The sequence below is a fragment of the Pristiophorus japonicus genome, chromosome 17 (genome assembly GCF_044704955.1).
Source record: "Pristiophorus japonicus isolate sPriJap1 chromosome 17, sPriJap1.hap1, whole genome shotgun sequence".
In the NCBI taxonomy this organism is placed as follows: domain Eukaryota; kingdom Metazoa; phylum Chordata; class Chondrichthyes; family Pristiophoridae; genus Pristiophorus; species Pristiophorus japonicus.
Window position 1 is genome coordinate 96,565,758 of NC_091993.1, and position 106,341 is coordinate 96,672,098.

At 42.1% G+C, this 106,341-nt stretch overlaps 1 protein-coding gene across 1 annotated transcript; it reads left to right on the top strand.

Annotated features, from left to right (window-relative positions):
- The first annotated feature begins 29,495 nt into the window (after positions 1-29,495).
- LOC139227870 (mitogen-activated protein kinase 12-like) lies at positions 29,496-93,469 on the top strand. The gene is made up of 12 exons (XM_070858959.1): positions 29,496-29,716; positions 29,910-30,039; positions 48,078-48,136; positions 49,831-49,936; positions 52,284-52,313; positions 59,232-59,279; positions 64,286-64,400; positions 65,836-65,907; positions 68,022-68,101; positions 69,708-69,786; positions 86,939-87,112; positions 91,587-93,469. The coding sequence occupies exons 1-12, from the start codon at positions 29,601-29,603 to the stop codon at positions 91,661-91,663; spliced, it is 1,086 nt and encodes a 361-aa protein (XP_070715060.1). The 5' UTR covers positions 29,496-29,600; the 3' UTR covers positions 91,664-93,469.
- Positions 93,470-106,341: the final 12,872 nt, after the last annotated feature.

Here is a 106,341-nt window from a genome sequence, read left to right on the forward strand (position 1 = left end):
TACTGAATTTCATTGCCCATTACTTAATCCAGATCAATTAAGAAGTTGAGGATCAAAACTGTAAACTAAGTTACTTAAATACAAATTGAATTACATTTAATTAAATAGAACAAGGTCATATAGGGATGTCAGTGCAGGTGGTGTGCCGCAACTGCAGTACGTGAGTTTGTGGAGAGCGTTGTGATCTCGGACAAGCACGTTTGCAATAAGTGCCTGCATCTTGAACTTCAGCTCAGAGTTGTTGAGCTGGAGTTGGAGGTGCAAATATTGCGGGGCATCAGGAAGGGGGAGAGTTACCTGGACACCTTGATCCAGGAGGCAGTCACACTCCGTGGGTTAGATAGTGGTGCAGGTCTGGTTAGTGTCAGGGACAGGACTGCAACTCAGGCAGGTAAGGGAACTCCAGGTGCAGTTTCGGAGGAACCTGAACTTTTGCCCTTATCTAACAGGTATGAGGTTTTTGTTGCCTGTGTGGATGAGCAGGCTGACCTGGTGCAGGACGCCATTCACGTGGTGCGAGTGAAAGGGAATGTAGTTGTGGTAGTGGACAGTATTGTCGGATAGATACTGTTTTTTGCAGCTGCGACAGGCAGTTTCAACGGTTGTGTTGCCTGCCAGGGTTAACGACATCTCCTCGTGGCTGGAGAAGAACTTGGAGTAGGAGGGGGAAGATCTAGTTGTCGTGGTCCACGTAGGAACCAACGACAGGTAGAACTAGGAATAATGAAGTTCTGCTGAAAGTGTTTGAGGAGTTGAGGTCCAAATTAAAAAGCAAAACCTCAAAGGTAATTTCTGAATTATTAGCTGAACCATGCGCCAATTGATATAGGGATGAAGGCTGGACGCTGGACCCCGACACTGCACAAGGTAGGAAAAACGATAAGACAGCTCCAGAGCAATAAGGTTACGGGAGCGGATGGAATCCCTGCTGAGGTGCTAAAGTATGGCGGAGAGGCACTGTTGGCGCGGATACATGACCTCATCTCTCATCTGGAGGGAGGAGAGCATACCGGGAGATCTTCGAGATGCAGTGATCGTGACCATCTTTAAAAAAGGGGACAAGTCCTACTGCGGCAACTATAGAGGAATCTCCCTGCTATCAGCCACGGGAAAGTTGTTGCTAGAGTTCTCCTTAACCGTCTTCTCCCTGTGGCCGAGGAGCTCCTCCCGGATTCACAGTGCCGATTTCATCCCCTACGGGGCACAATGGACATGATATTTGCTGCAGGAAAATGCAGGGAGCAGCGCCAGCCCTTATCCATGGCCGCCTTCAACCTTACAAAGGTCTTTGACACTGTCAACCACGAGCGTCTTCCTCTGTTTCGGATGCCCCCAAAAGTTCGACAGCATCCTCCGCCTGCTCCACGACGACATGCAGGCCATGATCCTTACCAACAGATCCATTACAGACCCAATCCATATCCAGGCCAGGGTCAAACAGGGCCCCAACCCTCTTCTCAATCTTCCTCGCTGCCATGCTCCACCTCACAGTCAACAAGCTCTCCCCAGAGTGGAACTAAACTATAGAACCAGTGGGAAGCTGTTCAACCTTCACCATCTCCAGGCCAGGTCCAAGACCACCACAACCTCTGTCGTTGAGCTACAGTATGCGGACGACACCTGCGTCTGCGCACATTCAGAGGCTGAACTCCAGGACATAGTCGACGTATTTACTCAGGCGTAGGCCTGACGCTAATCATCCGTAAGACAAAGGTCTTCCACCAGCCTGTCCTCGCTGCGCTGCACAGCACTGCACCCCAGTCATCAAGATCCACGGCGCGGCCCTGGACAACATGGACCCATTTCCCAGACCTTGGGAGCCTCTTATCAACAAAAGCAGACATTGATGAGGAGATTCAACGCAGCCTTCGGCCGTCTGAGGAAAAGAGTTTTCGAAGACCAGGCCCTCAAATCTACCAACAAGCTCATGGTCTACAGGGCTGTAGTAATACCCGCCCTCCTGTATGGCTCAGAGACATGGACCATGTACAGTCGACACCTTAAGTCGCGGATAAATACCACCAATGATGCCTCTGCAAGATTCTACAAATCCCCTGGGAGGACAGATGCACCAACATTAGCGTCCTCGACCAGGCCAACATCCCCAGCATCGAAGCACTGACCACATTTGATCAGTCCACTGGGCAGGCCACATTGTCCACATGCCAGACACGAGACTCCCAAAGCAAGCGCGGGGGGTGCCAGGTGGAAGATTCAGGAAAGCGTAAACTTTAAAAGCAGCAAGAGAAATGCCAAGGCTTGAGAGCAGAGTTTTGGGTAAAAATAAGCAGAGTGGGTCAGGAAGGGACAAAGAGAGTAACAAAGGTAATAGGGCTTTACTGACTAAGTTGACATTGGGGAAAAATAGAAAAAAGTCAAAGCTAAAGGCACTATATCTGAATGCGTGAAGCATTCACAACAAAATAGATGAATTAATAACGTAGCTAGAAATTAATAGGTTTGATCTAATAGCCATTACGGAGACGTGGTTACAAAGTGACCAAGGTTCGGAACAAAATATTCCAGGATACCTAACTTTTAGAAGAGATAGGCAAAATGGAAAAGGAGGAGGGGTAGTCCTGATGCAGGATGGGATAAAGACAGTAGAGAAAAAGGATCTTAGCTCAGAAAATCAAGAAGTAGAATCAGTTTGGGTGGAGCCAAGAAACAACAAAGGGCAGAAAAAAGTGGTGGGGGTTGTTTATAGGCCCCCAAACAGTAGTGGTAATGTAGGGCACAATATCAATCAGAAAATTAGAGATGCATGTAACAAAGCTAATACAATAATCATAGGGGACTTGTAAGGGGGTGGTCTCTATGAGGGGGTCAGGTTTACTTCTGACCAACTTGAGAGGTTCAAATCGCTCCCACTCTCTTGGGTTCTGTACTCTGGCTTTATTTGGGAGGGTGTGACAAAATGCAAAGGACACTGGTTTGATGCAAGAGAACTTCGTTTTTATTACAGTCAAAGTAATACAGGCTTATTACTCTAGTAAGAAAATACAAGGCCAAACAAACAATCACTCTAATAAAGGACAATACAAGGAAAGGTACAAGGTCAAACTTAAAATCACTCTAATAAAGAACCATACACTACACATTCAAAGGGGGTTACAGTAAAATTATACCTCCCACCTCTCAATATCTAATTCCAGCTAGGTTGGACTCCAGGGCATGCAGGGACTATGCTTGCCAATCCCTTTGACAGTTAACGGTAGATTTTCCGTTTTCGGTTGGTTTTCCGTTGATGATACGTTGACTGTGGTCGGTTGCTGCCGCGATGGTGATGTTCTTCCTTCAGGACTTCGAGGCTGGAGAAGTTAGTTTACAACTGTCGCGTTGGTTTCTCTCCTTGTCTTGATGACATAGCATAGTGTGGTACTATTCTGCTAGTCAAAGTGTCATCTGAGGTAGTAGCAGCCTTGTAGCTACCTAGCAACCTAACCTCTCTTGAAAACAGGGGCCAGTTATACGATTTCAGTGTTTCTAATCTTGGCGCCAAATCTCTTCAAAATCCTTTGTATAATTTTGGCGGGTTTGGTTCTTATTGGTAATATTTTGGCGGGCTCGTTAAAAGTTGATATGTTTTGCGTGAGTTGATGTTTGAAAACTGTTTCCTGATGGAAATATTAGTTTGGTAATTACAATGTCCTTTTGTGCTTAGTCTTTCGCATACATTGCTGGATTGGGCCTCTTTGTGATGTAAATGCTGAGATGGTTGTCCAGACCCATGTTGATGGGTAGCTACCTCTGGGTGATTTTGTGATGTAAATGTTTCTTGTGGGGGAAGGATTTTCGAATACTCATCCCTCCAGACAGGTCAACTTAGTCCTCACACCAGGTCGCTTCACTTAATTAGACTGTCTCCTACTAGTTCCTTAGGTCCGCCCACAGCCTTGAATTTGTCTTTTAAAATCCAAAATTCTATTAAAATTCGTAGTTTCTTTCATAAGGACTTTAGAGTCCAAACTTTTCGGTAGATAGTCCCAAATTAAATTTCCTTTCGAATGAGCCCAAACACAAGGAGGTTTTGTTGTGAACTTTGCATCTGCTGCAGACTTTAATCTATATATAGACTGGGCAAACCAAATTTGCAGTAATAGTGTGGAGGACGAATTCATGGAATATATACAAGATGGTTTTCTACATCAGTATGTTGAGGAACCAACTAGAGAACCGGCTATTTTAGATCAAGTATTGTACAATGAGAAAGGGTTAATTAATAACCTTGTAGTAAAGGGGCCCTTAGGGAAGAGTAACCATAATATGATAGAATTTTACGTTGTGCTGAAAATTCCAGCCTCGTGGGGGTTCATACGAAGTGCGCACAGACCCAGTGAGGCCTCGCAAAAGCTGGTTTTCAGGGCCTCTTGACAGATCCTCCGCATCCCTGGGAGAAGAATATTCGCGTGGGAGAGATTGGGCTATTTGCCCATCTCTTGTCCAGCGAATGTCCTTCAAACTTTTGTGCCTCGTAAAAGCAGGCGTATAGCTTACTTTTGCCAGTGTAAGACTTTTAAAACATATAAAAATTAATTTTAATCATACATTTTTATGTTAAAAACCCTGTCCATTAAAGTGAGTTTATTTTTAACCCTATTAAAACACATTTTTTTTAAAAATCCAAAAAATATATATTTTTCTCAATCATTTAATTACATTTAATTTCAATTAATTTAAAATATGTGAGGTTTTTTTATTTATTGTTCGGTTTCTTGTTTTAGGAAGGTTTTCTCATTGATAGTAATGGGATCTCGCACAAACGAAGATCCCATTATTATCAATGAGAATACTATTTAGTGATTGGTGGTTCAGGCTCACATGACTCCAGCATTTCCCTACGTATGGGGAAGTCATCTCCCCGTACGCTGCGCATCGAATGAAGGATTCCGACCACAATCAAAAGTGCCTCCATGACCACCAGGTATTTTCGCAAAATTTTTTCAGGTCGGAGGCGTTCATCAGAAGGAATCCTCCGACTACAATTTTCTCCCCATTAAGTTTGAAAGGGTTTTAGTTAAATCCAAAACTAAGGTCTTAAATCTAAACAAAGGAAACTACGTTGGTATGAAGGGAGAGTTGGCTAATGTAGATTGGGAAACTGCATTAAAAGATATGACGGTAGACAAGCAATGGCTAGCATTTAAAGAATTAATACATAATTTACAACAAACATATATTCCTTTAAGGCACAAAAGCTCCACAGGAAAAGTGGTCCAACCGTGGCTAATGAGAAGTTAAAGATAGAATTCGATCAAAGCAAGAGGCTGATAATGTTGCCAAAAAGAGCAGTAAGCCTGAAGAGTAGGAGAATTTTAGAATTCAGCAAAGGAGGACCAAGAAATTGATAAAGAAAGGGAAAACAGAATATGAAAATAAAGTAGCGAGAGACATAAAAACAGACTGTAAAAGCTTCTTTAGGTATGTAAAAAGGAAAAGATTAGTGAAAGTAAATATGGGTCCCCTACAAGCTGACACAGAAGAAATTGTAATGGGAATAAGGAAATGGCAGAGAAATTAAACAAATAGTTTGTGCCTATCTTCATGGAAGAAGACACGAAAAATCTCCTGGAAATAATGGAGTACCAAAGGTTTGGCGAGAATGAGGAGCTGAAAGAAATTACTATTAGTAAAAAAATAGTACCGGAGAAATTAATTGGACTGAATTTCCATAGATTCTAGAATGGTTCCCGCAGATTGGAAAGTAGCTAATGTAACCCCTCTATTTAAGAAAGGAGAGAGAGAGAAAACGGGGAACTACAGCCCAGTTAGCCTGACATCAGTAGTAGAGAAAATGCTAGAACCTATTATTAAGGTCATGGTAACAGGGCACTTAGAAAACAATAATAGGATTGGGCAGAGTCAACATGGATTTATGAAAGGGAAAACATGTTTGACAAATCTGTTAGAGTTTTTTGAGGTTGTAACTAGCAGAATAGATAAGAGGGGGGGGACCAATGGATGTGGTATATTTGGATTTTCAGAAGGCGTTCGATAAGGTGCCTCACAAGCGGTTATTGAACAAAATTAGGGCTAATGGGATTGGGGTTAATATACTAGCATGGATTCAGGATTGGTTAATGGACAGAAAACAGAGAGTAGGAATAAACAGGTCATTTTTGGGTTGGCAGGCTGTAACTAGTGCGGTGCCACAAGGATCGGTGCTTGGGCCCCAGCTATTCGCAATCTATATCAATGCTTTAGATGATGGGAACAAATATAATATATTCAAGTTTGCTGATACAAAGCTAGGTGGGCATGTAAGTTGCGAGGAGGATCGCAAAGAGACTTCAAGGGGATATAGACAGGGTAAGTGAATGGGCAAGAACATGGCAAATGGAATATAATGTGGAGAAATGTGAAGTTATCCACTTTGGTAGGAAAAATAGAAAAACAGAGTATTTTTTAAATGGTGAGAAATTGGGAAATGTTGGTGTTCAGAGGGAACTGGGTGTCCTTGTACATGAATCACTGAAAGTTAACATGCAGGTACAGCAAGCAAATAAGAAAGCAAATGGTATGTTGGCCTTTATTTCAAGAGAATTTGAGTATAAGAGTAAAGACGTGTTACTGCAATTATACAGGGCCCTGGTGAGACTGCACCTGGAGTATTGTGTACAGTTTTGGTCTTTTTACCTTGGCATTGAGGGTGTAATATATACATAGCTCCACCCAGTGGACTACTGTGGTAATGCAGCCATTGCTGTTTAAAACAATAAAGAGGGAACAGGTCACCTGAAATATTCCTGAAGTTATCAGCCATCTTAAAGCCTGTGTGTTTGTGAGGTCGTACAGAAGATATCACATTGACGATGAAGGATAGGATTTCTGGATAACCTAGCTGAAATTTTTGTTGGTGAATGATTCAGCCAACCGACAGAGACTTTGAGAGCTTCTTTATTTTGATTAACAGTTAAAAATCCAAGGTAAATTACAAGCACACTTGACTAAACTGCCAAAGTCCAGATGACCACGCCTATGGGAATAATAGGGTGGATGGGTGAGTTTCAACGCATGAGACTTTCGGAGTGGAGTATTTGGAGCGGCTAGAAATGATTTTCACCGTGAATAGTATCATCAAAGTCCCCGATGATGAAAACCGTAACCGGGTGGTGTTGGAAAGAAAATGGGCTATTTTCTGAACTGAAGCAGGGCCCGAGGTGTATGAAACCCTGAAAAATTTGCTTATGTCTGTCAAGCCAAAGGACACATCACTTAAGCAGATTCTAACTAAGTTAGCACTGTATTATAGTCCTGAGCCTCTGAAATTGCTGAAAGTTATCATTTCGTAATACGTGATCAATTTATTGACGAAAGTATTAATGAGTACATTGTAGCATTAAAGAAGCTATCTATTCACTGTCATTGCGAAAACTTTCAGGACCGAGCATTACGTGACCACTTTGTTTGTGGGATGAAAAATAATGCAATCAGAAGAAAGTTATTGACAACTCCTAACTTGACTTTTGATTTAGCTTGTCAGACAGCTATAGCAATAGATATGGCTGACCAATATTCCCGAGACTTTCGTACCATTTCCAGTCATCAGACAACCGAGGTAAATTGCCTGCAGGTTAAAAGTAAAAGGCTGTTGGGCCCCAAGGTCTCAGCAACTCGCAATGGTAACAGAGCATTGAAGTCATGCTATCGGTGCCTGGAACAACACGTTGCTCAAAGTTGTCCATATATGAAGGCAGACTGTTTCTTCTGCATGAAAACTGGGCATCTTGCAAAGGCATGCCGTCTGAACAGTAAACCAACTTTCAAGGCTATAAGTAGAAATCCTCAGATACTATAAAGCGTGGAAGAAAAACAACAGGATGAAGAGATACACATCATCAGGAGCACAAGGGTATCTAACAGTGATTCAAAAAGTATCATTATCCACGTAGATGTTGCATGGAAATCGACACTGGTGCATCCCTGAGCATAGTACCAGAATTGCTATATCTCGACAAATTGCGTGATTTCCCATTGGAGAAATCCAAGATAGAGCTGCGAGGCTACTCAGGAGAGAACATTCCTGTGGTAGGTCATATCACCGTACCAGTGAAATACAAGGATCAATTTCAAAGCTTGCGTCTCTTAGTAGTGACAGGAGACAAGCCTGCCTTACCAGGAAGAAATTGGTTGGGATCACTGAAGCTGGATTGGAGAGAGATTTTTTGTGTTGAAACAAGATTTGCATCGAAGGATGATGTCATCAAGAAGTATCCAAAGGGGTTCTGCGAAACAGGCAGTCCAATCCAAGGCTTCAAGGCAAGTATCAGGATACAGAAGGATGCTGGACCAGTTTACTGCAAGCCGTGCCCCGTACCATATACACTCAAGGAGAAAGTTGAGCAAGCACTTCAAAGACTAGAGACTGAGAACATTATCTCTAACATAGATCTATGTAATTGGGCTACACAGCTTTGTTGTTGTACCTTGCTTTTTGTGGTATATATCAATTATCTAGATTTGAATATAGGGAGTATGATTAAGAAGTTTGCAGATGACACTAAAATTGGCTGTGTGGTTGATAATGAAGAGGAAAGTCATGGACTACAGGAGGATATCAATCTACTGGTCAGGTGGGCAGAACAGTGGCAAATGGAATTTAATTCGGAGACGTGTGAGGTAATGCGCTTTGGGAGGGCTAATAAGGAAAGGGTATACACATTAAGCGGTAGGCCACTTAATAGTGTAGATGAACAAAGGGATTTTAGAGCACTTGTCCACAGATCCCTGAAAGTAGCAGGCCAGGTGGATAATGCTTACCTTTATTGGCTGTGGCATAGAATACATGAGCAGGGAGATTATGCTTAAATTGTATAATACTCTAGTTAGGGCACAGCTGGAATACTGCCTGCAGTTCTGGTTGCCATATTATAGGAAGGACATGATCGCACGAGAAAAGGTGCAGAGATTTACTAGGATGCTGCCTGGAATGGAGAATCTTAGCTATGAGGACAGATTGGATAGGCTGGGTTTGTTCTCATTGGACCAGAGAAGGTTGAGAGGAGACCTCATTGAGGTGTACACAATTTTGAGGGGCCTGGATATAGTGGATAGCAAGGGCCTATTTTCCATTGGTGGAGGGGTCAATTGCGAGGGGCATAGTTTTAAGATGGTTGGTGGAAGGTTCAGAGGGGATTTGTAGGGGGGCTTCTTCACGCAGAGGGTTGTGGGGGTCTGGAACTCATTGCCTGGAAGGGTGGTGGATGCAGAAACCCTCACCATATTTAAAAGGTGCTTGGATGGGCACTTAAAGTGCCATAACCTGTAAGTTATGGACCTAGAGCTGGTAATTGGGATTAGACTGGATCATCATCATCATAGGCAGTCCCTTGAAGTGAGGATGACTTGGTTTCATGCCAAAAAAGGATAAGTTCACAGGTGTTCCAATGAAGAACCTAAAATTCCAGGTCCTGAACTACATCCTGAAGGGTGGAAGATGCCTGTGTGTGGATTTTTTTAACGTGTGGTGACCGTTGCACACCAGCCACCGCACGGGCTTGACAGAGCTAGGTCTTGGTCCAGTGGCAAGGATTAACCAAGACGACTGGAGACCTGCTCTGCTGCACGGACCTAGTGCGCACACATATCGTAGTGTGGGCTGGCCTGTGCTGCCCCTGAGCCCCTGGCCCCAAACTCACGCCTCCTCTGGGCCCCGATCAAATCCCTCCACAGTGTCTCGCTGCTCCTTCGCCCCGACCTTGCCGCTCCTGCTGTATCTGCCCATGCTCCAATCACCGACCTGAATAACCTCTTGTTAGCTGACGCAGATACAATGGTAAGTATTGCAGGGAATCGAATACGGCCAAGGTGATCTCCTGGACTAGTTTCGATCGCCAGGATGGGTCGGAGAGGAATTATCCCAGATTTTTTTCCCCCAATTGGTCTGGGTTTTTATCTGGTTTTTGCTTCTCCCACGAAATCCTGGTTGGGGTGGAGTGTAAAATGTTTCAGTGCAAGGGGTGTCACAGTTGTTTGGGGCGGACTGGTTGGGCTAGGTGCTCTTTACCTTTCCGCCATTGCTCATAGGTTTATATGTAACCTTCAGGGCTGCTAACCGAGAGCCATGTGGCTCTTTGTCGGCCGGTGTGGGCACGATGGGCCGAAATAGCCTCCTTCTGCGCTGTGGATTTCTTCTTTCTATGTTTCTAAGTCCGATGGTAAGGTAAGGTTGTATGGTGATTATGAAGTAAGCGTAAACCACGTTCTAGAGGGTAATATCCCCAATACATTACCAAATATAGAAGATTTATTCACAACACCGACAGGTAGTCAGATCTTCTCAAAATTGGATCTTACAAATGCCTACTTGCAACTTGAACTAGATGAAGAGTCCAAGTCATGCTTGACTATAAATACTCATCTAATAGGCTACCATTTGGAGTGTCTTCCGCCCCTGCCATATTTCAAGAGGTGATGAACCAGATTTTGCAAGGTATTGAAGGAATAGTATGTTATTTAGATGACATACTAATTTCAGCACCAAACAGGCAAATCCATAATAACGTATTGAATGAAGTGCTCAAACGGCTGGAGAAGCACAGAGTACAAGTGACTGCTCACAAGTGTGAGTTATTTCAAAACTCAGGGGAGTACTTGGGGCACAGAGTAGTCAAAGATGGTTTGCACCCAACCAAGGGAAAGCTGGATGCAATCAGAAATGCACCCACTCCCAAGAATGTAACTGAACTTTGATCATTTTTGGCTCTATTGAACTATTATGGGACGTTCCTACCAAATTTGGCTACAGTATTACATCCACTGAATGAACTGTTGAAAAAACAGGTCCATTGGAAGTGGTCAGAAGAATGCGATGCAGCATTCAAGGAGTGTAAAAGCCAATTGGTAGAGAGGACCATGTTAGTTCACTATGACGTATCTAAGGGGATCAAGCTAGCATGTCACGCCTCTTCGTATGGAGTTGGGGCAGTGATCTCTCCTGTACCACATAGTGGGGAGGAGAGACCACTTGCTTTCGCTTCACACACTCTCAGTGTGCAAATCGAAAGGGAAGCGTTAATTTTGGGGGTCAAGAAGTTGCACAAATACTTGTATCGTCATAAGTTTACCATCGTAACGGACCATAAGCCCCTGACAGCAATTCTCCATCCAAAGTACCCAATTCCAAAATTAACTGCAGCCTGATTGCAGAGATGGGCTTTGATTTTGTCAGCATATACATGTGATATTGAATACAGACGATCAGCTGAACACAGTAATGCTGATGCTATTTCTAGATTGCCTTCTTCATCACAAGTTACACCCAATAGGGAAGAAGTGTTCTATATTTCATACATTGATGAACTGCCATTCACAGCTGAAGAAATTGGTAGAACAACCAAACGTGACCCAGTTATGTCAAAGGTGTATGATTATATTGCAAATGGCTAACTAAACCAGTTATCAGAGAAAGATATTCATCCATTCTTCATTCGTAGGAATGAATTATCAGTCGATAAAGATTGTACCATGTGGGGTGCAAGAGTGGTTATACCAAATAAATTCAGGTCCAAATTATTAGATCTTCATGACCAGCACCCAGGAATGTGCTTGTCCAAGAGTTTTGAAAGCAGTTATTTATGGTGGCCAGGTCTAGATAAAAATATAGAGTATATCGTTAGTCAGTGTACGACATGTCAATCAGTAAGTAAGAAACCACCATCAGTGCCATTACAACCATGGGAATGGCCCGCAGGGTGTGGCAAAGGTTACTTATCGATTTTGCTGAGCTAGAAGGACAGAAATTGGTCATTGTGATTGATAGCCATTCGAAGTGGGTAGAGGTGTTTCCAATGCGGAAAATAACAAGTAAAACATTAGATATTTTGTGAAGATTATTTTCTTCATATGGCCGCCCAAAAGAAATTGTGTCTGACAATGGACCACAGTTTTGCTCAGAAGAATTTGCATAGTACTCAAGCAAAAATGGTATGAAACATACCAAGGTTCCACCATCCCACCCTGCTTCAAATGTTGCAGCAGAGCACACAGTACAAATTGTAAAACGTGGCCTCATCAAACAGATGTTGGATCCAAATCCAAAGAAACGACAGTTATCATTGGACCACAAATTGGCTAATTTTCTAATTACGTATCGCAATACACCTCATACAACTATTGGTAGAACATTGAAAGTTGGCATGCAGGTACAACAGGTGGTGAAGAAGGCAAATGGTATGTTGGCCTTCATAGCTAGGGGATTTGAGTGTAGGAGCAGGGAGGTTTTACTGCAGTTGTACAGGGCCTTGGTGAGGTCTCACCTGGAATATTGTGTTCAGTTTTGGTCTCCTAATCTGAGGAAGGACGTTCTTGCTATTAAAAGAATGCAGTGAAGGTTCACCAGACTGATTCCCGGGATGGCAAGACTGACATATGAGGAGAGACTGGATCGACTGGGCCTGTATTCACTGGAGTTTAGAAGGATGAGAGGGGATCTCATAGAAACATATAAAATTCTGACGGGACTGGACAGGTTAGATGCAGGAAGAATGTTCCCGTTGATGGGGAAGTCCAGAACCAGGGCACACAGTCTAAGGATAAGGGGTAAGCCATTTAGAACTGAGATAAGGAGAAACTTCTTCACTCAGAGAGTTGTTAACCTGTGGAATTCCCTACCACAGAGAGTTGTTGATGCCAGTTCATTGGATATATTCAAGAGGGAGTTAGATATGGCCCTTACGGCTAAAGGGATCAAGGGGTATGGAGAAAAAGCAGGAAAGGGGTACTGAGGTGAATGATCAGCCATGATCTTATTGAATGGTGGTGCAGGCTCGAAGGGCCGAATGGCCTACTCCTGCACCTATTTTCTATGTTTCTATGTTACCAGCAGAGTTGTTTCTCAAATGACAGCCGCGAACCAGATTCTCGTCGTTAAAACCAAACTTGGCACAGTCTGTAGAAGAGAGACAGAAAGAGAATCATGATAGAAGTAAAGTAAAAGAGAGAAGTGTGAAATTAAATCAGAAGATGAGAGTAAAGAACCATCACCATAAATGGTTAAAGTGGTTACCAGGAAGAATGGTGAAGATATGTAGTCTGCACACATATTTGGTCAAGATATTTGATCATGGACAGGTTAGGTTTGTTCACATTGATCATATTTTACCTACAGATGTGGAAGGAGTTGAAGGTTGAAATGATTCGATTATTTCTGACTCATCAGATAGTTTTGATACAAGTAGAGTACCAGTAGCATATCCTACATCAAATGTACTGGAAACAAGTCCAAGAGAAAGTCAGAATTTAAGTCTGAGTTCGAGTCAGGCAAACAAATAGTTTGAAGTTGTAGAGAGTTCAAATGTAAATCAGGGGCATCCCTTGGAGGAAAACTTTCCTCAGGATCAGCCTAGAATGAGTCTGATGCCATGTTCTGTTCAAGAGCAGAAAAGATGTGGTTAAGCTTGATTTGTAAATATGGCAAAATAAGTTCATATCCTTTGTTATTTGTAACCATGCAAGTTATGTATGATGATTATTGTTATAATTATTTCTTCATTAAGGAAGGAGAAGTGTAATATATATAGCTCCACCCGTGGACTACTGTGGTAATGCAGCCATTGCTGTTGACAACGATAAAGAGGGAACAGGTCACCTGACAGGTTCCTGAAGTTATCAGCCATTTTAGAGCCTGTGTGTTTGTGAGGTCATACAGAAGATATCACAGAGGGAGTGCAACGAAGGTTGATCAGACTAATTTCTGGGATGGGGGATTGTTCCATGATGAGAGATTGAGTAGACTAGGCCTATATTCTCTTGAGTTGAGAAGAATGAGAGGTGATCTCATTGAAACATACAAAATTCTTACAGGGCTTGACAGGGAAGATGTAGGGAGGATGTTTCCTCTGGCTGAGGAGTCTAAAACCAGGGGTGATAGTCTCAGAATAAGGGATTGGCCATTTAGGACTGTGATGAGGAGAAATTTCTTCACTCAGAGGGTGGTGAATCTTTGGAATTCTCTACCCCAGAGGGCTGTGGAGGTTCAGTCGTTGAATATATTCAAGGCAGAGATCGATAGATTTTTGGATATTAAGAGATATGGGGATAGTGAAGTTGAGGTAGAAGCTCAGCCATCATTTCATTGAATGGCGGAGCAGGCTCGAGAGGACGAATTACCTACTCCTGCTCTTAATTCTTATGTTCTTATGTTATGTTCTTATCCATTACCAACACACTTAATGTCACCCCTGCATCATTGCTGGCCTTGGTCCTTAGCAGCCCATCCACTGCTGAACCAGTTATACTCCAGACTCTCTTAATTTTGGCCTCTCATTCTGCACATTCTAAATTCAAATTTTTCCCAAACTTTGCATGCATTCTGTCCCACAATAGGTCCCAATCATATATCAATGGCCTTGCTGCTCGACACTGTCCAACGTATGGAATTCAAAATTTCTGTCCTAGTCTATAAAATTTGTCACACCATATCTCTGCACTGTCTTCATCTTCTACTCCCTCTTGGGCTAGACCTTCCACTTGGCTGTCTATCGCCCAAAAAATGGGCGATGGACCAGCGATGTATGATGTCTCAGCCTTACTAATCGCTGGGACATAGCCCATTTTTTGGATATTGATTTTCCACTCGACGATAGGCCAGCGATGTGGAAGGCCAAAACTTCCCTAGCAACGGCCTACTGCTCATGCGATTTTTTTTTTTCTTGACTGGTTTTCCCGCATTTCGGGAGGTCAAGGGGTCATCCACACATACGCAGAAGGCACAGGGAGGGGCAGAGAGAGAGAGAGAGAGAGAGAGGTGGAAGGCAGAGACGAAAGAGAAAGAGAGGAGAGATCACAAGAAAACTTTATAAAAGTTATATAAAATGTCGAAAACACATCAAGAAGCTGAGGGGGAGAGGAAGAGGGCGAAGCCTTTTAGTGATGAGGCCAATGAGGCCCTAGTCAACGAGGTCCATTCCCGTTGGGGCGAACTGACTCAGGGTGTGCATGGGAAACCCCCACCCTGAGTTCATAGAAAAATTTGGGCAGAGATCGCTGCGGTGATGTCCTCCGCATTCCATGAGGCGAGGGGGTCGGACCAGTGCCGGAAATGCTGGAACAACTTGGTAGCTGCAGCAAGAGTAAGTTGCATTTTATATTATACCGATGCAAATTTTAATTATAATAATGAATCTCCTGTATTGAATAAATTTGTTTATTCATAAATCTTTTACAATAACTCCATGTTAAGATCTGTACAGGGCTCTGAACTTGGGACTATGTATGGGACAGTGTGGAGGGAGCTTTACTCTGTATGTAACCCTATGCTGCAGCTGCCCTGGGAGTGTGGAGGGAGCTTTACTCTGTATGTAAAACCATGCTGCAGCTGCCCTGAGAGTGTGGAGGAAGCTTTACTCTGTATGTAACCGCATGCTGTAGCTGCCCTTGCCCTGGGAGTGTGGAGGGAGCTTTATCCATATGCTGACTATGGATGTACTATGTGTAGTCACTGTGAGATTGTATAAGATGGAGACTTGTTTACCTGATGTTCTCTCAAGGTTCACACCGTGTACATACATGCTGGCACCACTAGAGGGTGCAACTGGTGGAGACCAGGGGTTTCCTGTCCTGATGGCAGGGCCCTGTATAAAAGGCTGCACACCATGCTTGCATGGCACTCTGGAGTTTGGAATAAAGGACCAAGGTCACTACAGTTCAAGTACAACATATTGCTTTGTGGAGTCATTCATAAGTATATTATAGACATAACACTTTACTCCATATGTAAAACCATGCTGCAACTGCCCTGGGAGTGTTTGATGGGACAGTGTAGAGGGAGCTTTACTCTGTATATAACCCCATGCTGCAGCTGCTCTGGGAGTGTGGAGGGAGCTTTGCTCTGGCTGCTGTAGTATAGAGAGATGTTTATGTGTCAAGCTGTAGCAGGTAATGTTTTAAACTGTTGTGACTCCATGATACTAACTAGTCAATTAGCTTATGCTATACTATTTTCTCATTTGCAGAAGAAGATATCAATCAATCGGGCTGAGCAGAGGCGCAGCGAGGGGGGGGCTCTGCTCAGCTGCAACCGCTGACGGACCTCGAGGAGCGTGCAACCGCTCTCATGGGCCATGAAACCCGTTTGCCCACCACCTGTGGTCTGGCAGAGCCCAGCTATGCATCTCGTGAGTAATGTAATGTCCTGTAATTATAATGCAATATGCAATATACGAATGATGTCATGTCATGCATGCAGCAGGGGATGTAGCCGCTACAGCTTTCTGGGGTAGTGAAATGTATTGATATGTAACGTCTCTTGTTAGTGTGCACTGTTATGTTCTAATAAGCTCTGCAATAAGGTCATATGTGTTTTTAAGGTCATCCTGAGAGGCTGGTCGAAATGCAACCAGCACCTGTTGAAGAGCTGGAGGAGGAGAAGGACGAGCTCAACAACACTATCACCACCACTGAGCTCGAGAAGGAGCACTAACAGCAGCAGCAGACGGCTGTGGAGGGGGGAGGATGAACCTGCGGTCATCTCACTTCAGATGGAAGAGGCTCTGGGACCAAGCGGTGTGCATCATATTTTACACGCCGACCCCACGGAGGCCGGGTCAGCGAGGTCAGCAATCGCCTCCCTTGGACAGTCAGTTAGAGGGCTTGATCGCCCTATGGTCGTGATAGGTCGCAAGCTTCTCCAGGGATTCACTCAGTTCACGTCTAACTTTTCCCAGGTGTCTGCTATACAAGTGCGGTTAGCACGGCAGACACCAGAAGAGATGCGTGAGCAGACCGGCGCAACCAATGCCCTTCGGCATGCGCTGCTGGCTGAACACGGCGCTGCACCCCAAGGAGTCGTGTTGGGTCTGAGTACAACCCCGAGCACTCAAGCGAGTACGGAGGATATACTTCCTCGTGACTCGGAAGAGAACAGCCAGCTTCGTCTTCTACTCCAACACCCCCACCACGGCAGGAAGTCTTGCCATCGCCCGCTGCACGCCAGCGTCGTCTCGGTCTGCGGGGACCAAAACGGTCGGGTGGTATTAAAACACCGGGTGGTAAAGGACCTGGATGGAAACAAAGCCGCAGGTAGGGAGGGGGGTTGTTTTTGCAATGTTCATGTTGAATTTTTTATAGTTCATGTTGATGTTACATTATTTAGAGTTAATTTGTTGCTGCTAATGTGTGTTCATAGTTGTCAGGGGGAGAGGGTGTTGATAAAACATTTTTAAAAATTCGTTGTTTGAAATAAATTCTTTTACTGATTTTAACAATTGTTGTGCTTTCTCTTATAGTTAAGTTAAGCATTTTTTAAATTTAACATTTTAACAATTGTTCTGCATTTGTTGTGCATTCTCTTATAATAACATAAGTTTACTTAAGTTAAGCATTAATGCAAATGTTGTACAACGAAGGCCAGGCCAAGGCAGGCAAGGCAAAAATGTAACTTAACCGTAACTCTAAATGTAAATGTGACTATCCCCAATGTAAGTTCATGCAAAGCGTTCATAAATGAACTGCTGACACAATAGCTTAGCAGCCACATAACTCACACGGGGTACTGATCTTCTGGGGGGGGGGGGGGGGGGGACGGACCATTGCTTGCCCGCGAGGCTGATTGGCCTCCCCGAGGTCCTCACCAGCCTCCTTCTCCTCTTGCTCCTCACTGGCTGGCTCTTCCTTCACCCCTCCTTCTGGAGGTGGACCTGCAGCCCCATCTGGCATTACTTGTCTTCTCCTTATAGCTAGGTTATGCAGCATGCAACACACCACAATAAGCTCAGCGACCTGGTCAGGGTGGTACTGTAGACTGCCACCAGAATGGTCCAGGCATCTGAAGCACCGCTTTAGGACTCCAATTGTCTTTTCGACGATGTTGCGTGTCGCAATGTGGCTTTCATTGTTACATTTCTCTGCTTCAGTGAAGGGATTACACAGTGGGGTCATCAGCCAGCTGGCAAGGCCATATCCCTTATCTCCCAGCACCCAACCATGACCTTCTGGCTGATTGACAAACAGGTCGGGGATAGCACTCTCACGTAGGATGTGTGCATCATGGATGCTGCCAGGAAATGTAGCATTTACTGTCATGGTTATTTGGTTGTGGTCGACAACAAGCTGCACATTCAGGGAGTGGAATCCCTTTCTGTTACAAAACACCTCCATGTTCTTTAAAGGGGCTTTCAGGGCAATGTGCATGCAATCTATTGCTCCCTGCACCTTGGGGAAGTTTGCTATTCTTCAGAAACCCAAAGCCCTCCCGGTCTGTGCCTCCCTGGTCATAGGGAAGCTTATAAAGTCCATCCTGCGAGCATAAAGGGCTTCAGTCACCTGCTGAATGCAGCAATGTGTGGCGTGCTGAGAGATACCACAGATATCACCAGTTGAAGCCTGAAAGGATCCCGACGCGTAGAAGGATAGTGCCACAGTAACCTTCACCTCAACGGGCAGTGCAGTTCTGATGGTGCTGGAAGGCTGCAGATCCCCCTTGATGAGATGGCAAATCTCATCGACAACCTCCTTCCGGAAGTGCAGCCTCCTAAGACACGCGTTTTCAGACAAGCTGAGGTAAGATTGCGTTTCTTTGTACCTTCGTCGGCTGTATGCTCGCCTCGTCTGTCGCCTCTGTCTCTGTCTATGCATTTCTCTGCCAGCTCTTCGATTGATACTTTCAGAAACCAGTGTGTGAGCAGCTACAAGTAATGGCACAGATAGCATAGGCCCCATCACTATCAATAATTATTTTCACTTGCTATAAATGCACTTTTCAGTAAAAAATGCTTAATCTACTAAGCTACTATTAGTACAATTAAATATAAGTATAAATCTGAGTGGATCTATCTATAAAAGACCCTTAAATAACTCACAAATATCTTAGCTCCAGTTTTTGAGCTGCCTCCTCCCTTCCTCCGAAATTCAAAATGGCGTCCGTAGTGCCCAGTTCGATCAGGAAAGCCTGGTAAAAGCAACTATTATACAACAATGTTCTCAACGAGCGATCAGCCCAGCGATGTGATGACGATGTGCCAGAAGTTCAAATCGGCGATGTGCGGATGATCAGCTCGGCGAAGTGAGCTTAATTTTCCGGCGATGTTGAGGCCTGAGTTTCCATTTTTTGCTCAAAATTCACGATAGACATCCGTTTTAGGCGATATATGGACGATGTGAGGTGGAAAGTCTAGCCCACTGTTTCTTTGAATTCTGTCTTCTGTCCATTTCCCCCCCCACCCCCCACACTTCAACAAACCATTGGTGATAGAGCCATTAGCTGCTTTGGTCCTCCTCTTTAGAAGTCCCTGCCTAAATCTCTGTGTCATTGCACCTCTGAACCTTGCTTCCTGATCGGCATCTGTTTTCATTATGGCTGTTTCTGAAGAACCTCATGATGTTTTGCATGTTAAAGACACTATATAAATGCAAGTTGGTCATCTGCCACAACAGTGCATCCACCATTTTTATGGTGCCCAATAATGTATTCCTAACACTAATGTTTTTCTGTTTCTGCCTCTTCCAGATCCATCCATGAAGACTGCCAATTCCCTGTTCAGCTCGCCAATATATAAACCTTATCTGATAAACACTCATCACACCCCTTTCCTTCCCTATCATTCCTAACTCCGACACAGCCCTGAAAATGTGTCCTCCATTCATCCTTTTCCTTAAAAGTTTCAGTCATTGTTATTTCCTACCTATCAGTTCTAACATCCATTTTATTTCTTGTGGGCGTGACATTCATGTAAATATATCATTCTTGTTAGTGTACATTGTGACATGGGTCCTTATTAATTGGTCTTCATTGCTACCCTAGTTTACATCATTCCCAAAAGTTTTATTTATTCTATCAAGATACATGTGCCTCTTCAATTGAGGTGAAAGCCATCCATTCCTCCAGCAGTGGTGTTAGTTAGCCAAGAATTTTTACTTCCAATGCTATACCATGTGTTCAGCCATGCAAGGGACAGCGATCTATTTATTAGGGATAGTTACAGTCAACTTCATCTGAAGTTCTGAATTTCAAATGAGTCAAACCAAGTACACTAGTTTTTGTGTATAATATATATATATATACTTTTAAATAACCAAGGTTTATTTACAACAAATGCATGGGAATATATTTCCCTAAACTGCTTTAGCCTAGGTTACAGACAAAAGTGCACAGACTCATCCAGAATGAAATGGTTTTGCTATTAGCAAGCCCATTTACTGGATTGTTTCACAGAATTCTATATGCAAAAGATAACCAGAAAAGATTGTGACCTATTATTCATTTCAGGAGTTGGTTATATTCTATAAATGTCATATCTTTATGCTATTTCATCTTTTCTTTAATAAATTCACTTGATAGTTGAAATTTAAACTGAGCTCTGGTGCTCTGCTGGATATAAAGGGATCATTATTCGGGGGAGGGGGTAGCCTCAAGGCCCAGATTCAGAGGCAGCAGAAGAGCTCAGTATTATGTCGAGCTGAGAATTTTTTGAGGAAGGGCATAGAGGAATTAAACTAAGGAACTTTACCGGGTCAAAATTGTTGGGATCAAAAAGGGGAAGGTCAGAAAAGATGGTGAAAACCTGGCAAGGGATGAGGTTAGGAGAAATTGGATTGAAAATGAAGGGAGCTGAGGAGGGGAGGGGAGTGGGGGGAACAGCATTCAAGAGCTGCTTGAGCTAATGATTCTTGCATCTAAAGAAAGAAAAATATTTTTTTAATTAAAGCATCAGGTGAGATGAAGGATAATATAGAACGGAGGACCAGAAATGCTGTGGTATAAATTGAGTCAATCCTTTTGAATATGGACATTAAGGGCATGCACGCAATGCTACATGCTAGAGAAGGTGAATTGCATGAAGTGCCAAAATCGCCAATACCCTACTCACTAACGCTCAGTTTGAGTTCTGCCAACACAACTCAACTCGGATCTTGTAATGCCTTGATCCAGACGAGGAGGCAAGAGCTAAATGCCAGAGAGGTGAATGTAGCTGCCCTTGAAATCAAGGCAGCCATCGCCCGAGTATGGTACCATGTAGTCCCAGCAAAACTTGTCAATGGGGGTCAAAGGGAAAACCCTCCAATGACTGGGATCATACCTGACACAACTGAAGGTGGTTGGTTGTTGGAGGCTAATCATTGCTGCAGTTGTGTCAAGGTGGATAGAAGGTCAGAGGAGAGACTAGTTGGGAATTTGTGAGGGTGGATGAAAGGGAGCTGAGGTACAGTGGTTTGTTCAGCTTGGTTTTGATCTAAATTATGCAAGTTGCCATTTTCAGAAAATTCACTATTGTAAATAAATCATCATTTAGTATTTTTGCCCTTTGTAATAATAATCGGAATATTGTGGTTTGAGACTAATTCACCTGGAAGGTATTATCTTCAGGAACAATGATCACCTTATTTTTTCAGCAGATACAATGTTGGGACTTGTTCCGATTCTGCAGAGACTCGGTCATGATTCATGCTTGTGTATGAAACCAATAAACGTTTGTGTTCAAAAACAAGCCCTTTTGGAAAATATTTTGCTTTTCCCTCTCCAATTTATTTCATTGTATTTTCAATTAAAAAAATAGCCAATTTAAATCTAAATAGTGTAATAGGATATAAAAGATCTGTATTAGAGGTTTCAGCAAAGAAGAGCTGACCTATTTGTAAACTTACAATTCCATTGCAAGCCTATACCTGTACCTTTTTGGGTTTGTTTGTACCAATCTGCTGTCTTTCAACCTTTCCCCTGCTTTAAAAAAATGAATGTATGTGAGGGATTTGATTTATAAAAAATAAACTTAGTGTTGATTTCAATTTATGCAGGTCCAACTCAATTATAGTTATTTTTCCATAAGCAGTCTGTTGCAAATCATCTTCTGTGCACCATGGAGTGATTTAAAGAGATTATTTCACAAAATAAAACCAAAAATGTTAGAAATACATAACATTCAAAAGACTATGTAGCGAACTCATAAAATGATCAGGAGATCCAACAGACCATCTGAGCTCTTTTTAATCCTGGCCAGACACTGGATTGGAGTTGCACTCCACCTGGTGGGAAGCCCAAGTGTTGTGAGATGGCTTCCCAGAACGCAACTCACATCATTTGGCTTTATCCCATTCATAAATCTGAGCGAGGGCTGACCCTTGAGTCCTGCTAAAAAGAAAAGAAGTGCTGTCAGTTTGAATTAACAGTAGAAAATGCTGGGCGTACAAAGCAAGACCATCAGCATCTGAGAAGATACAGGTTAATGTTTCAGATACAGATCCACTGTTTGTCACAATCCAAAACATTAACTTGCGCTTTCTCTTTTCAGATGTTGATGCACTTGTTGTATTTTTCTAGTGTTTTGTTTTTATTCCAAATTCCCATTATTTAAAGTATTTCCTCATAAGAGTTTATTGTCATTTGTCATTTCTTTGTAAAGTTTGATGCCATGGGGTCTGCAAAATGGGATTAGGAGCAAGATTACTTCATTGCCATGCACAAATAGCATGAGGTCTCAATTTCCCACATGGTAACCCACACAGCTCTCAGGTATGCCTTATGAATAAATGTATTCCTTATGTAGCTCTCTAAATATTCACTAAGGAGCCAGATATTCATTGCCCTCGCCACACCATTATCAGCTCACACTTTCAGCAAGTTATAATGCAATTTTTTTTGAGCGGATGGGTGCAGGAAAATGTCTAACCAATAGCGCACGCTGTGACATGCCCCGCTTCAGCAAGCTTTGGGCCAATGTTTTCTAAATGATGCAAAGAGTTGTGGCATAATGATGCTCTTGTCAAGTTTGGTTTGAGGCAATGCCCTGCACCACTTTATGGTGAATTGACTAATGCTATATTTGTGAATGCTGCAGATACTACATTCAAACTGAGTATACTTACTTTGCTTAGCTACAAATGACATCATTAACCTCCTGCTGATGACCACCTGTAGCCCTTCTTAATTGACAGATCACTACTCCTCCATGTTCAACATCACTTGAACAGAGGTAAGCCATTTAGGACCGAGATGAGGAGAAACTTTTTCACCCAGAGAGTGGTGAACCTGTGCAATTCTCTACCACAGAAAGTTGTTCAGGCCAATTCACTAAATATATTCAAAAAGGAGTTAGATGTAGTCCTTACTACTAGGGGGATCAAGGGGTATGGCGAGAAAGCAGGAACATAAGAACATAAGAACATAAGAATTAGGAACAGGAGTAGGCCATCTAGCCCCTCGAGCCTGCTCCGCCATTCAATAAGATCATGGCTGATCTGGCCGTGGACTCAGCTCCACTTACCCGCCCTCTCCCCATAACCCTTAATTCTCTTATTGGTTAAAAATCTATCTATCTGTGACTTGAATACATTCAATGAGCTAGCCTCAACTGCTTCCTTGGGCAGAGAATTCCACAGATTCACAACCCTCTGGGAGAAGAAATTCCTTCTTAACTCGGTTTTAAATTGGCTCCCCCGTATTTTGAGGTTGTGCCCCCTAGTTCTAGTCTCCCCTATCAGTGGAAACAACCTCTCTGACTCTATCTTGTCTATCCCTTTCATGATTTTAAATGTTTCTATAAGATCACCCCTCATCCTTCTGAACTCCAACGAGTAAAGACCCAGTCTGCTCAATCTATCATCATAAGGTAACCCCCTCATCTCCGGAATCAGCCTAGTGAATCGTCTCTGTACCCCCTCCAAAGCCAGTATATCCTTCCTTAAGTAAGATGACCAAAACTGCACGCAGTACTCCAGGTGCGGCCTTACCAATACCTTATACGGTTGCAGCAGGACCTCCCTGCTTTTGTACTCCATCCCTCTCGCAATGAAGGCCAACATTCCATTCACCTTCCTGATTACCTGCTGCACCTGCAAACTAACTTTTTGGGATTCATGCACAAGGAGCTGGTGGCCGCAATGTTGTGGTACCGGCTGGTCACTTTGACCCCTCCCCCTGCGTTTGTCGCCAAGATACAGAAGAAGCTGGTGGACTTCTTCTGGAACAACAGGAAGCACTGGGTCTCTGCCGCGGTCTTGAGTCTCCCGCTTGAGGAGGGCGGTCAGTCGTTGGTGTGCGTCAGCGGCCAGCTCGCGACTTTCCGTCTTCAGACCCTGCAGAGATACCTTTACGTCGAGCCCCCTCCTAGGTGGTGCGCTCTGGCGAGGTATTTCTTCCGCCAGCAGCGCGACCTCAATTATGACACGCAGCTCCTGTTTGTGAACTTGGGGGGTGCCAGGACCGCCCTCCGGGAGCTGCCTGTCTTTTACAGGGAACTCATCAGGGTCTGGAACAAAGTCTCCACCAAGCGCAGCTCTCCGCCGGCTGGAGTGGCGGCCGTCCTGCAGGAACCGCTGCTCGGGAATCCGTACCTCCACGGCCGAGGCTTTATGTGGCGGTCGGAAGAGAGGGCTGTGGCTGGTGAGGTGACCAGGGTCAGGGACCTGCTCGATGGCGGAGGAGCGGGCTGGATGGCGCCAGACACGCTGGCGCGGCGCCTAAATTCTGCCAACGTCCGCCACGCGGCCGATGCCATCGAGTCGCTAAAAACAGCTCTGGGCCCTGACTCCGTTAGGTGCATCGAGGAGGCTCAAGCACGTGGGGAGATCCCGTCCGAACTGACCCCCGTCCGGACGGAATTCCTCATCGGCGCCAAACCCCGGAACCTCCCTCGGGGGCCGGCGCCTCACAACTTGAGCCGCCTCGGGGAAATCCCCTCCGTGCCTTTCAGTTCCGCGCGGAGGGGTTTCCTGTACGGGCTGCTCCTGCACACCCTCAACTTTGCCATCCTCGCCGGCCGTCCGGACACGCCATGGCGTACCATCTTGCCGTCCGGAGGAGGCGGGGGTCCCCGATGGAGGGCACTCTACGCAGGGGTCCTGCCACTATTCATCGGGGACTTGGCCTGGAGGGTGGTGCACGGAGCAGTGCCGTGCAATAAATTTTTAAGCCGGTTCACGGACTCCCAGGCTGCCTGCAATTTCTGTGGTCTGGAGGAGTCCGTGTTCCATGTTTTTATTGAATGCACAAGGTTGCAGCCCCTGTTCCACTATTTGAAGGGGCTGCTCCTGAAATTTTGGCTGCACTTCAGTCCCACTCTCCTGATCTTTGGGCACCCTGTGCGGAGGGGAGCGGGTAGGTCCGAAGGCCTCCTCGTAGGACTGCTCCTGGGCACGGCCAAGGGTGCCATCAGCCGGTCCAGGCAGCGGGCGGTCGAGGGGGTCGTTCAACCTGACTGCCTGCCTCTCTTCCGCTCTTACATCCGGTCCAGGGTGTCCTTGGAGATGGAGCACGCGGTGTCCACCGGTACGCTCGCGGCCTTCCGCGAGAGGTGGGCACCGGAGGGACTGGAGTGCATCATCACGCCCGGCAACCAAATTTTAATTTGATTTTACGTTTTTTAAGTTTAATTTGTTTTAATTGCCGGTGCTTTTAGTGTCCCCCTTCCCTTTTATAGGGGGCACTGGGGAAAATTGTGATTTTAGTGCCCAAAAAAAAAAAAAAAAAAAGAAAAACACAAAAAAAAAACAAAAAAAAAAAAAAAAGGGGGGGAAAAAAAAAGGGCCTTGTAAATGTCTGGAGTGTCACCCAGGTCGGGTGGCACCGTTTAATGTTTTTATGTTTTGCAGGTAAACTCAAAAGAGTTTCATGCACAAGGACCCCCAGGTCCCTCTGCACCTCAGCATGTTGTAATTTCTCCCCATTCAAATAATACTCCCTTTTAGTGTTTTTTTCCCAAGGTGGATGACCTCACACTTTCCGACATTGTATTCCATCTGCTAAACCTTAGCCCATTCGCTTAACCTATCCAAATCTCTTTGCAGCCTCTCTTTGTCCTCCACACAACCCGCTTTCCCACTAATCTTAGTGTCATCTGCAAATTTTGTTACACTACACTCTGTCCCCTCTTCCAGGTCATCTATGTATATTGTAAACAGTTAAGGTCCCAACACCGATCCCTGTGGCACACCACTAACCACCGATTTCCAACCTGAAAAGGACCTATTTATCCCGACTCTCTGCTTTCTGTTCGGCAGCCAATTCTCTATCCATGCTAATACATTTCCTCTGACTCCGTGTACCTCTATCTTCTGCAGTAACCTTTTGTGTGGCACCTTATCGAATGCCTTTTGGAAATCTAAATACACCACATCCATCGGTACACCTCTATCCACCATGCTCGTTATATCCTCAAAGAATTCCAGTAAATTAGTTAAACATGATTTCCCCTTCATGAATCCATGCTGCATCTGCTTGATTGCACTATTCCTATCTAGATGTCCCGCTATTTCTTCCTTAATGATAGCTTCAAGGATTTTCCCCACTGCAGATGTTAAACTAACCGGCCTATAGTTACCTGCCTTTTGTCTGCCCCCTTTTTTAAACAGAGGCGTTACATTAGCTGCTTTCCAATCCGCTGGTACCTCCCCAGAGTCCAGAGAATTTTGGTAGATTATAACGAATGCATCTGCTATAACTTCCGCCATCTCTTTTAATACCCTGGGATGCATTTCATCAGGACCAGGGGACTTGTCGACCTTGAGTCCCATTAGCCTGTCGAGCACTACCTCCCTAGTGATAGTGATTGTCTCAAGGTACTCCCTTCCCACATTCCTGTGACCAGCAATTTTTGGCATGGTTTTTGTGTCTTCCACTGTGAAGACCGAAGCAAAATAATTGTTTAAGGTCTCAGCCATTTCCACATTTCCCATTATTAAATCCCCCTTCTCATCTTCTAAGGGACCAACATTTACTTTAATCACTCTTTTCCGTTTTATATATCTGTAAAAGCTTTTACTATCTGTTTTTATGTTTTGCGCAAGTTTACCTTCGTAATCTATCTTTCCTTTCTTTATTGCTTTTTTAGTCATTCTTTGCTGTTGTTTAAAATTTTCCCAATGCTCTAGTTTCCCACTAACCTTGGCCACTTTATACGCATTGGTCTTTGATTTGATGCTCTCCTTTATTTCCTTGGTTATCCACGGCTGGTTATCCCTTCTCTTACCGCCCTTCTTTTTCACTGGAATATATTTTTGTTGCGCACGATGAGAGAGCTCCTTTAAAAGTCCTCCACTGTTCCTCAATTGTGCCACCGTTTAGTCTGTGTTCCCAGTCTACTTTAGCCAACTCTGCCCTCATCCCACTGTAGTCCCCTTTGTTTAAGCATAGTACGCTCGTTTCTGTCACAACTTCCTCACCCTCAATCTGTATTACAAATTCAACCATACTGTGATCACTCATTCCGAGAGGATCTTTTACAAGGAGATCGTTTATTTTTCCTGTCTCATTACACAGGACCAGATCTCAGATAGCTTGCTCCCTTGTAGGTTCTGTTACATACTGTTCTAAGAAACAATCCCGTATGCATTCTATGAATTCCTCCTCCAGGCTACCCCGTGCGATTTGAGTTGACCAATCGATATGTAGGTTAAAATCCCCCATGACTACTGCCGTTCCTTTTTCACATGCCTCCATTATTCCCTTGATTATTGCCCGCCCCACCGTGAAGTTATTATTTGGGGGCCTATAAACTACGCCCACCAGTGACTTTTTCCCCTTACTATCTCTAATCTCCACCCACAATGATTCAACATTTTGTTCATTAGAGCCAATATCGTCTCTCACAACTGCCCTGATATCATCCTTTATTAACAGAGCTACCCCACCTCCTTTCCCTTCTTGTCTATCTTTCCGAATCATTAGATACCCCTGTATGTTTAATTCCCAGTCTTGGCCACCCTGCAACCATGATTCTGTAATGGCCACCAAATCATACCCATTTGTAATGATTTGTGCCGTCAACTCATTTACTTTATTTTGAATGCTGCGTGCATTTATGTAGAGTGTTTTAATCCTAGTTTTTAAACCATGATTTTTAGTTTTGACCCCTCCTGTGGCCCTTTTTGTTTTTTGCCTTGGGTTTCTCTGCCCTCCACTTTTACTCATCTCCTTTCTGTCTTTTGCTTTTGTCTCCTTTTTGTTTCCTTCTGTCTCCCTGAATTGGTTCCCATCCCCCTGCCATATTAGTTTAACTTATTCGGAATGGGGTACTGAAGTTGCATGTTCAGCCATGAACTCATTGAAAAGCGGTGCAGGCTCGAAGGGCCGAATGGCCTACTCCTGCACCTATTTTCTATGTTTCTATGTTTCTATGAAAGAATCAAGGCCACATAATGTACTCTGGGTGGGACATTTCAATGCCTACCATCCAAGAATCAGCTGTAGCAGGGATTCTTAACCGGGGTTATGCGAGAAGATTTCATGTGGCCTCTATATAAAGTTATGTGTCATCAACACATAATCATGGGTGCTTGCAGCCTACAATGATGCCATTACTTGATGTTTACATTTTAAAGTTTGTTCTTTAGCATCAATTGTATTTATCCAGCATTCCTCATATGCAGGAAGAGATCGTGGAAACCTTACAAATAAAACCGAATGGCGTACTCCTGCTCCTATTTCTTATGTTCTTAAATGAGAGGGAAAAGGATGGGAAAAAGATAGGGAAATGGAGAAGCTAGGGTGGGGAACCAAAGGTGTAGTTGTAGAGGATAGTTTTAAGAACGTTTTGAATAGCAGGGTCAGAGGTGGCAAAGCAAAGACAACTGGGTAGTGAATTCCAGAGGGGAGGCGCATAGTAGCTGAATAAGCAGTCACTGATGGCGGAGTGGAAGGAGTGAGGGGCGAGGAGAGGTCCAGTGTTAGGGGAGAAAAGAATATCTGCAAGGAGGAGAAGATCACCAAGGTAGCCTAGAGGAAGGCCATGGAGAGATGTGTGCTCAACACACTGCGGCCAGTGAAGCTTGGCAAAGACAGGGATTATGGGACTGTAGGGCTTTGTGTGGCTGAGGATGTGCGCTGCGGCATTTTGCATGAGTTGAAACTTGAGGGTTGATGCTGGCTGACATGGGAGAACTCAAGCCTTGAGATGATGAAGGCCTGGTGTAAAGGTTCAGCGGCAGAAGGGACAAAATAGAAGCAGGGACATGCACTGTGGCAGAGATGGAAGAAATGGTTTTGTTAATGGAACAGATGGGTGGGGGAGCTGAGCCAGGTTATGGGTCACCAAGAAGTATCAAAGATGTCTCCTTATTGATCTGTACTGAGAGAAGTTAAGCCACTTTTGTTCTTTCCTAATGTGTCTGTGAGTTGCATGGAATTGTGCTAAACAGTAACAGAGTGGAAAGCTGTTACCTTACTAAAAGGCAAAAAACTGATTGTCCATGTCAAGCTCGGCTCTGAATTTGAGTTATCCAAATAAGGACAACTCAAACTATCTCAATGCAACAAAACAACTTATAGCTGTATTTGGCTGTGGTTTACTAAGTATTATGTAATTGCACTTAAAGCACAAATACACGTCAAACGGAGTATGAATCGATATTCACTAAAGAACTGATTTAACATTTCCTTTTCTAATTTTTGATATCGGTTTATTTGATAACATGATAGTCTGTAACGTCTATTTTTTGTGGGAATATAATTGGGACTGCGCCCTTTAGAATGTTTATATTGCCCAGTGACTGGGGACACACCCTGTACCTGGGCCGGGCCACGTTTTGGGAGACAGGAAGTGATAACCTGATTTCTTAATCATCGCGAAACTTGCATTGCAACCATTGTTCAAGAAGTTTGGAGAATCGTGGCATTTGCATTGGAAGATTTCACAGCTGCAGGCTTTAATCATTCCCCCAGACAGTCGGGCGAAATGAGTGTTACCAGAACACGATTTACCCGTCAGGACATCGAGAATACCGTGTGGGAAGTGCGAGAGCGATACGTGAACCTTTCTCCCATAGGATCCGGAGCCTATGGCACCGTTTGGTAAGTTAGTAACAGTGGATATCAATCAGCGTGTGCTTGGTGGCCGGGCAAGGGGGGGTGATTTGTGTTGGTTGTAAATTGTGAGAAATGCCAAATAATTGAGACCTGCCTCGTTTCTCTTTCTCACTGTGTCATATAAAATCTCTCTCTAACAACATCGCATAAATATTTGTTTTATTTGCGCCCTGAACAGCTCAGCAACTGACAGGCGGGCGGGGGCCAAGGTCGCAATCAAGAAGCTGCACCGTCCATTTCAGTCTGAACTTTACGCCAAGAGAGCCTACAGAGAGCTGAAACTTCTCAAACACATGAAGCATGAAAATGTAAGTGTCGCCGAGACCGGCTTGGACAACAGCTCCTGGCATGTAGTCACAGTGAGGCGCAACAATGTCTTTAGGATTTTAGATCTGTTCAGCGTCATTAAATGCAAATAAAGTTCCAAGAAGAGAACACTGAAGTGAAATGTTGTTTTAAACAATTGGGCTTTCTCAGTTGTTTATCCATTTACGAGTAAATCTAATGGCATTGCTCACCTAAGTCAGAGTATGCTCTGTTTTATTGAAGGGAGGTGGTGGTAAGGCTAAGAGGCAACAATGAGTTATGTGACAACTTTTTTAGGGAAGCAAAATTAAACATTTAAATCGAGTGTGGGGGACACTCCAAACACTTTTCATGTGCCCTTTTTTTGTTTTTTTTTTGTGATTTTTGTGTTTTTTTTGGACAGTAAAACCAGAGATATATATATATATACACAAGTGCCCCCTATAAAAGGGGAGGGGGACACTAAAAACCCAGCAATTAAAACAAATTAAACTTTAAAACATATAAAATCAAATTAAAATTTGGTTGCCGGGGGTGCTGATGCACTCCAGCCCCTCTGGCACCCACCTCTCACGGAAGGCCGCGAGCGTACCGGTGGACACCGTGTGCTCCAACCCCAAGGACACCCTGGCCCCGGATGTAGGCGCGGAAAAGAGTCAGGCTGAACGACCCCCCTCGACCGTCCGCTGCCTGGACCGGCTGATGGCACCCTTGGCTGTGCCCAGGAGCAGTCCTACGAGGAGGCCCTCGGATCTACCCGCTCCCGAGTTATGTGACAAGGTCTAATTACTGTAAGGTCCTGAGGTTAATTAAAAACTATTTGCTGTTAATTTTTTTAAACTTGTGACAGTGTGACACCAAAAGCACGATAGACATAATTCAGAAATACATATAGCTTAGATTTACACTGCACAGATGGTAAAGCTAAACGGGGGAATCTGTCGAGGTTGCCACATATAATAATCATGTGGGACCACATCAATGATCAATTCATTATACACCCTAATATAAAATGTAAAGTAAGAGGTACTTGTGGAAACAAAAGCAACTTGGAGGTGGTGGGTCTTACTGAATGTTAAGATTCTATGGCACCATTTTGAAGAGCAATGGAGTTCTCCCAGTGAACTGGCCAATATTTATCCCTCAACTAAAATCACTAAACATTATCTAGCCATTATCGCATTGCTGTTTGCGGGACCTTGCTATGTGCAAATTGGCTGTCGTTTGTGTGTGTGTGTGTGTGTGTGTGTGTGTCCATGCAACATGATCATAGGCTGCTGCATGAGCAATGAGAAGATTTTCTGTAAAAATTGAGGGAGAAGCTAGCAGGTCAATTAATCCATTGACATTGGCTGATTGTGAAGTGCCATTGAAAGAGTTAAAGGGGAAGACAATGAATATCCATTTGATTAGAAAGTTTTCTTTGTGCTGGTTGAAAAGTTGAGTACAGAAATATGTCGTATATGTTTGCTCCTCCTAGTTTCAAATATAATGTAAAAAGTAAAAACTGAATATTATAAACACTAAGGGAGCTAAGGATAAAAAAAACCCAAATCAAAACATTGGTTGCACTCAGCTTCAGAAACGGCAGCAAAATGATGCCATGGTTGTGTTAAATTTTTTTTTAAAAACTTGGGATTAGAAATTAAAAAAAAAAATCTGAGGATGTAGTTTTCATGAATACTGCTGGTGAGGTCATTGTAGAATCTTATCCTGGAGTACTCTTTTCAGGGAATAAGAGGAGTTGGGCATCATTTGCTGGTGACATGGACTATATGACCTGTTATCAAGATGGCTTTCACACTGAGAATCTGTTATGGGTAGGATAAGGTATATAATAGTAATTTTGAGTTCAGGAGGATGTATGCAGTATTAGATGGAAATGCCTTCTTGGTTAACATAAGAACATAAGAATTAGAAACAGGAGTAGGCCATTTAGCCCCTCGAGCTTGCTCCGCCATTCAACAAGATCATGGCTGATCTGGCCGTGGACTCCGCTCCACTTACCCGCCCGCTCCCCGTGACCCTTAATTCCCTTTATTGGTTAAAAATCTATCTGTGATTTGAATACATTCAATGAGCTAGCCTCAACTGCTTCCCTGGGCAGAGAATTCCACAGATTCACAACCCTCTGAGAGAAGAAATTCCTTCTCAACTCGGTTTTAAATTGGCTGTGCTCCCTAGTTCTAGTCTCCCCGACCAGTGGAAACAACCTCTCTGCCTCTATCTTGTCTATCCCTTTCATTATTTTAAATGTTTCTATAAACCCCTCATCCTTCTGAACTCCAACGAGTAAAGACCCAGTCTACTCAATCTATCGTCATAAGGTAAACCCCTCAACTCCGGTATCAGCCTAGTGAATCGTCTCTGTACCCCCTCCAAAGCTAGTATATCCTTCCTTAAGTAAGGTGACCAAAACTGCACACAGTACTCCAGGTGCGGCCTCACCAATACCCTATACAGTTGCAGCAGGACCTCCCTGCTTTTGTACTCCATCCCTCTCGCAATGAAGGCCAACATTCCATTCGCCTTCCTGATTACCTGCTGCACCTGCAAACTAACTTTTTGGGATTCATGCACAAGGACCCCCAGGTCCCTCTGCACCGCAGCATGTTGTAATTTCTCCCCATTCAAATAATATTCCCTTTTACTGTTTTTCTTTTCCAAGGTGGATGACCTCACATTGTCCGACATTGTATTCCATCTGCCAAACCTTAGCCCATTCGCTTAACCTATCTAAATCTCTTTGCAGCCTCTCTGTGTCCTCTACACAACCCGCTTTCCCACCAATCTTTGTGTCATCTGCAAATTTTGTTACACTACACACTGTCCCCTCTTCCAGGTCATCTATCTATATTGTAAACAGTTGTGGTCCCAGCACCGATCCCTGTGGCACACGACTAACCACCGATTTCCAACCCGAAAAGGACCCCTTTATCCCGACTCTCTGCATTCTGTTAGCCAGCCAATTCTCTATCCATGCTAATACATTTCCTCTGACTCCGCGTACCTTTATCTTCTGCAGTAACCTTTTGTGTGGCACCTTATCGAATGCCTTTTGGAAATCTAAATACACCACATCCATCGGTACACCTCTATCCACCATGCTCGTTATATCCTCAAAGAATTCCAGTAAATTAGTTAAACATGATTTCCCTTTCATGAATCCATGTTGCATCTGCTTGATGGCACTATTCCTATCTAGATGTCCCGCTCTTTCTTCCTTAATGATAGCTTCAAGGATTTTCCCCACTACAGATGTTAAACTAACCGGCCTATAGTTACCTGCCTTTTGTCTGCCCCCTTTTTTAAACAGAGGTGTTACATTAGCTGCTTTCCAATCCGCTGGTACCTCCCCAGAGTCCAGAGAATTTTGGTAGATTATAACGAATGCATCTGCTATAACTTCTGCCATCTCTTTTAATACCCTGGGATGCATTTCATCAGGACCAGGGGACTTGTCTACCTTCAGTCCCATTAGTCTGTCCAGCACTACCCCCCTAGTGATAGTGATTGTCTCAAGGTCCTCCCTACCCACATTCCTGTGACCAGCAATTTTTGGCATGGTTTTTGTGTCTTCCACTATGAAGACCAAAGCAAAATAATTGTTTAAGGTACCCTGTACAGTTACAGCAGAACCTCCCTGCTGGGGCAATGGAGAGATGTGGAGGAAGTACAAGGTAGTCCACCTAGTATTTAAAGGAGAAACTCTGTTTCTCATTGCTGTTTACAGAATACATATGGAATACACTAAATGTATTTATTGACATGACAAAAAGTACGGCTTACAATATCTAGAACTTGTTTTCAAATGTTCTTCATACGTAGTCAAGAATGGTCTATTGTTATTAATTATACACCAAATAAATTAACCACGCATAAGTTTTGTAACTCTTGAGGAATCAGTAACAGACTCTGGTTAGGTTGTATTAACATTTCACAACCTCGCTGTCCTATTTGACCCTGAGCTGACCTTCTGACCCCATATCCTCTCCATCACAATGACCACCTATTTTCAGCGCCGTATTATCGCCGGTCTCCACGCCTGGCTCTGCCCATATGCTGATGAAACCATCATCTATGCTTTTGTTATCTCCAGACGCAACTATTCCAATGCTCCTCTGGCCAGCCTCCTCCTCCTCCACAAACTTGAGCTCATCCAAAACTCCGCTGCCTGTATCCTCGCTCTCACTCCATTTCAGTCTGAATACGCTCCTGTGAAGCGTCTTGGAAAGTTCTACTCGGTTAAATTCGCTATATAAATGTAAGTTATTGTTGTACTAATGGCGGAAAAGATAAACCTTATCTTTTTGAATGAGTCAAGGAAAATATGTTCAGAATATAATACTGATGAGCTGTTTTGCTTTCTTTGCTTTGTTTTGTTTTTAAAAATCACTCTCTGGCAATGTTGAGAAAAATGTCCCAACTACACTATTACTAATTTATTTTCATTTTGCTACCAATGTTTTGTTGCATGAGCTGCAGTTTCCTTTCTTCACCATACGCAAAGAAACCCAAACATTTGACGTGATAATTAACAATGGCTCAATATATTTTTTACAGCCTTATAAAACACAGGATTGCGATTGGATGATATAGTGTACATTTAAGTAAAATGCAGTTTTCTCTATTTACAAAATACATAAAAAGTGCATAATCTGTTTTGTGGAAAATTCTACTTTAAAATAACTCAATAGGTTGAACAGTTTTCTTTCTTTAACCAGTTTTATCTTCTTTGTAACCACTTACTTGCACAATCTGCACTTAGAACGATACAGCACAGAAGGAGGCCATTCAGCCCATTGTGCCTGTGCCGGATATAGTGAACATACAAAAATTGAGTGACCATGAAAAGACCTCCTGGTCCATTCAGCTTGTCCCATTGCAGGTGGTGATGCTTACTGCTCTCCTCGTCCCACTCAGAATCCATGTTAATCTCCTGGGAGAGGTGAAAAACAAGATAAATACCCAGGCTAATTAGATGAAGGGGGCTGGTAATCTGAAAAATTCCTCTCTGACCCACTTAGGTGATCAAAATGAATCCACGAGACCACCCTGGCCCTTATTAAAGATATAAGATACCTACTCCTTGTACAAGGTGATCTCCGTCCCAGCCAAAAATAGATCCGGCTGTTGCTTGAACAATTTCAGAGGATCAGCATTCACTGTATGAGCCAGCAACCTGTTCCATGGGTCCACCTTTCTATGTGAAAAGAAGAACTTCCTAACATCTAACCTAGTTCTGCCCTTGTATAATTTGTAAGATTGACCCCTGGTCCTCCCTAACCTATAATATATTTAAGTCCTTTTATTCGCTTAAACCTTTCTCAAATCACCTTTAAATCTACATTTCCCCATAAAGACTCAGCTCTTTGAGCCGATCTAGGTAATTAAGATGCTTTAAACTGTGAATTAATCTTGTGGCCCTCCTCCGCGCCCTTTCCAATGCTTCAATATCACCTACCGTGGAAGAAGAACAAAACAATATTCTACCTGAGACCTAACCAAGGTCTTGTTTTATGGTCAGTTGCGCTGTAAATACTTCCTTCATAATTGCAATAAATTACATAAAATACCAAATTTTTGATGTATAGGAAATATTTTCCAGAATATTTGTGCTTTTCACAAACTTCATGTTGCAGGTGCTTGTTTCCTTACTTTAACTAGTTTTATCTTTAGTCATTTAGCTGTGTAGTCTAAATTTTCTTCATTCCACTATGATTGCAGATAACTAGGCTTCAGAGACCTCTATGCTTTTTACAACAATGCCACTTTGCTCGACCAAGAAGGGGATTACTTTTTGAATAGTGCTTGGAGCAAGTTGGGGGGGGTGGAGGATGTTTGTCTGTCCCATGGTTGAGAACTGATCAAATATTATCTGGTGTATTGCTTGTGGCGTGCTGATTTTTCTGTGCTCAGCCTCTCCCATACAAGCAGTCCAGTTGTGGTCTTGTGCCTAAGTAGCCATCTAAGTAAGTCACATAGAGCCATTCTCAATACAACTATGATAGAAAACTTAAGTCAGTATCTCCTATGAAAACAATGCCAGCAGTGTGGCAAACATCAAGATATCCTGCCACATAATAATAGTAAATGTGCTGTTTCATTGAGCTCTGCAGTGTCAGCAAATGTTAATTTCTGCACCACGGGGATGCTGTTGGCTGCTCATCTGAAAGTAATTCATCTATTGTAGGCAATCCAACTTGGAATTCAGCCTACTGCTGTGCAGGTCCAAATCACTGGTCTGGAGAAAGTACTTAGTAAATATTATTGTTAAGGGATTCGTGTATTCCCATCTTTCCTAATGCTATTTCACTTTACAGTAATGCTCAGTTAAATTCTTGTACAACTCTGGTTGGAAATCCAAATTGCCACAGCAATAAACAAGTAAAAGTTTCATAGAATCAAAACAATGTTATATAAAAGTGACCTTCACTGCCTCTCCACTAAAATGTTTCTATCCATAAATAGATTTTTCTGTGTTCACATCTTTGAAAAAGAACCAATGGCATTATCTAGAAAGGCTTTATAAATTGTAAAGGTTTTCAGCTTGACTGCCATGGTATTAACTAAATAGACTGTTGCTGTCTTTAACCCAGGTCTTTTAGTATTTTAATTCAGCCTGCTGCTAAATGTTATTATGTTGATTTAAAGAAAACTTCATATTTAGTTAACCCTCTATACCAGCTAGGAGTTACGGATCATGTTTTATTACTGATTGTGAATAGTAATATGTCACTCTCAAAACTTCTAAATGTAGCATCAGATTTTGGTCAGGCTTGTTTAAATAATATTCACAGACCAGTCTCTGGGCTCCATTGCCTAGAAAAGTGTAGATATATTTGCATCCATAAATAGAGCTTATTCCACTGCATACATTGAAATAAAAACCATCCATTCTAACAGCTTTCTATTATTCAAGATCTAAATTCCTAAAGTTCTTCAAACATCAAAATGCCTGATCTGCAATTTCAGTCATAATTCCACGTTTTTAAGTGTTAATTTCTTACTACAGAACGTGCCTCAACATTTTTGATTCTCAGGAAGGTTTTTTTGCCAGTAAAATGATGCATGTGATGCAAGGTATATGTCATGTATGTATGCTTGGGGTTACTAGCCACCAGATGGCGCCACTGTTGGAGGTCATTGGGCTGTACGCACGTGTGTGCGACCCTGTTATAAAAGGCAAGCCATCATGTAATGTAGTCACTTTGGGCCCTAATAAAGCAGAGCCAGGTTTGTACCTGTTAGTTTACAGTATTCAGTCTACCGAGTTATTACATACATAACAGTATAGTTAAGTAAAATACTAAGCAACAACACCATCAGTGAGTTGCAATGACATTCCTGTGGGTTCTAATAAGTACTTGATGCTTTGTTGGTCGTGAAGCAAAATTGGAAAATGAGTTCTTGCCATCGACTGTGCTTCCTGTCAAGAACAAGTGAGTTAAAATAGGTAATCGGCTCAATAAAACAATCAACTTTCAAATGGGATTTTCTCTCACCGCACTGCCTTGTGTTGGAACCCTGACCTACTGGGAGCGGTCTGTATCAATTTGTGTATTGTAACTACTTGCATGTTTTTGAAGAAGGTAAATTTTATTTCCCCTTGGACGCCTGGGTTGCTTTTATAAGTTGGGATGCTGAGAACCAACTGCCCTCACATCTGGTATATGCTGACTGAAAGAGACAGCTGAAGTGAGAACTTCTAAATTCATTTTGACAGCCAACAAGGCATCAAAGTGGCATTCGGCGTATGCAAACCTCCCATCCATATGCATTGTGAAGGATTTATGGCCGATAATATGTCTAGAAACAACTGGCTCTGCCCTTCTGTAATCTCCTGTATTTTCCGCACAGTTTGCCAAGCCTCCTAATTTTGTAACTTCGTATCAATCCTCTTGTGCCTACTTTCAAATAAAAGGGCAGAATAATGGGACTATATTGACAGTTCTTTCAGCGAGCCAGTGCAGACGTAATGGGCCAGTGGGCTTCCTTCTATGCTATAAAATTCTACAATTCTATGATTTTATAAATGGGAAAACAAAAGAGATCTCTGGGGCACATCACTATCCACCGCCAGCCAAACTTAAGAACATATATTTATCCCAAATGCTTTGCTTTCTGTTTGCAACCCACTTCTCTGTCATGCAGCTACATTCATCATGTTTCTTAATTTTTGTAACCAGTCACTTATCTGGCACTTTTATCAATATATCCATATATAACAAGATCTATTGCATTCCTTTCATCTGTGCACTCTGCAATTTCCTCAAAAAATGCAATTAAATTAGTCAAGCATGACATGCCTTTTCCAAATCCATGCTGATTATCGCTGATTAATTGATGCCTTACTAACTGTTAACTAATTTCACCCCAGATTATGAACTCTGGACATTTACCCACAACTGGGGTAGATTTATCTGCCTATAATGTCCATGTTTAACCTTTTTCCCCTTTCTTGAATAGTTGTATAACAGTTGCCACCATCCAGTTCTTTGGCACAATTCCGATTTCCAAAGATTATCCTTTTTTGAGTTTTTAAATAAAGTTTCCATTTTATATTTATTTCTGGTACTGGCTCTTCCATATCCTTTCCGAGGTAGTCGTGTAGTCCCATTTTCATTTTTCTATGTTAAAACGAGGCAAAATACTTGTTAAGCATTTCTGCCATACTTTTATTCTCCAGTACAAGATGGTTCCCATCATCTATAAGCACTTCCATACTTTCTTTAACTATCCTTTTATTTGTGTACTTATTAAATCTTGTGCTGTTTCGCTTTATGCTGACCACAGGTGTTCTTTTATGATTCACTTTGAACCGGCCTAATCACGCTTTTGTTTCCCTTCCGTATTTGTATTTCTTACATTGTGGTTACATACATGACAGAAACTGTAACACCACTGTATTACTGTATACACTCAACCTAGATGCACACCTTGACCACAAGGGGTGAACTTGTGGGAGACACTCCTTACCTAATCACACAGGTATAAAAAGGGAGATCCCACGCAGGGTCATCGTCTTTGGAGTCCTGTGAATAAAGAGTCAAGGTCACAGCCAGAATGTGCCTCGTGTGGTTTCATACTGTTGAGTAAGGACTTTACAGATTCCATCTGTGTGACCCCTCCCCCTATATTTCTCATACGCCTTTTTTAAAACTTAATTTTTGCTTTAATTTGTCTCTTCATGCAGGAAATCCCATTTACACCTAAGCAGGAATATATTTATGCTGTACTTTATTCAGCTCCTATTTAGATAATCCACTGCTAATGCACTGTTTGATCTGTATTTGGAACCAATTTGGCCAAACTCGCTTTTCATCCCAATAAAATTGGCTATTATTGGACTCCTTATTTTCTTTACTTATTTTCAAAGACAACATTTTAAAAAAGATTATCTGGTCATTATCACATTGTTCTTTGGAGTTTGCTGTGTGCAAATTGGCTGCTGTGTTTTCCACATTACAACAGTGACTACACTTCAAAAAATACTTCATTGGCTGTAAAACGCTTTGAGACTTCCGGTGGTTGTGAAAGGCGCTATATAAATCCAAGTCTTTCTTTCCTTCTCTCCAGTCTAATCCCTTAACTCCAACTGCTGATGCTATGAGTCAGCCTCGTGGCTTTTGTCCAATTGAATGTATTCCCTGGGGGTGATTTTCAAATACCACCTCCTCATTTCTCACCTGGAAAAATAGGTGGCTGGCAGAGGAAAATCTGAGGGGAACCTTAGCTGCCCCATGGTCACTTAAGGCCCCCGATGCAATTTTCAGGAATGCCTATAAATGAGCAGGCAGCATGTCTGTCTTTTTTGGACAGGAGACTATTTAAATAAGGATAAGGGGAAAGCCATTTAGGACTGAGATGGGGAGAAACTTCTTCACTCAGAGAGTTGTTAACCTGTGGAATTCCCTACCGCAGAGAGTTGTTGATGCCAGTTCATTGGATATATTCAAGAGGGAGTTAGATGTGGCCCTTACGGCTAAAGGGATCAAGGAGTATGGAGAGAAGATAGGAAGGTGGTACTGAGGTGAATGATCAGCCATGATCACATTGAATGGTGGTGCAGGCTCGAAGGGCCGAATGGCCTACTCCTGCACTTATTTTCTATGTTTCTATGTTTAAATGTTCCACCCATTTGTACGTCTTTATTGACACTAGCCATAGACATAGTGGCCTGGGAATTCAGGCCTTGGAATGCAGGGGGGGGGGGGGGGCGCAGTGCTGGGTACTTGCCCTGTGCTAGAATGGTGAGGCTCAAGGTGCCTCACATATTGGGCTTTGGGCTCAATACAGTGGAGCTGGCTTGGCGCAAACAGCTAACCAGGGCAGCGGAAACCACGATTGGGCCAATGCTAGTGTCACTGCGGCCTTCAGGTAAGCGAAGCCGGAAGGGGCATTAGGATGGTAGGCCTGGGCGTGGGTAGGATCGAAGGTCGGGGGTCAACCGGGGTGGGGTCAGGAGTGGCAGTGAGCCACCTTTAATTTTGGGATCGGGAGGAGCACATCTACTCATCCGGGCTCCACACTCTGGTTAGTAAATTTGTATAACTTGCCTTGTAGGTCACGGGCGGTTGCAGGTCTGGTTTAACTGAGTGCAACTGGTGTAAGGCCCCTTATTTTCATATGCAAAGTGCCTGACTCCTACTTCAGGCATGGACTGTAGACACCTATTTTCTTTCCTTGACCAATATGGTGTGCAGTGCACTTCCAGCCAGATATGTGCTCACGCTTTCTACTTGCTATATTGGGGGCGCTTCATAGGCTCAAATAAAAGATCTCTTCACAACAGATTAACATCGGCATCTCATTGCGAAAACCTATACTGGCAGCCAGAGGCCCAAAAACAGAATAGAAATACAGAATAGAAATAGCCCTTCTGTCTCGCCCAACAATTTTTAGTTGAAGGTTCGGTTTCAGGCCCCTATTTTCCACAGTAAAGATTTCTGGTGCCCACGTATGTTAACGTACGTTTTTTTTCCTCCCTGTTGGCGCCAAAGAAAAAATACGGCACTTTTCATGAACTAAAAGTTATTTTGAGCATCGCGCTACCCAAGTTCATTTTGGGGGAGTGGAGGGGGGGGGGGTGACGGAGCTTATAGTGTGCGCCGTAAAATCGCTGTGCATGCGCTGTTTTTAAAAAAAACATTCACTGCACATGGGATTGCAACGGGTCGGGTGCGTGGAAAAGGCTCTTCTGGATGGTTATGTTGCAATGTCATGGAAAAGGCTCTTCTGTAAGTTTCTTTTTGCCTGGTTTATTTTTATCTGGAGTTCGTTGTTCAGTCTGGCGTGGAGGACCTTCACCCAGGGATTGAAGTGGGCCAGTGCTGATTTCATTAACTTTAGGCTTTTTAAAAACGGGCTCTAAGGCCTCTGTGCACTGATTTTTCTACATAGACCAGCGGCAAAGTTTCTGGCACTGATAGTCGGCGCCGATGCCAAAACTTTGGTGAAAATTTAAACTGACCCATTATGCAAAAAAAAAAAAATCGCTGGGCACCAAAAAAATGGCGCCCAATGATTGCGAAAATAGGGGCCTAAATCCGTCCACTGTATATATGATGTTTCACATTACATTTTTGTACTCTTATTGTAGATGGAAGGTAGGGTAATGGTAGCCTGAAGCCTAGTCAGTCCTCAGCAGGGCAGCATTTCAGTCTTGCAGAGTCTCAGAAGTTCATAAAACAATTTAAATTCACTTACATCCACAGGCAGAATTACTGCAACCTGTGTTGCTGTTCCATTAAATTCCAGTGAAAGAAATGTTCACAGCACTTCATTTATTTTGGTTGACATGAAAATATTCAATTTAAACTATTAGCTGGGGATTAATTAGAAGTCCAGATGTTGGTCAACAAAATAGTATCTATATTGGTTATCCCCTGCCCTGGTCATTTAACAGTCAGCAGTATCAGTTGAAGGCATCAGTGATTTAAATTAGACATCACACACACAGCTGGGTACTACTGGGTTTAATTGTCAGTGTGATGCATCTGCCATTGAGGAGTGTATAGTGAACTAAAGCTATTAATTTTCAATACCCTTCCAGTACATTGCATCCTTTATGCTTTTAACAAAAAATTCAAATCCGTCAAAAGCACTGAATTATGTGGCATGGAAATATTCTCTCCAGCTGGTTGCTGACTGTTCCTGCAATGTTACTGGAGCTGTGCCTATGGTATTGACTTTTCCTGCTTTCACATGTTTAATGACTTTCACTTTGAGTACTGTGAAATATCGACGTGGGGATTCACAGCAATAGCGGTAATGCTAACACAATAACATTACTTGTATCATTTAAAGCAGTTTATGTCATTTTAGATCTGTTCTCCCTTCCATGCTTTTCTGTTTTCCTTTCCTCAAACTGTTTTAAATTTGTCTGTGGTCTCTTGGCTGTCTCATACTGTAAATCTTAATGGTTATTAAACCGTTACCAGTCAATCATGGCACGCAGAATATCAACAGCTCAATATGGAAAGCAAATGTAAGGGCCCAAAGTGCTGAAAGTGTCTACAGACTTTGAACCTCAGGCACATCGTGAGCTCCTTACAGAGACACAGGATGACCACTTCCCTACATTAATACTGATCTATTCTTTTCTGACTGCTTGTAATTCTTGACCGGACAAACATTGCGGTTAAAAATAAAACGGGGAATTTTGAGGCCTAGTAAACATCACGTCAGGTTGAAATGTTCCCTCTAGGAATTAACAATGTGTCCAAAGTGTTGTGCGTTCTTGTATGTGTAATGTGAATTTTTGGAAGGCTAGTACCTGTATTTTTAGGGCATTTGCACATTCTTGAGCTGCAGAAGTACTCCATAGTTAAATAAATGCATTTATTCTGATATCATTGGCAGACATAATGATGGGTTATTAAAAAACAGGATTTGTCCTTTTTTGGTTGCCCCAGTTTTTGATCCAGTTTAATCACATTCCATTCCTCTTCCAAGAGAAAGAGGATGATCAGCTCTGAGGATTCTAAGAATGCCTCTCCTGAAGCAGCCATTTTCTTTCCTTCTCTTTGCTGAATTCCTCACCTTGCCTCACTTTGGATTTGAATGGAAGTAGCACACATGCCCACGTGTTACCAAAGTGTGATACAGTGCTTTAGTAAACCAAGCCACTAGCCACTCCATTGTTGATCATTTCAATGCAACAATGATCAGCAAGCGAAGGTTAAAATGTTGACTAGCTCTCGATACTATATGGATTAGCTTCCATTTCAGTGTAAATAACCTTTTGAAAGGCTGGCTGCCATTCATATCCTCACAAACAAGGTGACCGAATACTCCTGCTCCAGACATTACAGTGAGATTGTGCCCCCTCGTGGCTGAAAATATTATCACCAATTGATCTACTTTACACAATTAAAAATGTTACTTCTAGCGTGTAGCACGTCTTTCAAAAGCATCGGGTCTGAAAGTGTCACACTGCAGCGTTATCCGTCAAGCATCCAATTGAATCAGAAGCAGTTTGATTGAATCTATGTACCAATGAGGAATGAGTAAACGGCCAAAAACTGAACATTCAGATCACTTAACTACTTTTTCAAAGCTACTAATACCAAACTAGCAATAGCAAAAAATAGACAATATTGTGAATTTGGTTTGAATTACCACCTTTATTCAGCCAACTCAAAATTTACTCATGTAAGTAACATTTATAACACAAGATCCAATAGAAATTGAACAAATTGGAATAAAATGGATATTCTTTCTCATGGGTTTGCCTATACAGTGTTGTGGGTTCATGGAAAATGGTTATCACACAATCTCACTCCTTTGTGGGGAGCCTGGGGCCGAACTTAAAGTATTTGGCTATATTTTGAATCATTGTGTTGGGTTTTAATGTCCAATGTACAGCTGTGCCTTGATTCCTCATGCTTGGTTGCAATCCATGTTAATTCTGGCTCTTCATGGAGTTACCAATCATCTGTTTCATAGTGGGATATAAGATTCGTAAAAGTCTTACTTTCAGCTGTTGTTTAAAAGAAAGTGTTCTGCAAGTGCACCAGTATGTGATTTCAGTCAATTACTTAATTTGCGGATGACACTAAGTTGGGTGGCAGTGTGAGCTGCGAGGAGGATGCTATGAGGCTGCAGAGTGACTTGGATAGGTTAGGTGAGTGGGAAAATGCATGGCAGATGAAGTATAATGTGGATAAATGTGAGGTTATCCACTTTGGTGGTAAAAACAGAGAGACAGACTATTATCTGAATGGTGACAGATTAGGAAAAGGGGAGGTGCAACGAGACCTGGGTGTCATGGTACATCAGTCATTGAAGGTTGGCATGCAGGTACAGCAGGCGGTTAAGAAAGCTAATGGCATGTTGACCTTCATAGCGAGGGGATTTGAGTACAGGGGCAGGGAGGTGTTGCTACAGTTGTACAGGGCCTTGGTGAGGCCACACCTGGAGTATTGTGTACAGTTTTGGTCTCCTAACTTGAGGAAGGACATTCTTGCTATTGAGGGGGTGCAGCGAAGGTTCACCAGACTGATTCCCGGAATGGTGGGACTGACCTATCAAGAAAGACTGGATCAACTGGGCTTGTATTCACTGGAGTTCAGAAGAATGAGAGGGGACCTCATAGAAACGTTTAAAATTCTGACGGGTTTAGACAGGTTAGATGCAGGAAGAATGTTCCCAATGTTGGGGAAGTCCAGAACCAGGGGTCACAGACTAAGGATAAGGGGTAAGCCATTTAGGACCGAGATGAGGAGAAACTTCTTCACCCAGAGAGTGGTGAACCTGTGGAATTCTCTACCACAGAAAGTTGTTGAGGCCAATTCACTAAGTATATTCAAAAGGGAGTTCGATGAAGTCCTTACTACAAGGGGGATCAAGGGATATGGCGAGAAAGCAGAAATGGGGTACTGAAGTTGCATGTTCAGCCATGAACTCATTGAATGGCGGTGCAGGCTCGAAGGGCCGAATGGCCTACTCCTGCACCTATTTTCTATGTTTCTATGTTTAATTGATATTAATGTCATTATAGCCTGAATTCCTTGAGTCAATGAATTTCATAGTCTATTGTAATTGTAAGAATTATCAAATGAGGTGCGAAACTCCTCCTTGGCTGTTATTGTACTGTACTGATTAAAACACAAACTACACTGCCTTGTTTCTACTGCATTGTGAAATTCATGGGGCACAGGTGTAAAACTGGCATTGTGGATCGGCCTCTTGTAATAGAAAGCGCACGATTTTCATTTCCATAGATACAGATCCCAAGCTCTCATCTCCCTTGCTGGCAACCATTGTCGTCTCAATTCTCCAAAATCCCAAACTTCTGAGGTCCTCTCTGACTCCCACCTCACTGCTTCCTTAGTACTCTAATCACCCCCTCCCCACACATACAAATCCTGCCCGGCGGATCCAATGAAAATCTTTCCACGAAGTAGTTATTTGGCCAGCTTTGCTGTCAAAATAATGGGGAGGCTAATGGTGCTCACCATTATTTATGCATAAATGGTACAGCAACGTTGGGCGGAGAGCAGATCCACGGTTAAGTGCCAATATCGAAAAGTTGCTGTCCAAGTTCGGCAGCTTTGTCATTAGCTTTGTGAAAATGGCATTTCGCTGTCTGCCTCACCATTGACATGCATTGAATGTTGTGAAGTTGCTGTATTTGTGTGGTAGATACAAACTAAACCTGCTGCAGTTTTTAAGGGCTAGTAATTAGTCGCATATGTACCCATTTAACAATATGATAATTGTTAGTTACTGCCAACCAACCTTTCTGGCTCTGAAAATTAGCTATTACAAGTGTGGAGTCCCATTCCTTCAGGTTTTGAATTTATTGGGGTGATTTTAAAAATGTTAAATTTTAAATTTTGCTTTCCTACTTTTCCTTTGTCTCTTTTTTTTCCTCTCTCTAACTCCAATCTTTCTTTCCATCTTTTTATTTCCCTTTCTGTACCTGATGTGACATTGAATTCCCCCGCCCACCGCCCCCCCTCTAATTCACACTCCTCCTTTAGACTTTCCGCTGTTTATTTCCCAATCCTTAACTCTGATTGGTTAAGGAGATACCCTGTTTGTTTCCCTGTTCACTCCGGTCCCAAATGTCCAATTTCCCGTGATGTGCCGTTATCAGCTCGTACTTTCAACATCCTTCTGGCCAAAACTGTTTTGTGCCGTAAGGTGCAGGGACAACACTAACTCTCTGCAGATGCAATTAGATGCCTTGTTACAGAAAATACTGGCACACTGAGGAGGACAAACACAGAGAGCAATGCAAAAATAATGAAAACGGTGGGAAACCAGCTGAGAGGCTCAATGGAATGGAGATATCTTTTTTTTTCTCAAGCAAAGCCTTGAAAGATCAACTATGTTATAATACACTGTGTGGTACATGATATCAATCTCCTGTCTTTATAAGTTAGTATATCCGCTGGCTCATCAATGGCATTGCTCATAGTGAGATCCGCTAATGAAGATAAACATTGGTTAAGGAAGAAGCATGTGCATGCCTAATTATTATTCTATGCCTTAGATAATGCTTGACTAAGTATTATTTGGAAAGATCTTGCATTTATACAGTATCTCTAGTGTCCTCAGCATGTCCAAATTGCATCACTGAATGAATCCTGTTGTGTGGGCAAACTCAGCAGTCAATTTGGGTAAAGCAAGATCTACAAACAGCAAATAAGATAATGTCGTTAATCTGTTTTGGTAGTTTTAATTGAACGATGAATATCGGCCAGCACAAAGGGAGAACTTCATTTTTCTTCTTCGAATAGTGCCACAACATCTGTTACGTCCACCGTAACAAGCAAATGGGGCCTCTGGTTACTGTCTCATCCAAAAGATGGACCTCTGCCCCTGCTGTACTTCCTTAATACTGCACTAAAGTATCGGCCTAGATTATGCGCTCCAGTCTTGAGGTTGTACCAAACTGACATTTACAGCATAGAATGGAACCTGAATAAGTAAGTTTGTGTAGGATTACAATTAAGATTAATGGAAATGGATCAGTAGATCCATCTGGGGAGATAAACCATGGCTGAGGTCATGTGGAGAGTTTACAGTTGAGCAAACTGTCTTTGAATTGCCCAAATCTCTAATACATACTCATCAGGGAAACATAAATAAAGCATGCAACTGGACAAACCATAATGGAGATCAACCGATGCACCATAAGGACCTAATACAAGAACATTGGTGGAAAGGACTTTGGGTATAGTACCCGAAAAATCATTCAAGGGGCACCAAGGTTGTGAGTAAAGTACAATCAGTGTAACAGTTCCATTTAACAAACCCTTGTTAATTTATAGTTTTTTGCTTTAAGTATATGTTGTGAAAAAATATTGTGCTGCAGCACTGACTGCAGTTGGTGCTGAAAAACAGTTATAAAAACTGCTTTATCGAGTGAACATTTCAAGAGTAGCATATTTGATGTTGGGACACTTAAATCATCCTTTCAAGGAACTATAGAAAAGAAAGTTGCCTTTTTCCCCTTTGCTTGCTCAAAAATTGTCCATTTCCTTGTTAGACCCACTTTTTGAATTGGTGCCAGCTGAAAGTATTCTAACTGTCCATTCTCATCTCTGACAGCCTGACCCATTTCCACAGGGCACGACTGACCAGATAGGTTCACCATCTTAGTCATCATTATGTCTAACCCTGGTTAACCGAGGAGATCAGCAGGCCTCATTAAGACTACAATATCCTAAAAGTTTTACTATTTTTTTAAAAAAACACACTCCAGAAAGTTTTTGTTTTTCTTTTACTTAGGAAAACTAAGCGAAATACATTTGCTGTGAGCAGGAAATAGAGCTGATCTGGAGGGTCCTATAAAGAAAGGGTCAGGAACTTGAAAGGTTTTTCTCAAGATGACTTTACAGTTAGGAAAACAAATTTTTGTCTCCATTGTACTAACCTTCCTGAGGTTGGGAAATGTGGCCAGGTTTCTGAAACGAGGAATGAACTTGCACTCATAACACAGCATTTATTCCGTTTTCACAGGAATTGGTGAAAAGTGGTTGCTATAAGGCAGAATCTGCGTGAACACTGTACAATTCATTTCCAGGTTATTGGTCTCATTGATGTCTTCACACCAGCTGTTACACTGGATGGATTTCATGAGTTGTAAGTGTTCTGGAAATATATAATGCATATAATATAGCCGTCACGATCACATTGAGCCATTGGCCCGGATTTTCCGGGGCCTTCATACACCAAAACCTGGAACATGCGATCTGTCAGGAATCTTCTTGACCGATCCAACACATCCCCAGGAAAAGGGCATTCGCGGGTGGAGAGTTGGGCTTTTCCCCCAACTTCTGCCCAACAAATGCCCGTGAAATTCATATGCCTGATTAAGGTAAATATAAGGCCTGCTTTTACCAACATAAGAGTTTAAATGAACATAACATTTAAAAAAAATTATTTAAACATAAACAAATTTGTAAAATAAGTTCCGTTTTTAGCCCCTTTAAAACATTTACATTTATTTTTCAAAATATTACATTTTTGTTTTAAATATTTAATTAAATTGTACTTTAATTCATTTTAAATGTTTTTAATTTGGTATGTAAATGTGTGTTTGTGATCCCCATTCATGCTTCTGGAGATTCCGTACGAAAAAGAAATACCCATAAGCATGAATGGGGATCCCCTTTTATCGATCCCAAGGGGTGCTTGCAATCCGTGTGCGCCCCTGGGATACGTGGTCCTTTACCCAGGCATTCCCATAGAAGCCCAGTATCGCGAGTCTCTGTGGATCCCGCGGTAGAAGGTAGGCGTGGACTTTATTTGTGGATTGGAGGCATTTCCCTGTGGAAGCCTCCGACCGCAAATTCAGGCCCATTAAGTCTACCATCAAAAATCAATAATAAAATCTCGTGACGGAGGCAGCATTATTCGCACTGCCAATATCAAATATGAGATTTATATTTAGTAGGCTTTAAGCAATGATATTCTAGCAAATATTCAGCTCCTAGTTCTGTGCACTTTTGCCACCAGGTCCCGCCCACCTGGATTTGTATGCAGGCATTCTCTCTCTCTCTCTCTCTCTCTCTCTCTCTGGCTGTCTTCTCCAAGCACCCTCCAAAATTCAAATATTGATACCAATTTAGCATTCGGCAGCCATTTCCTGCAACCACCCTGGACCTCAGTTTTAAATAAAATATGCCATGGGACAAGGCGGAGCCACCAGCATGCCTACAGCCCCACAAATCCTAATGAAGGTCAATTGAAAAAACTGCCTCAGAAAACTACAGACTTATGGCCATTGGCCAACAATGAGTACACCTTTAGGAGAAAGGAGAGGAAATCGTTTCCTGTTATTGGGGATGCATTGTGCCCCCAACTAGTGACACAGTGTGGCTGCAGTTGCTCCTCTGTAGCCCTCAAAGTGCCATCTATGAATCAGCACTTAATCAGATAGGAGCTGAGAATGGAGAACTCAACCAATCCAGTTACAAGTGGATAAAATAACTTGCATTAAACATTAGAGCTGGGATTGAAGCAGTGGCTCACTGTTGGAACTTGTTACTTCTTCTTCAGAAGAACTATATTTATTTGAGCTTTGGTTTTGTCCTGTCAAGCCCCTGATTTCTGTTTCCCAGCTCTTCTTTGTCCATATATTCTAAGATGGATGTTGATGTGAGACTTGAAATCCAATAGAATTGGACTAAAGGATAGGTACAGGATATATATTTTAAAATAAAATTGCACTATTCTGAGCACATTCATTGGAAATACTTTGGTTGAATTTGTGCAGCTAACTGTTATTTTAAATAAAGATTTGGTCTACTTATCTTGAATTATTTTAATTTTAGCTACCTAGTTATGCCATTTATGGATGCTGATTTGAACAAAGTCATGGGAAAGTTGAATGAAGACAGAATTCAATACCTTTTATATCAGGTATTAAAAGGCCTTAAGGTAAGTAACAAAAAAAAGTCAATAACTTTGAATTTTTTGGAAACTTTATTTAGAAGCATTATGACAAACATGGAAAACAATAAAGTAAATGTTGAACTCCATAGCAAGAATGCAAGTTGAAGTAGGTGAAGTGGCTTTCCGTACAACTTCTGAATGGCGTACAATATCACAGTGACACTGAGTCAGCTTTTGGATAAATACTTGAAGGGAAAGAAATGACAGGGGAGTGGGATTAATTGGATAGTTCTAATAAAGAGCCAACACAGGCACATTGGGCCACATGGCCTCCTTCTGTGCTGAATCATTCTATGATTCTATGTACAACATCGGCATTATTAAACTATGATCCTTTTGCTAGTGGAACTGCTCAAGAGAAGTTGTTTTCTCTCTTTACTTATTGAATGCTTTTTCATTCCATTTGTTTGACTTTCACCTGTGACATTGTGAAACTTAACCTGAGAGTTCAAGTACAAGGATCTGTAATCTCATTTGCAGTGTTGATGGTGTGTTCAATGGTAGGATCTACATCTGTTTTTGAAGGGTAAAACTACTGAATGGAAATTCCATTAGTGTGCGCAAATGTATCCAGACAGGACAAGGAGGCTTTGAGGGTGTCTTTGAAATGTTTCCACTGCCCACCTGGGGCTCACCTACCGTGTAGGAGTTCCCAATAGGGCGCTTGCTTTGGGAGTCAATGGAGCTAGTCGAATGTGGTCAGTGCTTCGATGCTGGGGATGTTGGCCTGATCGAGAATATTGATGTTGGTGCGTCTATCTTCCCAGGGGATTTGCAGGATCTTGTGGGGGCAACGTTGGTGCATCTGGGAATCCCTGGCGCAAGACCGCCTTAAATGGAGGTAGAGCATCCGGGAGGGCACTGAGCACCTCGAGTCTCGTCGCCGAGAGCATGCAGAAAACAAGCTCAGGCAGTGGAAAGAGCATGCGGCAAACCAGACTCCCCACCCACCCTTTCCTTCAATGACTGTTTGTCCCACCTGCAACAGAGACTGTAATTCCCGTATTGGACTGTACAGTCACCTGGGAACTCATTTTTGGAATGGAAGAAAGTCTTCCTTGATTTTGAGGGGACTGCCTATGATGATGTGAACGGACTCGACCATTTGTTGTCAGAATGAATGTGTTTTTTTTATAGTCCGGTTTCTTTGTAGATGTAACATACTGTGTACATCCATCCTTATTATTCTTTTGTTCAGAGCGAATAAGTTAGAGATTTCTGAATGATTTCATATCAAAGGCTTTGTGTGTTCGATCAACAGGAAACCTGCTGCTTGAAAACTAGATCCATTATAATATTTGTGCCCTTTAGATTTGCTGGAATTCTGTTTATGATTAGGGTGAGTTCCAATAAAACTCCTCATAATTGTATGCTGATAGATTAGTTTGTTAGGCATTGCCAACTTTTAAACCCATGATCACGAGAAGATTTATTGCATTTATGCTGTTTGAGTGTTGATTTCTAGTGGGACTTAAACCTGCAATGATAATAGATGTGAGGTTAATTGGTTAATCACCAAGTCATTAAAACATTGAAAAATTCTCATTTTCCCACAAAGTAGGACCTTGCTGTTTGATATAGATTAACGAGTAAAGATTATTTAAATGAGAAGAAAATAAGTAGCACCAAGAAAACACATGAAGACTTTCATCACAAGCTGTATCATCTTTGATAATGGCCCAAGTTTTGGGGGGATATTTGGGTAAAAATAATATGTACAGAGAACAACTAATTAAGAAACATGTCCCTCAATTTTTACATTGGTTGCTGAGATTCCAGGAAGACGTGGGGAATTTGTACCAGGATGCCAGTGGGCAAGCCAGATGTGTGGTACAACAACCCTGGTTCAAGTAGTGACCATTAACTCTATTTGAATTTCCACTTACAAAGCAGATCCTGAGTGACTAAATTATATCTGTTTTATTCTTTCCCCTAGTATCCATTCCTAACAAATGGAGAGTCTGGCAGCTGACTACAAGACTCTGCCACTTTTGAGGAGAGCACAAAATGAAATAATAGCAACTTAGATGTAGTCACTCTTCACTTTGCCTCTTTTCTCTGAACACGCTGTAAGAATTCGGAGCTCACGGTATACTGAACTGGGGTTATCAAACTGCCTTCTGGTACTATGTAACACAGCATGTTAGTATATTGATGCACCACACCATATGCCTGTTCTATGAATTATTTCCATTATGCCTTTTTTAATACTATGGTCTGTGCTCCTCTTTCACAGCTGTCTTTGCTTTACTATGAATAAACCAGAACATTTGATTAATTGAACGAGTTATCAAAATACTTGTGATAATACATACTATTCATTTTGTTTCAGTATATTCATTCAACTGGAATTATCCATAGGGTAAGTGTTTTAAAAGTCTGATTTTTAAATTTCAATGAAAATAGGAAGAAGAGAGAAAAGCTGTACCTTCTGGGCGATTAATTTCATTTGTCTTTCTTATGTTGGGGAAAATGTAGAGTACACAACCTGGTCTCGTTTGCAGATTGCAGATGTGCACTTCAAAGAGTGGGAGAGGGGAGGCGGGGGGGGGGGGGGAGATGACTTGCATCTGTTATTATATTGATTGCTTAATGTCTTAGAAAATAAATCAAGCACACCTAACAGAAATAATTAACATTGGTCATTAGTGCCTGTACTTGGTCTACTGTCATGGCTCTCCCATCAGGGAGCCTTGCAAACAAGACTCTTGTGGCTTTGTTTTGTCCTGAAGGTGTGTAATTTGCTGGAGTCAGTAATCTGAGAGGCTTTTGAAATATATATTAATTGACATGTTTCACTTCTGTGCTGCTTCGGACTAGAAAGAGAAGAGGGGTACATAACCTGAGCTGGCAGCCTTTGTTCCTTACTTTCTCTACGTTGCTGTTCAGCGATCTGAAGTGTGGGGCTAAAAGGACACGTCATGGGTTCAATCCCATGTAATACTTGTCATCATGGATGCATGGCTTAAAGATACAAAAGAAAATTGATGGGACTTTGGAACCTTTTTATTGTTTTTAAACAGACGGAGTAAAGTTAAGTGAAGTAGGTTGAGCGTTCGAAATCCGGAGTTCCACAATTCAGAATGTTCTGGAATCTGGACACCGGGCTAATCCATGACGGGGTCGTCCGGAAACTGGAAAATATTCCGAAAGCCAGACTCTCCCGCATCGGCGGTCCAACTTCGCCCCGACCCTCGGCGGCCTGACCTCGCCTCTTCCTCCCCTCCCCCCCCCCCCCCCCCCCACCCCCACGGCGGACCGACTTTGCCCCCCTTACCTCAGCTGCCCGATCACACCAACCTCGGCCTGGGCAAAGATATTCCGAAATCTGGAACGGCCTTGGTCTCGAGGTTTCCGGATTTCGGACGCTCAACCTGTATTGCGATCTAACTAAATCTGTATAATTTTACTTTGTGATAAATATGGAATCATTAGTTTTTAGTCCAAGCTAATGGTTTGTTACCATTGTGTTTTCCATCAGTTGGGATGATCCGGAATGTATGGCAGTATCCCCTACAATTTCTAGTGTATATCCCAATAATGTTCACTCGGGCCTGCTATGCCAGAGGTTTTACATACTACAGTCAGCTTTTAGTTCGTAAAAATATATGCCTGCCTATGGAAGCTGGCTTTTGCATCGCACGTATGTACAAAATATTAGGGGAGAGCACAATTATAAAATCTAACTTGCTTGTGTTCAGAGGAGCCAAAACTTATTGGTTTGACTGGCATTGTGGAGATTGCTCGATTCTACTCCACCATACTGTGTAATTTCAACAGCAGTGGTGCAGCAGGCCCTACTGACAAATTCCTGTCCCTATATCTCGCCCATTGAGACATTCCTTGCAGGAATCCTGGCCATCTACCCTTTGACTATTCTGCTGTATTTCATTGCCTGTGAGGGGATGGACTGGGGTTAAGAAACCAGCTGATGTGCTTGCCCTACTGTCTGTAGTACTGCAACCTATCAAAAAGAGGAGAGAGGTGAAAGTATTAACTGTGCAGTAGCAGTAGGATCACCAAAGAGAATAAAGGAGGAAGAGGCCATCACTTTCTCTCCCATGCACTCATGCAGAGTCATTTGCAGAATTATTTTTTAACATCTTCAGGGAGCGCTTATGCCCTCTTTAGCCCCTCCCCCTTTAAGGGTTGTAACAATGGGTCCACTGTAGCACCACTGGATTTTCCAGGTGACTCCTCTCAAAGGACTGGCTTTTTAGTTTCTGAATAGCTCCATGGGATGAAGGTTATATTCGCAGCAGCAAAAAATAAATCAACCTGATTAGGAGAACAATAATATACATTGGCTACCTGGTTACTGCTGGCTATGAAGCTTGTTCTTTTTCTAGGGTATCATGTCATGGGTGAATGATTAATCCTTTTATTGTTACTGGACAGCACATAAAAATTCCACCATGTCTGAGTACACTTCAGCAGATCAGCCTCACCAAACACTTTTTTGTAATGAACTAAACTATTAAGCAGGTTTATTATTCATTAATGGAGTTGTTTACAGAAGCAGCAATATGAGGGAAGAGCTGATTCTGTTCAAATACAGCTATCTGATTCCTGAGTCAGCCAAGAGGTACAAGGGCAGATTTTCCTGTTGTTCTGCTTAGTATAAAGAATTACCTAAGTACAAATCCTGAAGGAAAATTGGACAAAGAGGATTACAGAACCATAATGGAGCTTGCCAAATTTTATAAGCGTGCAATCTTCTCTGACAAGAACCTACTGCAGGAAATTGCCCCTAACTATTCACTGACTGGCAATTTACTCTACTGCATCTCAACAATATGACACAATCCCAGTCTCTGAACAGCACCCTTAATATATCACTGTGACATTTTTTAAATTTCCCATATTACCATTCCTGTGGTATCTCCAAAGCTGCGTTTATAATATTCAAGGCCCGTGTTACCCTTGCCAATTCCCAAAGCACCAGATCTTCCCAGCTACCAGCCTTGGTAAATCTTGGCACATTTTTTTTCCTGGGCTGCAGCCACCTGCACAAGACTTGTGCATCAGAAATCCCTGCATATTTCTGCCTGCAGCATTTGTTAGTTATGCTGCCTAACATATTTTATGGGTTGTTTCAGGGAAATTATTTATTTGTTTTCTGTATCTTCTAATTATCTTCCCAGCCTAAGGCAATGGATTTTAGCGTCCATCAAATGACTAGCCTATTTAAACAGAGAAGGTTAGGTAAATATAATTGTTCAGTTGATGAAAATAAAATCATATATATTTTCCAGGTTCATTATGAAATATTAAATATTTACTCAACAATTTTCAAATTTAGCACAATTCTTCCCATATAATTTCTGTGGCCCCAAGTTTCCACACGCAGCAAAACAGGTGCCCCTCCGAGCTGGGCGCCCGTTTTTCGCGCCGAAAACGGCGCCTGAAAAAAAACGTGCTATTCTCGAGCGCTTTGCAGCTCGATGTCTGCTTGGCACAGCGCACAGGGGGCGGAGCCTACCACTCGCGCCGATTTTGTAAGTAGGAGGGGGGCGGGTACAATTTAAATGAGTTTTTTTCGTGCCGGCAACCCTGCGCGTGCTCGTTGGAGCGTTCGCGCACGCGCAGTCTGAAATAAACATTGGCACTCGGCCATTTTAAAAAGTGCTGCAGAAAAAGTGAAAATTTGTTTATTGAACCCTTGCAAAGGCTTGTATTTTAATTTTCTTGATATTTCTGTGTGTGAGGGAGTGCATTCTGTAATTAAAGATAGACTGTGATAAACGGGACACATGCATTTGTTTGAGACTATTCAAATTCTTTGTAGCTGTTCAATTTTTAACATTTTTTAATAAAACCACATTGCCCTTCCATGATCAGCACTGAGGCTTCTTGCAGCTTTCTCCCCCTGCCGTCCGTCGGGCCTGACGGCAAACGGCTGCCTCAAGTATTGAGGCTTCTTGCAGCTTTTTCCCTCCCTCCCCCTGCCAACGGTCGGTCCCGACGGCAAACCGCTGCCTGAAAGGCCTGCCTGAAGCACTTTCACACAAGTAGGAACATGGTTTATTTAATCTTTTCTTTGCTTATAAATTTTTATTCAGGTTGCATTTATTTGTATAATATTTGTATAAGTATAACTAAGGATTTATTGTAGAATTTAATGACTTCCCTTCCCCCCTCTTTCCCCCCCCCCCCCCCCCCCCACCTCGTTCCCGACACCTAATTTGTAACCTGCGCCTGATTTTTTAATGTGTAGACAAGGTTTTTTCAAACCTACAAAAATCTTCACTTGCTCCATTCTAAGTTAGTTTGGAGTACGTTTTCACTGTGGAAACTTTCAAATCAGGCGTCAGTGGCCGGACACGCCCCCTTTTGGAAAAAAAAATTCTGTTCAAAAGTGAAACTGTTCTACCTGACTAGAACTGCAGAAAACTTAAATGTGAAGAATTCCGATTTCTAAGTTACTCCGTTCTCCACCAGTTGCTCCTAAAAATCAGGAGCAAATCATGTGGAAACTTAGGGCCTGTGTGTTTAAGGGTTGCTAGAGAGAGAATATTTGGAACAATCACATATCACATTCATCTTAATGACATAGATGCCATTTTTTTGACTTTTTTTCATTACACTGTAGCATATGTAGGCAGTTTAAAAAAAAATCAACAACCATGTCAATGCCTCTAGTGTGAAAAAACTAAAATTTAAGTAAACCCGGAAGCCCTGATCAGGTATTGCTAAGCTTGAATCCTGAAAGCCTGAAAATTGGAGGAGGAAAGAAAGACTGAGAGAAGTATAAAGTTCCACAGTTTTTAAAATCCTGGAAACAAATAATGTCTTAATTTTAACGTGGTGGAGATGTATAATAATGCATTTGGAACTTTGAAGAAGCAAGTAAGGAATTCAGAATACAAATTTTTTTTATTCGTTACTGGGCATCGTGGCAAGGCCAGCATTTATTGCCCATCCCTAATCTCTTTTTGGAAAAGGGCGGTGAGCCGCCTTCTTGAACCGCTGCAGTCCTTGTGGTTAAGGTGCTCCCACAGTGCTGTTAGGGAGGGAGTTCCAGGATTTTGATTCAGCGACGATGAAGGAACGGCGCTATATTTCCAAGTCAGGATGGTGTGTAACTTGGAGGGGAACTTGCAGGTGATGGTGTTTCCAGGCGCCTGCTGCCCTCATCCTTCTAGATGGTAGAGGTTGCGGGTTTAGGAAGTGTTGTCGAAGAATTGGTGAGTTGCTACACTGTAGTCACGATGCGTCGGTGATGGAGGGAGTGAATGTTTAATGTGGTAGATGGGGTGCCAATCAAGCAGACTGCATTGGGATGCCAATCACGCAGACTGCATTGGCCTGCATAGTGTCGAGTTTCTTGAGTGTTGTTGGAGCTGCACTCATCCAGGCAAGTGGCAATTATTCCATCACGCTCCTGATTTGTATCTTGTAGATGGTGGAAAGGCTTTGAGGAGTCGGGAGGTGAGACACTCGCTGTAGAATACACAGCCTCTGACCTGCTCTTGCAGCCACAGTTTATGTGGCTGGTCCAGTTAAGTTTCTGGTCAATGGTGAACCCCAGGATGTTGGTAATGCCGTTAAATGTCATGGGACGGTAGTTAGACTCTCTCTTGGAGATAGTCATTGCCTGGCATTTGTGTGACGCAAAGGTTACTTGCCACTTATCAGTCCAAGCCCGAATATTGTCCAGATCTTACTGCATGCGGGCATGAATGGCTTCATTATCTGGGGAGTTGCGAATGGACCTGAACACTGCAATCATCAGCGAACATCCCCACTTCTGACCTTATGATGGAGGGAAGGCCATTGATGAAGCAGCTGAAAATGTTTGGGCTAAGGACACTGGCCTGAGGAACTCGCAGTGATGTCCTGGGCCTGAGATGATTGACCTCCAACAACCACAACCATCTTCCTTTGTGCTAGATATGACTCTAGCCACTGGAGAGTTTCCCCCCTGATTCCCATTGACTTCAATTTTACAAGGGCTCCTTGATGCCCCACTCTTGTCAAATGCTGCCTTGATGTCGAGGGCAGTCACTCTCACCTCAACTCTGGAATTCAGCTCTTTTTTTGTTTGGACCAAGGCTATAATGAGGTCTGGAGCAGAGTGTTCCTGGCAGAACCCAATCTGCAGTCAAGAAAGAGAGAGAGAGAGAGAGCAGAAAAATTGTGAGAGAAAGGAAGGTTACAGGATAATGGTGACAGAAAGGTTATGACAGTGAGAAACTGAAAAGGTTTTCCAGACACTTGGTCAAAGACAATGCCTATCTAAGCGAGTAATATGTACCATCATTTAATATTTCATAATGTAGGATTGATAGTGGGAGCAACACTGATGCAGGCTTTTTACAAAAAAAGATCGACTCTGCACTTTCTTGCTGGTGTTTTGAACAGCCAAGGCTGTTTCCAGTAGCAACTGTGATTGTTGTGTTTTCTAAAGCATAAAAGCAGTACTGATGAGTACTAACCCCTAACAATCTGGACATGCCCATCAGATTATATAATTAGGATATCCTGTCAGATTTTTTTTATATGCTTGCAAGCAAGAAAATCTACAATACTGAAAACCATAATAAAAATTTAGGTTTGCACAACAATTTTGCTGAAGATATTTTTCTGAAAAGAGGGTTAGAAATGATTAATTTTACTGTTTACATGTTGAATTATTACTAATATTGGAAGAGTTAGTAAATGTATTTAAAAAAAAAATTATTAGCACTAGCTCAAGATCAGTAATTGAAACAAAAAGAAAAGGTTACGAATGCTCAGTTTGAAATGGTTGAATTTAACAAAAAGCACATACGGAGCTATATTTGGACTGCACCATGATTTTCAACTACAGTAGATGCAATAGTCTGAGATAATTTGAATTGAAATGTTTATTACGTGATAGTGCCTATGGCTTTTGACATTCTCATCCGGAAAAACTAGGTCTGGCTTAAATGGTACAGGCATGTCCAGTAACGTTCCCACTGATTTAGATCCAAGAGGGTTAAACCTAGTGAAGATGTCAGACCGATCTTTTGCTTTTCATATATTCCTAGAATTATTTAATAGTTGGAAAATCAATACATTAGCAATCTTATGCTAATTACATTCCATGAAAAAAACACATTATACAGAATAATTTGCAACAGTTACTCTGCAGAGGCTTTTGTTTTTTTTGTAAGAATTACATTTGTGTTTCTGTGTAATTGACTGTAGGTTCCCATTGCGTTCATGGTTATGTGTTAACCTGGTCACACAGCAAATATTGCAATTGTTGAAATATTAGTTACTATATTTATGTTGAACTTTTTTCTGCTTTTAGGATTTGAAACCTGGTAATTTGGCTATAAATAAAGATTGTGGGTTGAAGGTAATTGAAAGATATTTTGTTTCAATATGTAGTAAATATATTTTACTTTGCTGTCTAATATCGAAGAGTTTCAGATTCAATTTCCTCTTTTTTTTAAACTTTAAATTCCAATTAGTTTAACTGCAAAATGTAATATGGTTGTACACTGAAGGTAAAGTGCAGAAACTTGTGTAACTTTTATCTGCGAATATAACTTTAATGTTTACATAGAATTAGATATAAATTATTACATGGAAACAGGCTATTTGGACCATTCAGTTCACATTGGTGTTTTTCCTCCACACAAACAGTAGTCCTAATTCTACGTGCCTGCTTTGTTCCCAAATCTCATTATCCTGCTTTCCTTCAATCATCTATCTAACCTATTCTTAGTTATTGACAGTCTCTGCTTCAATCACTAATTCTGCAAGTACATTCCACAGTCTCCGAACCTTCGATGTATAAAAAACAAGTTTCTCCTCCTTGCCCTAAATCTCTTGCATTCATCTTTTATCTCTACCTCTTCATTCTTGACCCATCAATCACTGGGATTCTACCATCCTGTCCCACCCTTTCAAAATTTTAAACACTTCTATAAAATCACTCAATAATCTCCTCTGTTCTAATGAAAGCAGCAACCATTTTCAAGTCTTTCTTCATATTTGTATATACTCATACCAAGCAGCATCCAGGTGAATCTCCGCTGTATCTCTCTCTTGCCTCCTCCTTCCTGCATATCCGTACTCTGTTACATCTTGGTTTTTTAATTTATATTTCTTGCCATAAAACCATGACCATATCCACTTGAAATGCTACTTTTAATGACTAGTGAACTTGAACCACCAAATCCCTTTGATCTTCCACATCACCCAGCTTTGTCCATTCAAAGAATAATTATGACTTTTTTGTTTTTAAAAAAACACCTCACACTGACACTGATTCCACTTTCTTAACAATATCTCCTTGCAGCTTCCTTTGGTCCTCAGAATTATTTACTATGCCTCCTGTTTAGTATTGTCTGCAAATTTAGACAACACGCCCTATATCCACATTACTGATGTGTCTAGTGAACTGAAGCAGTGCAATCTCAGAACAGAACCCTGTGAGATTCTGTGATCCACTCTGAGAAACTGCTCTTGACTCATTGGTCCCAATATCTATGGGAGGGAGGAGGGGGAAGGATGCGGGGGAAATCCGGCAAGGGCAGGGGCGTGGAGGTTCTGTTGAATTTACCGGCAAGACCTCATAATTTTATTTCTATTTCCAGTAAAATCCCAAGGAAATTCGAGGCCAGTATCATCTGGCCTGATGGGAAACTGACCTGTCAGTCCCAGAATGTTAATTTAAGATATGGGCTAGAATTTCGCCGACTTTGCGACTGGGTTTTCGCTGTGATTTGACCCTCTGCGGTGAAAACTTGGTCAGCAGGATCTTCAGGGTACCTTTTTGCGGCGGAGCTTCCACGTGCCGCCGGGGAGAGGAGCACCATCGTGCAACACCGCAAATAGCGTTTGCGATCGATTTTTGGCGCTCTCTGGACCCTTATTTTGCGCCCAGAATACCGACAGGCTGCGCCGCAGGCTTTACCCGGTCAGCAGCGATGGAGACCTGCAAAAAAGGTTAAGTTAAAGTTTTTATTTTTTAATTCTTTTGCAGTGATTTAGTAGGTAAGGGTTTTGTGAATGTTTTGTGAATTTTTTTTTTGTTTTTTGCAATTTTTTTTTTGCTGTTTTTTTTTTTCCCCCCCCTTCCCAAGACTCCTCTCGCAGTGCTATCGGCCCCAGACAAAAGTTGCTGAAATTCACAGTTTGTGCCGCAAATCCTCATGCAACGGCAATTTTTACCGATGCACAAATTAAAGGTCGAAAACAGTAGCGAAGCGAAAATGGTAATTTTGGAGTAAAACTAAAAATCTAGCCCAAGGACTTTTACAGAACACTCCTCCAGTCAGATTTTCTACCTTCAGAAGATTTGCAGTTAGTGAGTTATCTCCAAAGTTTTGACAAACTAAACTTATGGCTTTCATTACAGTCTAAAACAGATGGAAAAGGTTTATTGTCTCCTCTAAATACTGTAATAGATTTCAACCTTTCTGCCAAGGGATTTTGAAGGAGAGTAGATTTCAGTTTTTGAGATGATACTGGTCTGGGAGACTTTAAAAGCCATAACTAGTGTAAGCAGGTAATGAAAAGTGGCTGGATCACAGCTGATAGGTTTGCTCCTTACACTGCAACAAAATCTGGATAAGTTGAAGAATGGTTTTGCTGTGCCTTTCAAAATTAAACTGCACATCAATATTTATGTTTACTGTCTTTGTCCATTGGGTTTGCAATGTTATGCTATCTAAATGTATACAAAACTGCAGTTCATGTTGCTGCAAGGAGTTCTGAACTGTCCGAGTAAGATATTTAAAAAAATCTACTTTAACATTTTAAGGTGTTCATTCCAAGACAAAGTAGTACATCTCTCCAATTCCACTCACTGTTCTCATCTCCTCTCCTGAAGGCAGTGACTCATAATTCGGTACAGTTTCAAAGTACAGATCCCACCCCACAGCTGGCCAAGAATGGGGAGACACTTTTCGAGGACACTGAGGCAGTCACGGCCCGCTGGAAGGAACACTTCGAAGATCTCCTTAATCGAGACTCTGCCTTTGACACGAGTGCCCTCGACTCCATCCCGCAGCATGCTACCCGCCACCATCTCAGCAATACCCCAGCCCTGCACGAGGTAGAAAAGGCCATCCGTCAGCTCAAGAACAACAAGGCATCAGGAGCAGATGGAATCCCCGCTGAGGCACAATTGGCTCGAATGCATGACCTCATCTCTCTCATCTGGAAGGAGGAGTGCATGCCGAGAGATCTCAGAGATGCCGTAATCATGACCATCTTTAAAAAAGGGAACAAGTCTGACTGCAGCAACTACAGAGGAATCTCCGTTGTCAGCCACTGGGAAAGTCATTGTTAGAATCCTCCTCAACCGTCTTCTCCTTGTGGCTGAGGAGCTCCTCCGGGAGTCACAGTGTGGATTCTGTCCACTACGAGGTACAACGGACATGATCTTCACTGCGCGACAACTGCAAGAGAAATGCAGGGAACAGCATCAACCGTTGTACATGGCCTCCTTTGACCTCACAAAGGCCTTTGAAACTGTTAACCGCGAGGGACAATGGAGCATCCTCCTCCGTTTCGGCTGCCCCCAAAAGTTTGTCGTCATCCTCCGTCTACTCCACGACGATATGCAAGCCGTGATCCTGACCAACAGATCCACCACGGACCCAATCCACGTCCAGACCAGGGTCGAGCAGGGCTGCGTCATTGCGCTAACACTCTTCTCGATCTTCCTCGCTGCAGTGCTCCATCTCGCGCTCAACAAGCTCCCCGCTGGAGTGGAACTAAACTATAGAACCAGTGGGAACCTGTTGAACCTTTATCACCTCCAGGCTAGATCCAAGACCGTCCCATCTTCTGTCGTCGAACTACAGTATGCGGACGATGCTTACGTCTGTGCACATTCAGAGGCTGAATTCCAAGCCATCATCAACATCTTCACCGAGGCATACGAAAGCATGGGCCTTGCACTAAACATCCATAAGACAAAGGTCCTCCACCAACCTGACCCCGCCACACAGCACTGCCCCCGTTCATCAAAATCCACGGCACGGCCTTGGACAACGTGGACCACTTTCCATACCTCGGGAGCCTACTTTCAGCAAGGGCAGACATCGACGACGAGGTCCAATACCGCCTCCAGTGCACCAGCACAGCCTTCAGATGCCTGAGGGAGAGAGTGTTCGAGGATCAGGCCCTCAAATCTGGCACCAAGCTTATGGTCTACAGGGTTGTAGTGATACCCGCCCTCCTGTATGGCTGAGCCATGGACCATATACAGCAGACACCTCAAATCGCAGGTGAAATACCACCAACGATGTCTCCGAAAGATCCTGCAAATCCCCTGGGAGGATAGGCGCACTAACATCCGTGTTCTCGATCAGGCCAACATCCCCAGCATCGAAGCATTGACCACACTCGACCAACTCCGTTGGGCGGGCCACATTGTCCGCATGCTCGACACAAGACTCCCAAAGCAAGTGCTCTACTCTGAACTCCTACACGGCAAGTGAGTCCCAGGTGGGCAGAGGAAACATTTCAAGGACACCCTCAAAGCCTCCTTGATAAAGTGCAACATCCCCACCGACACCTGGGAATCCCTGGCCAAAGACCGCCCAAAGTGGAGGAAGTGCATCCGGGAGGGTGCTGAGCACCTCGAGTCTCATCGCTGAGAGCATACAGAAAACAAGCGCAGGCAGCGGAAGGAGCATGCGACAAACCAGACTCCCCACCCACCCTTTCCTTCAACGTCTATCTGTCCCACCTGTGACCGAGATTGTAATTCCCATATTGGACTTTACAGTCACCTGAGAACTCACTTTTAGAATGGAAGCAAGTCTTCCTCGAGGGACTGCCTATGATGATGATGATGATGATGATGATGACAGTTCCAAAGGTGCTGACAGCCCTCATTACCCAACTAGTCATTCCTCACAAGAGCCCAAGCACACCATGTCATCTTTCTTTATTAAATCTCATCTGCTTCCCATCACAGACCTCTAACAGGAGGAATTGTTGGGTAGAAGGACATCAGTTTTCAGCAATACTTGTGTTTTATCATCTGTTCACCAGCAGGGGGTTTGGCATGTGTGCATTTATAGGCTTGCCTTTAGCTGTAGCCCAACTACAAATAGACTAGTATTTCCTACACATGTAGAGCTAAAATATTTGGTTAGTTCTGCTGACCAGAAAAGTGAGAGAACCTCCTTGCTATGATTCTAAAAGCTCGTTACTTTTTAATTATGTCAAGTGAAGCTTGTGTAAACCTGTGGAATGTGATGTATTTTAGCAATTTAATGCATCTCAAATACAGTTACCTATTGGTTTCATATATTTGTCATTTTAAAAAAAAAAAAGCTTGAATTAACCAGAAAGTCATGTTTCAAATTGGATCTGAATATTTGTCTGACACTGTAGATCATTGACTTTGGTCTTGCCAGACAGACGGATTCGGAGATGACCGGGTATGTGGTCACTCGTTGGTACCGTGCGCCTGAAGTCATCCTGAACTGGATGCACTACACTCAGACTGGTGAGTCCCCATCATGTATAATCAGTTATTTATTTACAGGTCAAAATATTTTTATCATAACATGAGTTAAACTGATTTTGTATATACATGTTTAAACCACTTTAATATAAGATGAGAACTAAAAACAGAAAATGCTGGAATACACAGCAAGTCAGTCAACATCTGTACATTTGCTCACTTACTGGGGTCTCTCTTTTTACTGCTATAGCTTGGATAAAAAATACTTCTGTTTACAGACCATGAGGGACTTGCATATTTTGTGTTTTGGGTTTCAGATTTCCAGAAGTGGTAGATTTTGTTGTTCTGAGCTTTTATTTCTGTAACTAAATTAAAGAATCTTGTTAATTTTATTACTGTATATATGGTGTTCTGTACTGCTATTTAAATGGTTTGACATTGACTTAGCTGCTGACTGTGAGCAAAGTAGTTTGTTAGCAAAATGTAGCTAACCTAGTGAACAGAAGGTTCAATTTGAAGGAGGTTTTCAAGTGTCCTACCAATAAAAATGTTTTATGAGCCATAAGCCATAAAATTGAGATTCAGTGATGCACACAGTAAGAAAAGTTATGAAACACTTCAGGTTTTATGGCCCTCGATGTCTCATAATGCTCACTTACTGGGGTCCCTCTTTTTACTGTAACCAACATTGGAAATATTGCCACTTTGTATTACCGATGTAATGTCAGCTATCTTCATTCGACTCGTCCTTTTATCCCCTCGGCTATTTTATTCCATATCCTGATTGATTCCTGGATAATGTTCTCTGCACTCATAAGGCTCCAAGACAGTAACAGCAATGTAATGCAGACTTTAGAAACATAGAACCAATAATAAATGGCTTCTGCGAGTGCTTGCGGCAGATCCATTGGGCAAATCATGCATGGCTGTCTAAATTCCATTGGGTATGGATGCCAAAATATTTTAATATTCATTTATACGGCTGACGGGCAGATAAAACAGCAAAGTAACACACCAGTGATATGTTGCAGCACCCTGCAGAGCACCTTGCTGTTTTTAAAAAAAAAAAAAATGTTCTCTGGATGTAAGTGACACTGGCAAGGCCGCATTTGTTGCCTTGAGAAGGTGGTGGGCCGATTTTTGTGGAATTTGTTTTAATAACTGACTGCTCGGTTATTCCCTGCCCCTCCAGAGACAGCCAGTCTATAGAGGGCGCTAGCAGTGCCTGGAGATCACTGAATATATAATGAAGGTTCCCTGAGGAAAATCTGCCGATTGAAGAAAATTCATGCCTGATGCTGGAAGCACATCACAGCTGAGCCAGATCCTGTTCACATCAGACAACCACATATATATTTCTTTAACTCTAACTTTAACCCCATCATGTGGTCCAAAAGCACAGCACACTATTTTGTTTATTTTGTAACCTGAAGGAATGCAGATAACAGCTTTTCCCCATTTTTGTTTTCAATTTCAGTTGATATTTGGTCTGTTGGTTGTATTTTTGCTGAAATGATTAATGGCAAGACACTGTTCAAAGGAAAAGACTGTATCCTTTTTCCAGCATTGGTCATGTAGCTCATGTGTACCTAGTGCAGGCCCCTACTTGTCTAGGCCTAACTTTATAATTTGATTAAAGTAACAATATATGACTTAAAGTGTGGTGGATTATTAATTTTGTAATCTGCAAATGACACTGATATAGCTTCATATGATTTTGGGTTGTGGTCATCATCAATATTTGTAATATTTTATTAATAGAATTATCAACTTGGAAAGTGTCCCCAAATGGTTCAGTAAGAATGGAACTGCCTAGTGTGTAATAGTCATACAGACCTAGATAGCACCAGAGTCAAATATCTGGTCAATGCTGTGTTAGGTAATGATAAGGGCGCAACAATTTTCATCAACGGCCCTGGGTAGGGTAGGGACAAATTAGCCAATAATTTGCATTGATTCCTGCTGAATAGCGTGCATGTGTCGATGTCAACTGGGGACAGCTGTGGCTTGGCAGTACAGTCTCCTGCAGTTAAGTAGCCTGTTCGCTCTTTGTCTAAACTCACACATGAAGAATGGCTACTTAATGTACATTTACTCTGCAACTGCTGGGTTGGTGTTTGTTTTGTACCAATGCTGCAATTATAGTGTAAATGCAGCTGGAATCTGAAGTCTGGACTCAATCTCAGACACAAGCAAAGTGGGGTGAGAATTCCTGAAGGAGAGTCTCACTCGATTTAAAAATTCTCATCCTGGTTTACAAATCACTCCATGGCCTTGCCCCTCCCTATCTCTGTAATCTTTTTCAGCCTCACAATCCCACAAGATGTCTGCGCTCCTCAAATTCTGGCCTCTTGACCATCTCACATTATAACTGCTCACCTCTCTACCTCTCTCTCCTCCTTTTTAAGGCGCTCGTTAAAACCTACCTCTTTAAACAAGCTTTTGATCATCTGCCTTAATTTCTTCTGTGGCTTGGTGTCAAATTTATCTGTTTGTCTGTAACACAGTTGTGTAACACTGTTGTGAAGCACCTTGGGACGTTTTACTACGTTAAAGGCACTATATAAATAAAAGTTATTATTACTGCACTTTACTTCAATATTATGGAACCCCTTAGTCCAACACGAGTCCGTAATTTTTGCAAACAAGTGGAAAAAATTGGAACTAAAAATGAACAATTTGAGAGTAGCATGATGTGGGAAACATTTAACCCACTGGATTTTGGAATTGTGGGTTGCCTTCTGATGCCACTGTTAATTATTTTCTTTATCCCATTTCTTCACGTTGGATTCATTGTTTTCTGTACGATTTGTATTTCCTATTGATTCAAGTGCTTTATTTAATTTGCATGTTTATGTTTTGAAAAAGTTATTTTTTGGCAGATGAGTCTCATTTGTTGTTCAGTCTAGTAAAGTGCAGTAATAATAACAATAACTTGTATTTATATAGCGCCTTTAACGTAGTGAAATGTCCCAAGGCGCTTTGTGATAAAAATTTGACACCGAGCCGCATAAGTAGAAATTAGCACAGGTGACCAAAAGCTTGGTCAAAGAGGTATGTTTTAAGGAGCGTCTTGAAGGAAGGCAGGGAGTTCCAGAGCTTGGGCCTAGGCAACAGAAGGCATGGCCACCAATGGTTGAGCGATTTATAATCAGGGATGCTCAGAAGGGCAGAATTAGAGGAGCGCGGACATCTCGAGGGAGGGGTGGGGGGCATTTGTGGGGCTGGAGGAGATTACAGAGATAAGGAGGGGTGAGGCCATGGAGGGATTTGAAAATAAGGATGACAATTTTGACATTGAGGCATTGCTTAACCAGAAGCCAATGTAGGTCAGTGAGCACAGGGGTGATGGGTGAGCGGGACTTGGTGTGAGTTAGGACACTGGCAGCCAAGTTTTGGATCACCTCTAGTTTACGTAGGGTAAAATGTGGGAGACCAGCCAGGAGTGCATTGGAATAGTCACGTCTAGAGGTAACAAAGGCGCATGGATGAGTCTACCTATATCAATAGTGCTCTCTATTGAATTACTACAGTATATGCATCGTGTGCCCGAAATTAGAATATTTTAGTTTACCCTGCTTTTAGTAACAATTATATACAAATTAAGTATTTGATAAATGTCTGTTTTAATAGCAGAAATTGATTCTTGACCAAAAGAGTCAGACCTTGATCAGCTAGCACAGATTATGAAGGTAACAGGAACTCCTGGACCCGATTTCATTCAAAAATTAGAAAGCATTGAGGTAATGCAACATTTCAGTCATTTTACACACTGCACATTGCATTCACTTTGATGAGGTACATTTAAATTTTACAATACATTATTTCATTCTTACTGTCCTTTTCAAATGACTTTTTAAGGATGCACTGTAATAATTATGCAGCTGCTGTTGCATCTGGCTTAAACAAAGCCACTTTTAGGTTTTTCAATGTGCTTCCATTAACAGTGTATTGCAAGGTTAGCCATTGGTCCCTGCTATCCTGAATTTCTAAATATCAGCCAATGAGTTATTAATAATTACAATTATAAAATGTTCTTAAAATGCTATCAATATATGGGCCTGAAGTTGTTGCTCGTTTCCACTCATACTTCTAGCGCAATTTGCCCCAAATCGGCCAAACCAAGGCAAATGAGGAATTTCAGGCGCAAATTACGTCTAGTGCAAATCACAATTCCGTGATATTTTGCGCTGGTTTATAAAACATCACACCAGCCCTGCGTGCAAAACTGGCCACACCCCCAGATCGAATTAATTACCATGGCACGTTTCCACTAATTGCGCCCGTTTGCGAGACTTCAAAGAGGCTCTTAAAATTAAGTTTCTTTTAGGTGCAAGGGCACTAAAAGACACCTTTTTTAATCTTTAAAATTTTTTTAAGAAACTGACTACTGTTCAGTGTTCCCTATAATTTCTTTTTGGTGTGCGGTCCCTATAAATTTGCTGCGCAGTATCTTTTCCAGCGGAAACAGCTGCTGAGCGGTCTGTGCGAATCTCCCGATTGGTGCGCAGACGAGCACTTTTAGTGAGAACATTGCTGTACACCAATGTAAGTGGTTCTGTAATTTTTTTAAAAGTAATTTTCAGTGGTTTAAAATTGGGTTACTCACAGTTACACTCGGTGGGCTAGACACTCGGATTAAAAATGCTTATTTCTTTGTGATCAACTTATTTTCAGCTGTATTCATCAAACTGCACCAGGTTACCACTCTTAAATATATCGAGGATTATTTGAATGCAAAAATTCTTTTCAAAATAATTACGTTCTAAACCGTTGCCCGTTTGCGCTGGCTCATGGAAGATTTTACATTTGGCAATATGTAAATGAGTTTGAGCAGAAACTTGAGCAAAAAATTCACTTTGCAAAACTAGCGCAATTTTGAGTGCAATTTGGGCCCGGATTGCCGATTGTACTCAAAGCGGAAACTCTTGGCCATTATTTTCAAATTGATTAAGTCAATTTAATTTATACTTGATGCAGGTGTCCCTATATGTTCTTAAGTTAGTCGTCAGTGCTTTACCAATCTCTAATGTATTACATCTTCATGCACACTTCTCCTATTTCTTTCTGTTTTAAATGTTTGAATAATTCTGTTATTAACTTTGCTGCTCAACTTATTTTCAATATTTCACTTCACACTCTCTGACCAATGTTGATTTCTCCCTTAGTAACTGTCTTTCTTAGTTGTGTTCTCTCTGTCTGTTGGCAATCTGTCAGTTCCATTTGCTCCATACATTAGGGTATGCCCACAGCCATGGATTTCAAGTTGTCTAAAGTTAGTGCAACATAAAATTACATAATTTATTGGTAGGTTTTCCAACAATACCCAATATTTGTTTTCATTTTTAGGCTCGACAATATATCCGAACTCTACCCAAAATTAAGAAAAAAGACTTTACTTCCCTATTTCCTAATGCCAGTCCTTTAGGTAAGTAGCTTGTTCACACATGAACAATGTCAATTTAATTCACAGCATTTACTAAAACATTAACATAACTATTTCTCCTCACTGTGAATAACCATTTCATCCAGCCTTTCAATGTTTAACCTTTGGAATTTGGAAGTCTATATGGTCCAAATCTGAATATATTTTATAAATATTGGTTTGTCTGGGCCATTAGCAATGAGAATTATTTTTTTTAATTTCAAAAATTGAAGTAGGAAATTAGAATCCTGGAAATTCACCAACCTTGCGACTGTCTTTTCGGCGATATTTTGCCGTTTTTGGCAAAAAAAATGGTGATCCGCTAGTTTCGCTGAAGTCTTGCGCCGGCGGTTTTGAAATGCCGCTGAAAAGCAGATCTCCAGCGTGCAAGACTGGAAATATCGCTATCGCCGTTGTTTGGACTTTTGCCGCACCCGTATTCAGGCGAAAAAAAAGCGCCCAAGAAAAACCTGCGTTGCAGCCCCAAAAACAGTGGTAGGTATGAAGACCTGCAAAAAAGGTAAGTTAAAGTTTTTATTTTTTAAATTCTTTTTCAGTGATTCAATAGTTAAGTATCTTGTGAATATTTTGTGTGTTTTTTGCTATTTTTTTGTGTTTTTCCCCCCACCCAAGGCCCTCCTTGCAGTGGTAATTGGCCTTGGACTAAAGTTGGTGAGGAATGCAGTTTCCACTGTGCATCCTCATGCAACGCCGATTTTTACCGCTGGGCACATTTTGTAACAAAACTTAGACTTTAAAAAAAAAATGGCGGTGTGATTAGCAGTATTTTTAGCGCAAAATGCCAAAAAAAAAAATACCGCTATGACCAAAATATGAATTTCTATCCCAATTATCTTTATTGGTGGGTCAGCTACTACACTCATGACATACAAGGCCAGGACACTTACTTTTGAAGAGTTACTGAAGTGTTTAAATGAATTTTCTCCTTTCTTACCATATCGGTATGCAACAGTTTCCTAAAGGTACTAAGACATGAAAATATTAAGAAATGTTTGTTAAATGTTGCATTATAGTGAAACATTTTGGATGATTAATTAAGAGACTTGTGTTTATATTTCAAAAATGTAAATGTTTTGGAATGGCCTTTTGCTCTACTATTTTGTGTAAGATTACAAGAGTCCTTCTCATCGTATATCTAAGGCTACAGTTATAGTACACAAGCAATTTGAGACCAGTAGCTGTAGTGTGTGAAGCACAGCTGGTAAGACCAGTTCTACTGTGGACTATAACATGCACTCTGCCAGCTCGGAGAGAGCTGTATACATGTAATTATGCAGAAAAAAAGAACCTGTATGTACATACATGTTTTAATGCCCCAGCAGCAATTTTTTTGTGTTAGGAGAGAATGATCAGGGATGGATATTCGGTCATAAATGTACACTTTTTTGCAAATCTGCACTCCTCTCCTTTCCCACTCTGTTTGCCTGCTCAGTTATGGTGAACTGGTTTTACCTGTTTGAATTCTCAGGCTGGATGGTTGGTCCTGTGCTGCAATTCGTGCATTTAGTCGAAATCCACCAATAGTGGCATAGAAAACAGCCCAAGCCCCCCCACCCCCTGAAATCCTGGAAATTCAAACCAGTAAAGCAGTTGAGCCAGAAGTGAGCAGGCAGCCAATAGAATAGAGGGTAGGATCTACATAGCAGCCGCAGAATGCAAGGAAACGGGGACAGAAACAGCAGCCTCAAACGCCATGTCACCTGGTTCAGACTTGTATCACTTCTGGGCTTACAGGTGATCTTCACTATCTGAGTAGCTTTTGACCTTAAAACGCTAATAGTGCCAACACTGTTGCTTCTATCTTGCAACTCTCTTGGGAGAGGGGGGAAATAATAGGGAAGAAAAGAGGAAGACAAAAGGAAGAATGTGCATTTATATCTCGCCTTTCATGACCTCAGAATGTCCAAAAGAGCTTCACAGCCAATTTAGTATATTTTGAAGTGTAATCCCTGGTGTAATGTAGGGAAACATGGTAGCCAATATGCGCACAGCAAGGTCTCTCATGGACAGCAATGAGAGTAATGAGCAAATAATCGGTTTTGGTTGTGGTGGTGGTTGAGGGATAAATATTGGCTAGGAGAGCTCCTCTACTCTTCAAATCGTGCAATGAGATCTTTTACCTCCTCCTGAAAGGGCAGATGAGACTTTGGTTTATTGTTTCATCTGAAATATGGCACCTCCAAAAGTTAAGCACTTCCCAAGTATAACACTGAAGCATCAGCCTAGATTGTGTGACTTAAATCCACAACCTTCTGACAGAGGAGAGAGTGCCACCACTGACCCATGGCTGAGAAGAAGGAAACAGTAAGGTGAACACAAGGTGATGGAAGGTGAAGTGCAAGGAAAAAAACAGCATGAGAAAGAGGTTCGGAGAGAAAAACAAAGTTCAGATGGACAGTGAGAGAAGTTTAGACACAGACAGAAAGAGAGAGAGTGTGAGTGAGATCCCGATTTTAACTCTGGGCCACTTTTCAGCAGGTAAGTTTTGATTTCAGTTTAAAATACATCCTTGCAGCCAAGAACGGAGCCAGGTTATTTTAACTCCCAGGCCTCACCTGACCCAACTGGAAACCCACCTACTGCCACACTGCTGCAATTTCCGGTGGGCCAGCCAAAGGCCTATTTAAAGTGGGAAGGCACTTCTGAGAGCAAGGTTACATTTCCTTCTGGTTTCTTTTGTTTCCTGGGTGCTGGAAGAAACATCATATGAGAAATGAGTCAGACAAGCTTGCAGATTTTCAGAATCCTGGATGTGTTTATGGAAGAGATGAGGGCAAGGAGAGAGCATGGCAGCAGTCCTTAAATCCCTCCCCCACGACTCTCAAAAATTCCATTCTGTCCGTCACTTGCTTCACCATCCAGTACAAAGCCACACTACATCATCTCTCATTCCAAAGACACACTCATCTCTTCCTTGCTCCCCCATTCTCCTCTCACTTTCTACCCTTTGTACAATCACCAACTCCCCATAGTGTTTCTTCCTCACTTTACACTCCACACACTTGCATCCCATTCAACACCTCCACATGCTGCTTCCATCTTGCATATGCTGAGAAGGAGAAGACGCAGTATCAACGTAAGCCCCACACATCAGCACTGTCCTTCTCAGTAGCGTCTCTCTAACGCCTCCTCCTCTCTCTTTGCGGGACCAAACAGCGCACAATAACTGCGAGGAGCATGTCCAGGGGAGGACCAGCTAACATAATGATCAGCAGTGAGCTGGACCTGCCAGAACTGTATGCATGGGTATTTCGAGGCTGAGAGCTTCATTGAACAGGGTCTTTGACAATTACTTGTACCTCTTCATTCGGCACATTTAGTTTGACTATATTAAATTAGTGGTGCATATCTTCTGCAACTGTTCAGCCTCCCAATGCCATTCTAACTCTTCTACCATTTCTGTAGGTCCTTAACAGCCAGAGCCCTTCAAAGAAGACACAAAGAAGAGGGGGAGAATCTTTGAGGAGCCACCATCACATGTTCTATCAATCCCAAGCACCAGCACAAACATTGGCACAGCGGCTGGGTTAGAGAGTGAAGGGTCTGTTGGTGATACACCTAGCTGTTGTGCGTAGAAGCAGGTACTGGCGGCAGCGATAGCCCAGGACAGAGCTCACCAGAGCGCGATGCTCTCTTGCAGATCTGCTGAGGACAGAGATGAGAACTTCAGGAGCCCAGCAATAAGAAGAACGCTGCTTGCTTCACACAAACAGTTGTACGCACTTGAGCATCAGAAGTCCTGCCAATGAGTTTCACCACAATGGCTGAAAGTATGGATGAGTCCACTTCCAGCCTGAGTAGTGTCATTTTGCACGGCATCAGCACTTTGCAGTATACTTTGGAGAGTTGCCAACTCCATAGACACTGCAGAAGAGCCATTATAACAGGAGTCCGTGTTTGCATGTTTTGCAGCTTTGATGGAAACTCAAACGGCTGCTCTGCATACTCTGGGCTCAAACATCTGCTCCATGTTGGATAGACTGATGTCCACCTTGGGACGGATTGGTGGAGCAAGTGGATAGAGACTTTCAAGGAATTGCCCATCTTCTGCAGTCTGTAGATCAGTCGAAGTGATGAGCTCCAGCCACATGGGAGTGACAGTGGTGCAGCAGGACTGGAACATGTTGACCTATCTATAGAGGTGCTAAGGTTCAACTAGGATCCGTTGCTCATTCATCTTCCACTCTGATTGCTGTGTTGGAGATGCACATTCTGATTTTACAGAGACACCTTTCTACATATACTAGAAACAGAAATCCAGTTTGATGGGCAGTTCAAGTGGCCATCCCCTAGACAGGGAGAATCAGAAGTCAAACCGCTGGCTTGCCATCCACAAGGGAGAAAGAAAGGAAACACATGAACTGAAGTCTGTCCCGTGAGGTCTGTCGAGAGATATACAGAGATAGTCAATTAGTTCTTAAGATAGAGCTGATCAGATTCAGAGGAAGGGCTGACCAGAAAAGGTGAATATTTAGTTCACTATCCAGAACAGTGTGGCATATTTTGTTGTTGTCTATTCTACAAAAAGGTTTACTGAAATTAGGTTGAAGTGAGCTGAGATTTACTATAAACATTCCCTTAACAGCTGTAAAATAAACCAGTTTGGTGCCTAGCATCTCATTAATGTGTGAATCCGTCCACCGTTTGGAGATGGGAGAGAACGTAGGAACAGGAGTAGGCCATTCAGCCCCTCGAGCCTGTTCTGCCATTCAATTAGATCATGGCTGATCTGCGATCTAACTCCATATCCCTTAATACCTTTGGTTAACAAAAAGCTATCAGTCTCCAACTTAAAATTAACACTTGATCAAGCATCAATTGCTGTTTGCGGAAGGGAGTTCCAAACTTCTACCACCCTTTGTGTGTAGAAGTGTTTCCTAATTTCACTTCTGAAAGGTCTGGCTCTAATTTTTAGACTATGCCCCTCTAGTCCTAGAATCCCCAACCAGCAGAAATAATTTCTCTCTATCCACCCTTTTTGTTCCCTTTTAATACCCTGAAAACTTCGATTGGATCACCCCTTAGCCTTCTAAATTCTAGGGAATACAACCCTAATTTGTGTAATTGTGTAAAACAGCCATTCATCACAGGAAATAATGCACCTGGGGAGACCTGTGAGATAACAGTATCCAATTCATTTAACATGGGGCTTTATTGTTATAGCCCTGGTCATACTATTGTCAAACTAGTTATTGAACAGTATAGGTAAACTCCTGAACATAAGGGACATGGGATGCTTACAAGAGAGAAGAACATAAAGAGGAATCCACTGGTCTTCTATAGGCATACTAACAGTACAAGAGTTATCAGAGGAGCAGTGGGGCTGATTAGGGCCAAAATGGAAATCTGTTGGTGGAGGCAGAAGGCATGGCTGAGGTACTGAATGAGTACTTTGCATCAGTGTTTACCAAGGAACAGGACTTCAGCAAAGCTATGATAAATGAGCTTTCGGGGATACTGATTGAGATAAAAATCGATAAAGGGGCGGTACTAGAAATGCTGGATGTACTTAAAATGGATAAGTCACCCAGTCCAGGATGGGATGCATCCTAGGTTGCTGAGGGAAGTAAGGGTAGAAATTGCAAAGATACTGGCCACAGTCTTCCGAACCTACTCAGATAGGGGTGGTGCCAAAGGATTGGAGGATTGCAAATGTTACATCCTTGTTTAAATAAGGGGAGAAGGATAAACCTTGCAATTACAGGTTAGTCAGTTTAACATTGGCGGGCTTTTAGAGAGGAGAAATCCGGGAGAAAATTAACAGCCACTTGGACAATTATGAACAAAAAAGGAGAGCCAACATGGATTTATTGAAGGCAAATCGTGTTTGACTAACTTGATTGAGTTTTTGATGAGGTGACAAAGAGGATGGATGAGGGCAGTGCAGTTGATGTTGTGTATATAGACTTTCAAAATATGTTTGATAAAGTACCACACATTCGGCTTGTTAGCAAATTTGAAGCCCATGGGATAAAAGGGGCAGTAGCAGTATGGATACAAAATTGGCCAGGGATAGAAAACAGAGTTGTGGTGAATGGTTGTTCTTTGTCCTGGAGGGAGACATATGGTGGAGTTGGTCAAGGTTCAGTACTAGCACCACTGCTGTTTTTGATGTACGTTAATGACTTGGGGATACAGGGCACAATTTCAAAATTTGCAGACGGCACGAAACTTGGAAGTATGGTAAACAGTGAGGAAGATAGTAATAGACTTCAAGAGGACATAGATAGAATAGGCGGACACATGACAGATGAAATTCAATGCAGATAAGTGTGAGGTGTTACATTCTGGTAATGCTAAATGGTACAATTTTAAAGTGGGGTGCAAGAGGGAGAGAGATCTGGGGGTGTTTGTGCACAAAAAATTGAAGGTGGCACGACAGGTTAACAAAGCAGTTAATAAAGATTGCAATAAAAGAACGGCAATAATCATGCGTGATTTTAACCTTCATATTGATTGGACAAAGCAAATTAGCCAGGGTAGCCTTGAGGAGGAGTTCATTGTGTATCCGGGATAGTTTCCTTGAACAGTACGTTGCAGAACCAACCACGGAGCAGGCTATTTTAGATCTAGTACTGTGTAATGAGGCAGGATTAATAAATGATCTAGTAGTAAAAGATCCTCTAGGAATGAGTGACCATAATATGGTTGAATTTCAAATTCAGTTGGAGGGTGAGAAAGTTGGTTCTCAAACCAAGGTCCTAAGCTTAAATAAAGGAGACTACAAAGGTATGAGGGCAGAGTTGGCTAAAGTGGATTGGGAAGATAGACTAAAAATGGGACGGTTGATAAGCAGTGGCAGACATTTAAGGAGCTATTTCATAACTCACAGCAAAAATATATCCCAATAAGAAGGAAAGACTAAGAGAAGTGATAACCATCCGTGGCTAACTAACGAAATAAGGGAGGGTATCAAATTGAAAACCAAGACATACAATGTAGCCAAGACTAGTGGGAGGCTAGAGGATTGGGAAATTTTTAAAAAGCCAGCAGAGAACAACTAAACAAATGATTGAGAGGGAAGATAGATTATGAAAGTAAACTAGCACAAAATATAAAAACAAAGAGTAAGAGTTTCTACAGGTTCATAAAAAGGAAAAGAGTAGCTAATGTTGGACCCCTGGAGGATGAGACTGGGCAATTAATAATGGGGAACAGGGAAATGGCAAAGATGGCGAACAAATATCTTGTATCGGTCTTCATGGTAGATGACACTAAAAACATTCCAATAGCGGATAATCAAGGGGCTATAGGTAGGGAGGAACTTAATACAATCACTATCACTATTGAAGTAGTACTAGGTAAAATAATTAGACTAAAGGTGGACATGTCCCCTGGACCTGATGTCTTACATCTTAGGGTCTTAAGAGAAGTGGCTGCAGAGATAATGGATAAAAATGAAGGGTGCAAGAGCAAGACTAACTAAATGCAGGCACCATTAGCTGCCCTGCTACAGCCAAAATCTGGCCTTTTATAATTTGTACTCAAGACAAAACTACCCGTAGAATATTAATACATTAAGCTGAAGTTATGTTGCCAGTTTTTGCAAGGCAGTTTTGGGTGTGTAACATAACTCCAGAATGAAAACAATAAATGCTGGAAGGCCAGCATTTATTGTCCATCCCCAATTGCCCTTGAGAAGGTGGTAGTGAGCCACTTTCTTGAACTACAGCAGTCTGTGTGATGAAGGTAATTCCACAATGGTGTTGCATAGGGAGTTCCAGGATTTTGACACAGCAAAGATGAAGAAACAATGATATATTTCAAAGTCAGGATGGTGTGTGATTTGGAGGGAAACTTGGAGGTGGTGGTGTTCCCATGCGCCTGCTACACTTGTCCTTCTAGGTGGCAGAGGTCACGGGTTTGGGAGGTGCTGCCGAAGAAGCCTTGGTGAATTGCTGCAACGCAGCCATGTTGCGCCGGTGGTGGAGGGAATGGATGTTTAAGGTGGTGGATGGGTGTCAATCAAGCGGATTGCTTTGTCCAGGAAGGAGTTGAGCTTTGAGTGTTGTTGAAGCTGGACTCAGCTTTTAGATGGTGACAGATCGGTTCTGTGTTTCCAGCATTTTATATTTTTATTTCAGCTTTCTAACATTTGTAGTTTTTTTTTAAGTATAAGTCAGCATTCAGGTCCCAGGTTGACTCTTAAATATGATAAAGCCAAATTTGTGTAATATGTCCCCCACGAAGCTGTTTCACAACATATGGACTTCCTACCAGGTGAAGTAGAACCCATTCCCACTGGCCTACGTCTGTTCCCAAACGCCCTAGTACCTCAAATTTAAAATTCTCATTCTTGTGTTTAAATCACTGCATCAGCTCACTGTTCCCAATCTATGTAATGTCATCCAGATAGATAGGGTAACCCTTTACCCTATCACAGGCTGTGCCTTCAGGTGTCTTGGTCCCACACTTTTGTACTCCTCCCCCAAAATGCTCCATAAAACCCTCCATATCGCTATCCTCCTTTAAACACACCTCTTCAATCAAGCTTTTGTTCACCTCTCCCAATCTCTCCTGCTTGTTGGGTTATTTTCCTTACACCGCTCTGAAACATCTTATGATGTTTCATCTACATTAAAGGAGCTATATAAATACAAGTACGTAACGTATACACACATTTTTTATATTAAAAATATGCACATATGTATATATAGCCCTGTGTTCCAAGTATCAGCTTGTCTCAGTTGGTAACACTCTTTGCCTCTGAATCAGAAGATTGAGAGTCTATTCTAGAACTTGAGCATCTAATCTAGGCTGGCACTTCAGTGCAGTACTGAGAAAATGTAGCAACACTGAAGGTGATCATATATCTGATTAAACTTGTCTGTTCAAATGGTATAAAAATCCTATGGCATTATTTGAACAAGAGCAGCAAGCTCTCGTAGTTTTCCTGACCAAGAATTACTTCTCAGCCAACACCACCAAACTAATTGTTTGTTTGCCGCACATTCTATTTGTGGACCTTATTTGCAAATTGACTGCTGCATTTGCCTACATAACAATAGTGGCCAGCATTCAAAAGTAATTCTTTAATTGTGAATTGCTTTGGAATATCTACAGACATGAAAGCCACTATATAAAGGCAGATTATTTATCTTTTTCTTCACTTCTATCTAACCTTGAGTATGATTTTTCTATCTTTTTATCTCTGGTTTACTATCTTATCACAGGGACTGAAAGTCCTTCTCTACTTCCATTTGCCATGATACAAATTTCAGGTCTACTCTAGATTTATTCTCTCAGCTTCAGTATCATTATAGAATCAGAGAAGTGCAACATGGAAAGAGGCCATTCAGCTCATTGAGTCCGCGCTAGCTCTTTCAAAGAGCAATCCAGTTAGTCCCACTCCCTAGTTCTTTCCCCATATCCCTGCAATATTTTCCTCCTTCAAGTATTTATCCAATTCTCTTTTGAAGGCTACTATTGAAGCTGTATCAACCCCCCCATCAGGCAATGCATTCCAAATCCTAACCACTTGTTGCGCAATTTCCTCAGGTCGCCTCTGGTTCTTTTACCAATTACCTTAAATCTGTGAACTCTGGTTATCGACACCAGCCTTTGGAAATAGTTTCTCTTTATTTACTCTATCTAAACCTTTCATGATTTTAAACACTATCAAATCTCCTCTTGCCTTCTCTGTTCGAAGGAGAACAATCCCAGCTTCTCCAGTCTATCCACGTAGCTGTAATCCCTCAACCCTGGAACCATTCCAGTAAAGCTTTTCTGTATGCTTTCCAAAGCCTTCACATTCTTCTTAACGTGTGGTGCCCAGAATTGGACATGAAATTCTAGCTGGGGCTGAACTAATGTTTTATATAGGTTTAGCATAATTTCCTAGCTTTTGTACTCTATGCCTCTATTTATAAAGCCCAAGATCTCATACGAACATAAAAAATAGGAGCAGGAGTAGGCCATTTGGCCCCTCGTGCCTGCTCCACCATTCAATAAGATCATGGCTGATCTGATCATAGACTCATCTCCACTTCCCTGCCCTCTCCCTCTTCATTTTTGCCTACTAAGTTGCTGAAAGTGCGAGCTGATAACGTCGCAGTGAGGGAAACTGGGCATCTGGGTCCTGAGTGAAAAGGACAAGCAACTGTGTATCTCATTAACCAATCAGATTGAGACATTAACAGCGCAAGGACTGAGAAGGAGGTGAAAATTAGAGTGGGTGAATTCAATGTCAAATCAGGTACAGAAAGAGAAATAGGGAATTCAGAAGAAACTTCTTTACCTTGTAGTGAGAATATGGACTCGCTACCACAGGGAGTAGTATAGATCGATGCATTTAAGTGGAGGCTAGACAAGCATATGTGGGAGAAGGGAATAGAGGGTTATGCTGATAGTTAGATGAGGAAAGATGGGAGGAGGCTCGAGTGGAGCATAAACGCCCGCATGGACTGGTTGGGCTAAATGGTCTGTTTCTGTGCTATATATCCAGAAAGATTGGATTGAGGGAGATAAAAAACGAGACAAAGGAAAAGTTAAAACAATTAAAACCTTTAAATTTGACCTTTTTAAAATCTCCAATAATTAATATCTGAAGAAATGAAACTCCACATGTAATAGTTAATTTTCAGTGCCAGAGAGGTTGATTGGCGGTAATGAACAATTATCACATTGTTAAAAGGGTACTTACACTTTCTGTGGAGAGTTTAGTTCATGTCTATCACGCTAATGCAGCAGCTTGTCAATGGTGAGGTAGACAATGAGATACTATTTTCGTGAAGCTAACAGCAGAGCAGTGCAACTCAGACAGCAACTTTTGGATATTAGCATTTAACCACGCATCTGCTCCTCACTTGAAGTAGCTGTACCACTAACGCATAAATAATGGCAAATGCCATTAGCTTCATTGTTATTTTGACAGCCAAATCTGGCCCAATGTGAACAAAACTTCCTAATCCTTATACTGTTAAGATAGAAAGAACTTGGTGCTAAAAGTTCGAGTAGGCCTGTAAACGAGCGTGGGGAGCGTGATGTATGATTGGCCTGCGCCTGTCGAAAGCACTACAGGCAGCACGTGATCCAACCTTGGTGCGGGGTTTGATGGGCGATGTCTCAGCTTCTATTGCAGCACAAACTGAAGCGACCCAACATCTGAGTGCTGCAGTGGAAGCTCAGACTGCTCTCATGCAGGCTCAGCTTGCTATCACCCAAGCTCAGACTGTTGCCATCGTGACTGTGTTTATCAGTGTGCTTGCAGGGTGTCGCAGCAGTCCAGAAATCTATACCCAACAGATTACTAGGATTGCTGAGGCACTGCCCCGAGTAAGTGACAGTGGCTCCGTGGAGCACAAACCTGCTGTCCTCTCTCAGGATGAGAGCGTTTGTCCTCCCATTACTGTCACTCCACCAGTGCCCTTCCTGTTGCCTGGCAGCCAGCCAGCCCATACTGCTGCCGCGCATGCCAAGATGGTGCAGTCTACAGCTGGGCCTTCTAGGTCCAGAGCTGTTCAAGATCATCATGCAAGGCCATCTGCAATCTCCCCACTGATCTGCTGTCTCCCCCACTGTCTGTCAACAGCCTTCCACCAGCCATGCTGCAGCCACTGGGGAAACACAAGGACAGGCAAAGGAACAGTAAGGACAGGCACTAAGGGAATGCACAAGGTTGATTAGTTGACTCTGTCATGTAGTTTTGGATTGAATGATTAATAAGTGTGGTTTGGTTTGTGTTTCATTTCAGCATTGTGGCTGCTCTGTGACAGAGGAATGGTAAAGTGGGGAAGTATTGAGCTACGGGGATCTGGGGTTTCATTTAGGGGAAATTGAGTCTGGTGATGTGCTCATGGACAGCTCGTCCGGAATGTGGTTCCTGATCCTCCTCTTGCTCTTCCTCCTGAGGTAGTCGTGGAATCAATGGTGTGTCTTCAAGATGGCCAAGTTGTGCAGGATGCAGCAGACCACCACTAATCTAGACACCTGCTCAGGCAAGTACTGGAGGGCTCCTCCCGAGCAGTCAAGGCAGCGGAACTGTTACTTCAGCACCCTGGTGGTCTGCTCGATGACATTCCTCGTGCTAGTATGGGCCTCATTATAAGATGCCACCCCCGCAACCTCACATGTGGTGGGGTTGCAGAGGAGCGTGATGGGCCTTGTCGCTCGGGTTTGACGTGGTGGCTGGGAGATTGCTGACACAGTGCACTGGCGCAGGATAAAGACATCATGACCGCTGCCTGGATACCGGGCATTCACCTTCATGGTGTACTGGGCGTGGTCGCACACCAACTGCACATTAAGTGAGTGGTACCCTTTGTGATTATGCAATATCTCACCATTGTGATGCGGCGCCTGCAAAGCCACTGTCTGCAGTCGATGGCACCCTTTCACACAGGGAAGCCAAATATCCTGGCAAAGACACGTGCATGCTCCTCCTGCTTCTCTGTTATTTTGTTACTGAAAATATGATCGAGCAATGCCTTCATCCTTGTAGGAGAAACGGGTCCTGTACACATTTTCGGAATTCCAAGCTCTTTTCTCCATTTACTCCCTTTCCCAATTGATAAATGGACAATTGAAATCTCCCAGAACAATAATTTTGTTACTCCTACTCCAATCTCTAAACTGACTGCAGATTTTCTCTTCTATTTCTTTCCCACAATGTGTAGGTCTTTAATGCACCTCTACTAATGTAACAAGTCTTATCTTTGAACGCCAACCAATTTGACTCTCTACCCCTTGTCTACAGCATGTGGAGTAGATCTATGTCTGGGCCCCGAATCAGTGCTAAGGATGCAGGTGCACCCGAACCAAGAGGCCCAAAGATCGCCATGAATTGGTCCTTGGGCTTCAGCTACATATTTGGGACAAATACATCGATGTAATGTTTAAGATTCCCTCAAAAATGTATTCCACCTACAAATCATCATCATCATAGGCGGTCCCTCGAACGAGGATGACTTGCTGCGACGAGAGTTCACAGATGTTTCAATGAAGGACCCGATGTTCCAGTCCTGAATTCCAGTTGAGGGGGTGGAAGATGTCTGTGCGCAGATTTTTTAAATGTGTGGTGACCGTTGCACATCAGCCACCACACGGGCTTGGCAGAGCTAGGCCTTTATCCAGTAGCAAGGATTAACCAGGACGACTGGAGACCTGCTCTGCTGCACGGACCTAGTGCGCACACATATCGCAGTGTGGGCAGGTCCGTGCTGCCCCTGGGCCCTCGGCTCTTCTGGGATCCGTACCCTCATTCGCCGCACCTCCGCCACAATGTTCCAGGGCCCAGCGCTCCAACTCTATTTATAGCCCCGACCTGCGGTGGTGTTCTCACAAATGTAGTAACACTAGAGACAACGCTGAAGATAACCCTTTAAAACTGTTAATATTTAAAACTCAGCTGTGAAAATACATGTCTTGTTCTTTTAACCCTTTACCCTTATCCCACTTGATTTTTCAAATAGCAGACTGTTGATAAAAACAAAACAGTCAGGCATGCGCAACCAATGGCACATCATATCTCACAAAGCAATATCCTTCTCATATGGACATTGAATTCACAATTTTCCTGAGGTTTTAGAAGATTTTATGCACTTTTAAGATCAAAAAAGAAATAATGTTTTTTATTAATCTGGTTATTCATCTTTGGCATCAATCTGCTTCATGTGACTCAGACCTGTATGTTTCAATTATCCTTGTAACTACTATGACCTCGGGCAGCTCCTCAGAACATTCCTGACATTCCAAACAGTCCAATACATAACTGCGGAGGAATTGTTTTTGTAGAATTATCAACCTTTACTGAATTTACTTTGTTACTTGTATTCATTTCTAATGTTTTTTTGACAAAACATTTTTTTAAATTTGTTTTAACGGAAAGAATTTATCTATTTATATTTTGCATCTCAAGTGGAGAAAAAATAAACTCCTCCTTGCTTAATCAATGAAGTCTAAAATGTCAGGTCAAATGGAAGCTCTGAATTACACTTTTAATGAGCACTTACACTGGCATGTGCTCCTTTGCAACAAGAGCAGGGCAATATTTGACATGTATGTACAGTGCTAGAGTTTGCAGTCCCATTTCCCTATTTAAAGGAGCTGCTTCATAACTTTTAACTCCATTTACCATTGTTAATTTTCAGTCAGACAGTGCATGGGGTGAGTTGGCTGTTGTATCTCTTGATGGATCCGCTCCTGATTTTGGCTAAATAAAATGTTCACGAGACGAGGATGCATGTGAACATTGGTCATGGCGTCTCTAGCTGATTGGCCATGTTTTAAGCTTCAGGACATGTTGTGTTGATCCTGGAATACAGGCATAGGATGGAGCATACCATGGCCAATGAATGCTGAATGGGATTGATTGCTTCCTTCAACCTAATCTGACAATTGCAATTTAAGCTACTGTTTCTTTACCTTATGTTATTAGCTCAGTTAAACCATCTGTTCTTAGTGGTGGTATCCTTTTCTTTGATGGGGAGCCATTTGTGGCTGCATAATTTGAGGCACAGGGCACAAATCAGAAATCAGCATCCTTTCTGTTTCTGAGTGGCAGTTGAGCAGAAATCCATTCATTCACTAACCCAGCACTGAGCTATAGAATTGACAACTCCAGACTGACCGGTAGAAACAAAGGGATTAGGGGCTCACAATTGGCCAGGAGTTGCTCCGTTTTTTTTGGAGCATCTTGATTTTTCTGGAGTATCTTAAAAATCCCCATTTTGCACATTCAATTTGCACCAGTGTAAGTGAGTTAGTTAGGATTTTTTTTAAGCTTAGTTTCGTTTTTTTCAAAAGGGGGTCATTACCAGCCACCTATGCCCGTTTTAGCCATTTAGGCCACTTTGGACAGCTAATAGTTACTCCAAACTAACTTAGGCCAGCGTTTGTGGCCGCACAGAAAACCTTTGTGGAGAGTTAAGAAATCAGCGCAGGTAGGCACATCGGAGGCCAGCAGAACTTAATGACTTGACTAAAGAATGTGAATAGGATCAAGTAGCATCATATGACAAACTTCGCAAAGTTAATTTACTATACAACAGAAGCATTCATGGAAGCTTAAACTACAAAAATAAAAGAAGTAAAGAGACAAAACATATTTACATAAATTTTTCAAACTATCCAAATAAAAAAAAAAGAAGTACCTCCTGCTCATCATTCTTATGTTCTTATGTTCTCCCAGCCGCCTAAGCTCACCCACCATCAACCCGCCCCTTACAAACAACCCTACCTCCCGGGGTTGGGGATCAGACCCTCCAGGATCAGAACAACACCTGGGGTCAGAGATCGGACATGTCTGGGGATCAGATCTTCCCTAGAGGTCGGGGATCCGACCGTCCACGGGATCGGAACCCCCTACCCCCATGAGGTCGGTGATCAAACCCACCCTGCGGTTCGGAATTCCGCCGCTCCAGCTTAGGTCCCGCACAAACCTGCTTGTTGTGGCCTTCTAGCCCATGAAGGCAGTGGGGCCGGCTTGTGTGGGAGGCCACTTGACCTGGAATAGGGGCGGGATGCATCGGGTCCCACGCTGCAGCATGCACACAGAGGCTGGGGGCAGGAGCTCGTGTGTAGACCTGCCGGCACGGTTTCTGGCGCAGGACCCTAGCTCCGCCCCCCCAATCGACTGGCCACGCCGCGCCAAGCCCCGGGAGAGGCAACACAGCACCCAGAATCGGGGGACATTTCATCAGCGCTCTTTTCAGCTCTCAAAGTCGCCGCATCTCTGGTGAGTGCGCCGAAAAAGGGGTGGGCCAATTTTGAGTCCAGTATGTCAAACAGACAGTTCTTGACTAATCCATGGTGGACATTAGCTGATCACAAATCAGGAGCTCTATCAGACCTAAAATGTCAATCTGTCCAGGAATACATAGCAGTGCTGTAAATTGATCTTTTTATCCTTTATGACTATCATGGATTAAATGGTTATCAATTTCATGGTATTTTTGAATTTATATGATTGTCTAACTGCACAAAGCTTTAAACATGAATTTATTACCATAATCCTGTTCAAAATGATGAAATTTCCCTATCACACAGGATAGTACTTGTCACAGGATATTCAATATACCTCCCCCACCCCCCCCCCCCCCCCCCGTCTCCCCCACAAAAAGACTTAATGGAACAACACATTTCTAGTGATTTTATTTCCCTGTCGTTAAATTAAACATAAAATAAACCTCAGTTTTTCCAAACATAAGGGTTTGAAATTCATGGAGAGGGTGTGTCCTATAATGGCTTAGGATCCTGCCTCATTTAGACCGGGCCTTTAAATTACAGGTTGGCAGATCTTCAACCCACCATACATTAAGAGTGCATGTTGGAGAGATGTTTTGCAGGGGGAGGGTGGAGAGTTCCCAATCTTCTCTGGGCAATTTGCCAGGAAATTCATTGTTTTATACCTTTTGAAAGGTCTCAGTGGAAGAAATTGGTTGAGACCAGACATGTCTTCTTTATACGATTACCTTTCCGACAGTAAGGTAATCAATCATGGAGAGGCGATTATCTTCTGCAGCATTGAGTGGCTCCAGTGGGAGTTGAAGATTCAAAAAAAAAATTGTGCCGAGGGAGGACTCCGCTTTCCATTTGAAGGGCAGTCAGCTCGGGTAGCTGCCACTGATGCACCCTTACAGGCAGCTCACCTCAGCTAGGCACGTGACTCAATCCCCACAATTTTGGATGGGGCATTTGGCCCTGGGTGAGGATGGCCTGTGGGGTTCTGCTCTGCTGCACTTACACCAGTGGAGCGAGGCCCTAGGCATTTCCAGGCTAATATGCTTTTGGCTTAACTCTAGCAACCAAATTTGATTTCATCTGGATTTCTAACCTAGTTTTATGTGGTTAACTGACTGTTAATTTTTATTTATGAATTTTAGTGTGGATTTAATGTTTGGAGCAGATGAGTTTTAAAATGATTGATTTTTAAAGCTCTATATCCAAATGAAAAAATTATCCACCAGAGGTGCAAAATCTCATGAGGAATAAGAACCATTCTTTTGCTCCCCTCAGAAATACTAATTTTATTCAACTTTTCTCAACTGAGTTGACTTCGTTCTATAGAAGAATATAGATTAACTGAGATTTTAATAGAAATGTAAAAGAAAGCTGCATAATGTATTTGATTGTGAATTTTGGATGAAGAAGAGTTGAAAGTGTTCTCTCCTTTTTAAATATCAATGACTTACATCAGCTGTGGACCTCCTGGAGAAAATGTTAGTGTTGGATGCAGACAAACGTTTATCGGCTGCTGAAGCTTTGACTCATCCCTACTTTGAACCGTTCAAAGATCCAGAGGATGAGACTAAACCTGAGTCTTTTGATGATTCTTTGGACCAGCTGAAATTGTCAGTTGATCTGTGGAAAAGTAAGTGATTATAGAATGTTGAATAACTATGCAATGTCAACTTAATTTCACATTATAACGTCTGTGTATCTCTAAAATAAATATTGAAACATTAACTTATCCCAGAAATAATGAACCGTGAGTTTATATGTGTGTGTATATGTATGTATGTATACGTTTTTTAAAAATTTGTTCCTGGGATGTGGGCGTCGCTGGCAAGGCCAGCATTTATTGCCCATCCCTAAAAGCCCTCGAGAAGATGGTGGTGAGCCGCCTACCGTCCATGCCGTGAAGGGACTCCCAGAGTGCTGTTAAGGAGGGAGTTCCAGGATTTTGACTCAGTGATGATGAAGGAACAGTGTTATATTGCCAAGTAAGAATGGTGTGTGACTTGGAGGGGAACTTGGAGGTGATGGTGTTCCCATGTCATTCTAGTTGGTAGCGGTCGCGGGTTTTGGAAGTGCTGCTGAGTTGCTGCAGTGCATCTTGTAGATGGCACACACTGCAGTCGTGGTGGAGGGAGTGAATGTTTAAAGTGGTGCATGGGCTGCTTTGTCCTGGATGGTGTAGAGCTTCTTGAGTGTTGTTGGAGCTGTACTCATCCAGTCAAATGGAGAGTATTCTTTGCCTGGCAGATGGTGGAAAGGCTTTGGGGAGTCAGAGGTGAGACACTCATCGCAGAATACCCAGCTCTGACCTGCTCTTGTAGCCACAGTATTTATGTAGCTGGTCTAGTTACGTTTCTGGTCACTGGTGACCCCCAGGATGTTGATGGTGGGAGATTTGGTGATGGTTATGCCGTTGAAAGTCATGGGGCAGTGATTAGACTCTCACTTGGAGATATAGACCGTGATTTTGCCAAACATGGCAGGTCCAGGGCGGTGGGTCGGTGACAGGTTGCGAACCCGCTCCAGGCTCTACCCTGCACAGTGAAAGGATTCTTCCCTACAATTAAAAGGAAGTGGGTCTGATGACTCCATTTGATGATGTCATCAGCCGGTTTCCTTGGAGACCCTGGCCACATTGATTTTGACAGTTGTTCGGTCAGTGTTCTGCAGCATTGAGGAGCTGCAAACACTGACAATCACTGCACAAAGGTGCACGGCTGCACCCAGGCTCTCCCATGACTCCCTCCAGATGCTTATCGAGGGAATCACAGCACGCATGGAGGTTCTCTTCTCTTCCATTGGGCAAAAGAGACCTCCGCAGGACACCAATGCAGCCTGGTTGCACATTACACAGGAGGGCACAAGCAGGGATGTCATCAGGAGCTGGCTGCAGGGGGGCAAACCTGTCAACGATCTCAGTAGATCACGAAACATTACTGCAAAGCCACACTCCACCTCCTGCTATGCTACTCATCACATCCCCATCACTCTGCTTTCCCTATCCTACTCCTGCACATCCTTACTCACACCAACTTACCTTGCACCTCCATCCATCCCTCTCTATCTACATTATTACATCCCCATCTCACTAGCCACATCTCACACTCATCCTGGTCCAATCATACCAACTAACAATTCATAAGGATAGGCACTTGGGTCTTTAAGCCAATGTTCATGTAGAGTTTCTGCTAATGTGTTGTCAAACATTTAAATCTTTATTCTGAACAGTGTGTTCTTGGATGGATTTGTGTGCACCTGTGGAAATGGCTTAGTGAGTTGTAGTGAATGGTGAGACATTAGGGTACCCCTCCACAATGGTGATGAGTGTGAGAGGGATGCTTTATGGGGGTGGTGTCAACCTGGTGTATCTTGTGGTACCCAGGGTGTACAGCGTCAAGTGAAGTAAATCTGGCCATGGTGAGGCCATCCCGGGCAGCAATTTGGTTGGGTGCAGATGCTCTGTGACCTGTTCAACATCAGATGATTGCACAGAAGGTTGGTGGTGGTGTTGGTGATGCTGGTGTGTTTAGTGATGTTGGTGTTGGGGCTGATCGTGATGGGATTCTGAGATGGTAGGGGACCCGAACTGAGCAACGATAAGCCGGTTATTGGGTGATTAAGTGCTGTTCGATAGCACTGTCGACAACACCTTCCATCACTTTGCTCATGATTGAGAGTAGACTCTAATCTAAACTTGACTACTCCCACTCACTCCTGGCCAACATTCCACATTCCACACTACGTAAACTTGAAGTCATCCAAAACTCAGCAGCCTGTGTACTAACCCGCACCAAGTCAAGATCACCCATTGCCCCCTGTGCTTTCTGACCTACATTGGCTCCCAGTTAAATAACGCCTCGATTTCAAATTTGTCATCCTGGTTTACAAATCACTCCATGGACTTGCCCCTTCCTATCTCTAATCTTTTTCAGCCTCACAATCCCACAATATGTCTGCGCTCCTCAAATTCTGGCCTCTTGAACATCCCTCATTACAACTGCTCAACCATCGGCGGACGTGCCTTCAGCTGCCTGGCCCTAAGCTCTGGAACTCCCTCCCTAAACCTCTACACCTCTCTACCCCTCTTTTTCCTCTTTTAAGACGCTTGTTAAAACCTACCTCTTTAAACAAGCTTTTGATCATCTACCTTAATTTCTTCTGTGGCTCGGTGTCAAATGTATCTGTAACACTGTTGTGAAGCACCTTGGGATGCTTTACTACATTAAAGGCGCTATATAAATAAAAGTTATTATAATTGGCTGGATTGGATTTGTCCTTTTTTTTGGACGGGACATACCTGGGCAGTTTCCCATATTGTCTGGTAGATGCCAGTGTTGTAGCTGTACTGGAACAGCTTGCTAGAAGCACGGCTAGTTCTGGAGTAGAAGTCTTCAGCATGACAGCCGAGATGTTTATCGGGGCCCATTGCTTTTGCTGTATCCAGTGCATGCAGCCGTTTCTTAATGTCACGTGGAGAGAATTGAATTGGCTGAATACTGGCTTCTGTGATGGTGGGAACCTCAGGAGGAGGCCGCGATGGATCATTCACTCAGCCCTTCTGGCTGAAGATGGTTGCTTATCTTTTGCACTTGCGTGCTGCGCTCCGCCATCAATGGGGATGGGGATATTCATGGAGCCGCCTCCTCCCATTAGTTGTTTAATTGTCCACCACCATTCATGACTGGATGTGGCAAGACTGCAGAGCTTTGATCTGATCTGTTGGCTGTGGGATCGCTTAGCTCTGTCTATAGCATGCTGCTTCTGCTGTTTAGCATGTCCATCATCATCATCATCATAGGCAGTCCCTCAAAACGAGGATGCCTTGCTTCCACGCCAAAAAAGGATGAGTTCACAGGTGTTTCAATGAAGGACCTAATATTCCAGGTAGGGTGGAAGATTGCCTGTGGTTGGATTTTTTTCATGAGTGGTGGCCGTTGCACACCAGTCACGACACGGGCTTGACAGAGCCAGATCTTGGTCCAGTAGCAAGTATTAACCAAGATGACTGGAGACCTGTTTAGCATGTATGTAGTCTTGTGTTGCAGCTTCCCCAGGTTGGCAACTCATTTTTAGGCATGCCTGGTGCTGCTCCTGTCATGCTCTTCTGCACTCTGAGCCAGGATTGCTCCCCTGGCATGATGGTAATGGTAGAGTGAGAGATATGCCGGGCTATGCGATTACAGATTGTGGTGGAATACAATTCTGCTGCTGATGGCCCACAGCATCTCATTGATGGCCATTTTTGAGCTGTTAGATCTGTTCTGAATCTATCCCATTTAGCACAGTGGTTGTATCACACAACACGATGGAGGGTGTCCTCAGTGTGAAGACGGGACTTTGTCTCCACAAGGACTGTGCAGTGGTAACTCCTACCAATAGTGCCATGGACAGATGCATCTGCAACAGGTAGATTGGTGAGGATGAGGTCAAGTAGGTTTTTCACTCGTTGGTTCCCTCACCACCTGCTGTAGGCCCAGTTTGGCAGCTATGTCCTTCAGGGCTCAGTCAATAATGGTGCTACTGACCATTCTTGGTGATGGACATTGAAGTCCCCCATTTCTGTGCCCTTGCTACTCTCCATGCTTCTTGCAATTGGTGTTCAACATGGAGGAGGACTGATTCATCAGCTGAGGAAGGGCAATAGGGTGTAATCAGCAGGAGGTTACCTTGCCCATGCTTGACCTGAAACCATGAGACTTAATGGCGTCCGGACTCGATGGCCACTCTCTCCCGACTACATATCACTGTGCCACTACTCTGGTGCCTCTGTCCTGCTGGTGAAACAGGATATACCCAGGGATGGTGATTGAGGGATCAGAGACATTGTATGATAGCATGGTGTTTATGTTATTGGATTAATATAAATAATGTAATTGTAGTTTTTTGATGCACTGATTAATACTGATCAATTCATGGGTTGTAAAAAAAAAAAAAGGGAAAAATTGAAACAAAACTATTGGATAAACAAAATTGCTGAGAACTATTAATTTTAAAATCCGGTTTCCTTCGATCAAGATTCTGCATATATGTAAACTGTTCAAAATGCTTAGATATAAAAAATTAAACTTATACTATAAAGACATTTAATATAGTACTGTTATTTTCAGGACGTACATTTCAGGAGGTGATGAGCTTTGTTCCTTTTTCAAATCTAAACAAGAGACCCAAGGAAACAGCATTGTAGCTCCGTGACCACCCTCGGACCCATATAGTCTGACCCACAGCTTGTGAGGTAATAACACAGCAGGAAAAAGCCAACATCCTTTGTATGTTTAAAGTACTATATTTTTTTAATCAATTTTAAAAATTCTGAATTGTACATGCATGTTTACAAGTTACAGAATTTCATCAATTCTAGATTTTAATCATTTAAATCAAACTGTACTGCTTATGATTAAATTCAACTGGTACCTTTCCATAAAATGATTGATGACATAAGAATAATTAATAGGAAAACTAAACCGAATGTTCAGTTGTGTAAAGACAGAAGAGCTGATTTTAAGTTTTGGTGGTGGCAGAAAACAGGCAGTAGTGGATTGGCTGCCCATTATTTTCCTGGTCCCTATTTCCCTTTCTATTGACTTGAATGAAAAGGAAAATCGGGCACGGTGTATAATGGACAGCCGATCCACGACTGCCCATTTTCTGCCACTCCCGAAAGTTAAAATCAGTCATAAAATCTTCAGTATAAATTGCACATCCACCTATGTGTTTATACCCTTAACTATAGGAGAGATACTTACAGGGTAAGTGAATCCAAACATTTGCTCCTGATGGACCATTTAGTTCTGTACCATGAAACTCCATTGTCCACATATGAATAATGATAATTTAAAACACTGAATTCAAGAAATATTGTATTGAGGACAATACCACTCGTCATTAACTAAGGTGCTAAAATTTAATAAAAGCGGTTTGTTAGTTTTCTTTCATTGTCAAGTTTCTGGTGTGTTGACCAGTGCGGTGCCATTGCTACCCACTCTGTACCCACCTCTTCTGAATGATCAATTAATCTTGTACAACTAAATACATAGAAAAGCACTTGCCTTAAGCTCAGATATGGATTTAAATTACAAGTTAATTTTGGGCAACTAAAAAACCCCTCTCAGTCAAGTGACAGCTTTTTTTATAGTCAACAGTTACTTAAATTTGCGAGGTCTGGACCTTTTGTTTTGAAGGTGCTGTGTTCAAAAAAGTGAGTATAGCTAAAGTCTCCAAAAAGATAGTGTTTGGCCAATTTATACAGTGAGAAAAGGGAAAGTATTATTACATAAGAATATTACTTATGATTTAGCACACCAATTGTGAACTGTTTATTTTCTACTAAACAAAGAGTAACTAAACTTAAGAATTACTGCAAGTATACATTGTGTTACTGCTACTTCTACCACTTTTTCAATAAATTTGTTTGGTAGTTAAAGTTTAATTCAAAAGACTAGTGTAGTTTTATTCTGCTGCTTTCTGAGACAAGGAGGACCAAGTGAGATAATCTGATAAAACCAGCAGCCGAAATAAACTAAAGAGGGTTCGTTATTCATGTCTTGGGCATACTTTAAATTTATCCAGATGAGATGTAGGGATCTCGGACTCACCAACAAGAGTAGTCTGAAACATGGAAGTTAAAAATGACTCGTATGTTCTGGCACCTCTGACAATGCAGTATTGCAGGAGTACTGCGTCATCAGAGGTTTCAGCCTTCAAACGAGAAATTAAACCAAGGCTCCATCTGCCTGTTCTGTGGTTCTAATGGACATTAAAGAGCCCATGGCACTACTTGAAGAGCAGGGAATTCTTTTGTAATTCTTCCCTCAACCAACCAACAACAGATTAATTGGTCATTCATAAGCTGTCAGACATGGTTATGCCAAAAATTGCTGCACTTTTTGCCTAACTACCAACAGTGATGACAATTCATTGTGAAATGTTTTGGGACATTCCTCAGAGATGTGATAAGGTGTTATATAAATGCAACTTACTTTTTTCTTTGTAATGAAATGGCTTTCTCTACTTCCCAAAAAATAAAGTTTCATAAACACTTTTGCATGAAGACTGGCTTAATTTTACCAGTTACAGATTAACAGAAAATGTGTATTGGAAATGAAGTAATACCTATGTGTTCTTGGCCTGGGAAATAATTACAAATTCAACTCGACAATCTCACTGTTACTTTCACTTGCTAGAAACTACTTCCATTGGAGATCATAGGTTCAGCAACTGAACTGCTGCCAAGAAAAGCACATGGATAATGGCATTAGACAAGGCAGGAAATTTATAATTGAAGCTGGTGCATTTCACCTCTTTCATTTAAAATGACAGTTTCTCAAAAGAACTGGATCAATATTTGCTTTTATTTTTACTTATCTAGATAGCTGGCTTATAAATCACCCGACTAAAGAAACAAGTATCACTAAATACTTGCTACACAAGATGTTAGGTAAATTTAGTCCAATCTGAATCAAGTTTCATTGTCTAACCACTCTTTTGATACAGTTTTGTAAACTGTGGGATGTTTTTGCTCTGGGAAATAGGAAGCTAGAAACTAGCACAGTTGGTACTGGCTAAGCTTGCTGAAATAACAAAGTGCTGTTTTACTCTGCCTTATCAAAGTAGTGCACATGCCAAAACTATCCAACTGGACTTTTACATTGATTTTTTTCTTGTAAGTCATGTCTAATGCATTACCAAGTTTACACTACATGTCTGTGTTGAAAAATGGCACTTCTGTTTCTTTCTCGGTGTTATAAGCATTTTAATATAATGGGTCCAGTGGAATATTCTTTCACGTCACTCTGCTGATGACTGACCAAGTGCTTGTAGAGGAAATGTAAAAATTACAAATGCTTTTGTGTTGTTTGTGGAATCTTAGTTTTTTTTTAATAACTTGCGCATTCCACAAGAATGACTACTATATCACAATCACTAACTTTTATTGAACGAGTAGATCTTCTGCTGTGTTGCTCATGGGTAGTCTTGGACTTGAGTCCAAGAAATTTGTTGATGCCACACCAGTTTTACAGGCATAAAATAGGCGCTTAAGCATCAGCTTGCACATGCACATTCCACCTTCTGCCATATTGGTAAAGGCTCTCGTATAGGTATCCAGGGTCCATGCCTCAAACAATAAACTCTTTGCATATGCAAATAGGGGACCTAGTGCCTGTTTGAGGCCCCCTTCCCAAAACTGAGCTGCCCTGAACGCGCCGGACTGAGCAGGCTGTGTTCAGAATAACCATGTCTACATGCAGCCTAACCAGCAGCCCTTAAAGGTAAGTTTCTTTTTTAAATACTTACCTGAAGGTGTAGCTGAGAGGAGCAGGCGTGGTACACTTCTTTTACCAAGCTTTTGGTCTCTCCTCTTTATATTTTATTTGGCTTGGAATCCAATTTCTTTCCTTATGCCTTTGAGAAGTACCTTCGGCTATTTTTCTGTTAAGGGTGCTATACAAATGTAAGTTATTGTTGTAAATTTGAGTATGTTTATTGCAAAGTGGCCCCACCTTATAAGTCATGTAAACAGAATACACAGTGGAGTACCCAAGTCAGTACATGTTAAGGGAACTTTATAACTCATGATTAATCACTCGTGGAATAAACTGGGCCTTGATTTGACTAGCATTCTTTATTTCATTTGTTTTGTAAAATTTTGTATCAATATTGGATAATAACATTAAAGTACACTACAACCTGGGGACATGGATTCAAGCTCAAAAGAGGGAAGGTGAACACAATTTAAATGAAACTATTTCACACAAAGTACAGAATACATGGACAGATTTCCCGGAGAGACAATTTACTTGGATAATATTGGCAAATTGAAGTGGGAGCTCAATAGGTTATGAGATGCAAAACAAAATATATTTTTGAACTGGCCAGATGGACTACAGTAGTATTTTCTGATCCTGTACATTCCTATGTTCCTATGTAACAGTAACAAAGACAGCAATTTGCATTACATGTTATGGAGTCTTCCATCCTCATGACTCGTTAGAACGTTCCTCACGAGCCACCATTTTATATATTACAGAAATACCCTGAGAAATACTGTAAGATTCAACAGGTGGAAGCTGAGATCCTGGAATGGACTTTCTCACACATCATATCTGTAGTTTATGATAAGGAAATAGTGGTGGATTCTGAGAGGCATGTGATTCTTCTACCCTCTCTTTCTTTCCTCCTCTCCACTCCATAGCATGACGGATGGAGAGAAACTGCCTCGGCTCAAATTAGTCACGAGTAATTCTTATCCATTTTTCTGCATTGCCAGCTCTAATCTTTGTCATGGTCATAAAAAGACGGCTCCCCATTAGATCTCTGTAGATTAAAGTCTGCGGTTCTAGCTTTAGTGGAACAGGATTTCAGCCGTGCATTTTTAATTCAATCCTCAAGACAAAAATGCAGCTCTTAGGCATTATAGAGAATATATAGCACAGAAACCGATCACTCAGCCCAACTAGTCTATGCTGGTGTTTATAATCAACACGAGTCTCCTATTCTATCTACCTCATCTCAGCCTTTCAGCATATCTTTCTATACTCTTTTCTCTTATGTACTTGTCTAGTTTCCTTCTGAAAGCATCTAAGCTATTTGCCTCATTCACTTCCTGTGGTAGCGAGGTCCACAGAAATGTCTTTATTTCCCTATTGGATTTATTAGTAACTACCTTGTATTTATGGCCCCTAGTTTTGGATTCTCCAACAAGTGGAAACATTCTCTCCACCCATGCATAATTTTAATGACCTTTATCAGATCTCCTCAAAGTCTTCTCTTTTCTAAAGAAAAAAAAGCCTCAACCTGTTCAATCTTTCCCGAGAGCTGTAATCTCTCAGTTCTGGGACCATCCTTGTAAATCTTTTTGCACTTGCTCCAGTGCTTCGATGCCCTTTTTATAATCTGGAGACCAGAACTGTGCACAGTGCTCCTGACCAAGGTACTACACAAGTTTAACATAACTTCACTACTTTGAATTCTATACCCCTAGGAATAAATCGCAGTGCTTGGTTAGCATTTTTAATTGCTTTGCTGACCCGAGATGCTGCTTTTAATGGTTTGTTCACCTGTATCCCTAGGTCCCTTTATTCTTCTACCCCATTCAGTTTCTTATTTTCTAAGGTGTAGGTGATCATATAGAATCATAGACAATTACGACACAGTAGGCCATTCGACCCATCGTGTCCATGCCGGTGATGTTTCTGTTTTTCCTACCAAAGTGTATACCCTCATATTTATCTGAAAGTTAATTTGCCACATACCTGCCCCATCTGCAAATTTTCTAATGTCTTCTTGTATTATGTTGGATTCTTCCTCGCTGTTGGCTAACCACCTCGCCCCCCCCCAAATTTGGTATTATCTGTAAATTTTGATAGTTACTTGATCCAAGTCCAAATCATGAATGTCAATTTTGAATAACAGTAGTCGCAGCAATGATCCTTGAGGAACACTTCTTTCTAACTTCCTCCAATCTGAACAACTACCATTTAGCTATTCTCTGCTGTCTTTTTTTTATAGCTAATTTGCTATCCATTCAGTTATTTCTCTCCTGACTCCACAGGCCCTAAACTTTGTTATGAGCCAACCATGTGGTACCTATCGAAGGTCTTTTGAAAATCCAAATATATGACATCTGCATTAACCTTGTCTACTCTTTCCGTTACCTCTTCAAAGAATTGGATCAGGTTAGTTAAGCATGAATTAGCCTTTCAGAATCTATGCTTTTTAAAAATTATATATTTTCTGTCTCTTGATGCTCTTCTATCACTGTTAGGAAAGATACTGGAATCTTTCCTATCACGGACATTAAGCGTTCCCAGATTTTGTTTTATCTCCCTTTTTGTGCATAGACACATTAGCTCTCTGCCAGTCCTCTGGCACTACCCTCTCACCCATGGAACTTTTTTGTGTATATATAAACTAGTGCCTCTGCTATCTCCTCCTAGTTTTATCTTGAGTATATGTGGGTGCATACCATCTTGGGGTTTTATCCTCTTTTTTAGTTTTGCTAGTTTGTCAATTATTTTCTCTCTCTTTCTATCCCAACTGTATTAATATTCTTTAAGTTTATCCTCTAGTGAAATATCTATTTTGATTATTAGTTAAAAACGGAGGCATAGTAGTTATTCTGTACTTCTACCATTTCTCTGTCATTATCTGAGTTTATTTTGCTCATCCTTTAGTGGCCCTAGCCCAACTTTAATTTTACTTTTGTTATTTGTCCTGTCTATAGAATACTTTTTCTTTTTATATTCCTTGATGATCATTTCATTTCATAATTTCTGTCTTCCTGATTAAAAAAAAAAAAAAATTCTCTCCCAATTTCCTCATATTCCCTTTTTGTACTTCTTATGTTTGTTTCTTTAGATGCAATTTTTCCTTTGGTTCTTTATTCATCCATGGTGCCCCATAATTAGCGTGCTTGCTTTTGGCTTTTTGTGGAATACATTTCTCTTGAACTCTATATTTTAAAGATTTCCCACTGTCTTTTTCAAGATTTTCTCCCAGTTTACCTTCTTTAGTTGCATCCTCATTTTCTGAATTTGTTCTTTTCCAATCTATTACCTTAGTCTTTGTCCTACTTATGTCACTCTCAATTCTAATCTTGAACCTTATTATGTTGTGATCACTACTACTAATATGCTCTCCTACTTTTACTTCCATCTGTTCTGGTTCAGTACCCATTGCAAGACCAGCAGTGATTCTTTTCTTGTTGGACTTCTTATGGACTGAGTGAGAAAGGAGTCCTGTATACACTGTAAAAACCTGATTCCCTCTTCTTTCGCTGCTTCTTCCGAGTGGCTGCAGGACATTTTGAAGGGGGAGGGTGAACAGCCAGTTGTCGTGCTGCATATAGCTGCCAACGATATAGGTAAAAAATGGAATGAGGTCCTACAAGAGGAATTAGGGTGCTAGGAGTTAAATTTTAAAAGTAGGACCTCAAAAGGTAGTAATCTCAGGATTGCTACCAGTGCCACATGCTAGTCAGAGTAGGAATCACAAGATAGCTCAGATGAATACGTGGCTTGAGGAGTGGTGCAGAAGGGAGGGATTTAAATTCCTAGGACATTGGAACCGGTTCTGGGGGAGGTGGGACCAGTACAAACTGGACGGTCTGCACCTGGGCAGGACCGGAATCAATGTCATGGGGGGAGTGTTTGCTAATGCTGTTGGGGAGGGATTAAACTAATATGGCAGGGGGAGTGGGAACCTATTCAGGGAGACAGAGGGAAGTAGAATGGGGGCAGAAGCAAAAGATAGAAAGAAGAAAAGGAAAGGTAGAGGGCAGAGAAACCCAAGGCAAAAAGGACCACATTACAGCAAAATTCTAAACTGGCAAAGTGTGTTAAAAAGACGGACAAATTAACTGCGCAGATAGCTGTTAACAGATATGATGTAATTGGCATCATAGAGACAAGGCTCCAGGGTGACCAAGACTGGGAACTCAACATCCAGGGGTATTCAACATTCAGGAAGGATAGACAGAAAGGAAAAGGAGGTGGGGTATAGTTACTGGTTAAAGAGGAAATTAACGCAATAGTAAGGAAGGACATTAGCTTGGATGATGTGGAATCGGTATGGGTAGAGCTACGGAATACCAAAGGGCAGAAAACGCTAGTGGGAGTTGTGTACAGACCACCAAACACTAGTTCTGAGGTTGGGGACAGCATCAAACAAGAAATTAGGGATGCGTGCAATAAAGGTGCAGCAGTTATCATGGGCGACTTTAATCAACATATTTATTGGGCTAATCAAACTGGTAGCAATACAATGGAGGAGGATTTCCTGGATTAGGGATGGTTTTCTAGACCAATATGTCGAGGAACCAAATAGAGAGCTGGCCATCCTAGACTGGATGATGTGTAATGAGAAAGGACTAATTAGCAATCTTGTTGTGCGAGGCCCCTTGGGGAAGAGTGACCATAATATGGTAGAATTCTTTATTAAGATGGAGAGGGACACAATTAATTCAGAGACTAGTTCCTGAACTTAAGGAAAGGTAACTTCGATGGTATGAGACGTGAATTGGCTAGAATAGACTGGCGAATGATACTTAAAGGATTGACGGGGATAGGCAATGGCAGACATTTAAGGTCACGTGGATGAACTTCAACAATTGTACATCCCTGTCTGGCGTAAAAATAATACGGGAAGATGGCTCAACCGTGGCTAACAAGGCAAATTAGGGATAGTGTTAAATCCAAGGAAGAGCATATAAATTGGCCAGAAAAAGCAGCAAACCTGAGGACTGGTAGAAATTTAGAATTCAGCAGAGGAGGACAAAGGGTTTAATTATGAGGGGGAAAATAGAATATGAGAGGAAGTTTGCCGGATACATAAAAACTGACTGCAAAAGCTTCTATAGATATGTGAAGAGAAAAAGATTAGTGAAGACAAACTTAGGTCCCTTGCAGTCAGATTCAGGCGAATTTATAATGGGGAACAAAGAAATGGCGGACCAGTTGAACAAATACTTTGGTTCTGTCTTCACGAAGGAAGACACAAATAACCTTCCGGAAATACGAGGGGACCGAGGGTCTAGTGAGAAGGAGGAACTGAAGGAAGTCCTTATTAGGTGGGAAATTGTGTTAGGGAAATTGATGGGATTAAAGGCCGATAAATCCCCGGGGCCTGATAGTCTGCATCCCAGAGTACTTAAGGAAGTGGCCCTAGAAATAGTGGATGCATTGATAATTTTCCAATAGCCTATCGACTCTTGATCAGTTCCTATGGACTAGAGGGTAGCTAATGTAACACTTTTTAAGAAAGGAGTGAGAAAACGGGTAATTATAGACTGGTTAGCCTGACATCAGTAGTGGGGAAAATGTTGGAATCAATTATTAAAGATGAAATAGCAGCCCATTTGGAACGCAGTGATAGGATCGGTCCAAGTCAGCATGGATGTATGAAAGGGAAATCATGCTTGACAAATCTTCTAGAATTTTTTGAAGATATAACTGGTAGAGTGGACATGGGAGAACCATTGGATGTGGTGTATTTGGACATTCAAAAGACTTTTGACAAGGTCCCACACAAGAGATTGGTGTGCAAAATTAAAGCATATAGTATTGGGGGTAATGTACTGACGTGGATAGAGAATTGATTGGCAGACAGGAAGCAGAGAGTCGGGATAAACTGGTCCTTTTCAGAATGGCAGGCAGTGATTAGTGGGGTGCCGCAGGGCTCCGTGCTGGGACCCCAGCTCTTTACAATATACATTAATGATTTGGATGAAGGAATTGAGTGTAATATCTCCATGTTTGCAGATGACACTAAGCTGGGTGGCGGTGTGAGCTGTGAGGAGGACGCTAAGAGGCTGCAGGGTGACTTTGTCCGGTTAAGTGAGTGGGCAAACGCATGGCAAATGCAGTATAATGTGGATAATTGTGAGGTTATCCACTTTGGTGGCAAAAACACAAAGGCAGAATATTATCTGAATGGCGGCAGATTAGGAAAAGGGGAGGTGCAACGAGACCTGGGTGTCATGGTACATCAGTCATTGAAAGTTGGCATGCAGGTACAGCAGGATGTGAAGGTGGCAAATGGTATGTTGGCCTTCATAGCTAGGGGATTTGAGTATAGGAGCAGGGAGGTCTTACTGCAGTTGTATCGGGCCTTAGTGAGGCCTCACCTGGAATATTGTGTTCAGTTTTGGTCTCCTAATCTGAGGAAGGACATTCTTGCTATTGAGGGAGTGTAGCAAAGGTTCACCAGACTGATTCCCGGGATGGCAGGACTGACATATGAAGAGAGACTGGATCGACTGGGCCTGTATTCACTGGAGTTTAGAAGGATGAGAGGGGATCTCATAGAAACATATAAAATTCTGATGGGACTGGACAGGTTAGACGCAGGAAGAATGTTCCTGATGTTGGGGGAAGTCCAGAACCAGGGGACATAGTCTAAGGATAATGGGTAAGCCATTTAGGACTGAGATGAGGAGAAACTTCTTCACTCAGAGAGTTGTTAACCTGTGGAATTCCCTACCGCAGAGAGTTGTTGATATCAGTTCATTGGATATATTCAAGAGGGAGTTAAGTATGGCCCTTATGGCTAAAGGGATCAAGGGGTATGGAGAGAAAGCAGGAAAGGGGTACTGAGGTGAATGATCAGCCATGATCTTATTGAATGGTGGTGCAGGCTCGAAGGGCTGAATGGCCTACTCATGCACCTATTTTCTATGTTTCTATGTTTTCCTGCCAGTTTATTTGGGGGTAGTTGAAATCACCCATGATTATTATTCTATGTATGCTACTCACCTCGTAGATTTGCTGACATATTTCTTCCTTCAATTTCCTTCCACTGTTTATAGTATACCGTACGTGGAATTTTAAATCCTCTGCTCCGTCATCTTAGAAAATTCCTCGCAAGATATGATACCACAATTATAAACTTTGTTGGGAGAATGGATCACATCTTACAGATTCATTTGAAAAATTTGAAATCATTTCCCTTTTCATCCAAATGTTTCCATAAGATGTCCTTCAGCTAAGAAAAATTGAGTTGCAGACTTCTTCATGCATTGACTTTGTTACCCTAGCAGAGATAAAACTAGCTTTACCCATGGACAGCATAGAAAATTGGATAGCCAGTTATTACCATTGACCAATCTGAGCCCTGAAAATTACTCTCCATTTCTCAAGAGGAATGGGAGGGAGGGGGAGAGGGCAAAAGTTGCACACGTCACTATCTCACAAGTATAAACCACAACTCTGTAATCAGCTGACAGAAGGTATACTTGTAATGGGATGTGGTGGACACAATTTTCCCCAGCAGAAATGGAAAGTTCCATTTTAGTTTAACACCACACAAAAGTTTGGGGGAACCCCATCCTCATTAGCATTGTGACTGAGGATTGTGTAAACAAGTGGGCTTAAAAGGGGTTCCAATTGTGTAGTAATTTTGACAACATAATTGTTGGTGGTATATTTTTTTTCATGTTAATTTATGCTCATTTGTTGCATTACTTAATGTTTACATGTAACACCACACTATTGACCTTTTGCTAATTCTGGCTGTAAAATAATGCACCTATAAATTTGTTTATATATGATTATTTCCAAATAAATTATACCTGTATCCCTCAACCATAATGTACTAAATGGCACGAAGATTTCCAAATGAACAAAAACAGAAACCTTAAAGTTTAGTCATTAATTCATGCTAACGTGATTGCTGTTTTGCTTGTTGAAGAAACTGACATCAACTTAAAATAAATTGAAAGGCTTGTGTCATTTGAAGTTTGTCTTGGAAACCAGAAGTGGACTCTGAACAAAATCACCATCATATGTGCTCCACAATTAACATGCAATTCTGTGAATAAACCAAGTTTCCTTCATAGCCACTTCCAATTCTGGATGGCATTAAAATTCAAAAAGGTCTTTTGAGATCTCATTTTGATATTATCTAATATTTTAAAACACCTCACTTATAGACTATAGGTTTTGAACTTAAGTTCCATGATACTATAGATGTTAAATTTAAATGTCCTGGGACCTCAAAAAATTCAATCTGTAAACTGTCATGGAAACAAAATTTGGCGGCAGAGGGGTGAACAGGTATACAATTCCGTTATGTTTGAGAAAGTTCTGTTTGCATTTAGAAATATTTCTAATATACATAATTTGGACATTGTATTGTTGATGGGAGTTTATGATGCAGGACTTGTAAATACCTTATTCTTCAGTAGTGTTCAATTATCACAGTTCTAACAGGAATGTACAGTTTTGGTGGTATTCAGGTATTGTTATGATGGACGATGTATGATTAGCAAAGCAACTACGTTATGGAGAACTGGCGGATGGGAGAAGACAACAGGTGCACAAAAAAGCACTACAAAGATTCACTTGAAGAAATGCAACATAGCCAGGTTTTTCTAAGAATTAATGACTATAAACAGACATCAGTGGTGTGCAGTGAGAGAAGTGAAGGGTTTTGAGCTACAACACAGTGCCAGTGTGGCGGCAAGACGCGAGAGACAAGTACTTCAGAGGGACCGACAGGAGAAAGCCTTTTTCCAAGGAACGTGGTATGTGAGGCTTGTGGTAACCACTGTTCATCACATATTGACCTGCATAGTCATCAATGCACCCATCTACCATGCTCTCTTGGTTGTTGGCACCGCCATGTCCGAATAGGATTACATAGGCATTCGGTCCAACCAGACCAGTGGTGTTTACGTTCCACTCAAGTCTCCTCTGGTCTTTCCTCATCTGCATAACCCTCTATTCCCTTCTCCTGCATATGCTTGTCTAGCCTCCCCTTAAATACATCTATATTATTCGCTTCAACTACTCTACTTTGGTAGTGAGTTCCACATTCTTGCTACTCTTTGGATAAAGAATTTTCTTCTGAATTCCCTATTGAATTGCTTGGTGACTCTTATGTTGATGACCTCTAGTTATGCTCTTCCCCACAAGTGGAAACATTCTCTCTGTATTCACTATCAAAACTTTTCATAATTTTAAAGACCTCTATTAGGTCACCCCTCAGCCTTCCTTTTTCAAGAGAAAAGAAACCCAGCCTATTTATCATTTCCTGATATGTATACTCTTGCATTCTCTGGTATCATCCTTGTAAATCTTCTCTGCACCCTCTCCAGTGCCTCTATATCCTTTTTATAATATGGCGACAAGAACTGTACGCAGTACTCGAAGTGTGGTCTAACCAAGATTCGATACAGGTTTAACATAACTTCCCTACTTTTCAATTCTATACCTCTAGAAATAAACCCTAGTGCTTGGTTTGCTTTTTTTTTTTACTGACTTGCTAAGCTGTGTCGCAACTTTTCATGATTTGTGTATTTGTCCTCTGAGATTCCTTTGTTCCTCTACCCCACCTAGACACTTACCCTCGCAGGGGAGTTATCGCTGGTGTCCTGGCCAATATTTATCCCTCAATCAACATAATAACCAGATAATAAAAACAGATTATCACATTGCTGTTTGTGGGAGCTTCCTGTGCGCAAAATGGCTGCCACATTTCCCACATTACAACAGTGACTACACTCCAAAAGTAATTGGCTATGAAGTGCTTTGAGACGTCCGTGGTCGTGAAAGGCGTTATATAAATGCCAATCTTTCTCTCCAAGTAATAAGTGACCTCCCTATTGTTCCTACCAAAATGTAATACCTCACATTTATCTGTGTTGAACTTCATTTGCCAATGATATGCCCATTCTGCAAGTTTATTAATGCCCTACTGTAATTTGGTGCAGTCCTCTTCAGTATTGACTATTACCCCCAATTTTGTGTCATCCGCAAATTTAGAAATTGTGTTTTTGAGTCCAAAGTCTAAATCGTTAATATAAATTGTGAACAGTGGTCCCAGCATTGATCTTTGTAGAACACCACTACCCACCTTCTGGTACGGAATAGAATGGACACATTACTGCAATGATGGAGCAACCACATTTCTTGACTAGTCCCTTAGGCAAAATGCAACACTCAGTACATGGAAGTATATAAACTATGGCTTAACATATTTTCTAAAGTGCCTGAGGCAAAGTATAGTAAATGTCAAGTGAATTCTATGAGGCTTGCATTTCAAATGTTATTGAAAAATGAGAAATGTTATTGAAAAAACAAGAAATATTGAAAGTCTGTATTGTATATGCAACTTAAAGTATACTGACATGAGGTAGATTAATTATGGTGTGCATCTTCAACAACTAATTAATAATCACTAAAGTGAATGTTTTATCTGAATCAATTTGGATTGTTAGATGACAGCTTGATAGGAAGGACTTTGCCTCATCGAATGAGGTTTCAAATTATAGAGCAATGTTCTATGTAGTAACATTGGGGATCAAGGGGTATGGTGAGAAAGCAGGAATGGGGTACTGAAGTTGCATGTTCAGCCATGAACTCATTGAATGGCGGTGCAGGCTAGAAGGGCCAAATGGCCTACTCCTGCACCTATTTTCTATGTTTCTATGTATCGATCACCAAACAAAGCAACATTTCGTTGATCATCCACAGAATATTGGTAGAGACAAAATAGTTTAAATAGACGGTTAAATTATAATCAAATCCTCCGATTGTGAGTTTGAAAACCTGTTTTTGAGACAATGTTCTGTAACGAGGCATATTCAACTTAAGACTTTTGTTTTTTTTAAACTTAGAAATTGCATTATTGGCCAATAGAAATCACGTGATGGGCGTGTCGCCACTCTCATTGGCCAATAGTAATCATATGGCTTGACGTCCCGCGTCTTATTTATAATCAGTTGAACAGTGTGCATGCTGAAGAACTGTTTATTGTTTGGCATGGTTCAGGCCCCATTCAGCTAATAGCATCTCGTACAGTACACACAACGCAAATCAAACGTCCATAACTAACAACACAATTTATTTCCAGTCACAAACAATTTTGTAGGGAGCCAGGCAAAAGAACCACTCCCTACCGTCAACGCCTACTCGTAGATTGTACTCCAGCAACTCGCTGTTTCCAGAACACATTTCAAATGATGTAATTCAAATCGAAAATTAACAATGCTTTAATAATAAATCAAAAAGAACGAAAGAGCTAAACACGCGCTTTTTAGGTGGAAAGTACACAACAATTTCAAGACAAAATATGTAATCCACTGTTGAGTATCTTGATTTCTTGCACATTACTGTGATGTCTTCATTGGAAACTAGCGAAGTCTTACTCATGGAGGTGTGGCAGTCCCTATCTGGGTTTCAAGATGCAACTTATTTCTGAAAACTTAAAGAGGCAACTCCCTGATTTTAAAATGGGAGTTGAAAAAAAAAATTCTCAATCATAATTCTTTCTCCAGGGGAAGAAATTAAAGCCACTAAATAATGGGTGTGGACTGCCCCCATGATTCGAAGCAGGTTAACACCGCCTGCCCCATGATTCGAAGCGTTG

Coding starts and splice junctions, on each gene's coding strand:
- LOC139227870 (XM_070858959.1), top strand. CDS start 29,601: ATGAGTGTTACCAGAACACGATTTACCCGTCAGGACATCGAGAATACC. Junction 30,040..48,077: donor AACACATGAAGCATGAAAAT/GTAAGTGTCGCC, acceptor ATTCATTTCCAG/GTTATTGGTCTCATTGATGT. Junction 65,908..68,021: donor ACTGTTCAAAGGAAAAGACT/GTATCCTTTTTC, acceptor CAAAAGAGTCAG/ACCTTGATCAGCTAGCACAG.